The sequence below is a fragment of the Phragmites australis genome, chromosome 24, assembly GCF_958298935.1.
Source record: "Phragmites australis chromosome 24, lpPhrAust1.1, whole genome shotgun sequence".
NCBI classification, from domain to species: Eukaryota; Viridiplantae; Streptophyta; class Magnoliopsida; order Poales; family Poaceae; genus Phragmites; species Phragmites australis.
The window spans coordinates 20,000,925-20,145,103 of record NC_084944.1 but is presented as its reverse complement, the minus strand read 5'-3'; the positions used below and the strand labels follow the sequence as shown (position 1 = coordinate 20,145,103).

Below are 144,179 nucleotides of genomic sequence, written 5' to 3'. Positions count from 1 at the left end.
GGGCCAATTGCCGGTAGGAGATGACGAGGTAATTTATTTGTTGGTGATCATAAAATCTTCTAGATGTTATGAATTTGGATTTACAATAATGATATAATTGTAGATGGACAGAAGATAGATGTACAATGCGAGCGGTGTGAGCGTGGAGTACAAGAATGGCGTGGATTATTTCCTGATATAAGCCACGACGCACAACTCAATTACACAGTCTCAAGCAGTTTTTCACCACCCAGCAAATACATTCCCACTTGATGCCAAGGGGCTTTATGCCTGGCTATACTCGTTGGACCGAGCACAGTGAAGCTGAGATCGAACAGGAAGGGCAATACATTGGCAGAGAAGACGAAGACATGTGCACCAATATACCGACTGATGAGTACACTGATATGCCGCGTACCGAAGATATGTTGGTCGATGATGATCTACAGGAGATGTTGGCCGACGCCGACTCCAACATCGACGCCAATGATCTAGAGTAGATGTTGTGCGATGGGGAGGGGAACTTCACCAATAAAAGAGAGTTTCAAAAGTTCCAGCGTATAGTAGAGGACTCTAAAACACCGTCGTTCCCAGGCTGCGAGAAGGAGCACACAAAGTTGCGTACTGTGCTTTCACTGCTACAATTGAAAGTAAGCAACGGGTGGTCTGATACAAGCTTCACAAAGTTGTTACTGTTCTTGCAGAAATTGCTTCCAAAGGGAAATGTGCTGCCAGAAAACACGTACCAGGCCAAGAAGATTGTGTGCCCATTGGGGTTGGAAGTGCAGAAAATACATGCATGTCCAAACAATTGAATGTTGTATCGCAGAGAGCATGCAAACTTAGAAGCGTGTCTCGTCTGTGGTCCATCACGGTACAAGCGTGACCGTGATGATATCGATGGTGAAGGAAAGAATAAAAGACCTCCCGTCAAGGTGATGTGGTATTTTCCTATAGTCCCCCATTTGGATAGTTTATTCGCGAACAAAAGGCATACCGAACTGATGCAGTGGCACACCGAGGAGCGCAAGGATGATGGAATGTTGAGACAACCCGCTGATTCTACGTAGTGGAGAAACATCGATAGGAAATACAAGGAGCCCTTTGCAGAAGATGTGAGGAATATAAGATTTGGGTTGAGTACGGATGGGATGAATCCATTCGGCAACATGAGCAGTAGTCATAGCACTTGGCATGTGACTCTATGTATCTACAACCTTCCTCCTTAGTTGTGTATGAAGCAGAAGTACATTATGATACCGGTGCTGATACCAGGGCCGAGACAACCTGGCAACGATATCGATGTCTACCTGAAACCATTAATAGAAGATATTGTAATACTATAGAACGATGGTGTGTAGGTATGTGATGCATATAAATGAGAGAACTTCACCCTACGCACAATGCTGTTCCTAACAATTCAGGATTGGCCACCCCTTGGCAACCTATTGGGCTAGACTAAGCACAACGGTTTTGTTAAGTTCGGTGGCCTTTAACTATACTGAATTGGCCTAATAGATCCAATTCCAACTGGGTATTATGGATATGGACTTGGCATTAGTTATGGAACAACAACCCGTAGCATGTATAGAGAATAGTACTGATGAGGAGAAATCTATTCATGAAGCTTGGGAGTGGTCTAACAGATAGAGCTTGAACTTAATGCGAATGACAATTGCCGAGAATGTTAAGCCGTCAATGCCCAAGACTAAAAATGCACTCTCAATAGGACGTTGCAAAAAAGTCCACTCTAGGGGGCCTTATGAGTGAATTAACGACCAGGCCGTGTCCCGTTCACGATCATGTGAGCAGTATGGCGAACATTGTAGCAAAGCTGAAATCATTGGGAATGGATTTGAGTGATTCTTTTGTAGTGCAATTTATCTTGAACTCACTTCCTCCTGAGTTCGGCCAATTCCAGGTTAACTACAACACCATCAAAGATAAGTGGAACCTCCAAGAGATTAAGGCCATGCTGATTCAAGAGATGAGAGATTAAAGAAATTAAAGGAGTATTCTATTCATTTCGTGGTTCACAGTGAAGCTAGCAGTAGTAAGGTTAAGAGAAAGTGCAGTCAAACCCTTGGCAGAAGCCATGTCCCATTTCCTCATTTCAAGTATTAGGTACTCCCACGAGAGAACCATAACGAAAGGAGTCAAGCCTAATAAGTTACGGATGCCAATTTGGTTGTGCACCACATTTGGACACCTAGATGACTTCATTAAAAGAAGTTGTCAACAAAATGTTTGTAGATCTCATCAAGAGCTACAATTTTTATATAAAAAATAATCTTCATCTGATTCCGTATGAAAAAATAACGAGTTACCAAAGTCAAGCTACAAACTTGAAAGTACAAATATTAATTGTAAAATTATTATCTCTTATGGTTCCTGACTGGAATCTTGAGAGATAACAAGTACCTCCCGGTTGTATAGCTTTGCTCGTATAGCTTTGCTCACATAGCTTCTGACTGAAACCGTGGGAGATAAGCTATCTTACATGGTTCCATAGAAAACATGAGAGGCAAGAGGTCACATATAGAATTTTCTGTGGCAGTGTTGAAACTGACTGGACTCGCCCTTTTTTGTAGAAGTGCACTATGATATCCCTTCCACATGCACTGGGCCTTGGATCCGGATTCATTATATGCAATATAATATGAGTTAGAGTGAGCATGGTATAAAAACAGTGTGGATAAATCTTGTATAAAGAATAAAAATGAACTTCAATTAAATGACCACGACAAGAAGAAACAAATTGGTGAAGCTCATTGCAAACTTTTTAAGCATAAACCTAAGTGCACAAGCGATTGTCATTCTCTCAAAACCCTCTTGAACCATTTAGGACCCTCATATTATTTCTCTATACAAAAATATATTAGTAAAGAATCATATCGCCTCGTATTGTTTCTTCTAGCTTGTGAGAAAAACTAGGTATTTTTAAAATCCTTGTAATGCAAAAAAAAGTTACTGGGAAAGTCCCATTGGTCAAAGTTTATTGAAAAATACTATTAATTGCAGGTCTTGTGTACCGCTCCAGTCATAGGACGATATGACCCGTATAATCTGACAAATCTAGAACAATACTATCAATAGGGCAACTGTATCGACATGTATAGTCTAATCCTATTTTTCTCATGTATCTTTTTGGATTCTCATCCACATTAAATTCTATTGTGGAAATGATATCCATCCATATCTTTTCTTTGGATTCTGTTTACCCAATAAATAATCCTTAGCATGACATATCCCTTTGCATGTTTATTTTGGAGTTGCATATATAGAGAATATATGAAAAGAACATTGTTTTTAGAAAGATATCAAAGAAAAATATTTTTGTATTTATTGAATCATTTATTCTCTTCCAAATTGATTCGGTCCACACCTATGTCTTCTCATATGTCTTTGTGACTTCTAATCTACATTAAATTCTAGTGTGGAAATGATCTCCATCTATATCTTTTTTCTTGGATTAGATCCCCAAATAAATGATCCTTACCATGGCATATCTCTTTGCACGTTTCCCTTGTTCTATATATAGAGGATATTTGTAGAGAAGCATCACCATTTGTGTTTTTGCACATTCATGATGTTGAAACTTAGTTTGTTATGTCTAGTGCTTCTCTCCATTGCATCTCTCCCTCATAAACATGAAGGATTTCAACATCATCATACAATTGACGAGGTAAGTGCAAACTGTGTTGAAATTCTGACAAAATGTTATTCCCTTGTTAAATCGTGGACCGGATAAGAATTGCATGCCCTCGCCATATTGTGATAAATAAGTTCTTTAGGGGGAAGAAAAATTATTTATCAGCGAGGCAAATTGTGTTTTTTCTTTATGGAACAGACCGATTATGTTAATGCAAAGGGGAATAGAGAATTTCATATAGAAAGGTGAACTGTGGGGATAATAAACTGAGATGGTTACTTGCTCTATAAAATTATTGTACGTGCCACAGATCTACACTTATTAAACTAAAAAATACAGAAAATATGATCTGATAAGTTATATAGACATTTGTGTTCTCTAAAAAAATGGGCTTCCTGATCCAAAAAAGAAAAGAAGATAAAATGGGCTTCCTGTGTTTTTTTTTTTATTTCTGTTCAAATTTTTTTTAACATTCCTCCACCATAATAAACACCTACTGCACATTTGCCATACTGATTAACCTTTCTGATATTTATTTTTCCATTGAAGAGAAATGATGGATTGTCTCAAGCAGAAACTTTATCACTTGTTTCATCTCTACCGAAGAAAAAGTTTATGTCAACGAGTGACAAAATAACCACATCTAAATACGCACATCCCATGTTGGCTCCAGAAGATGGTGGTGATGACGTGGTGTATGTGAGTTTCACTGCTCTATCCAATTATGTTTTGTGGAATATTAAATGCTTACGCATGAGCTTTGCGTAGCTAATTTGCTGTCATACTGTGCGCATTCTTTATCAAAAGAATCGTTGGATGTCCATCTGGTGAAGTATTTCATTTATTTATGTATTGGATAAAATTAAGTAACATTATATTCTATACTCAAGCAAAGAACCATTATCTTGTGGATCGACAATGCATATATATAGGAACTGACATAATTTTTTATCTTAGCCTTCTCAGTATATGTAGAAGAAAATGCTACAGGTGTAATATTTACTTTGTATTATGTTGATGGTAAGATTTAGAATGGCTTGAAGATATTTGTATGAGACTTCCAACAATCTAAATACATGATATTCAACCCTATTTGGTACCCTCCTTTATTAATTGAATCTGTTACACTGAAAAAGTTAAATATCGAAGTAACTGTAGGATGGAATTTCTGCATCATAGCCCTCATAACGCACAAAAGCCTGATTTATTATACTTCTTCACAGTTTGCAGCACATTCATCATTTCTTGGAAAGCCTTATGATGGGTACTTTGGACTTATTGCGACCATAGATGTGTATAATTATAATATAAGTTATGGCCAATTGGGTGGATCTACAATTTGGGTTTCTAACCTTGGAGATGGCTCAAAGGAAAGCTTCAATTCTATTCATGTTGGCTGGATGGTAACTAAATCTCTCCAGTTGCATAGAAACCTTTCTCACATGCAGGTTTTTTATATGCTATTATAAAGTTATGAGATTCCTGAAATGCCACTGCAAGATGGACACTTCCTTATATGCTAATATACTATCTAAGAACCTAGCCCCCATATTCAATTGCTGTCAATTCTATTACATTCTCTCCTCAGATTTTCATACTACTCCCTCCGGTCATAAAAACTTGATGTTTAAGACAAGATACGGTCCCCAATGCATAGCTTTGACCAAGATTTTCTATTAGAATACATTTATAAAATATAAAAATATTATGAAACCATGAAAGTGTTTATCAATACTAATCTATACACATTATTTTTATGTTTCCAAACCAAATATTTTGAAAACTATTGATGGTCAAATTTTAAAGAGTTTGATTGGATCTTGTCCTAAACGTCATATATTTATGACCGGAGGGAGTACCAATATTCATCTTGGCTTAAGCAGCTTCCCGTTCCCCCTAGAATGTACTATGCGCATTGGTGGCAGCTTTGCACCATCATATAGTTAATTAGCACTATTATTGACCCATGTCACAGCTGTCCATTGGTCCCCCTAGTAACATTGCACCCTGAGTATCTGGACACCATTTCTGTATGGTCGCGGTTGCCTCAAAGTTTAACACTCAACACCAATGACACGTAGGGAAGGAAGACAACAAAGAAATTAGAGGTGAGACAGAAACATGCATTACAAACCAAAATAAATAAAATTTAATTGCAGAATGAAGGGCAAAATAGTCTTTGCGCAACACTGTTATGGTTTGGTGAACACTATTAGGTCTATAGTGGAAATGAAGGGTAGCAGTTTTGCAAGGTGCCGTCATTTTGCAGTGGCTTTTCAAGAATATCCTAACTTTTACAATGGAACACAATAAAGTTCCCATTTTACTTTAAATAACATTCTAGGCTTGGATAACAATCCATTTGTGTTTTTGCATTGTAGGTTTCTCCAGAGATATATGGCGATTCACATACTCACTTCTATACTTACTGGACTGTATGATTCCTTATTTCTTACTAGCAGAGTCTAAATTTGTTGTTTCCATTTTATAACATCCCAAAATTATATATTAATAGAGAGATGGACTTGGGAAAAGCGGGTGCTATAACATGGATTGCCCTGGTTTTCAATTGGCAAAGGGATCAAAAATTGCTCCAGGTGCTATTATAACTCATGTTTCTAGTGCTAGTGGAATCCCTGACACTATTACTGTCAAAGTCTTTAAGGTATGAAACTTTGTACTATCAATCTATGTCTGTATGCAAATAAGATTTATATTTAGCTCTGGTCCTTTAGGTTTTCGTATTTTGTATTGAATTGCTTAATTTGTAAACAAGCTCCCATCAAAATACAATAATGATTCACAAGGAAAAAGATCCTATCAGATATTGAATTCAGTAAAGAAAGTGGTAGAAGTTTCTGAGCAGATTCAACAATAAAAAACAAGCACACTAATGCCACTTAAATAATTGAGTTTACTTATTATACCTCTTAAAGTTTTATTTAAAAGGTACCACTTAGATGTTTTTGTGCACACTAATACAACTAAGAGATGAAGCAATTAGATTAATTGTTACTTTCGTTAGTACTTTTATACTGCTCTATTCTCTCGTTAACATGCCAACGTAAAATAATGATTGTGACACAAGGTAGAACTACATGATTGAAACATGTTCTGAATAGGACCACCAACAATAAAGAAGAAGAAGATAATTAATGGTTTTATCTTCAACAAAAAAACGTTTTTTAAGAGTTTGTCAGACACTGTCTTGTACCTTAAGAAACCATGATGTCAGAAGAGCTGACTATGCTTGTCAAGCTGAGAATTGTATAAAAAATAATTGATTTCAAGGTAATCGAATAGCTCAATAACATTCTAAACCTTCTCCAATCTATCCTCATGCGTGCATCAAGTTTGCCCATTCTCTACAAATTTCAAAATTTGTGCAATCAAATTTTTATTTCTATTAATGACAGGAGAGGTCAAGTGGAAATTGGTGGGTGTATTGTGGCATCAACAATGACACTCCAACAGCCGTGGGGTACTATCCTGCAAATTTATTTACAGGGTTGGCAACACAAGCAGATGAAATTGCTGTTGGTGGCGAATCAACTGCCATAAGAAGTCTTCCAACTCCTCCAATGGGCAGCGGACTCCTTCCCTCAGAACATGCTGCATCCATTGCCAACCTTCAGTTTGTTGACGAGAATGGTCAAAGCACCCCTATATCATCAGACTTACCAATTATTGCACAAAACCCAAAATGTTATTATGTATCACCGATTATAGGTGGCAAGTTTTTCTATGGTGGCCCAGCAGGTTGCTTTTAACCGGTGGATAAGCTATACGCCGACTAAGTTGGGACAAAATGTAATAACCTCTCCGTCTAGTCCTGTTCTGCATCTGAGATCACTATTTTAATAAAATATAAACTTGAGCTATGTTGCTAGTTTTAGCCTATCTGCGTATAGCGTTTCAGCATTTTCCTTTTAACTAATGCTTTAGAATGATCATTTATATTTATGTGCTTTATGCTTATGCCAATTTTTAATAAAAATGTTGGTTAATTATGGAAATAATATTTGTTAACACTCATTGCTACCACAACCTTATTATATCAATGCAACCCTCCTTGCAAGACCTAGACTTTTCCAAAGTCCAGAATCTCCTGTGCCTCAGTGCTAGGCCCCGGATTCGTGGCTAGAACGAACAAACTACAATATAAAGGATGTAATTTTCATTCGCATGCATGTGTTACAAGAATACATAATGAACTTAAGTATATTTACATGAGAATATCTTAAACGAAGAAGTTACAATAGCGGCTTACTTGCTTGAACCAAAAGAATATACTAACACGGCTAAGCCAAAAGCACTACAATAGAAACAGTCATCTGTGGCGCCCCATCAGTGCCGATTATGATAGAACCATCACTGATGAAGTATCAGTGCCATTTCATAACTTCCCGTGCTCGATCAACGATCAATCAATGTTGAACCGGCACCGATACTGTGCACTGATACACAGTATCAGTGCTAGCTCTTGGAACAAACCGGCACTAATACTTCAGTGCTGGCTGGTAACCATGAGCCGGCACTGATACTGAATATCAGTGCCGGTTCATATTATGGGCCGGCACTAATAAGTCTGCACTCTATACACGGCGCCTTCTTCTCCCCATAATGATGCAACGTTCTCTAAACGAAATAAGAATGCATAGCATAAACAAACAAATAATGGACAAGTGCACATATGATGCATGCTCAAGATATACTAGAGCGCCGAGGTTCAAAAACATTTGGAAAAGACCGCCAATGGATTAGGGTTTCGAAGTTTGAAACCCCGGATAAGCTAACCTAAGTGTACCTAGCTTCAACAGGCTGGCAGTTAGATCGACCTTAGGGTGGCGGTCAGACCGTCGGCTTGCATTAGGTTTTAGCCTTTGGCGGTCTAACTGAAGTTGAGCCGGCGGTCAGACCGCCCACCAACGGTCAGACCGCCCACCAACGGTCAGACCGGCCCTAGTGGCGATCTGACTTTGAATTTGGTGGCTGACTGATCTTTTCCACCGACCTACTGGCGGTCAGACTAACCTGAGCAGCGGTCAGACCACCAGACCTGCCAGCAGAACCTTTGCAAGGTCGCCGGCGAGGATTCCGGCAAAGCCTTCAACGATGAAGGGCACCAATGTACTCCCTAGTGCTAGGTGAACGTTTTACGTGGTCGTTCGAACACCATGCACGACCCGAACACGTAAAACCCTAAAAGTAGATCTATATCTAGGGTTGAAAATGTGTTTCCCTGCAAAACCCAAAATGACGACCGGATCGAGCTAGGAAACAATGGAAAGATGGCATGGAGATGTTCAACTTGGCGTAGGGGAACTTTGTATTGGATCACTTTGCCTCAAGAACACCTTGATACTCGGATTTGGCTTCCGAAAGTTGAACGTGCTCGTGGAGGGAGAAATGGTTGGGGAAGCAAATCCAGCGGGGAGAAGAGGGGGAAGACTTGGGGAAATCCTCTGGGAACCTCGTGGGGGTTCCCACCTCCGATCTCCGACCTTGGATCGTGACGAACGGATCACTCCCTCACTTCTACGGTTTGATGGAGAGAGGGAGAAGAGAAGGTGAAATGAGAGAGAGGCAAGAGAGGGAGACCGGTTGGCCTCTTAAGTGATCCTCTACACGGCTGGCGGTCAGACCGGCATGGGTCTCAGTTAGACCGCGAGGGGTTTCTTTTGCTAAAATTTTCTAAGTGTTCCCTCCTTCCATTTCCTTTCTTCGCCAAAGCATCTAGGGCTTTACCAAAGAGCTCTAAACCAAATCTAGTGGATTTTTGAAGCACGCCGAAACAAACTCAATAGTAGAGCACACATAACCACATGCAACGATGACTATGCGACGCTTAACCAAGCAATTAGCGTTTTCGAAACGTGACAATAAATTACCTAATATACAATAAATTATAGACCTAGATATACAACAAAATGTTTTGTAAAAAAAAAGGAAAGCAATATCAGTGCCGGTTATAGGAAAAAACCAGCACTAATAGCCCTAGCATCAGTGCCGGCTTAGTTGTAAAACCAGCTCCGATACTGGTATCAGTGTCGGTTGTAGACCACATCTGTCACTGATATTCTACACACCAGATGGCCCTCACGTGCAGATCGGACGCTTCGAGGTGAGGACACACACTAGGTGGTCCGACATCTAATATTATCTACAAAGCAGATGCTTCGCTGTTTACAGTGGCTGTGGATGACACACACCGGATGATCCGGCATTTAGATTCTGTGCATGCCGGATCATCCGGCGTTCACTATCTCCCCGACTCCGTATCAGTGCTGGCTTGATTTACAACTGGCACTAATAGTCCATGCATCAGTGCCGGCTGGGTTATACAACTGGCACTGATGCTTGTATCAGTGCCGGTTGTAGACCAGAGCCGGCACTGATACTCTATCCCTATATAAGCCGAACTTAGTTGCAGCCTCTCCATTCCTCCTTTGCACTCCTGTCGATTCCTGTTGTCTCCCCAATGTCGTCGTTCCCAGGGCCCCGCCATCCCCGTCCTCGTCCCTGTCACTGATGCTGCCTCCCAGCCATCGTTGTCACTGATGCCACCTCCCCATCATCCCCGTCCCCGTCCTCGATGCTGCCGTCCGCAGAGGCCCGTTGCCTCCCCAATGCCGTCATCCCCGGAGCCACCCACGGAGCCGACGCTGTCCCCGTCCTCATCCGTGTCACCAATGCTGCCTCCCCCCATCCCCATCCCCGACGCCACCTCCCCACTGTCCGTGTCCCCATCCCGACACCGCCCTCCGTGGAGGCCCACTTCCTCCCCAACGCCGCCTATCCTTGGAGCCGCCCACGGAGCCGACGCCGTCCCAGTCGCTGTCCCCGAAGCCAATGCTGCCCACTAGATATGTGTATTACTTGGTTTGTTACGTTGTAGCAAAAAAGGAGTACCTTTCTTGCTTAACTAAGGTGAATACCTGATAAGTGATGAGTTGTTAGAGGATGAGTTTTATCTGCCTCTATGCATTTCTTTCTAGGTGGCCATTTTATTTGTACAATTAGCTTCTGCTCAAGTCACTAAGATGTTGTTTGATATCAACTGTGCGATGTGCACTTTTGTAGTTTTTGTTAGGCTAGGATGATATGGTTCTGGATTGGTATCCATTATCCAGATCTATTATCTATTGTTTGTCTATTGTTGCATGATTTATCCTAGTCAATTAAATACACTGCTATGCTGAATAAAATAGTACTTTTGGATAACAGTGTGTTGCTAGACTATTATTCTATTTACTTTATAAAGTTGCTTATGCTATTTTCCTATAAGATTCGAACAAAACATGCTTCTTTTTGATGATTGTAGAACAATGACTGATGGATGGGCGTGGACCATCGAAAAGAACGATAATATAGTTGTCGACCTAAGAAAGATAGCTAACAAAAGCTTCGATCAATGTTCAATAATTTGAGTCTTGTTTTCGGATCCATGATATACTTTGCTTAATTAAATACCTCATCAATAATTTGAGTCTTTTTTTCGGATCTCTTTCTTGCCTAGTAGTAATACTTGTGTTTTGGTGCAAGTTTCGTTGTTGTCCTATGTTTTGCGCCAAGTTGTGATAGTGTATTGTTGCTAGTCAAGTGATCATGTGTCATGTTAGGTTAATCCCTGCACATGTGCCCCACAATTTTTTGGTTGCAATCTGTTTAGCATAGCACTGAGTAGGGTTGTTAGATAACCCTGTTCACCATCTGCATTTGGCTGCTAGTTGTCTCTGTGGGCCGCCAGCAAGTCTTTGCACCCAAGTTAGGTTTTTGTCCCTGCTGTGCGTCAAGTGAAAAAAGAAAGGAAAGTACTCTCCCTGCTGTTTATCTTTTGCGCCCAGAAATTGTGTGAGCCATACCTTTCCTTCTGTTGAACATAGTAGGACATCCATAAAATCTATCTTGGTTTGATTTTTGCTTCTGCATTCCATAGAAACAAGCCAAAAATCGAGTTGCCTTCTAAGGCCAATTCCAGCTCAGTTTGCCAAAGTCCGAAAGTGAATCTGTTTCCTGCAGTAGTTCTGCATGATTATTTACGAGTCTAATTTGACCGGCTGCTGTTATGTTTGCTGCTTGCTACCATCACATCCATATACATATTAGGACGAGACCTTGGGAATTAGAATTAGATTCCCCTTTTCCATGTGGGGGAGAAAGGTCCTAATCACTTCTTTTGGTGGTGAATATTATAATGTGCTAGCTAAGCATGCAAAGTGCACACAGAATGATCTTTAGGGTACTGCATGCAGGACACCCTGCTTTTTCTTTTTATCAACTAATCATGCACAATTATGTGTCATATATGCTAATGTCGATGTTGCAAGAAATTTGAATACATGGAATTTTTTTATGTAGGAATGGCTCATACAAAATCAAGTGGCCACCCACGGATGTGCCCCTCCTTTGACCAGGATCCAGTCTCGGCTGATGGTCAGGAGCGAAGCCCGAGTGCATACCTCGACCTGAATCAACCTGACGCTAATGCTCCGGAGGGTCAGATCACTGATGATGTGCTCTCGTTTCCGATCACTGATGCTGCGCCAGCTGGTCAGTCATCCGAAGGACCGAGGCGTGACCAAGGTCCCAACAAGATGCGTGAGGGATGTTTTGTCATCACAGAGGTCAATTCGGCCGGGGAGTCCCTAAAACCTTTAGATGTGCTTAGGCCGTTCAAGACAACATGCGGACGTCTTGTAAGGGACCATGTTGCAATAACTTATAGAACTTGGCGAGGCAAATGACGTGACAAGTGGGCATTTCCCGATACCATCAAGGATTTCATGTGGGGCAAGTTGTCGCAAAAGTTCAAGTACCATGAAGGATGCAACATGGCCATGGAGAAGCATCAGGCCTTAGTTATAATGGGTAGAATTTTTAAGAGTTTTAAGGGTAAATTGTATAGAGATTATCACTTGAAGGGGCGAACGTCGGACTCGGATGATTATCTGACGGTGTAAGATTTTTGGAATGATTTTGTGAAGTGCAGATATTCGGAGGAAGCAAAAAAGATAAGTGAAGCAAACATGGCCAACATCCAGAAGAACTTATACCCTCACAGAACCAGCTCGCGCGGGTACGTTAGGAAACTTGACGAGTGGGAGAAGATGGAAGAAAACGTAACTAAAAGTGGTGTCATACCTATGACGGCTGAGTGGATTCCACGAGTGAAGAACTACCTATATGGAGTGGGGTGACTCTTGCGACTGATGGAAGCTTATGCTTCAAAAGCAAACAAGAGCTGGAAGTCACGCAAAAGATTAGAGATGCCCACATCTAGTGTTCCCAGCGCTCTTTCCAGGCAGACAGGGAGAACGATGAGCTAACCTTGGCACTGGGAAACAAGGAGCACTCTGGTCGCACACGCGGCAAAGGTTTGAGGCCTTGGAAGGTCGGATTTGAACAAAACGCTGACACTTACAAGAAACGAAGAAAAGAAAATATGTCAGAAATGTTGGCCTTTCTAAAAGAAGAACTTGTAGAGGAGAGATGGATGATAGACGCCAAAATAAAGCAGCTATGCCGCAAGCCAGGCAACAAGCAAGGCAGGAGCTGTTAGTCGTCGAAGATAATGCTTTGGTGCCAAGCCCTGGTCGTCTCCGGAGCACCTGCACATCCACAGGCCTTCCAAGAGAAGCCTTAATCCGTCACCCCATGGACGACATCGTAGAAAACACACCATGCAAGCTTCTTGTGCTAGTCTTGGGTGTTCCCACCACGGTGGCTAAGGGTCTGGCTCAGCAATGGGTGGAAGGGACACTTTTCAACGGTCGTCTGATACCACAGGGATACGCTAGGGTACACGTGGATACTGTAAAAGCAAGCTGGATTACCTTAGAGAGCCAGGGGAAATGAGGATATCAAAAAACGTAGGCTATTACATCCTGTGGCGCAAGCGCGACTTATTGTTTGGCGAAGACACAGATGAGTCTGGGTCTAGTTCGGAGTCATTGGATGCACCCAGAGGATCTCAACCTCCTCCGCCGTCGCCTCCACAACCACCCAGAAGATCTCCACTTCCTCCGCCGTCACCTCCACAGCCACCCAGAAGATCTCCACCTCCGTCGTCGCCTCCACTGCTACCAAGAAGATCTCCAACCCCTTCGCCGCCACCGCCTATCCCGCTTCAGAAGCCGGTAGCACCTGCATAAGCTCAGAAGTCAATGTCTTCTCAGAAATCGACTTTGTCACAGCAGTAAGCACACACGTACATGGTGTACGTGTGATACGTCAAGAGGAAAGGACATCACTATCCATTCCGGAAGGAATGGAAAATTGTAACAGGCTTTCCTTGTAGGATTTAGGCCCAGGGCAATAATTTATGTGGCTACTACGTATGCGACTTCATGCATGGATGAACCGAAAACAATTATAGTACCATTACCAAAGCCTAGGTAAGTGGTATACATATGGATGATTAATTTTCAGTTCCTACTCATGTTCAAATAGATTGATTTCTTCAATTCTGGTAATTGCAGGACCTCGAGCTAGAAACATGTATGCTCATGCCGTAGAGAATCAACGCAATTCAGGAACAACTCTGCGGGTTCATTAATGACCAAGTCATTCCAGAGTTCGGGTGGTACCATGTTTTCAAATGGTGTTGTTCGCAAGCCGACCCTTCAATTAGCCTGTGGAGTTCGTTACCTGATTCTTCTCGAGGCAAAAAGCATTGTTCATGGTCTTCGGTCAACAAGAACAATTGAATGACATCGCTTCTTACCCTTTTGTTGCATACTTCTGTTAATTATGAACTTTTGTTGCAAATTTGTATTAGTTATGATCTCTAGTCAATGACATGTAAAATAACATGATTACGTATGCATGAATGAGATTAGATGTGAATGAATTGTGTATGTGTGTGATATTATATGTGCATGTGAAACTTGAATGCATGTTTATCTTGCTGTATGTGACATTATTTGTGCTGTTATCAGCAACGGCTAGATTCCGTATAGGAGGGGAGGGGCCATTAGTGCCGGCTCATGACAAAAAAGCGGCATTGATACGGAGACTATCAGTGCCGGCTTGTACCAAAAACCAGACATTATTTTTCCTACACAAAGCATTGTTTCAATCATGCACGTCATGTCACGTTGTGTAGCATTTTTCTTAACGTGAGTTAATAAATGAGTTGCATGCTTTTTCTTGTTTTCCAAACTTACTCTCCGCGAAATATGATATAGAGGACATTACTTTTGAAAAAAAAAATTCATAGAAGGTCTTAAAATTGTCTCTAGTATTTTTATAATTTTTTTGTGATTTATTTATTTATTTGGGGGGGGGGGGGTTCAACAAAGCCGAACTTCTGAGGGGTTTTGCAACAAAACAACTTCTGGGGGGAAAGTCAAAATCCAAGTGACTTTGTGGGGGGGGGGGGGTTTGCAATTTTCCCTTTAATATTTGAGAAACACAAGGTAATGAAACTATAGAATCTACTGTATATTAGAGATTATCCATCATTACTACGAGGTCTACATTTTATCACCTTGTTTTAATGACTACCTTCAATGTGTTCTTTCACATATTCTACTTAGCATAACGCAAGGTAATAGGAACATAGTCCTCTACTGACAAAAGCCAGATTATGTCTCCTACTATTACAAGATCTACATCAACATGTTAGCTACATAATTTGAGGTTTACACTATGTAATTCAAGTCTCAACTTGACTTTACAAATTTTGCATCATTGTTATAACATTACCATGATGATTTTTTAAGTTACCTACAATAAATTAATCAAATCTTTGCTTTAGATCCATGTAGGTCAAGATGACCAAAAAAGAGTTCGATGAACACACACTCGATGGTCACAACTACCCAACATGTGCTATGGACGTCAAGGCCAATCTTGCGTCCCGTGGAATTGTAGCGACACTTCAACCTCTGCAGGAGGGAGACCCACCGCTAACAGATCAACTAAAATATGGAGCTTTATACTTAATAAGGCACCATATCTATCCGGATCTCAAATCAGAGTATCTGACGGAGGAGAATCCGAGCACTCGGTGGCTAGCTCTCAAAACAAGATATAAACAGCAGAAGACAGTCATTCTACCTAATGCAAGTCAGGAATGGACACACCTCCGACTTCAGGATTTCAAATCCGTCCGAGATTACACTTTCTGAACAGTACACCTAGTCTGTCATCGAAGTGGCCTAGAGCTTAGAAAATTACTTGCGCATACCATAATTGATCTGGTGTTTGTTCTGCTGTGTTGTAAACGACATAAGTGAGATCACTAATCGATGTGTTAATTATAAGGTCATCCAAAGATGGGCCAATTTTGCAAATGATTAGTAACATCAAGGGACTAATGACATGCTTAAGAAATATATTGGTTTATCTGTTCTTTGGCATATATGTTCTTTGGCATGTCTGATCGTCCGTTAAAGAACAGAAGCATCGTTATTTGATAAATGATATATTTAAGCTTCATTCAAAGATGTTCTTAGATATGAAAAATTAAAATTTATTGTTCAAATCTATTTTATTACTTGTCTTAACAAATGAGCATGTTTTTTCCAGCACACGCTAAGCACAACAGTTTTGTTAAGTTCAGTGGCCTTTAACTATGCTGAATGGGCCTAATATATCCAATTCCAACTGGGTATCATGGATCTGGACTTGGCATTAGTTATGGAGCAACAACCCGTAGCATTTATAGAGAATATTACTGATGAAGAGAAATCTATTCATGAAGCTTGGGAGCGGTCTAATAGATAGAGCTTGAACTTAATGTGAATGACAATTGCCGAGAATGTTAAGCCGTCAATGCCCAAGACTGAAAATGCAAAGGAGTACATGATGCTGATCAAAGAGCACTCTCAATAGGACCTTGCAGAAAAGTCCATTGTAGGGAGCCTTATGAGTGAATTAACGACCAATAAGTTCAATTGGCCGTGTTCCGTTCTTGATCATGTGACCACTATGGCGAACATTGTAGCAAAGCGGACGCGAAAGCATGCAATAGGCAGCTCCTCCAACCCAGGCCAATTGCAGGTAGGAGATGATGAGGTAATTTATTTGTTGGTGATCGCAAAATCTTCTAGATCTTAAGAATTTGGATTTACAATAATGATATAATTGTAGATGGATGTACAATGCGAGCCATGTGAGCGCAGAGTACAAGAACGGCATGGATTGTTTCCTGATACAAGCCGTGGCGCACAAGTCAATTACACAGTCTCAATACATGTGTTATCCATGCGTCGATTGCAAGAACAAGAAGCAGTTTTCCACCACCCAGCAGATACATTCTCACTTGATGCCAAGGGGCTTTATGCCTGGCTATACTCGTTGGACCGAGCACGGTGAAGCTGAGATCGAACAGGAAGGGCAATACATTGGTAGAGAGGACGAAGACTTGTGCACCGATATGCTGGCTGATGAATACACTGATATGCCGCCTACCGGAGATACCTTGGTCGATGATGATCTAGAGGAGCTGTTGGCCGATGCCGACTCCAACGCCGACGCCGATGATCTGGAACAAATGTTGTGCGATGGGGAGGGAAACTTCACCAATGAAAGAGAGTTTCAAAAGTTCCAGCGTATGGTAGAGGACTCTAAAACACCGTTGTTCCCGGGCTATGAGAAGGAGTACACAAAGTTGCGTACTATACTTTCACTACTACAATTGAAGGCAAGCAACGGGTGGTCTGACACAAGTTTCACAGAGTTGTTACTGTTCCTGTAGAAATTGCTTCTAAAGGGAAAGGTGCTGCCAGAAAATACGTACCAGGCCAAGAATATTGTGTGCTCATTGGGGTTGGAACTGCAAAAAATACATGCATGTCCAAACAATTGAATGTTGTATCGCAGAGAGCATGAAGACTTGGAAGCGTGTCTCGTCTATGGTGCATCACGGTACAAGCGTGACCGTGATGATATCGATGGTGAAGGAAAGAATAAAAGGCCTCCCGTTTGGAGAGTTTATTCGAAAACAAAAGGCATGCCGAACTGATGTGGTGGCACACCGAGGGGCGCAAGGATGATGGAATGTTGAGACACCCCGCTGATTCTACGCAGTGGAGAAACATCGATAGGAAATACAAGGAGCCCTTTGCATAAGATGTGAGGAATATAAGATTTGGATTGAGTATGGATGGGATGAATCCATTCGGCAACATAAGCAGTAGTCATAGTACTTGGCATGTGACTCTATGTATCTACAACCTTACTCCTTGGTTGTGTATGAAGCAGAAGTACATTATGATGCCGGTGCTGATACCAGGGCTCAGGCAACCTGGCAATGATATCGATGTCTACCTAAAACCATTAATGGAAGATATTGTAATACTATATAACGATGGTGTGCAGGTATGGGATGGATACAAATGAGAGAAATTCACCCTACGCGCAATGCTGTTCGTAACAATTCAGGATTGGCTAGCCCTTAGCAACCTATCGGGCCAGACTAAGCACAACGGTTTTATTAAGTTCAGTGGCCTTGAACTATGCTGAATGGGCCGAATAGATCCAATTCCAACTGGGTATTATGGATCTGGACTTGGCATTAGTTATGGAACAACAACCCATAGCATTTATAGAGAATAGTACAGATCAAGAGAAATCTATTCATGAAGCTTGGGAGTGGTCTAACAGATAGAGCTTGAACTTAATGCGAATGACAATTGCCGAGAATGTTAAGCTGTCAATGCCCAAGACTGAAAATGCACTCTCAATAGGATGTTGCAGAAAAGTCCACTATAGGGAGCCTTATGAGTGAATTAACGACCAGGCCATGTCCCATTCACGATCATGTGAGCAATATGGCGAACATTGTAGCAAAGCTGAAATCAATGGGAATGGATTTGAGTGATTATTTTGTAGTGAAATTCATCTTGAACTCACTTCCTCCTGAGTTCGGCCAATTCCAGGTTAACTACAACACCATCAATGATAAGTGGAACCTCCAAGAGATTAAGGCCATGCTGATTCAAGAGATGGGAGATTAAAGAAATTAAAGGAGTATTCTATTCATTTCATGGTTCACAATGAAGCTAGCAGCAGTAAGGTTAAGAGATAGTGCAGTCAAACCCTTGGTAGAAGCCATGTCCCATTTCCTCATTTCAACTGTACCAAGCTCCACATGTGCCCACTTTCCTTTTGGGTATCTCAAAACCACAGAGCCACGAAAATTCTAGCAAGCTGTACCAGCCAGCAAATCCAACATATTATAGGTTATCAGTGTACCGGCTAGCAGGCTCAAATGGAAACAACTGATGTGCAAATCTTGTGACTAATAGACTAGTTTATGCATAAAAAAGCTGGTTATTGTGCAAAAGGATAAGAGTAACATGATTTACACTTCTTAGAGAACAGGCACTGACGCAAAAAGATGACACTAGGATAATCATTTCCTTAATCCCCATTTTACACTTGATCCTACAAACACTAGTGTATTTTAAGTACTGGAATGTGAAATATTGAATTGAAACCCAAATAGCTTATCGGTGTCATAGCTATAAGACCCAAATGGGAACTACCAATGCACAAAATTTGGGGCGCGATAGATCATTTAATGCAAATATAAAGCCGGCTGTGGAGCAGAAAAATTAAGAGTAGCCTGACTTAAACTTTCTAGCACAAAGGGTACTAACTACTAAGTGTCAATGCTATCTTAATTAGATGGAGACAGGTAGCCTAACGTATCATATAATATTCATCTCCATTACATCAGTACGTGAACAGAAGGACATCATAAACCCAAAGCTGGAAGAGAATCATGCAGTTCACTGAAGACAAACCTTGCAAGATCACTAGTCTTGATCAGGTCTGAGGCATGGCTTGTAGAATAAAATGAAGTAGTTTAAACCTATATTTTTAGTCCAAAACAAGAACATGATGAGTCAATCAAAAATCCTCAATCTACTCACACCTCTAGCTCCACAAATTTCTAAAGCTAGGGATGACCAGCTCTAAAAAAATCTTAGAGCTAAAGCTCTACCAAACAAGGCCCTATCCCAAGAAAATCAATCTAGCAGATCGCATATATATTGATAGGTATGACAACGAAATTAGAGACTAAGCGAGGATGACATATGTGTGCAATGGTCCAGGTCAACCAATGGATCAGACATAATGCAAATTGTGGTGGGTAATCCGCAGTGGTGATTACTAAAATATTAATTGTGAAAATATTATCTCTCACAGTTTGTAATTGGAACCATGAGAGATAATTGAGTGATATTATCTCTCAAGGTTTGTCATTGGAACCGTGGGAGATACCTGCTCTCTCACACAGTTCTAGTTGTATAGTTTTCTTGCACGGCTTCTAACTAGGACCATGGGAGATAAATTATATCAGATGGTTCTAATGAAACTGTGAGATGTAAGAAGTCTCACATGATCTTTTTTGTGGTAGTTCCACCATGTGTGTTCAAGTAGGCAGCAATCAATCCTATAGCTATCAATTGACAGTAGCACTTTATTGGAAAAGATCGAGTGCCAACACCTAAATGGATGCGTCGGTAACGGCGGGGCAGCTGTGGCGTAACTAGATCACACCACTGACCAGCGCTGATGTTGCCACGGCCACCACCACCATGACATAAGACCACGATGTGGCCATTGCTATCTCTGCCAGCTGTGGCGGCAGCATGGTGTAGCAGTCTTTGTAGGGTCGTCGTCGTTTGCTGCACTGGCCAAGAACACCAGGACAAGAGGCAGCATGAACTTGAATACTTCACTGGAATTGTGATTGTAGCGGTGGACATGATTGCAGCCATCTGGACCAGGGGCGGATCCAAGGGGATTGTTTTGGGGTGGGGGGAGGGGGCTCAAAACCCCTACCCACATGTAGAGAAAGGAGAGAGAGGAGGGAGAAGAAGAGGGAAAAGAAGGAAAAGAAGGAGGGAGGGAGGCTGGAGGAGCAAGAAGGATATGAGCCCCCCTATTAATCCTTCCTGCGTCCCTGCTGATCTGGACCACATGTAATACTTGCCTTGGGTGCCACCCCTCTTGCGGTCCACCGTGAGAACACGTGCAGGTAAGGATGGCAACGGGTATTCAACATATTAAGTGGAGGAATGTGCATATTTTTATTTTATTTATGTATCTCCAAAACTGAGTAAAAGAATCAGTGTTACAATACAAGTTTTGGATTTTCGCCCACCCCTGATCACTGACAAGTAGACCCTACTCGCCAGAAGCTTCATCAACCACAAGTGCACCATGATGCTATGCCCTTTGCGTGCTCGCCTGATAGTGGGTTAGGGTATGGGATTATCAATTTTATAGTTCGGGGATTTAGTGGCCCTTGAGTGGCAGACCGGCCAGGCGATGGCTCTAGGTTGTGAGTGAGGTGGCGGGACGCCACTGGCCATGGGTGACGGGGGATGGCTGGTAGGCGATGTTGGCGGTTGGGATCAGGAAATCGCCTAGAAAGGTTGGGTTAGCTTGGTGGCGGGCGGTGGCTGCGGATCTGGTGACCTCAAAGGGGAGCTGGAGGGTGGGGCGGTGGCGAGAGAGGTGAGAAGAACTCGTTGAAGATGAGAAGGAGGAGCAATGGGGCGGTGGTAGCTCATCAGACGGATCGTCGGCATTAGACAGGTTTCAGGGAAGCGGCGGTGATGATTGTGGGGGTTGGGTGACCTGTGGCTAGCTGTCCTCCAACCAACATACAATAGTCCCTGCTACAAACAAGTAGCCTACTCCTACGAACACATCTCTTCGCCATTCTCCTCCCCGAGTGCCCGTCTCCCAAATCCACATTTGGCCCCCTTCTTTCCCATCTCTAGTGACCTTGTCGAAGGTCGTTGGTGGAGGAGATGCCCCCAAAACAGTAATATAATCTGGTAGTTTTCCTTTGCGTGAAGATGGTGCCTTTGAGGTGGGAATAAAGCCAAGGTCACCATGTCTTGGCCCTCAACCTCCTCCTCTCCTCATCATGCTCACTGCTGGCCCACCCGCTGCTGAACCCCTCATCATTGTTCCCACCATCGGCCCCCTTGCCGTCACGCCTGCCGCCAATTCTACTAGCAAATACCTCTTTGCAGAAACAATCCTTTGTCTGCTGGAGCGCCAAGGATGTCCTTGGTCATCTGCTCATCTACACTCCATCCTGTTGTCCTCATCACCTAGATGAGATTGCATATATTATGATTTGACCATGTTATGACTCGTTTTATCCTTTTTCTGGTTTACGAGTATTAGGTACTCCCACGAGAGAACCATAACGAAAGGAGTCAAGCCTAATAAGTTACGGATGCCAATTTGGTTGTGAACCACATTTGGACACCTAGATGACTTCATTAAAAGAAGTTGTCAACAAAAAGGTTGTAGATCTCATCGAGAGCTACAATTTTTATTAAAAAAATAATCTTCATCTGATTCCGTATGAAAAAATTATGAGTTACCAAAGACAAGCTACAAACTTGAAAGTACAAATATTAATTGTAAAATTATTATCTCTTATGGTTCCTGACTGGAATCTTGAGAGATAGCAAGTACCTCCCGGCCGTATAGCTTTGCTCACACGACTTCTGACTGAAACCGTGGGAGATAAGCTATCTTACACGGTTCCATAGAAAAAATGAGAGACAAGAGGTCTCATATAGAATTTTTCTGTGGCAGTGTTGAAACCGACTGGACTCGCCCTTTTTGTAGTAGTGCACTATGATATCCCTTCCACATGCACCGGGCCTTGGATCCGGATCCATTATATGCAATATAATATGAGTTAGAGTGAGCATGGTATAAAAACAGTGTGGATAAATCTTGTATATAGAATAAAAATGAACTTTAATTAAATGACCACGACAAGATGAAACAAATTGGTGAAGCTCATTGCAAACTTTTTAAGCATAAACCTAAGTGCATGAGCGATTGTCATTCTCTTCAAAACCCTCTTGAACCATTTAGGACCCTCATATTATTTCTTTATACAAAAATATATTAGTAAAGAATCAGATCGCCTCATATTGTTTCTTCTAGCTTGTGAGAAAAACTAGGTATTTTTAAAAGCCTTGTAATGCAAAAAAAAAAGGTTATTGGGAAAGTTCCATTGGTCAAAGTTTATTGAAAAATACTGTTAATTGCAGGTCTTGTGTACCGCTCCAGTCATAGGACGATATGACCCGTATAATCTGACAAATCTAGAACAATACTATCAATAGGGCAACAGTATCGACATGTATAGTCTAATCCTATTTTTCTCATGTATCTTTTTGAATTCTCATCCACATTAAATTCTATTGTGGAAATGATATCCATCCATATCTATTCTTTGGATTCTCTTTACCCAATAAATAATCCTTAGCATGACATATCCCTTTGCATGTTTCTTTTGGAGTTGCATATATAGAGAATATATGAAAAGAACATTGTTTTTAGAAAGATATAAAATAAAAATATTTTTTATTTATTGAATCATTTATTCTCTTCCAAATTGATTCGGTCCACACCTATGTCTTCTCATATGTCTTTGTGACTTCTAATCTACATTAAATTCTAGTGTGGAAATGATCTCCATCTATATCTTTTTTCTTGGATTATGATCCCCAAATAAATGATCCTTACCATGGCATATCTTTGCACGTTTCCTTTGGAGTTCTATATATAGAGGATATTTGTAGAGAAGCATCACCATTTGTGTTTTTGCACATTCATGATGTTGAGACTTAGTTTGTTATGTCTAGTGCTTCTCTCCATTGCATCTCTCCCTCAGAAACATGAAGGATTTCAACATCATCATACAATTGACGAGGTAAGTGCAAACTATGTTGAAATTCCGACAAAATGTTATTCCCTTGTTAAATCGCGGACCGGATAAGAATTGCATGCCCTCACCATATTGTGATAAATAAGTTCTTTAGGGGGCAGGAAAATTATTTATCAGCGAGGCAAATTGTGTTTTTTCTTTATGGAACAGACTGATTATGTTAATGCAAAGGGGACTAGGGAATTTCACATAGAAAGGTGAACTATGGGTATAATTAACTGATATGGTTACTTGCTCTATAAAATTGCTGTACGTGCCACAGATCTACACTTATTAAACTTAAAAATGCAGAAAATATGATCTGATAAGTTATATAGACATTTGTGTTCTCTAGAAAAATAGGCTTCCTGATCCAAAAAAGAAAAGAAGATAAAATGTGCTTCCTGTGTTTTTTTATTTGAATTACAAAGATTTCCATCCTGTTGCATAGGAAACTACTCATTTATTTAATATGAGTACACGAAAAATAGATATGTTGTCTACTAGTACTGTATGGATCTGATAGGTAAGTAATGCCTTCTTGGGTGCTGCAAATTTCTGTTCAAAAAAATCTTTTAACATTCCTCCACCATAATAAACACCTACTGCACATTTGCCATACTGATTAACCTTTCTGATATTTATTTTTCCATTGAAGAGAAATGATGGATTGTCTCAAGCAGAAACTTTATCACTTGTTTCATCTCTACCGAAGAAAAAGTTTATGTCAACGAGTGACAAAATAACCACATCTAAATACGCACATCCCATGTTGGCTCCAGAAGATGGTGGTGATGACGTGGTGTATGTGAGTTTCACTGCTCTATCCAATTATGTTTTGTGGAATATTAAATGCTTACGCATGAGCTTTGCGTAGCTAATTTGCTGTCATACTGTGCGCATTCTTTATCAAAAGAATCGTTGGATGTCCATCTGGTGAAGTATTTCATTTATTTATGTATTGGATAAAATTAAGTAACATTATATTCTATACTCAAGCAAAGAACCATTATCTTGTGGATCGACAATGCATATATATAGGAACTGACATAATTTTTTATCTTAGCCTTTTCAGTATCTGTAGAAGAAAATGCTACAGGTGTAATATTTACTTTGTATTATGTTGATGGTAAGATTTAGAATGGCTTCAAGATATTTGTATGAGACTTCCAACAATCTAAATACATGATATTCAACCCTATTTGGTACCCTCCTTTATTAATTGAATCTGTTACACTGAAAAAGTTAAATATCGAAGTAACTGTAGGATGGAATTTCTGCATCATAGCCCTCATAACGCACAAAAGCCTGATTTATTATACTTCTTCACAGTTTGCAGCACATTCATCATTTCTTGGAAAGCCTTATGATGGGTACTTTGGACTTATTGCGACCATAGATGTGTATAATTATAATATAAGTTATGGCCAATTGGGTGGATCTACAATTTGGGTTTCTAACCTTGGAGATGGCTCAAAGGAAAGCTTCAATTCTATTCATGTTGGCTCGATGGTAACTAAATCTCTCCGGTTGCATAGAAACCTTTCTCACATTCAGGTTTTTTATATGCTATTATAAAGTTATGAGATTCCTGAAATGCCACTGCAAAATGGACACTTCCTTATATGCTAATATACTATCTAAGAACCTAGCCCCCATATTCAATTGCCGTCAATTCTGTTACACTCTCTCCTCAGATTTTCATACTACTCCCTCCGGTCATAAATACTTGACGTTTAGGACAAGACACGGTCCCCAACGCATAGCTTTGACCAAGATTTCCTATTAGAATACATTTATAAAATCTAAAAATATTATGATACCATGAAAGTGTTTATCAATACTAATCTATACACATGATTTTTATGTTTCCAAACCAAATATTTTGAAAGCTATTGATGGTCAAATTTTAAAGAGTTTGATTGGATCTTGTCCTAAACATCATATATTTATGACCGGAGGGAGTACCAATATTCATCTTGGCTTAAGCAGCTTCCAGTTCCCCCTAGAATGTACTATGCGCATTGGTGGCAGCTTTGCACCATCATATAGTTAATTAGCACTATTATTGACCCATGTCACAGCTGTCCATTGGTCCCCCTAGTAACATCGCACCCTGAGTATCTGGACACCATTTCTGTATGGTCGCGGTTGCCTCAAAGTTTAAGACTCGACACCAATGACACGTAGGGAAGGAAGATAACAAAGAAATTAGAGGTGAGACAGAAACTTGCAGTACAAACCTAAAGAAATAAAAATTTAATTGCAGAAAGCAGGGCAAAATAGCCTTTGCACAACACTGTTATGGTTTGGTGAACACTATTAGGTCTATAGTGGAAATGAAGGGTAGCAGTTTTGCAAGGTGCCGTCATTTTGCAGTGGCTTTTCAAGAATATCCTAACTTTTCCAATGGAACACAATAAAGTTCCCATTTTACTTTAAATAACATTCTAGGCTTGGATAATAATCCATTTGTGTTTTTGCATTGTAGGTTTCTCCAGAGATATATGGCGATTCACATACTCACTTCTATACTTACTGGACCGTATGTTTCCTTATTTCTTACTAGCAAACTCTAAATTTGTTGTTTCCATTTTATAACATCCCAAAATTATATATTAATAGAGAGATGGACTTGGGAAAAGCGGGTGCTATAACATGGATTGCCCTGGTTTTCAATTGGCAAAGGGATCAAAAATTGCTCCAGGTGCTATTATAACTCATGTTTCTAGTGCTAGTGGAATCCCTGACACTATTACTGTCAAAGTCTTTAAGGTATGAAACTTTGTACTATCAATCTATGTCTGTATGCAAATAAGATTTATATTTAGCTCTGGTCCTTTAGGTTTTCGTATTTTGTATTGAATTGCTTAATTTGTAAACAAGCTCCCATCAAAATACAATAATGATTCACAAGGAAAAAGATCCTATCAGATATTGAATTCAGTAAAGAAAGTGGTAGAAGTTTCTGAGCAGATTCAACAATAAAAAACAAGCACACTAATGCCACTTAAATAATTGAGTTTACTTATTATACCTCTTAAAGTTTTATTTAAAAGGTACCACTTAGATGTTTTTGTGCACACTAATACAACTAAGAGATGAAGCAATTAGATTAATTGTTACTTTCGTTAGTACTTTTATACTGCTCTATTCTCTCGTTAACATGCCAACGTAAAATAATGATTGTGACACAAGGTAGAACTACATGATTGAAACATGTTCTGAATAGGACCACCAACAATAAAGAAGAAGAAGATAATTAATGGTTTTATCTTCAACAAAAAAACGTTTTTTAAGAGTTTGTCAGACACTGTCTTGTACCTTAAGAAACCATGATGTCAGAAGAGCTGACTATGCTTGTCAAGCTGAGAATTGTATAAAAAATAATTGATTTCAAGGTAATCGAATAGTTCAATAACATTCTAAACCTTCTCCAATCTATCCTCATGCGTGCATCAAGTTTGCCCATTCTCTACAAATTTCAAAATTTGTGCAATCAAATTTTTATTTCTATTAATGACAGGAGAGGTCAAGTGGAAATTGGTGGGTGTATTGTGGCATCAACAATGACACTCCAACAGCCGTGGGGTACTATCCTGCAAATTTATTTACAGGGTTGGCAACACAAGCAGATGAAATTGCTGTTGGTGGCGAATCAACTGCCATAAGAAGTCTTCCAACTCCTCCAATGGGCAGCGGACTCCTTCCCTCAGAACATGCTGCATCCATTGCCAACCTTCAGTTTGTTGACGAGAATGGTCAAAGCACCCCTATATCATCAGACTTGCCAATAATTGCACAAAACCCGAAATGTTATTATGTATCACCGATTATAGGTGGCAAGTTTTTCTATGGTGGCCCAGCAGGTTGCTTTTAACCGGTGGATAAGCTATACGCCGACTAAGTTGGGATAAATGTAATAACCTCTCCGTCTAGTCCTGTTCTGCATCTGAGATCACTATTTTAATAAAATATAAACTTGAGCTATGTTGCTAGTTTTAGCCTATCTGCGTATAGCGTTTCAGCATTTTCCTTTTAACTAATGCTTTAGAATGATCATTTATATTTATGAGCTTTATGCTTATGCCAATTTTTAATGAAAATGTTGGTTAATTATGGAAATAATTTAATTGGAATATTTCTTAACACTCATTGCTACCACAACCTTATTATATCAATGCAACCCTCCTTGCAAGACCTAGACTTTTCCAAAGTCCAGAATCTCCTGTGCTCCGGTGCTAGGCCCCAGATTCGTGGCTAGAACGAATAAACTACAATATAAAGGATGTAATTTTCATTCGCATGCATGTGTTACAAGAATACAAAATGAACTTAAGTATATTTACATGAGAATATCTTAAATGAAGAAGTTACAATAGCGGCTTACTTGCTTGAACCAAAAGAATATACTAACACGGCTAAGCCACAAGCACTACAACAGAAACTGTCATTTGTGACGCCCCATCAGTGCCGGTAATGATAGAACCAGCACTGATGAAGTATCTGTGCCGTTTCATAACTTCCCGCGCTCGATCAACGATCGAGCCGGGTTGAACTGACACCGATACTGTGCATTGATACACAGTATCAGTGCCAGCTCTTGGAACAAACCGGCTCTAATACTTCAGTGTCGGCTGGTAACCATGAGCGTGGCGATCATTATATATGTTGTCCGTCCGTTGATTGCAATAATGAGAAGCAGTTCTCAGGCATAGAGCAGATCCGTGCACACTTGTTTGGCAGGGGTTTCAAGCCTAGCTATATCCACTGGACCAAGCACGGTGAACATGAGGACGTTGTGCATGAAGAGCAGCCCACAGTCGAGGAAGACGAAGGCAACGATATGACGGCTGACGAAGACATCGATATGTCGGCGTTCGAAGATACTTTTGTCGGCAACGATGATGATGACCTAGCCGAAATGTTGCGCAATGCGGAGGGAGACTTCACCAGTGATAGGCAACACAAAAAGTTCCAACGCATGATGGAGGACTATAAAACACCGGTGTTCCCGGGCTGTAAGAAAGAGCACAACAAGCTGCATGTTGTGCTGACATTGCTGCAAATGAAGTCTAGCAATGGTTAGTCTGATAAGGGCTTCAATGAGTTGTTATGATTCTTGAGGGACTTGCTTCCAAAGGCTAATGAGTTGCTAAAAACACGTACCATGGCAGGAGATTGTCTGCCCGTTGGGGTTGGAAGTAGAGAAAATACGTGCATGTCAAAATGATTACATGTTGTTTCGCAACGGAGATGAAGACTTGGAAGCGTGTCGCATTTGCAGTGCATCACGGTACAAGCACAATGTTCACGATATCAATAGCGATGACGTAGGGGAGAAGAGTAAGGATAAAAAAACCCCCGCTAAGATGGTTTGGTATTTCCTATAATCTCCCGTCTGAAGTGATTGTTTCCCAACAAAGCTAATGCCGAGTTGATGTGATGGCATGCTGAAGGGCGCAAGAAAGACGGAATGCTTAGACACCCTGCTGATGGAATGCAATGGAGGAACTTCGATATAAAATACAAGGAATTCAAAGCTGAAGTGAGGAATATAAGGTCGGGTTGAGTATGGATGGGATGAATTCTTTCGACAACATGAGCAATAGTCATAGCACTTGGCCCCTGACTCTCTGTATCTACAACCTTCCATATTGGGTGTGTATGAAGCGGACGTTCCTTATGACATTTGCTAATCAGTTGGCAGAATCAACCTGGCAACAATATCGATGCGTATCTCCAACCATTGCTTGATGATCTCCTTCTACTATGGAAAGATGGCGTACGGGTGTGGGATGAATACAAACATGACCATTTCACCCTACGTGCAATACTGTTCGTAACGATCCAAGATTGGCCTACTCTTGCTAACCTATCAGGAAAGATTTTAAAAGGATACAATGGATGTATATGGTGCTTGGATGAAATAGGGGGGTTGTGGCTGAAGAACTATCAGAAAATGGTCTACATGGGTCACCGTAGGTTTATGCGCTCGGATCACCCGTACCGCAGGAATAAAAGTGCTTTTCACGGGACAGTGGAGACTCATCGAGCTCTGAAGGTTCACACTGGGGAGCATGTATATAATATGGAAAAGAATCTTAGAGTTGTCATTGGAAAGGGGAAAGGCAGTACAACATTCCCAGCTGGAAAACTTACTCCTATGTTTAAGAAGAGATCAATTTTTTGGAACCTACTTGATGGTCCGCCACGCAATCGTCGTCATGCATGTGGAGAAGAACGTGTTTGACAGCTTGATTGGTACCTTACTAGACATACCTGGCAAAACAAAAGATACACTCAATGCATGGTTGGACCTGGAAGATATGAAGCTAAGAAAAATTCTGCATCCTAAAATCCCACGCAACGGGGCAAATGAACTTCCCACGGCTTACTACACCCTAAGCAATGAAGAGAAGATCAGCTTGTGCAGTTGCTTGCATGGAATCAAAGTTCCGACCGATTACTCCTCTAATGTAAAGAGATTAGTGAACATGAAAACTTTGAAGTTAGTTGGCATGAAGTCCCATGATTGTCACATGATGATGATACAGTTGTTTACAGTTGCAATTAGAGGTATTCTGTCGGATAAGGTCTGAGACCCAATCATAAAATTATGTTCATTTTTCAATGCAATTTCACAGAAGGTCATCGATTCGAGCAAACTAACAAAGCTGAAGGAAGACGTGGTCCATACTATATGCTAGCTTGAGAATAATTCCTCCATCATTTTTTGACATAATGCCCCATCTCACTGTTCACATTGTGCATGAGATAAAGTACCTTGGCCCCGTGTTTCTGCATCAGATGTATCCTTTCAAAAGGTTCATGGTAGTTATGAAAAAATATGTTTGTAACCGAGGATGGCTGGAAGGTTGCATGGCCCAAGGCTGGGGAACGGAGGAGGTCATTGAGTTTGCCGTCAACTACATGGATCCGAAAGCAATTGGTAAGCCTGTATCTCGCCATGAGGGAAGGCTTAAGGGGAAAGGGACACTAGGTCATAATACAGTCCGTTCCAACGATTATTGTTCATTCACCCAAGCACATTTCGCAGTTTTGCAACAATCAATTATAGTGGACCTGTATGTCAATAAGCATGTGCAAATGATACGGTCCACAAATCCAACAAAGTCAGAGGATTGGAAAACAAGAGCACTAACCAAAATAGCGGTGTCCGTATTGATGCCTATGACCGCCATGGAAACAGGGAGACCTACTATGGATTCATAGTGGAGATTTGGGAGCTTCAATATGGAGAACAGTTGAAGATCCCCTTATTCCGGTGCCAATGGGTCAGACTCCCAGGTGGAGTGAATACCGAAAAGTACGGTATGACTTCCGTCAACCTCAAACTCGTCAGATACAGAGAAAAACCATTCGTGCTTGCCAAAGATGTTACTCAAGTCTTCTTTGTAAAGGACACGGACCCACTTAACAAGGAGGAATGCCATGTGGTTCTTCAAGGAAAAAGAAAGATTGTCAGTGTTGAGGATATCGTCGTTGAGGAAGACTACAATCAATTCGACGACATGCGTCCTTTCGGAGAGAATATCGACCTGCCTCTCATTGACGCAACTGAGGAACCTACCTACATACGCCGCGATCATAATGAAGCTATAATCGTTAAATGAAAGCAGCTTTGATGTAATAATTAATTCAAGATTCACTGTAATTTGTATCAAGGACATGTATTAAGTAAGAATATGCTTTATTTTGTATTAAGTCAAAAGTTTACAACTATCATTTATGCCTTAATGAGTACAAATAAAGCTATAGTATGAAAGTTATAGATCTAATTCATATCTACTAAGAATATTCCTTAATTTCTATTAAGTAAAAAGATTTTGTTATGCTTTAATTACATGTAATGAATATGTACTACACAAATTATAAACCTAATATAAAATAAATGTAAGGAACGTGTTTTGTGCCCAAGATCATTTTCTTAATCACGACTTCAACGATTAAGCAGAATACCGCTCCGGTAGTCCTAGCACGTGTTTTGTGTCCAAGATCAGAACACATGCCTTATTCAACATAACACATCCTAACAAGGCTTAATAAAGAGCAAGTAATTAAAGTTATATTACAAGTCTTTAGTCATGCAACCATTTACATCAATAGGATGAACTACTCTTGCCCGTCGCCATCGCCGGCGGGCACGAAGTAGCCGAACACCGTCTCTTCCTCACCAGCAGTACCTAAAAGAGCAGCGTGAGTACGAAGGTACTCACAAGACTTAATCCATATACAACACGTATAAATAGCTCGACTCCAAGGATTATGCATTTGGATGTTAGCAAGAGTAGGCCACATGGTTAAGTAAAACTCATATGCGGTAAGCAACCTAGACACGTATGTGAGAGCACCTAGAAATAACCAAACCTACCATTCTACCTTGCAATCCTCCATGTGAACATACATGTAAAAAGAACCATCATAAAAATAACTGTAAAGAACCATCTCATCCTCATACCAACATACCATAGCAACCAAACCAAAATCGAAAACTCTACGACCAATGCAAATGAACAGAAGCATGCTCATGACCAAGAGCGCGGCATTTTGAAATGTTTTTACACCCTGCAGGGGGATACTCCTTTACCCACATGACATGAGGACCATTCGGCTTGTGCCACCCGCTAAAGTGCACACAAGGGGGTACTCGTGACAACCTTTCCTAATAAGCCCCAACCATTTGGATCGTGCATCGCTCGGTGTGGGGATATCTAGAACTACTCCCGAAGCAAACTAGATACCTCTACAAGCTCACCCGCTCACAACGTCGATGTTCAGGCCTCTTTCGTGGCCACTGAGACAGCAAGAATCTCGTTCAGAACCACAGGAGCAGTGGAGGTGGAACTAGCAGGATCCGGGATTAAGACACCGGAAGACCTTTGTCAATGGAAATACAATGGTAAGAAAACCAATTAGATACAAAAAGGAAATAAAATAAGGGCTTTTGTTGGATTGGCACAACATAAATGTAGCAAAAAAAATAGGACTAAGAAAGAGGCAAATTGTGTCTAACTATCTGATCTTTATCTTTTTGCTCAAAGAACGAATAAAACCCCTTGTCTCCTGGGTGATCCCAGATCGACAAGCCGACGGTGTGGATTCCCTATATATGGATGGTAGGAACGCTTCAACTGCAGAGCCCTGAATGCGTCAGTGATGTTCTCTCTATGAGAGTTACGGTCGCCATTCACCGGGGCTTCAGTTGCCGGCTTCCCTGTCATTAGTTCACCAACTTCCTTGACCTTCTGGCACTGGGCAGGCGTCAGCCCCCATACATGGTCTTACAACTTTGCGGAGACCTGTGTTTTTGGTAAACAGTCGCTCGGGCCTGGTCTTCTTGCTTGCTTTCTCAATCCTACTCAATCCTAACCCTTGCTTTCTCCATGCCTACTCCATCCGTCCCATGCTTGTTTGCCCTATCGGTCGGAAACAGTGGCCGGCGCTCTCTTATTGGCTAGGCCCCTATCTAATTAGCGGGTTATTCTAACAATATAAAAATAAGATAATGTTTGGAGTTCAATAAGCTCTTTGCAAAAGCTCCTGGGTGGATGAAAGTTAATATAGATGGATGCTTGAGAGGTCAGCCAGGACCATCGTCATGCGGAGGAATCTTTCAAAACTGCAGAGGTTTTGTAATTGCGTAGATAGGAGGAGGAAATGAACCAACCCGGGGCCCCAAAAAAACAAAAGGGAATGAGATAAATGATCGGAACGATTGAGGAAAGAAAGAGAATGGCGGCCCCTTTCCTTTCACCCAGGGGGAAGCATTTGTTCTGATACTTTGACATGGGGGTCTTCTATTCAATCTAACGATTAGGATGAAGGAAGTATACAGGGAGTTCTGCCAGCCATTTAATGAGGAAGGTGGTCTGAATTTCTCTTACGTATGGAAGCTTAAGGTCATTCCCTGCATTCTGTTTTTTTGGTGGAAAGCTTATTTATTGGAATAGACTTCCGTGCAGAGAACGTGGAAAGCGGGAAAGTAAGTACGGCTTTCGATAGCTAATACGAGTTGGGATAATGATCACAGCTACAAAGGGATTCAGCTTGCCGTACCATTAGATCAGCATGTGGTGAGTACGGTAAGTGCTAAAGAAAACGGCACCGACGGACGGTGCTTAAATGATGCAAAGCGATCTACGGTGTCTAGGTTCCCATCCCAAACTGCCCCGAGGACTCCTCCTGAGCAGAAAACACCCCTAGCACCGCCCACATCTCGTCTCATACTCACAACTCATCCAACCATCTCAACATTATCATGTAGTTGTGAACAACAATTAAGTAGCCCTAGGCTCGCGAACAACGTCATCACCGTCGCTCGACTTCTACCGAGAACCTATGCATTGCTAAGCATGTCGAACAACCCTTAAGCTAGACATCAACAATATTATTGAGCCGACAAGGATAAGGATAATCAACAATTCAAGATAGAGGATATGCAATTCAACATAGGTTGTACCCATTTTACCCTATATCGACTCGCTAAACATGCAAACATACATAAGCATAATTTATCACATTTTGACTTCATTCAATTTAACACAAGGGTTCAATATGCTTAGATGCTTGCCTTGCTGCTCTGTCGATTGCCTGAAGCTACCCGCACACAACTCACAAAAGTTAGGTGCCTCGGGGTCGCCCTCGCTCGCTTGAACCGTCGATGCAACATTCTCTAAATGAAATAAGAATGCATAGCATAAACAAACAAATGATGGAAAAGTGCACATATGATGCATGCTCAAGATATACTAGAGCGTCGAGGTTCGAAAACATTTGGAAAAGGCTGCCAATGGATTAGGGTTCCGAAGTTTGAAACCCCGGATAAGCTAACCTAAGTGTATCTAGCTTCAATAGGCTGGCGGTTAGACTGGCCTTGGGGTGGCGGTCAGACCGTCGGATTGCAGTAGGTTTTAGCCTCTGGCGGTCTAACTGAAGTTGAGCCGGCGGTCAGACCGCCCACCAACGGTCAGACCGGCCCTAGTGGCGATCTGACTTTGAATTTGGTGGCTGACTGATCTTTTCCACCGACCTACTGGCGGTCAGACTAACCTGAGCAGCGGTCAGACCACCAGACCTGCCAGCAGAACCTTTGCAAGGTCGCCGGCGAGGATTCCGGCAAAGCCTTCAACGATGAAGGGCACCAATGTACTCCCTAGTGCTAGGTGAACGTTTTACGTGGTCGTTCGAACACCATGCACGACCCGAACACGTAAAACCCTAAAAGTAGATCTATATCTAGGGTTGAAAATGTGTTTCCCTGCAAAACCCAAAACGACGACCGGATCGAGCTAGGAAACAATGGAAAGATGGCATGGAGATGTTCAACTTGGCGTAGGGAAACTTTGTATTGGATCACTTTGCCTCAAGAACGCCTTGATACTCGGATTTGGCTTCCGAAAGTTGAACGTGCTCGCGGAGGGAGAAATGGTTGGGGAAGCAAATCCAGCGGGGAGAAGAGGGGGAAGACTTGGGGAAATCCTCTGGGAACCTCGTGGGGGTTCCCACCTCCGATCTCCGACCTTGGATCGTGACGAATGGATCACTCCCTCACCTCTACGGTTTGATGGAGAGAGGGAGAAGAGAAGGTGAAATGAGAGAGAGGCAAGAGAGGGAGACCGGTTGGCCTCTTAAGTGATCCTCTACATGGCTGGCGGTCAGACCGGCATGGGTCTCAGTCAGACCGCGAGGGGTTTCTTTTGCTGAAATTTTCTAAGTGTTCCCTCCTTCCATTTCCTTTCTTTGCCAAAGCATCTAGGGCTTTACCAAAGAGCTCTAAACCAACTCTAGTGGATTTTTGAAGCAGGCCCAAACAAACTCAATAGTCAAGCACACATAACCACATGCAACGATGACTATGCGACGCTTAACCAAGCAATTAGCATTTTTGGGACGTGACAATAAATTACCTAATATACAATAAATTATAGACCTAGATATACAACAAAATGTTTTGTCAAAAAAAAGGAAAACAATATCAGTGTCGGTTATAGGAAAAAACTGGCACTAATAGCCCTAGCATCAGTGTCCGCTTAGTTGTAAAACCAGCTCTGATACTGGTATCAGTGTCGGTTGTAGACCACATCTGTCACTGATACTCTACACACCAGATGGTCCGCGTGTGCAGATCGAACGCTCTGAGGTTAGGACACACACCATATGGTCCGCGCGTGCAGATCGAACGCTCCGAGGTTAGGACACACACCAGATGGTCCGACATCTAATACTTTCTACAAAGCGGATGCTTCGTTGTTTACACTGGCTGTGGATGACACACACCGGATGGTCCGGCGTTTGGAGTCTGTGCATGCCGGATCATCCGGCGTTCACTACCTCCCCGACATCGTATCAGTGCCAGCTTGATTTTACAACCGGCACTAATAGTCCATGCATCAGTGCCAGCTGGGTTATACAACTGGCACTGATAGACAGAGCTGGCACTGATACTCTATCCCTATATAAGCCAAACTTAGCTGCAGCCTCTCCATTCCTCCTTTGCGCTCCTGTCGATTCCCGTTGTCTCCCCAATGTCGTCGTTCCCAGGGCCCGCCATCCCCGTCCTCGTCCCCGTCACTGATGCCGCCTCCCAGCCATCCCCGTCGCCGACGCCACCTCCCCACCGTCCCCATCCCCGTCCCCGATGCTGCCGTCCGCGGAGGCCCGTTGCCTCCCCAATGCCACCATCCCCGGAGCCGCCCACGGAGCCAACACTGTCCCCGTCCTCGTCCCCGTCGCCAACACAACCTCCCCACCATTCCCGTCCCTGACACCACCTCCCCGCCATCCCTGTCCCCATCCCCAACACCGCCCTCCGTGGAGGCCCACTGCCTCCCCAACATCGCCTGTCCCTGGAGCCCCCCACGGAGCCGACGCCGTCCCCGTCGCTGTCCCTGGAGCCAACGCCACCCACAGAGCCGACGCCATCCCCCTTGCCCACGGAGCGGACACCATCCTAGGGTTTGGTAATTAGCTTCCGTTAGTGTTCTAGGTCAACGAGTTGATTCCATTTTAGAATTCTCCATCTAACCTAAGAAAATGGTAACTATCTTCGAGTTCAGTTGCTAGATGCCTTCGGGTCCTCCACCTTATGTAGGAACATGCACACATATTTAGGTTGCAAATTGGACCTTTCTGTGGAACAAAATGCATGTAGACTAATCTACTTATGAGTTTTACAAAGTTGCTTATGGGTTTTGAGGTTCTGTTGTAGAATAAAACTTTATTTGCGCCACTGCATCTTGTTAATTTGGGCGGATTTGGAGAAAAAAATGTAACTAGATATGTGTATTACTTGGTTTGTTACGTTGTAGCAGAAAAGGAGTACCTTTCTTGCTTAACTAAGGTGAATACCTGATAAGTGATGAGTTGTCAAGGGATGAGTTTTATCTGCCTCTGTGCATTTCTTTCTGGTTGGCCATTTTATTTGTACAATTAGCTTCTCCTCAAGTCACTAAGATGTTGTTTGATACCAACTGTGCGATGTGCACTTTTGCAGTTTTTGTTAGGCTAGGATGATATGGTTCTGGATCGGTATCCATTATCCAGATATGTTATCTATGTTTGTCTATTGTTGCATGATTTATCCTGGTCAATGAAATACAATGCTATGCTAAATAAAATAGTACTTTTGGATAATAGTGTGTTGCCAGACTATTATTCTATTTACTTTATAAAGTTGCTTATGTTGTTTTCCTATAAGATTCGAACAAAACATGCTTCTTTTGGATGGTTGTAGAGCAATGACTGATGGATGGGCGTGGACCATCAAAAAGATTGATAATATAGTTGTCGACCTAAGAAAGATACCTAACAAAAGCTTCGATCAATGTTCAATAATTTGAGTCTTGTTTTCGGATCCATGATATATTTTGCTTAATTAAATACCTGGTCAATAATTTGAGTCTTGTTTTCGGATCTCTTTCTTGCCCAGTAGTAATTCTTGTGTTTTGGTGCAAGTTTCGTTGTTGTCCTATGTTTTGCACCAAGTTGTGATAGTGTATTGTTGCTAGTCAAGTGATCATGTGTCATGTTAGGCTAATCCCTGCACGTGTGCCCCACAATTTTTTGGTTGCAATCTGTTTAGCATAGCAATGAGTAGGGTTGTCAGATAACCCTGTTCACCATCTACATTTGGCTGCTAGTTGTCTCTGTGGACCACCAGCAAGTCTTTGCACCCAAGTTAGGTTTTTGTCCCTGCTGTGCATGAAGTGAAAAAAGAAAGGAAAGTACTCGCCCTGCTATTTATCTTTTGCACCCAGAAATTGTGTGAGCCATACCTTTCCTTCTGTTGAACGTAGTAGGACATCCATAAAATCCATCTTGGTTTGATTTTTGCTTCTGCATTCCATAGAAACAAGCCAAAAATTGAGTTGCCTTCTAAGGCCAATTCCAACTCAGTTTGCCAAAATCCGAAAGTGAATCTATTTCCTGCAGTAGTTCTGTGTGATTATTTACCAATCTAATTTGACCGGCTGCTGTTATGTTAGCTGCTTGCTACCATCACATCCGTATACATATTAGGACAAGACATTGGGAATTATAATTAGATTCCCCTTTTCCATGTGGGGGAGAAAGGTCCTAATCACTTCTTTTGGTGGTGAATATTATAAAGCTGGCTAAGCATGCAAAGTGCACAAAGAATGATCTTTAGGGTACTGCATGCAGGACACCCTGCTTTTTCTTTTTATCAACTGATGATGCACAATTATGTGTCATATATGCTAATGTCGATGTTGCAAGAAATTTGAATACATGGAATTTTTTTATGTTGGAATGGCTCGTACAAAATCAAGTCACCACCCACGGATGTGCCCCCCGATACAAGGCCCCTCCTTTGACCGGGATCCAATCTCGGATGATGGTTAGGAGCGAAGCCCGAGTGCATACCTCGACTTGAATCAACCTGACGCTAATGTGCCAGGTAGTCAGTCATCCGATGGACCGAGGCGTGACCAAGGTCCCAACAAGATGCGTGAGGGATGTTTTGTCATCACGGAGATCGATTCGGCCGGGGAGTCCCTAAAATCTTTAGATTTGCTCAGGCCGTTCAAGACAACATGCGGATGTCTTGTAAGGGACCATGTCACAATCACTTATAGAACTTGGCGAGGCAAACGAGGTGACAAGTGGGTATTTCCCGATACCATCAAGAATTTCATGTGGGCAAGTTGTCGCAAAAGTTCGAGTACCATGAAGGATGCAACATGACCATGGAGAAGCATCAGGCCTTAGTTATAATGGGCAGAATTTTTAAGAATTTTAAGGGTAAATCGTACAGAGATTATCATTTGAAGGGGCGAACACTGGACTCGGATGATTATCCGATGGTGAAAGATTTTTGGAATGATTTTGTGAAGTGCAGAGATTTGAAGAAGCAAAAAAGATAAATGAAGCAAACAAGGCCAACATCCAGAAGAACTTATACCCTCACAAAACCAGCTCGCGCGGGTACGTTAGGAAACTTGACGAGTGTGAGAAGATGGAAGAAAACGTAACTAAAAGCGGTGTCATACCTATGATGGCTGAGTGGATTCCACGAGCGAAGAACTACCTGTATGGGAGTGGGGTGACTCTTGCGACTGATGGAAGCTTATGCTTCAAAAGCAAACGAGAGCTGGAAGTCATGCAGAAGATTAGAGATGCCCACGTCTAGTGTTCCCAGGGCTCTTTCTAGGCAGACAAAGAGAACGACGAGCTAACCTTGGCACTGGAAAACAAGGAGCACACTAGTCGCACACGCGGCAAAGGTTTGAGGCCTTGGAAGGTCGGATTCGAACAAAACGCTGACACTTACAAGAAATGAAGAAAAGAAAATATGTCAGAAATGTTGGCCTTCCTAAAAGAAGAACTTGTAGAGGAGAGACAGATGATAGACACCAAAATAATGCAGCTATGCAGCAAGCCAGGCAGCAAGCAAGGCAAGAGCTGTTAGTCGTCGAAGATAATGCTTTGGTGCCGAGCCATGGTCGTCCCCGGAGCACCTACACATCTACGGACCTTCTAGGAGAAGCCTTAATCCATCACCCCATGGACGACATCATAGAAAACACACCATGCCAGGTTCTCGTGCTAGTCTTGGGTGTTCCCACCACGGTGGCTAAGGGTCTGGCTGAGCAATGGGCGGAAGGGACACATTTCAACGGTCGTCTGATACCACAAGGATACGCCAGGGTACACATGGACAGTGTAATACACAAGTACCATAAAAGTAAGCTGGATTACCTTGGAGAGGCAGGGGAAACGAGGATCTCAAAAAATGTAGGCTATTACGTCCTATGGCGCAAGCGCGACTTATTGTTTGGCGAAGACACAGACGAGTCTGGGTCTAGTTCAGAGTCATCGGACGCACCCAAATGATCTCCGCCTCCTCCACCGTCGCCTCCACAACCACCCAGAAGATCTCCACTTCCTCCGCCGTCACCTCCACAGCCACCCAGAAGATCTCCACCTCCATTGTCACCTCCACAGCTACCAAGAAGATCTCCAACCCCTTCGCCACCACTACCTATCACGCTTCAGAAGCCGGTAGCACCTGCACAAGCTCAGAAGTCAATGTCTTCTCAGAAATCAACTTCGTCACAGCAGTGAGCACACACGTACAAGGTGTACGTGTGATACGTCAAGAGGAAAGGACGTCACTATCCATTTCGGGCGTACAGGATGAACCGAAAACAATTATAGTACCATTAGCAAAGCTTAGGTAAGTGGTATACATATGGATGATTAATTTTCAGTTCCTACTCATGTTCAAATAGATTGATTTCTTCAATTCTGGTAATTACAGGACCTCGAGCTGGAAATATGTATGCTCATGTTGTAGAGATTCAACGCAATTCAGGAACAACTCTGCAGGTTCATCAATAACCAAGTCATTCCAGAGTTCAGGTGGTACCATGTTTTCAAATGGTGCTATTTGCAAACCGACCCTTCAATTAGCCCGTGGAGTTCGTTACCTGATTCTTCTCAAGGCAAAAAGCATTGTTCATGGTCTTCGGTCAACAAGAACAATTGAACGGAGATATCAAACTGGTAATGCATATCAAACCAGCATCTGCAAATAGCTTTGCCACCTCTCCTGGAGGACAGGTTATGTAAAATATTACTAATTGATGATGCTTGATCTAACTCTCTCTCTCTTTCTCTCTGTATGTGAGCGAGATTAATCAAATTATGGAGATTTCTGTATGGAATAAACCAACTCGATCTGCTTATGTTTTCGGCGTGATCCTCAGGCTTGAAGATAAGATCTCTGTTCAAACCGTGCCTGAGATTGTCACCATCAAGAACGTAGGTCAGATGTCCCCTAGAGTGGCTTAGCGTGCATGCAAGTGTGCTCTTTCCTGAAATATGCATCGATATGTTAGGTATAAGATGAAGATGAGCAAATTCTCCCTCGCAAAAAAATACGTGATAAATTTTGCTTGATTTTATATATATACCTGAACCACTTAGGACACACTACAACAGAAATGGTCATCGTGTATTTGAATTTAATATATTATATATCTAGTTTATATAGAGAGGCACCATTTTTGTAGGTTTCTCTCAATGTTCATCACCTGTCTATCTAGCGAGTGTGGCTAGGCAAAATACGTATTTGTGCATCTGCTGGCATATTTAATGTACCACTTTCTACGTATTAATTGGCACTACAACAGAAATGGTCATCAGTGCCGGCTCAAAAACGTCATCAGTGGCGGTTTTTGAATCGGCACTGATAGTCATGGACTATCAGTGCCGGTTTTTGAGCTGGCACTGATAATGATTATCAGTGCCGGCTGAAGAATAAAAACTGGCACTGATACATAGAAATAAGTGCCGGTTCTTAGTAAAAGCCGGCACTGATATTATACATATCAGTGCCGGTTTTTTATGTTGAGCTGGCACTGATAGACCATCCCCCCAAAATGTAGCCATTGCAAATGTCACATAAAGCACATGCACATAAAATAATCTCAACACAAAATGTATCACACACATACATAATTCATTCTCATCTCATCTCATTCATGCATACGTAACCATGTTATTTCACATGTCATTGACTATAGATTATAACTAATAATAGTTTGCAACAATAGTTCATAATTAACAGAAGTATACAATAAAAGGGTAAGAAACGATGTCACTCAATTGTTATTGTTGACCAAGGATCCTAAACTACGTTTTTTGCCTTTTGAAGAATCAGGTAACGAACTCTACAGATCTTTTGAGTAACTAACTTAACCAACAACAACATAACTCTACCCTACCATAACCAACTAAACATAAATAATTGGAACCATTATAAACATACATGTAACAAAGACCAACTCAACCATCTCCCACATATCCAACCATCAAACACAAGCGAAAACTCTACGACCGAGAGCATGGCATTTTGAAATATTTTTACACCCTGCAGGGGATACTCCTGGACCCACACGACTTGAGGACCATACGACTTGCATGACCACACAGATCCATACAAGGGAGTACTCATGTCAACCTTTCCCAATAAACCTCAACCATTTGGATCATGCATCGCTCGGTGCGGAGGTACTAGAACTACTTCCGGAGCAAACTATCACCTCTTACAAGCCCGCCCGCTCACACCGTCGATGTTCATGCCCAAATGATCACAGCTACAGAGGTATTTGGCTCGCCTTACCAATAGATCGTTATGTGGTGAGTAAGGTAAGTGCTAAAGCCGACTACACCGACGATCGGTGCTTAAATGATGCAAGCGGTCTACGGTGTCTGTGTTCCTCTCCCAGCCTACCCCCAGGACTTTCCTTCGGAGCAGATAACACCCATAGTACCGTCCACATCTCGTTTCATACTCATCACTCATCCAACCATCATCAACCCATATCCAACATTGTGATCATTACGAAAGTAAATAACGCCTATGCTCATGAACGATGAAACAATTCACCGCTCAACTTCTACCGAATGACCTATGTATTGCTAAGCATTTCCATTTAACTTGTAATCTAGACACCAACAACATATTCAAGGCGACAAGGAAAGGATGAACAACAATTCAAGGTAGAAGTAATGCATTCAACATAGGATCTACCCACTTGTACCCAATCTCGACTCGACACATGCAAACATACATAAGCATAGTTCATAAATTTTAGACTTCATTCAATTGAACAAATGTGCAATATGCTTAGTTGCTTGCCTTACTGCTCAGGTGACTGCCTATAATTACCCAAGCAACACTTGTAGAAATCTGAAAGATTAGAGTTATCTTCAACCACGGTGGTATCACGCTTCGGCTCCTTGTTCACTAAAGAAAAGAGCATGCAATGATGAGCATGAGTGAAATGCAATAATGCATGCTACAATAAGGAACTCTTTAGTCCTTCTTCTGGTAATTTGATCTCTTTGAGCCCTGACCTCTGGTCTAATGATGAAAAATTAAATGCTTGTGATAATTAGATACTTGATCACCCATTTACTAAATCTGAGATTAAAAAAGCCCTCTTTGAAATGGAAGCTAATAAAGCGGTTGGCCCCGATGGGTTCCCTGCTAAGTTTTATCAAACTTGCTAGGATGTAATTAAAGATGGCTTTATCAGAGTGTTCAATGACTTTTATGTGGGATCTCTTGATTTTAAAAGGTTCAATTATAGAGTTATTACACTCTCACCTAAAGTGAATAATGCTAAAAGAATCCAGCAGTTCAGGCCTATTTGCCTGCTAAACTATTGTTGTAAGTGGATTACAAAGGCTTTAACTATTAGATTGGAACCCTTCATGAATAAGATCATTAATCCTTGTCAAAATGCTTTTATCAAGAATAGGAATATTATGGATGGTGTTATGTCTCTCCATGAAATCCTTCATGAAACCAAAAGAAAGAAGCAAGTTGGTGTGGTGCTGAAATTAGATTTTGAAAAAGGTTATGATAAAGTTTGTTGGGACTTCCTTTTCAAATGCCTTGATATAAGAGGTTTTAGTACTAAATGGAAAATGTAGTTCCAAAAAGTGGTATGTGATGGCACCTTAAGTGTGAAATTGAACAATAATATGGGTCCATATTTTGGTAGTCATAAAGGAGTGAGGCAAGGTGATCCCTTGTCTTGCTTCTTTTTGATCTTGTTGCTGACTCCTTGGCTAAGATGATCACTACTGCTCAGAAAAATGGCCAAGTGACTGGTATGGTTCCCCATCTTTTTGAAGGTGGTATTGCAATTTTGCAATATGTTGATGACACAATTCTTTTCCTTCAGCATGATTTTGTTAAAGCCAATAATCTCAAGTACGTTATTGTTATACATGTATGAGCTAATGTCTAGCCTCAAGATCAATTTCCAAAAAAGTGAGGTGATAATGTTAGGGGGTGACCACTCTATTGCTGAAAGATATGCCGATATTTTTCACTGCCAAATTGGTTCCTTTCCTATCAAGTACCTGGGGGTTCCAGTAAGACTCAGTAGACTCCATCTTATTAACCGGGTGAAAATGGAGGAAAAAGTCTTCAAAAAGCTTGATGTTTGGAAGGGAGTTTATTGTCTATGAGTGGTAGACTCATTCTAATTAATGCTAGTCTTTCAAATGTCCCAATTTAAAAGATATCAATGTATCAAATACCAAAAACTATCATTAAAAAGATTGACATTGCCAAAAAAAAAGTTCTTTTGGCAAGGTGGTGGAACTAAAACGAAGTATCATCTAGTTCATTGGGACAAAATTTGTTTGCCTAAGAAAAAAGGGGGTCTTGGTGTTAAAGTTCATTCCAAACTTAACATTGTCCTTCTTTGCATCTGGTGGTGGAGGCTTGAAAAACGGGAAGGGATGTGTCAGTCTATTGTCAGGAACTGGTGGTGGAGGCTTGAAAAAGGGGAAGGGATGTGTCAGTCTATTGTCAGGAAAAAGTATCTTCATAATTCTTCTATCATGGAGGTTAAACACAAGTTTAGTGACTCTCCCTGTTGGGCAGACCTAATCAAAGTTAAGCCTATCTACCTCCAAGGAAGGAAGATCCTTGTGGGCAATGGCAAGAATAAAGATTTTGGGGAGATGTTTGGCTGACCACAAACTCTCTTGCTAAAATGTTCCCTGTGCTTTACTCTATTTGTAACCAAAAAAGTATAATTGTATTTGAATGCCATAATATGCAGTGGTGCCTTGAATTCATAAGATGGTTAACCCTAGAGCTTCAATCCCAGCGGGGTTTGATCCTTAGTTAGTTAGCAAATGTTAGTCTTGGATGTTCTGATGATGTGGTTTCTTGTTCATGGGACAAAAAGGGTTCTTCTAGTGTCAAGTCTACCTACAACTGGTTAACCAGGGATGCTCCTCACCATCCTTTTAAGCATATCTGGAGAGCTAAAATTCCTACGGAAATTAATCTATTCTTATGGCTTATGGAACATGATGCCTTGTCAACCAAAGATAACCTTCTTAAAAGAAATTGGAGTGGAAATCCCTCCTGTTATTTCTGTACTCAGCCTGAGATTATTAAGCATCTGTTTTTTCTTTGTCCTATTGCCAAGGTGGCATGGGGGATCATTGGCACCTTTATTAGTGCTCCTACTATCCCTAATTCCTTAGCTCAATATTATAAGTGGATTAGTGACTACTTTATCAATGAGAAAGATTTTGCTACCACTAGCCTTGCTACTTATATACTCATTCTAAGATACTTCAATGTGAACTATATGAAAAATTGCAAAGAACCCATCAATTTTAATAGTTTTTGATAACACCTTTATATTTGTACATAAAATATAATATAATCAAAAAATATATATACATACCACCTAAAAAAATATACATATTACTTGGATGATCTTATATACTCACATGCTTTATGTACATACCATTTGTTATAAGAGATAATCTCTATATTATAAGATACATATGTGGGACTAGATACTCCCAAGAGTACCCAAATATGCTTACTGGTGACGAAATGAGCTCACAGTGCTCGACGACTGCAGCTAGTGCTGTCCAAATAGGCCGTGCCTACTAGGTCGACCCGAGGCATGGCATTGTAGGTACGACCGAGGCATGGCACGCCCCGTCTTAGACGGGGCAGCACGGGCACGGGCACGGCCTACCACGTCCCGCCCCCCCATGCCGCCGTGTCACCCCGCCACCAGGTCGCCCCGCCCTCGCGTCGCCGCCCCGCACCCGACCTCCCCGCCCCGCCGCCTAGTCACCCCGTCCCGTCGCCGTGCCCGCCGCCCCGTCCTCTCTGCCCCGTCCCATGCCTCCCCACCCCCGCACCGCCGCCCCGCCCTCTCCGCCCCACCCCCGCGCCACCTCCTCGCCGTCACGCTATGCCCACCGGGCCACCAGGCCGGCCATGCCGCAACAGTGCCCGAGCAGGTCCGACACGGCATGGTGGCTGACAGGCCATGCCGTGGGCCGGCACGGCACGATCCGTTAATCTTATCGAGCCTGTCGGGTCGTGCCATAGCCAAACCGTACCTAGCTGAGCCCGTACCGCACCGGTTTGATAAACCCATTTAAACAGCACTAACCACAGCCACCAGTAGCGGACTCCCTTGCGCGTGATGCCCCCTTTGACGCTGTTCTGGTGTTTGCCCCCATCTTCCCCGTCTCTCTCTCTCCTGCTAGGATTTTCAACCCTACTGTACAGCTCTTTTGTGCCACATTGGCACAGGATTAAGCTTAATTGTTCCAAGAATAAAAAATAGTTCATGTGCTTTCGCACATGCTCCTTGTGAGACGCCATGTTCTAGTTATAAATTAACATTAGTTACGGATTGGGATGAAACCTCAGACTTCAGACGGTGCGGTAGCGCAGCGGTCAGCTCGTTAGAGTGGAGCTGATCGGTGCGGGCTCGATCCCCTGTCTGCACACGTCTTCTCATAAGGTAGGGACTTCGGTCCTACCAACTTTAAATTTCTGACTTCAGCTTCTATAATTTTTTTGGAAAAATTGACAAAATGTACTTGTGTTAATTAGTGGCTTTTGTTTTAATTCTTAATGTATTAATGTACTGATTCTGGTAGGATAGAGAATTCACTTTGAGATCCTTCAAGAGTGGCAAAACTCCAATTCTAGTTGCAACTGATGTGGCTTCTCGGGGCCTTGACATTCCTCATGTTGCACATGTTGTGAACTTGGACCTCCCCAATGATATTGATGACCACGTACACAGGATTGGAAGGACTGGGAGAGCAGGAAAGAGCGGCCAGCTTGCAACTGCTTTCTTCAACGAGAATAATTCTTCAATGGCAAGACCTCCTTCTGAGCTAATGCAAGAATCCAATCAGGAAGTACCTGCATGTCTCTCACGCTATGCAGGTCGCCCTTCTTGTGGTGGTGGAGGGAGTGGATACACAACCCACTCTAGTTCATTTCTCCTCTAAATCCAAATTAGAAAATGAACTGGTAATTAATTAGGATAGCACGTTTAGCTGGATGGAGTGGGTTTCGGGTCGACTCAAAAATTGAAAACTTGCATCCCTATTCCCTAGGAGGGTATGTTTGGATAAAAGAGAATCCCCCTCCAATCCATACGTACTGGGAGGGATTAAAGGGAAAATTAGTTCATTTTTCACTCCAATCCATATGGATTGGGAGGGATTGATTTTATCCAAACACTAGTTACATGTTCATATGTTATAAGAAAAGTAAAAAAAAAAAAAATCCACAAGATAAAATAGTTATCGGGTGAAACACTTGTGTCGCAATAAAACAACAATCAATTTGAAAATACAAATTAAGTTGACTGATACATAAGTTCTAACAATGTAGAAAAGTAATTCAGATCACACATCCGGACTAAACTTCACACTTTTTTCGGTGCAAAAATCTTCATGTTTCACAATCTCTCTTGAGTCTTGATCAGGTTGAGGATGTCAATCAAGAAGTCCACTTTTTTTCTTCAACCTCTTGATTTATGTTGCTACACATAGATGCCCAGTTATGATAATAGTTGCATGTCCATACATCGTAACGGGAACCAAATATTCCTACGCTATAACATGTGTCAACCTATCAACAGTTAGAAGTTTATAGGTAAAACCTCCGTACACAATTATGAATGAACCTCATATAGAAATCAATGAAGAGCACACTTACATGTATGTGATGCGGCCGGAGCAGGTCATGAGCACCTTCTCCTTATCGCGGAACAGCGCTACTGCCAACAGTGCCACAGCCCCACCATCCGCAGAGGCTAGCTCGGCGTTAGGAGCCAAGGCAGGCAGGTACTTGAAGCCTAAGGGCCTGTTTGGTTTTAGACCTCAGAGAGCCTGTCCAAATATTTGTCATGGTCAAAGTTGGGGTCATGCCAAATTGAGGCTAAAAAGATGATGTTTGGTTTGTGATCAAACTAAATTTGAGGTAGGTGCCGAAATTAGAGGGAAAAATGGTGTTTGGATTGCAGCCATATCAAAATCTGACAAAACTCTTGGTATGACATATGGGTCCCACTTGTTAATAAAATTTTCTTTCACCAAAATATAGCCATCTGAATCTTATTTTGTAGATCTAATTATAAGGAATATTATGATACAAAAATATTATAAATTGGATATACGGTTTACAAGATAAAATGGTTTGAAATTTGTTAATCCTAAAATTTTAGAACCGTGTGACCTATGGGAAGCTGACACCTAACTCAGCTACCGTTCGTTTTGGCAAGCCAATTCGTGGGCGAGCAAAAAGCTGGCCCTTGCTCGGCCAACAAATTGGCTTGCAGGACAACTGGGCAAGGCCAAATTTATTTTGGCCGGCCAATTCTTGGCTCTCAAGCAAATGGCTGCCAAATCAGCTCGGCAGAGCCAAAATTTGGCTCGGCGGACTATGGCACTGAACCAAACAGCCCCTAAGATCAAATCATGCGGCATACAAATCAATTTACCTGAATCAGGATGGGAGGGGCGCCGCTGCCCTTGCAGGAGTACAATATTACAATTTTAGGACTACAGAAAAGGGTTCAAGCACGTGTATAGCTGAGGCATAACCACCATATATGTATACATATATCTAAATCCACCTTACCAACAACATAGGGTGCTCACCAGTCACCACCAGGAACAACTCTCTGCAAAATCAAAAAAGAAGAAAAATATACGGTTCCGGTATTGAATTGCAGTCAGCAGGGATACAACACAGAACAAAATCACACCTGTTATCATATGCAGTTTCGGTACTGAGAAAGTAAGAAAGAAGACATGAGCTGATGAACGGTACAAGCACTGGAACCTTTTCTGATGCTAATTGCTAAAGCACAATGCAATTCGCTACGTAGCCTCAAATTTACTTTTCATGGGTAATTCTTTTAATGAACATGGGTAACTATCTGCACTCATATAATAAAGAAATCGGTACGTTCCCCATTTCCCTGCTAGCTACTTCATGATCTTATCAAAGGAGAGAAACAAATACATATATGACGCTTGGTATTCAAGTTGGTCATTCTTTTAAGAGACGAAATCTAGCAGAAACAAACCTGCCCAGCAGTCTTGTTCAAAGCCCAGTTGAAAGCTGGCTGATCATTTGACTTCCTCTGCTTTGACCAGGGCTTCTCCTTGACCTCCTCGATCCACTTCCTTAGCAGCAGCGTGGCACCTTCCGTTGGCTGGAGGAAGATCATGCAGCTGGAAATATATATCCGCATTTCTTCCCCGTTGGTGGTAGCTCACGATCGAGTGGTTTCACCTGCAACCCACAATTCAACCAATAAGCTATCTTCCATTGAGATCCCAATCACAAACGCAGCAAAGGAGGCAGGGGAGCATGAAGAGGGGAAGCAGGCGGGATCGGGCGGCCTCGACAGAGGAGGAGGAGGAGGTGGGTGAGGAGATGGGGAGGGAGTCGGCGGCTGGTGACTTCTAGTGCGGCCGCTGGTGGAGCAATATTGTCTGAGATCGGGGTGTCAGGAGGGGGAGGATATGGGAGCAATTGCCCATGGGAATGGCTTCGACCTTGGGTTTTGGTGGCGCTGGGAGGTGTCTCAAGACGACCATCTAGCGTGGCAGTGGATAGTGTGGCAGTGGAAGCTTGAGCTTTGATGACAGTGACGCAAGGGTGGGCCTCTGTGCGCTGCGCTGTGCTGTGATGGGGTGATTGATGAGGGGGTTAGGGTTGGGGATTTGGCTTAGGAGGGTGAGTGGCGAGAAAGAAGGGAAGGAGGCGGCGATGGATAGGCAAGTGATGCAGACGTGCGGGTGTTAGAGATGTGAACGTGCGGCGAGAGAGATGCTGGATGTGGAATGATGTGGGCAGCAGGTAGACAAAGATGCGGGCGGGCGAACAAAGACGTAGATGAAGGCTTGCGGAATGAGAGGAGTAGAACGCAGACTCTTCCTCAATGACTCTTCCTCATTCAGCAAGGGAGGTGCTTGGGGTGGTGGCGACTACTGTGGTGGATTCAGCAGTGGTGTTTATGGTGGTTCCTCTTCATACGATATTGGTGGCTATGGTGGGGCTAGGGCTCTGGTATTAATGTCATAGTTGCTCCCTAGTACGATTTGATAAGATTTGAATTTCAACTTGATAACTTTATTAATAATATGAGAAAAGATGATAGATTCAAATGCCTAAACAGTCTTGGTGAGCTATCTATAAGGCTTGTTGAAACAAACAAGCATGTTCTTTATGATTTGGTGTATTGGCTTCTTAAATTGGTCTTGATCCTACCGGTGGTAACGGCAAATGTTGAAAGACTATTTTCAATATTGAGTCTAGTGAAGAACAGATTGAGAAATAATATGAGCGATAAGTTATTGAATGATTATTTAGTCATATTTTTTGAGTGTGATATTTTCTCCCAGATAAGTGAGGATGACATAATCGAGATTTTTATGTCCATGAGAAAACGTAAAGTAGAATCGTAGACCAAGTATTGTAATCTTCTATTTATGTAAGACTTTATTTCATATTTTCATATATTGGATTTATTTTAATATATTTATATTATACTTTTGGCAAAAAAAATATTTATATATTAGAATCAAAATTTTATAGTGTCCGAGAACATCCATCAATGAAATCCTTGGTCTGCCACTGTACGTGGACCCAATCCATAGGCCACGCGTGCAACAGTAGACCCCATCCTAGCTAGTTATTCTACCTATAATAACAACGATATTGTTACAGTAGTAAAGTGTCGAGAGACAGACATTAGAGAGAATAATTCTTGTATTCCATTGATGATGATGTTTACATTAAATTCACAGTGAAGAGGTGGTAAAAGCACATGTTGGGAGGCCGGTTGCCCCCAACGGGTGTCCCCTCATTTGAAACTGTTAATTACATTGAATAACTGTTAATGATAGTTATATGACTAATTGATCACATGCTCATGAAGCGCTAAGGATGTCTGTTCGTAATACTCCTCCTTGATCAATTATCTGTAATGTAAACTTGTTGGAAATTCCTCTAAAACCAAAAGGGAAAAATACAAGGAGAAAATAATATGTTGATATGTTGATATGCCATTAAAACTCCTTTAAAACTAAATGGAAAAATATAAGAAGAAAATGATATGACATATATTGGTTATTGCTTCATTGAAACTCATATGAGAAATCTAAATAGGAAAAACTCATTGATGAACTTAGAGATAATAATTATGATCTATGGATCATACTAAAACCTCTGAAAACTACTTGAAAAAATAGGAGGAATAATGTAGATATTGCCTCATTAAAAACATTATATAAGAAACTTTATATAAGAAACCGTATAGGAAAAAATCATAAAGGAAAAGAGTACAATATAATATGATCAGGTTATTATTCAGGGATCAACTCCCCTGAACCTTGCAAATCTCGAAGTCGTCGCATACCAATTCGATGAATACATTTTTAGAATGTAGAAGCTGGTAAGGAATTAGTGAATAAATCAGCAAGATTATCACATGATTTAGTTTGCAAGATTTCTATTTCCCCATTATTTTGTAATTCATGAGGATAGAACATTTTAGGGGTAATATATTTGGTTATATTGCTCTTTATATAACATGTTTACATTTGAGCAATGCATGTAGAATTATCTTCATAGATAATAGTTGGTGATTCAATAAAACTAATACCACATGATTGTTGTATGTGGTTTATCATTTTGTGAAGCCATACGTATTCACGTGATGCTTCATATAATGCAATTATTTCAAAATGATTTGTGGATGTAGCCACTAGAACTGTTTCGAAGACTTCCATAAAATGATTATTCCATCGTGTAAGAACACGAAGTCTATCTATGATCTAGCATTGTGGGGATCTGATAAGTAGCCAGTGTCAATGCATCCAGTCATATTCATTTCTTGTTTTCTTTGAAAGAAAAGACCAAGATCTATGGTGCCTTAGAGATATCGAAAGATATTCCTAACTCCCGCCCAATAACGTTTAGTTGGAGCAGCGCTATGCCTAGCTAGTAAGTTCACTGCAAATACGATATCAGGCCTGGTGCAACTTGCAAGATACATAAGCGCTCCAATGGCATTGAGATAAAGAACCTCGGGTCCTAATATCTCTTCTCCTTTCACCCGTGGTCTAAATGGATCTTTCTCTATATCAAGAGATTGAACAACCATAGGAATCTTGGATGGATATGATTTGTCTATATTGAATTTCTCTAATATTTTCTGGGTATATACGGCTTGGTGTAATAGAATACCTGAAGGAAGATGCTCGAGTTGTATACCCAAGAAAATTTAGTTTTACCCAAATCCTTCATTTCAAATTCCATCTTTAGATTATTGCATGCTTCATCTATATCTTCTGTATTTCCAATGATATTCAGATAATCGACATAGACAGAGATGATACAAAATCCTATTGAGGACTTCTTTATGATGCCACATGAACAATCATCATTGTTGGAGTACCCTTTATGTAGAAGGAACTCTTTTAGTAGGTTGTACCATATTCTTCATTCTTCATTCTTCCCAATTGCTTTAAGCCATATAGTGACTTTTTAAGCTTTGCACAATACATGTTACAGTTTGCATTTGGATTCTGAATGTCCAGTCCTTCAGGGACTTTCATTTATATGTCCGAATCAAGTGATCCATATTGGTATGCGGTCACTACATCCATCAACTCTATAGATAGATGATTTTGAATTGCTATTGAAATTAGATATCAGAACGTGATTCCATTCATTACTGGAGAATATGTCTCATTAAAATCAACGCCGGGTCTCTGCATGAACCCTTGTGCTACAAGCCTCACTTTGTATCTCACCACCTTATTGTTTTCGTTCCGTTTGCAGACAGAAACCCACTTATCCCACAGGGAAGATGTTACGAGGAGTAGGTATTATAGATGTGAATACCTCTCTTTTGGAGAGCGAGTGCAATTATGCCTGGATTGCATCTTTCCATTGTGTCCAATCCGAGCTTGCGGCACTCTACCATGGTCTTAGGATCTAGATCATTGTGAAGATCGTTTGCAATCTTTGAGGAGAAGTAAGTGTCGACGATTATAGTCTTTCTGTCAAATGATTCTCCAGAATTAATATAATTGATAGAAATTTTATCTACACTTTCTGACCCATTATGATTTCCCATTATGATAGAGTTAGGGTGTTCCAATGATCCAGCATCAATATTTGTGTGCGCGGTTGAGCTGGGATGTGGATGTTGATCATCCACTAGATGTATAGTATCCAAAAGCCTTGAGTGTCTTTCAACTTAACGTTGATTTGCATTTACTATTTTGGAGGATGGATTCCTCTGTTTCCATGGTAGCTTGCAAGAAGCTTTATCCTTTGTGACCGTACTTCTCCCCTTCTTATTTTGATTTAGGAGTTGAGTGGTTTTGTTTAGTACCTCAACTCTTTCCGGCACATTCCTAGCAGGAATGTAGGATTTGGTGACACATTTATTGTTAGTAAATGCATCAGGCAAGTTATTTGCAATATGTTGCAAATTTATGATTATCTAGACTTGGAGTTTAGATTCTTGAGTACGTAGATCTGAGGAGGAAATGTCTGTGGCATTCTTTCTGGTACTTGAAATCTCCCCCTAACGCCGGAAAATGATCCTCATCAAATATGCAGTCAGTGTACCGGGCTGTAAATAGGTCCCATGTGAGGGGTTCGATGTATTTTATGATCGACAGAGAGTTATACCCCACGTAGATCCCTAATTTCTTGTGTGGGCCCGTTGATGTATACTGCGATGGTGAGATCGGTACGTATACAGTGCAACCGAACTTTCACAGATGAGAAATGCTAAGAGGATTTTCATGTACTAACTGTAGTGGGGAAGCTATGTGATATGCAGTTGGTCGCAATTGAATTAAGTCAGCAGTGTGTAAGACTATATGACCCCAACATGAATTTGTAAGTTGCAACTATGTAATAATAGTCATGTGTTGAGATTGACTCTCTTGATGAGAGATTCAACCAAACTATTTTGAGTATGGACGTATGGTACTAAATGCTGAACTTGAATTCCTAGGGTCATACAATAATCATTGAAGGCACGCGAGGTGAATTCATCCATATTATCCATTCGAATAGACTGTAGCCTATGTTCAGGATAATGTGCTCATAATTTTATAATTTGAGCAATTATTTTGGCAAAAGCATGGATTCGTGTGGATAAAAGATACACATATGACCATCGTGTAGATGCATCAATGAGAACCATGAAGTACCTGAACGGTCCAGTTAATGGTTGGATCATACCACATATATCGCCTTGAATGCGTTCAAGGAATTTGAGTGGTTCAACTCAGATTTTAAGCTAAGAGGGTCTTAAAATCAATTTCCCTAAGGCGCATGCAGTGCACACAAAATCCGAAGATTGTGGGAATTTGGCAGTATTTATGCCATGACCAATTAAATTGTTGATAATTTTTTGCATTATCCTAACGCCGTGATGACCAAGGTGATCATGCCATATTTGGAATGTGTTAACATTCTGAAAAATTACCTTATACGCAACATGTGGTACGAGTTTGATGTATGTATAGTACAATCTTGGAGATAAAGAGGGAATTTTCTCTAGTATTTGTTTGGCATATCCGTTATTTTTGGTATGAGGATATATTCCTCTTTTTTATCATCATAGGTTTTGATATGAAAACCATTTTGATAGATATTTCTATAACTTAGTAGGATACGAGTTGAATCGGGATACAATAACGCATCGTTGATTATGATTTGAGTACTTATAGGGAGAGTGATTATGGTGCGACCAGAGCCAACAATCATAGCATTGCGTCCAGCGATTGTCATAATATTTCCTTTACTCTTTTTAAGAGATTGGAAATATTTAGTTTCACTAAGTATAGAGTTAGTGGTACAGTTATCCACTAAGCACATTTCCTCTTCCATCGGATTGTCCTCCATAGACATCTATATATAGAAATGGAGAATTTAAAGTGAAATTCTTTATAGATATATAGGATACATACAACTTTATTGAGTATCAATGTGTGATACATTATTGGAATATACAACATATATAATATGAAAACAACCTATTATAACACTATGTAGGACATAGATATAATAATATCTAATTAATTGGGAGACTAATTGAGGTCTCAAAACAAGTCTTTGTAAGCAAATCCCACGATTATATTGTTGGTGTTCTCAAGGTCCTTTTGCTGCTGCGGAGTGATGTCGTTGTCTAGTTCTGGAGGAACACTTTGGGAACAACTGGCCTGCCTAGTGGTATTAGGTTGAAGATTGAAATGCGCTTCAAATCTTTCACCTTGAGCTGGTCGGCTTCGTCCAACAGACTTGAGATAGAGATCAATCAAGTGTCTTGGGCTGCGACATTTCTTAGTTGTATGGTTGTAGCAACCACACTTACGACAAATGTCAGGTTTATCTTTATTTTTCTTGGAAATGCCCTTCACCTTGTTGTGTCCATGGAATATCTGCTTCTTATTGTGGTTCTTCTTGCCTTTGGAGTTCTTTGGGCGGCATTTGTTGTTGTCGAACTTCTTGGTATTCTGAATATTATAATTAACTTCAGGTAAAGGAGCAATGCTTGTAGGGCGCTGGTGATAATTCTTCAAAACAAGTTCATCATGCTTTTCAGCTTGAAGTAAAGTGTGAATTAATTTAGAATAGTGCTAGTAATTCCTAGCACGATATTGTTGTTGCAATACCCTATGAGTAGGAAGCATTATAGATAAAGTTTTTTCAATTTTCTCCGCACTTGTAGGACCTTTGTCACAAAATAGGAACCTAGAGCAGATCTTGTGAACAACATGGTTGTATTCTCCAATGAAATTAAAGTCCTGAATGCGAATGTTGGACCAGGCGCATTGAGCTTCAGGCAGTATGACTGCTTTTTGCTGTTCATATCGCTCTTTGAGCAAGTTCCATAGATCATATGGATTCTCATCCATCAAGTATTCAGATTTTATATCTAGATATGGATGGTGCCTTATAAAGTATAAAGCTCCACACTTGATTTGATCTAGAAGTGGCGGATCTCCTTCTTGAGGAGGATTAATTGCCGTTATAAGTCTGCAGGATGATAGACTTATCTTTATGCCCATTGCCCAAGTTAGATAGTTACGACCATCTAACTCGAGTCTGTCAAACTCGACGTTGGACATTTTCTCCTACAAAATGACTAATGATTGAATGAATTTACACTTCGGGTAAATTGAAGAATCATTATAATGTTGTAATAATGAAAAATTTGTAAAGTCAAGCTAAGACTTGAATTACATAGTGTAAACCTCACATTATGTAGCTAACATGTTGAAGGTAGTCACCTAAATGGTGTAGACCTCTCAGTAGTGGGGGCATAATATGTAACTATGCAGTAGATGCCATGAATCACACTGCCTTGTGTTATGCAAATCTGTGTTAACACTTTGAAGGTAATCACCAAACTGGTGTAGACCTTGTTTAATTCATACTCAAATTGGGTACGCACGTTGAGGATAGTCACTATGTGGTAAACGTAGTGTAGATCATGCAGTAGTACTTAGGTACTATCTTGTGTATGGCCAATATGAGATATGAATTAAGGTAATCATCTGAAAAGGTGTAGACCTTTGTTCCAAATTTGATATTGGGTGCGCACGTTGAGGATAGTCACTATGTGGTACATAGTGTAGATCTCGCAATAGTACTAGGGTACTACCTTATGTATGGTCAATATACAAAGGTTTGGAACATTGTGTTATATCAAGTGGATGAGGTGATCACTTAATTTGCATTATTTAATTCTGCTTGAATTAATAAGTATTTTTGCAAGAAATAGAATTTCAATTGCAAAAATGACAAATTTGTAAACTTAAGGGTATGTCATAGGTAATGCACAAGGGCAAACACATGGGATATGCACAAGGGCAAACACATGGGACATAACAAATTTTCAGATAAAATAGGGTCTGAAATATCAATTTACAACATGAAACAGCACTGAATACAATTATAGTTAAAGACAAGGGCTAAAACATAAATTGACAGTTGTGAGGAACCATTCAAACAGTATTCAAATTAATCATCAGGAGGATCATTATTCATAATCCAACCTCGACGATTAACCCGAATACCATTCCGATAGTCCCGGCACGTGTTTTGTGCCCAAGATCGTAACACATGCCTTTCCAATATGTACATCACAACAAAGCTTAAGAAAGAGCGAGTAATTAACATTATATTACAAGTTCTTAAGCATGCAACAAGTTATCACAATTTACAGCAAAAGAGAGTTAGGAGGAGACTAAAACCTGCTCAACTCCTAACCAGCAAAAGAACTAAGTAGTGGAAGACTAAAAGCTATAAAAAAAATGGGATGGAGCCATATGCCCTTAGGCTCCATCACAAAAGCACAACCACCCAGAGTAGGATGCACTACTTTTTTCCACCACCTGCATCGGTGGGTACGAAGTAGCCAAACACCGCCCCCTCCTCAGCAGCCGGAGTACCTGCATCAACTTAAGGGTAGCACCTTGAGTACGAAGGTACTCGCAAGACTTACACAATATGGGTATATAACATCCTGACTCCAAGGATTATGCATTGAGCTGTTAGAAAGAATATAAACATGAGGTTAAGTTAAGTAAAACGGTAAGCAACCTAGACATATGTGTGAGCAACTAACTTAACCAACATATATGAAATTACTCTGCAAGTACCAACTGATCATATGAAACTGTAACCATAATAGTATTAATGTATAACAAGTGCCATCTCGACCACCTCTCACATATCCGAACCACAAACCACGTATCCAAAACTCTACGATCGATGCAGATAAGCAATAGCATGCTCATGACCGAGAGCGCGGCAGTTCGTACTGTTTATACACCCTGCAGGGGGATACTCCTAGACCCACACGACTCGAGGACCATATAGCTTGTGCCACCCGCTAAAGTGCACACAAGGGGGTACCCGTGTCAACCTTTCCCAACCAGCCCCAACCGTGTGCGGCATGCATCGCTCGGTGCGACGGTACTAGAACTACTCCCGGAGTAAACTCGTACCACTTACAAGCCCGCCCGCTCACACCATTGATGTTCAGGCCCCACAAAGCCACAGCTGCGAAGGTATTCGGCTAGCCTTACCATTAGATCGGCATGTGGTGAGTAAGGAAAGTGCTAAAGCCAACTACACCGATGATCAGTGCTTAACCGGTGCAAAGCGGTCTAAGGTGTCCGGTTTTCTCTACCGACCTACCTAGGGGAAATCCACATCCGGGCAAGACAAACACCTTCTAGCACCGCTCACACCTCGTCTCATACTCACCACTCGACCAACCAACACTAACAACCCAACACGGTAACCATTGTGAAAGTAACTTAACCTATAGCTCGCGAATGATGGGACCTATGCATTGCTAAGCATCTCGCATCACTTTTAAGTTACACGTTATCATGAATAAACTCAGGCTACAAGGATATAGATCAACAATAATCCAAGGTAGAGACAATGCAATCAACATAGGTTCTACCCATAAAAGCCAGACATCGACTTTCTATACATGCAAACCTATAAATAAGCATAATTTATCAATAATTAGACTTTATTCAATTCAACTGACAGGGTTCAATATGATAGATGCTTGCCTTGATGCACTGGCTTACAAAGGTGGGGTGCCTCCGGATCACCCTCACTCGCCGGGATCGTCGGTTCGGTGTTCTCTAAAAAGAATAACGTGTGCAATGCCATGAGTATGGATGAAATGCAACAATGCATGCCATAAGATGCGCAAAACATGTTAAAAGTGCAAACATGCGAGCTAGAACAAAATTGGGACTCAAACCAATTTGAAAAGTTGGCGAAAGCGCGGAACCTCCGGACATATGCGGACTATCCGCAAAATTATGCGGAACATCCGGACATTGCGCAACTCAAGCAAACTCCGGACTATCCGGACTTTTATCCGGACACTCCAGACCTGGGCTGAAAATGTGTTTTAGACGATTCGCCGATCGATTTAACCCCAAACTTGAATCTATGCTACATACTCCTGCGCATATACCATAACAAGGGTTCTAGACTAACTTTGTAGCTTAACCCTAAGAAAATCTTGAATACAATTCAATTTGCCATTTTCCCAGAAAGTGCAGACCCTCCGCACTTTGATGCGGAACCTCCGCACTTTTGCGGACTATCCGCACTTTTATGCAGATACTCCACACTACCCAGAACTTCTTTGATTTTGGGGAAAATTTTGCCAAATCGAATTGCAATCTTTTCCAACTAAAGAGGAACATGTTTGAGAGAGTTTAGAGAGTTTAGAACTCGACTAACAACCTAGCAACTCAATTCCTAAATCAAATCTCAACCAAATCCTCATTTTGGTCCAAAATCTCAAAAACTCATGAACTTTGCTAAAACTCAAAATCGATCAAGCAAATCATGAATTCTTTCCATGGGGAGCCTAAGAGACATACCCAAGATGCTTGTGGAGACTGGTGACCATCGGGAAGTGGAGGAAATGCTCGGGAAATGAAGAATTCCGGTGTTCTTCTCGTTTTAACCCTAAACACCAAAATGAGCCATGAACAATTCAAATCCTCCAGGAATTCAAAAATAAATTGGATGGATGGATAGCTTACGAGCTCGTGATCGCAATGGTACCACATGCATACCTTCAATCCCTCTCTTGAGCTCGGATTTAGGAAGAAATGGAGAGAGGGAGTGAGAGCTTGAGTGGGAGGGGGGAGCTCCTCCTGTGGCCAGTTGAGCACGGGATTGAGGGTGGGAGCAGGTGGGAGAGAGAGGGGGGGCTGGTGGGAGCTTCCCACTTGAGTGGTTGAAGGGTGGGGCCACATGTGAGGCCTACAGGTAAGTGAAAAGGGTTCATTTTCACTATGAATTCAATCATTTTCTCTCCCGAATTTCTTCCTCTCATCCAATTAATTTCAAACAAAGTGCTCTAGTGCACCAAAATAATTTACCTTAAAAATAATTATGACACTAATGATGCATGATTAAGCTTAATCATGTGATTATAGAATTTGAGACGTGACAACAGTATTGTAAAACAGTAAATATTGGACGTGGATATAATTATGAAGAAACCTGAGGATTTTTTTTGAAAAATAGCCAGACCATCGTAGTTCTTGGCCTGTGGACCGAGACAACCTGGGCTCCGGCCTTTTAGGCCTTTCGGCCCAAGGCCCGGCCGGGCTCCCCCTTACCCTGCCCCATATAAAAGAGCAAGGAGGGGTGGTTAGGGTTGAAACCTAACCGCACACCCCCCCCCCCTCACTGTTTGCAGCCACCGCATAGGCAGCAGCAGTCGCCGGGATGGAGGCTGCGCTGCCGGAGAGCCGCTGGTTGTGTGTGTGGTGGTCTCCGTGGACCACCGTGGCGCTACCACCTAATGGCAGATGGAGGCTGCGCCTTCTTGGAGCACTCATGTGTTTTTGCGTCATTGGATCCAAGATGGGCCCACGTCACCGACGTTGTGAAGTCGGGCCTTCGATGTGAAGAAGCTGGGAGGCAAGACGTGGACACCGGAATTCGCCACCTTCATCATGTCGCCGGTGGGGTCACCGGCGTTGGGGGTGCGCCGCCCCCTTTCCTCTCACACGCGTGCATGAAGGGGCCCGAAAGCCCCCTTCCCCAAGCATGCGCACGCATCTGGGCGCGCTTAGGCGCCGTCGGAGGGAAGGCCGAGGGTTGCGGGGGCCCACGACCCTCGGTGGAGGCCTGGACGGTGGTTGGCCGCTGCTGTCGTAGTGCGATAGAGGTGGTGGTACGGCATTGCAGAGGAGAAAGATATCATGGCTGCCGAGTTCAAGTCTGGGACAACCGGTGGAGGAGGAGTGGTGGGGCAAGGCGTCCTTGGGACGTACTCCTTGGGATCTTCCTCCTCCGACGAGGACACCACCGTCGTCTGGCCGTTGAAGAGGGGAACATCACCACTGCGCGCTGCCATTGTGGGCAGTTGGCTGGAGCCGACCGCCGTTGTGGTGGTACCTGCTGCCGTGAAGGACCCCATGCCAATGGCTGGTGCAGTGGGCGGCCTAACTCCAAAAGAGAAAGGCGGTAGGGGCACTGTGGCTCGAGGCGGTGAGGCTGGTGGCGGGATGGGAGCAAGGCCGCTGTTGTAGCCAAAACAGCGACGAGCACCACCGCATGAACGACAGCGGGAACGGCGAGGGCATGCATGTAGTGGCAAAACAACGACAACGAAGTTCGAAGAAGCAGGTATGCCATGTATGGGACAGAATGGATGCGCCATCTTACCTTCTGGGAGAGGCCTTTGTGCCTCTCTATATTTGTTGTGGATGATCAGTGGTAGAACTCGTGACTGATAACGTGTTATACAGTAGAAAAGTGTCGAGAGACAGAGAGAGTAGAGAGAATAATTCTTGTATTCCATTGATGATGATGTTTACATTAAATACACAGTGAAGAGTGGCAAAAGCACCTGTTGGGTGGCCAGTTGCCCCAACGGGTGTCCCCTCTTTTTTAATTGCTAATTACATCGAATAACTGTTAATGATAGTTATATGATTAATTGATCATATGCTCATGAAGCTAAGGACGTCTGTCGTAATAGTTATGCCATTTAATTTACAGATCCAGATCGTAATGAGCTGCCAGATGGAAGCACCGTAAAAGCCTCGTCAGACATCTCAGAATAGGAGTGTTGTGCTGCGATCAAAACGTATATATGTTCTCACACAGACAAGCAATGTTTGTTTTCCAGAATCTAGATGGAAATCCCCTTTGCTTTGTTTTTGCATTGTCCCTTTCTGTTTTTTGAGACAAAAAAAATTAAAAACAAGCAATAAGACCCCAGTAAAGAATTAATAAAATAAATAGAGAGGACAGATGAACAATGATAAATTGGATGCTCACATATTTATTCGAGCGTAAGAAGATATCAAACCCAGTCCTGAGATATATTAATTTATACCTGAAATTATTTGGATGTTCAAATATTTATTTGAGTGTGTAAGAAGATATCAAACTCTAGTCATGAGATATTAAAACACGAGCTTAGGATAGGATAGGACATAAGTTCTGAGATGATGCGTAACCTTACGTTTGTTGTGCATCTATATAAACACTTGCACACTTGAAAGCGATACAGATACAAGCAGTCCTCTCCTCCTCTCCAAAAGAAAAGAGCTCCCCATGGCACTTGTCAGGATCAGTAGGACAAAGATCGTGTACTTGACAGCTACTATGTTCTTGGTTCTTACAATCATGTCTTCCATCTCCCCATCCTGCCAAGCTGGGAACTGTACATACCACTACTACTCCATACTAGTTTTTAGACATGTTCTATGTAATTAGTTAACCAATCGACCTTGTTTGATTTGTATTATGTTGCATGTGTAGGTCACGGCACCGATTGCCAGTCATGGTCGCCGCTGCCACCAGTGGTGCCGTGCTTCGTGGACGATGGCTGTTCGGACGATGGATGCCGCTATCTTTGTCACAAGAAGAAGAAGGAGTATAGTGCCGCCTTCTGCAAGAAAATTGTTACTCCATGGAAGTGCTGCTGCCCACCACATTAATATGTAGTGTAATACATGCATCCATCTGTTTGATGCAAACTCAATAAACATGCTTTTCTATTACACAATGCTCTCTCCTATATATGACGACATTTATCCATAACTCTCGTGCGGACGGAAGTAGTCACTGAGTTTAGGAAAAGCTAAGTGTAAATGATGAAACGACACATTAAATGACATGATACAACATTAAATGGTATGCTACAGTCACTTCAGCTCTAATACGTGCACTATTGACACTAAATAAGCCCATGGACATCTAAAACCTTTCATCTATAATATGGCGTCCAAGACCACCCTGCCCTCCGCGGTACTGATCCTTCGGCTACTCACCTTCGCCGTGTCTCTTGCCATCATTGCGGCCAACATCGTCGAAGGCGATTTGCCGATGGCTTCAAAGACGTTTATGCGTACCACTACTACAAAAATACCTATCACAATTGGCTCAACAAAAATGTTATTTTGGAACCGCTTGTGAAAGATTATCACAAGCGGCTCCAGCAGAAAACCGCTTTCAATAGGCTCCTCATCCGAGAACCGCTTCTGATAATACTACTATCAGAAACGGTTCTATACTGAAACTGGTTTTGACACATCAGAAACGATTCCAAGGAAGAATTGATCCTGATAGTTCAAGTGTCAGACTCGATTATGTCCAAAAACCGCTTCTAAAATATTAAAAGCGATTGTCGATAGGAACCGCTTGTGATATATGCATCTTCAGAAACGGTTCTTTTTTAGAACCGCTTTGGAAACATGGACCAACAAAATAGAGCTTCTAGTTTTTAATCTTCATTCTTCCCTCCTCTCTCTTTCGTGTTGTATTAAATCACTCTGTTAAACCCTTATAGAAGGTTACAAAAATTATTCCAATTTTTTGGAGATAAGATAATTCCTAGTTAACACAAAATACGGATCTGCGGACGGGCAATCGTGCAGCCAGCAGTCCAAATGAGTGAATCGCCGGAGCAGAAGCGAAGGCCTGTGAGCCAAAGGCGTTGGCCTCTGTTCACCATCTGGCCTTGGTGCTGCCTCCAATATATTATCCTTAGAGGCTTCTTTTCAAAACGAACAGTTATAACTAACCGTCTTGGCAGATCAGATTACACATTTGAAAGAAAAGATGACTTTGCCAGACCTGAATATTTCAATGACCTCCAAATCAAGAAGCTTCACTAAGCTTGCTTGGTGTAAACAACAGACCGACCAGGCACCTCCGCCTTTTGGTTTTCTCGTTGTGCGCCTAGGCGCGTGGCGCGACCGGCCTGCTTTGAGATGATGTGCCAAAGGGTGAACGAAGCTATGGACTGAACATGATTTGCTCATTTCACTTCCGATTCCACATATGCCATATTGTTATGTGTTGCATTCATCTGAGGCCCCCCCTATTGCAAATTTGGTTTTTACGTTCTTTATGGCTTTTATTTCCTCGGTATGTCAGTTTGTAAAATATATAATGTTCAGCAGTTAAATGTAAGAAAACTCATCATTTGCCCTGACTTGATTATTAGAACTGTGATCTTCCACTGCTGCCTTCTACTCCATCTGGATGGCGCGTCTCTGTTGCCTCCCGCTGCAACGTCCTTCTGCTGCACAACGTCGCCGTCGATTGCCGCGTCAACGTCTTCAGTAGTTGCACTAATGGACTTGTCAATTGTAAACTTGTATATGTATCAGTTTCTTATTGTAATCATGCCAAATGCGTGTACTTGATGATCTTTGATATTTTTGTTAATGTGTTGCTGCAATATGTGTATGTAAGTGTACTGAATGAAATGTGACTGTTATATCCTGTTTCTCGTTGCAGAGGGCATGGCTAGCAAGTCTTGAGGCTAGCCCAACATTTGCATTTCAGGGGTAGGGATTATCTGAAGCGGTTCCAAACATGAACCACTTATGATATTAATGTTAGGAAACGGGTAGACTACACTAGGATAAATCAAAATTTCTCTACCACGTTTAATCAGGAAACTATACAAGTAGGGAATCATGAATCTTTACCACTAGACGCGTAGTGCAGCAGAAGAAGAGTCATGCGCGTCCATGAAGAGGAAGTAGTCGATCACGTCGACCACGAAGATGAAGTAGTCGATCTCGTCGTAGTGTCCTTGTTGCCGATCAGTAACGCATCAACGGCAACAGTGCCTTCACAGTATCCACACGTATAAGGATGAAATGCCGTACACGGTGTGCTAGCACCGCGCCCGGCTAGGGTATCGTACACCATTTGAGACTACAACTGATGGCACAATAAATAACATCCTAGGAGTGTCTCAAGGTGGGTCAATCTAACACCATGTTCTCTAGCATGTGTCCACATTATTGAATTGATATCTTCATATCTATGATCCGTGAAACATGATCATTTATTAGTCAATATGCTAATCTATGAATCATTATTGTCTCATATAATGATATGAGATTAAGGATCATTTAGAATAACATCATAATAAAACAAGTTTCACAAGCAAGTCATATACTTGCTGATCAATGTAAGTGATAATTATTCAAGGAACCAAATAAACAAACATATAAATATAGGCATGATACAATCTTTCACATGCACTATACTCAATCATGAAAGTATCTAATACACATAGAGCTCATGTACGCCTCATGCTTGGGCTGCGAGAGAGGCTTCGTCAACGGATCAGCAATATTCGAATATGTGTGCACCTTGCGTATCTTTACATCACCTCTATCTATGATCTCTCGGATAAGGTGATAGCGCCATAGTATGTGCTTGGACTTCTGGTACGACTTAGGCTCCTTAGCTTGTGCAATGGCTCCACTATTATCACAATAGAGATCTGTTGAACTAAATGCACTAGGCACCAGACCTAACTCAGAAACAAACTTTCTGATCCAAACAGCCTCCTTTGCATCTTCAAAAGCTGCTATGTACTTAGCCTCCATCATTGAATCGGCAATCATTTTTTCTTTGGAACTCTTCCAACTCACCACGCCTCCATTAAGGCAAAACACAAATCTAGACTACGATCTTAAATCGTCCTTGTCGGTTTGAAAGCTAGCATCAGTGTAACCATTTACAATGAGCTCCTCTTCACCTATACAAAGCGTGGAATACATGATGGACCCAATAGCGGAAGCATATGGGATCGCACTCATCCTCTCAAGCTCATCAGGTGTCGTAGAACACTGGACTCTTGTTGAGAGTGATGCCATGTGACATTGGCAAGAAACCCTTCTTGGAATTTTGCATATTGAACATTTTCAATACCTTATCAATGTACGTACTCTGGCTTAATCTGATCAGCCTTCCCAACGTATCTTTATAGATCTTTATGCCTAATATGTATGTCGCCTCTCCTATATCTTTCATTGAGAAACTCTTTCACGACGAAGATTTGACAGCATCAAGCATTGGAATATCATTCTCGATCAACAATATGTCATCTACATATAAGACCAAAAACACAAGTGCGCTCCCACTAACCTTTTTGTAAACACAAGGCTCTTCTTCATTCTTGATGAAGCCAAATCCTTTGACTACTTCATCAAAACGAAGGTTCCAACTCCGAGATGCTTGCTTCAGTCCATAGATGGACTTTTGAAGCTTGCATATCTTTCTAGTACTTTTTGAATCGACAAAACCTCCAGGCTGTATCATGTACACATCGTCACTAAGGTTTCCATTAAGGAAATTCGTTTTGAGATTCATTTGCCATATCTCATAGTCAAAATATGCAACAATCGCTAGGAGGATCCGAATAGACTTTAGCATTGCGACAGGCGACAATGTTTCATCATAATCAACACCTTGAATTTTCTTGAATCCTTTAGCCACCAACCGTGCTTTATAGATATGAATGTTTCCATCCATATCTATCTTTTTCTTAAAAACCCCATTTACACTTAATGGTTTTTACACCATCGGGCGGATCAACCAAGTTCCAAACTTGATTCTCCCGCATGGATTCTAATTCGGATCTGATGGCTCACAGCCATTTCTCAGAGTCCAGTCTTACCATTGCTTCCGTATAGTTTTTGGGCTCATCATTGTCCAATAATAATATACCGCGCTGCCCTGTGGTTACGAGCGTGAACCGTTCAGTTGCGTGACGTGCCCTTTCAGACCCACGTGGGCTGGTGGCTCAACAATATGTTTTACAATATCTTACACATCCTATTGAGATTCAGTGTGAGCTGAAATTATTTCTGGTGTTTCCTGAATTTCTTCGAGTTGCACCATGCTCCCACTAATTCTCTTTGAGAGAAACTCTTTCTCTAACACAATTCCGGGCGACAAACACTTTGCCTTCTTCCCGGTTTTAAAAATAATATCCTTTGGTTTCCCTAGGATATCCCACAAAGAAGCACTTGTTTGATTTGAGAGTGAGCTTATCGGACGTCAAACATTTTACATAAGCCTCACAACCCCATATCTTAAGAAAAGACAATGTGAGATGCTTCCCAGTCCACATCTCATATGACGTCTTTTCTACAGCTTTAGATGTAACCCTGTTTAATGTAAACGCAGTAGTTTTTAGAGCATATCCTCAGAAGGACAATGGAAGATCATATTGGCTCAGCATGGACCGGACCATGTCTAACAAGGGTCGGTTCCTCCGTTCGGATACCCCATTCCATTGAGGCATTCCTAGCGGAGTCCACTGTGGAACGATGTCCACATTGCTTTAGATGATCACCAAAATCATGGCTCAAATATTCACCCCCATGATCTAATCGTAGAAATTTAATTGTCTTACCCATTTGATTTTGTACCTCATTCTGGAACTCCTTGAACTTTTCAAAAGATCCAGACTTGTGCCTCATTAAGTAGATGTAACCATATCTACTAAAATCATCGGTGAAAGTAATGAAGCACTAAAAACCACCTCTGGCTGTAGAACTCATTGGTCTACATACATCTGTATGTATAAAGGCCAACAATTCATTCACCCTCTCACTTTGACCAGTGAAATGCGTCTTAGTCATATTGTCAAGTAAACAAGATTCACATGTATCAAATGATTCGAAATCAAATGAAGCTAGGAGACCATCTTTATAGAGCTTCTCCATGCGCCTCTCATTTATATGACCTAAGCGACAATGTCAAACATAAGTGGAATTCAAATCATTATGCCAAAGCATCTTTGCATTAATGTTATAGACACGGACATCCTCAAAATCTAGAATATAGAGTCCATTCATCAATGGATAATGACCATAGAACATGTCATTTAAATAAATTGAACAATACTTGTTCTTTATTATGACTTCAAAACCACTATCTTATTCCAAACATGAAGAAGAAATAATGTTTCTACCCAAGGTCAGAACATAATAACAATTATTTAATTCCAAAACTAACCCCGAGGGTAATGACAAGGGGTAAGTGCCAACAGCCAGTGCAGCAACCTTTCTCCATTGCTGACACAAATATCCACCTCACCTCTTGCAATACTTCTAGTCCTTCTTAGTACCTGCAATGATTTGTAAGTATGAATCATCGCACCGGTATCAAATACCTATGAATCATTAGGATGAGTAGCAAGATTAATTTCATTAACATTTATACCTGAAGTGGAAGCCTCACTTCCCTTCTTCTTCTTGAGTTCTTCCAAGTACAGCTTGCAGTTCCTCCGTCAATGGCCAAGCTTGTGGCAGTGGTGGCAAGCATCAGCAGCAGTAGAGCCAGCCTTGGACTTTCCAACAGGTTTACGCTTAGAGCTTGATATCTCATTTGAAATCTTAGCCTTGGCCTTACGCTTTCTCTTATAACTATCCTTCTGAACCATCATCACGTGACCAGAGCTTTTCTTAATGCTTTCCTCAATAGTCTTTAGCATCCCATGCAATTCAGCCATACTTGTCTCCATACTATTCATATGAAAGTTCAGAATGAACGGCTCAAAACTTGCAGAGAGCGACTGGAGAATCACATCAGTAGTCAACTCTAGGCTAAGGGGAAAACCAAGCTTTTCTAGGCTTTCAATGTAATCAATCATCTTGATCACATGAGGACTGACTAGGCTACCTTCTGCCAACCTGCACGTAAACAAGGACTTTGAGGTGTTGTACCTCTCAGCCCTAGCTTGGTTCTCAAACATGTCACGGAGTCCCACAATCATATTGTAAGCATATGTATTCTCATATTGCTTCTGAAGCTCAGAGTTCATTGTGGCAAGCATGAGACAGCTGACATCAAATGCATCATTGGTGTGCTTCTCATAAGCCTGCTTTTCAGCGGCTGTGGCACCATCTTCTAATTCAAGAGGATAGGGAACCTCTAGAATGTATTCCTTTTTCTCTTGCTTGAAAACAATTCTCAGATTATGATACTAATCAAAAAAAGTTTGTTCCATAAGCTTTTCTTTTTCAAGAATTGATCACAAGTTAATACTGGAAGCGTTACTAGCGGTAGATGCCATGATCTACAACAAAAAATAAGCATGCAAATTCAGCACTAAGTTTATGTGAATCTTCTATTAAACAATTTAACAAAAGACGCTCCACTATATGCTTTACAACTGTTTTCCCTCTAACGACATATAGTGTTCCAAGATCCATATTCATCTAAGTTCTAGTGAGCTTTGACATCACCGCTAGAAATCTAGTGACGCAAGTAAGCAACGACATGCTAATCACATCTCTATGTGACTCTTATTTATTGGGTGGCATCGAATGTCCCAGCGCCCAACATCATACCCTAAAGCCCAAAACCGTTTTGATAACTTTGTTAAGTAAACCAACACTATACTACAGATATCCAACATCCATCCCATTTAATAAGATAGTTGAAGGTACTTTACTTTGATAGACCTACCATACAATGATCAAATTTTAATAGGTGTAGCTATTAGAAGGGCATCAAGTACTCTTAATTTTTCTAAGGGAAATTATTCTATCATAATAATCATATCCACCACATATAAAATATGAAAGAATAGTATGACAAGAACATAAAAAGCATCACAGATAATCAGATTAACTGTGACATAGTATGGCCCTTCCCATAGTGATCTCCATCGCCAAGCTTCATGTCCTTATAGCCATCATGCTTGAAGGTTCCGTGATCATATACTAAGCTACTACACCTAATAGCTAGCAATGATAATATAAAGCATCACATGTCAACACGCAGGCCGTTATACAATAACATGATAGCCCTAGATTGCAATTAACGATGACACGTAAGCCACAAAATTATATGCATACATCACATACATAATAAGGCCATACCAGTCACATCATTCTCTGCAAAAACAAGTTAAGCGTAGAATCGAATTCTAATGTCATGATGTGAACATATTATTATAACAATCTAGGCATGTACGCTACGCAATGACTCGGAAATACATAGATCAAATCTATGAAATCACTATAAAAATCTCATCAGATTGATCATATCAAACCGATTTTGAGTCATTCACAATGCCTCAATTTCCACTAGATCAATCATATTGATCATCGCATGAGGTTTTCTGGAAACGATGACAACACACACAACCTTGATCAGTTGTTCTTCTAGCCATATAGCAGCGCGCGCTGTTAACCCTAATGGTGATTCTAGCCAGTAGGGGCAAGTCGCACGCACGGTCAGATGGGAGAGCAAGCTAGTCTTTTGGTCATATGGTTTCATCGATTCACACCTCATCCGATCCACATTACATTAAACCGCGCATCACCCGATTCATGTGATGAATCGATCATAAGAACACTAATAGATCCAATCTATTACTACAACATATCGACTATATGTGATAGATCCAAATAAAAAACTACGCATGTAGGCTCTGATACCACTATTAGGAAACGGGTAAGTTATGCTAGGACAAATCAAAATTTCTACAAGAAGAGGTTCTAACAACAAACTGGTTCTGATTGTCCTAGAATTAGAAGCGGTTCATTAGAGAAAGTGCTTCTGATGGTGGACTATCAAATTCTGATAGTTAAGTATCAGAAGTGGTTTTTGAATCGCTTCTGATACTCTGGACTTTCACAATCGCTTTCGAGAAAGCGGTTCCAAAACTGTTTTTGATGCTAGTTTGGAACCACTTTTGATGAGGTGTTCTGTAGTAGTATACCGTAGTGTACAGGTGAGTTCATGGGCATCTGCTCGTTCGGTTTCACCTATGACGTGAAGTGCTTCATCCATTGGGCATTCCCCGACTCTGTCTTGACACAGTCACTTGACAAGCTCCACCAAGACACATGGATGTAGAGGTTCTTTAAGCTGGCCTACGCCTGCTCCACAGGGCTCATGCTGGTGGCCATCGCATGCATGGCACTCACGATCATGGTCTCCGGCTACTTGCTCATCACGACATGGAAGATTATGATGATAGTCGCAGGGAGCCTGCCAGGTGTTGTTAGGATCAAGCATGAGGCTAGCCATCTCCTCGTGTCCTCTCTGCTATGACTTCTAGACCTAGATAGGAGTCGATCGCTGTGAGGAACCGTTCAAACAATATTCTAATTAATTACCAGGAGGATCATTATCCATAATCACAACCTCGATTATTAACCAGAATATCATCCCGGTAGTCCCAGCACGTGTTTTGTGCCCAAGGATCGGAACACATGCATTCCAACATGTGCATCACAACATAGCTTAATAAAGAGCGAGTAATAAACATTTATATTACAAGTATTAAGCATGCAACTGATTTCAACAATTTACAACAAAAGTGAGTTAGGAGGAGACAAAACCCCTCGACTCATAACCACAAAAGCACTACGCAGTGGAAAGTTAAACTTATGAACAACAAAAGAGAACGGTGCCACATGCCCTTAGGCACCATCTCAACACGCCACCTTCAAAGTAGGATGCACTACTCTTGCCCGCCACCCTGATCGGCAGGCAGGAAGTAGCCAAAAACAGCCTCTTCCTCAGCAGCAGCAATACTTGCAACAACTTAAGGGCAGCACCCTGAGTAGAAAGGTACTCGCAAGACTTAAACAATATGGATATATAATATTCCGACTCCAAGGATTATGCATTGAGCTGTTAGCAAGGACAGGCCATAAGGTTAAGTAAAACATATGCGGTACGCAACCTAGACATATATGTGTGAGCATCTATACTTAACCAAACATGACATTCTACCCTGCAATAACCAACTGAACATAAATGAAACTGCAACATAAGTACTTGAACAATTAAGTAAACTGAACCAACTCATCCATCACCATAATAATCGAACCATCAACCACATATCCGAACCACCAACCACATACGAGAACTCTATGACCGGGTGCAAATGAAACAATAGCATGCTCATGACTAAGAGCGCAGCAGTTCAAACTGTTTATACACCCTCAGGGGGATACTCCTGGACACACACGACATGAGGACCATATGGCTTGTGCCACCCGCTAAAGTGCACACAAGGGGGTACTCGTGACAACCTTTCCCAACCAGCTCCAACCGTGTGGATCATGCATTGCTCGGCGCAGCGGTACTAGAACTACTCCCGGAGCAAACTAGTACCACTTGCAAGCCCACCCTCTCACATTGTCGATGTTCAGGCCCACAAAGCCATAGCTGCGAAGGTATTCGGCTCGCCTTACCATTAGATCGGCATGTGGTGAGTAAGGTAAGTGCTAAAGCCAACTACCTCGACAATCAGCCTTAAACGATGCAAGAGGTCTACGGTGCTCGGGTTCCTTTCCCGAACTGCCCCCATGACTTTCCTTCGAGGAAGACGTCACCCCTAACACCGCCCACATCCCGTCTCATACTCACCACTCATCCAACCAACATCCACATAACTATATATGTGAATAATTAGTAAGCCCTACGCTTGCGAACAACGGTCGAACCATTGCTCATCTTCTACCAAGGACCTATGCATTGCTAAGTATTCGATCGACTCTTAGACATTTACCACGTTACCAAGGTTACAAGGATATAGATGAATAATTCAAGGTAGGGATTATGCAATCAACATAGGTTCTACCATAAAAACCTAACATCGACTCCCTATACATACAAACCTATACATAAGCATAGTTTATCAATATTTAGATTTCATTCAATTCGATAAAGGTGCAATATGATAGATGCTTGCCTTGCTGCTCAGGTAGCTGCCTATAGTTACCCATGAAACACTCGCTGAAATCCGGAAGATCGAAGTTGTCTTCGACCACGGTCACCTCCCGCTCCAGCTCCTTGTTAGCTAAACAAGAACGCGTGCAATGGTGAGCATGATTGAATGCAACAAGGCATGCCACAATGCTTAACAACATGCTAGAAGTAGAAGATATGCGAATCAATGCAATACTAAACGAAAACCAGAAAATAGCAGCCATCCAGAGTATCCGGATTGGTTCGGAGTATCCGGGCTCAGACCCTCCGAGTGACCCTCCGGAAGAGGTGCTCGATTGCTGCTTTTTATTTGACTGGCCCGGAGTATCCGGGTGAATCCGGAATGTCTGAGTTCCGGAGTATCCGGGCCATCCTCTGGTGAAGATTCTCAATTAGCACTATTCTAACTTGACTCGGAACCTCCGGGTTGGTTCGGACTATTCGGGACGTGCTGGACACTCCGAGTGAGGTTCCGAATGAAGCTCTCGGCTACACGATCACATAACTACCCAGAGTCTCTGGGTTTGTCCGGATAATCCGAGTGCTACAGACTTGGGTTCTTCACGATTTTTTCCCTCGGGTGATTTAACTCATTTTACAAATCTGTGCTACACAAATGTGTACATGCCCTATCCAAGAGATCCTAAATCAAACTCGCACCCTAAACCCTAACCAATTTTGAACACAATTCAACGGACAAATTCTATTGAACCCGGAGTATCCGGGTGAGTCCAGAGTATTCGAGTCAACCTAGAAAACCTGTTCTCGAGTGGATTTTTGGTTGATTCAAGTTGCGATCTTTTCCAAGCCCAAAGGGGACATGTTAGGGATAGTCCAAGGGTATTAGAACTTACTCAAAAACTATCAACACGACTCTAGAGCTCATTTTCGACCAAAACTCCATTTTTGCTCCAAAAAGCTCAAGAATGCCAAGAACTTCAAGAACTACTCGATTCTTCCACGAAAATGAAAATGGATTGGATAGATGAGTAGCTCATGAGCTAGAGAATGCAATGGTACCACATGCATACCTTGAATCCTCTACTTGAGCTTGGATTTTGGGAAGAAAAGGGAGAGAGAGCTTGAGCTTGAGTGAGAGAGGGAGGGGGCAGCAGCTGTGTGCTGCACTTGGTGGGAACGTGGGGAGTGAGGAGAGGAGAGAGAGGGGGTAGGTGGAGTGCTGCCCACTTGAGAGAGGGAGTGGGTGGGATGGTGGGCCCACATGTTAGAGAAAATGGTTATTTCCAATACAATTTCTATTCTTTTCTCCCCCAATTTTCTTCTCTCATCCAAATGATTTTTAACGAAGTGCATTAGTGCTTCGAATTACCATTACAAAATATTAAGCATAATGCTTAAGAAGCATGATTTTGCTTAAATGCGTGATTAAGAATTTGGGACATGACAATCATGATGTACCTCAAGCTCACTCTCTTTTTTCTCCCAAAATCCGAGCTCAAGTGGAGGATTCAAGGTATGCATGTGGTACCATTTCATTATCTTGCTCATGAGCTACTCATCTATCCAATCCATTTTCGTTTTTGTGGAAGAATCGAGTAGTTCTTGAAGTTCTTGGTGTTCTTGAGCTTTTTGGAGCAAAAATGGGGTTTTGGTCAAAAATGAGCTCTAGAGTCGTGTTGGTAGTTGATGAGTAAGTTCTAGTACCCTTGGACTATCCCTAACATGTTCCCTTTAGGCTTGGAAAAGATCGCAACTCGAATCAACCAAAAATCCACTCGAGAACAACTTTTCTGGGCTGGCTCGGATACTCTGGACTGACCCGGATACTCCGGGTTCAGCAGAATTTGTCTGTTGAATTGTGTTCAAAATTGGTTAGGGTTTAGGGTGCGAGATTGGTCAAGGAGGTGGAAGATCATGTTCTAAATATCTGCAAGAGTCTTCTCACAGCTCAATCTCGGCAGAAGAGCTATGTGGATCGCCGCCGTCGAGAGCTCACATTTGAGGTTGGAGATCATGTGTACCTTAAAGTATCGCTTCTCAAAGGCGTGCGAAGGTTTCAAGTCCGAGGCAAGCTAGCGCCTCATTATGTGGGGCATTTCCAGATTATTGCTCAACGTGGAGAGGTGGCATATCAACTGGACTTGCCTCCGTCCCTCTCCGCCGTGCATGATGTCTTCCATGTGTTGCAACTGAAGAAATACCTCTGAGTTCCAGCCGAGGTCATTGATGTTGCACCTCAAGAGTTGTAGCCGGATCTTACATATTGTGAGCGACCTATCCAGATATTGGATGTAGCGGAACGCAAAACTCAGCGACATTCCATAAGATTCATCAAAGTCCAATGGAGCAACCACTCGGAAGACGAAGCAACTTGGGAGCGTGAGGACAAGATCCGCTCCGAGTATCCCGAGCTCTTTGAAGGCTTGGAAAAGTTGTTGTAAATTTTGCACAATTGAAACATTTCTCATGAATGTGTTCATTGCCTTGTTAAATGGAAATGTGCATTGGATTCTATCTCTCACAGCGTGGTTCCTAGACTCATCGTGCTCTTCCCCGACTCGTACCGAATCTCGGGGCAAGATTCTTTTTAAGGGGAGGGAGGTTTGTCACGTCCCAAATTCCATAATCACATAATTAAGTATAATTATACTTCTTAAGCATTATGTTTGATTTTGTGTAATTCGTTTTACGACTCTAGAGCGGTTCGTTTAAAGTCATTCGGATGAGAGAAAGAAATTCGGGAGAGAAAAGAATTAAAGTCGCAATTAAAACAGACCTCTTTCTCTCTAACATGTGGGATTGGAGTTCTTCGATTTCCCTCCATTTCCTCCACTTCCCAACGGTCACCAGCCTCCACAAGCATCTTGAGTAAGTCTCTTAGGCTCCCCATGGCAAGAATTCATGATTTGGTTGATCGATTTCGAGTTTTAGCAAAGTTCATGAGTTTTTGAGGTTTTGGACCAAAATGAGGATTTAGATGAGATTTGAGCTAGGAATCGAGTTGCTAGGTTGATGAGTGAATTCTAGACTCCATAAACCATCTCAAACATGTTCCTCTTTAGTTGGAAAAGATTGCATTTCGATTTGGCAAAATTTTCCCCAAATCAGAGAAGTTCTAGGAAGTGCGGAGTATCCACATAAAACTGCGTATAGTCCACAGAAGTGCAGAGGCTCCGCACCAAAGTGCGGAGGGTCCACACTTTCTGGAAAAATGGCAATTTGAATTATATTCAAGATTTTCTTAGGGTTAAGCTATAAAGTTAGTCTAGAACCCTTAGTATGGTATATGCGCAGGAGTATGTAGCATATATTCAAGTTTGGAGTTAAATCGATCGACGAATCGTCGAAAACACATTTTCAGCCCAGGTCCATAGTGTCCGGACAGAAGTTCGGAGGGTCCGCACATGTCCAGAGTATCCGGAGAATTCTCCGGATAGTCCGGAGTTTTCCTGAGTTGCGCAATGTCTGGATGTTCCGCATAATTTTACGGATAGTCCGCATATGTCCAGAGGTTCCAGAGAATTCTCCAGAGGTTCCGCACTTTCGGCAACTTTTCAAATTGGTTTGAGTCCCAATTTTGTTCTAGCTCGTATGTTTGCACTTTTAACATGTTTTGTGCATCTTATGGCATGCATTGTTGCATTTCATCCATACTGACGGCATTGCATGCGTTATTCTTTTTAGAGATCGCCGAACCGACGATCCCGACAAGTGAGGGTGATTCGGAGGCACCCCACCTTTGTGAGCCAGTGCATCAAGGTAAGCAACTAAGCATATTGATCCCTCTTATGTAATTGGATAAGTCTAAAATTGATGAAATATGCTTATGTATGTATGCATGTTTAGTGAGTCAGTGTCGGGTACCAATGGGTAGAACCTATGCCGATTGCATTCATCTACTACAATACTTATGTATTTACATTCCTTGTAGCCTTGAGGTGTTGTCAATGTCTAGGTATGAGTTCGACTTATATGCTTAGCCATGCTTAGGTCATTCGATAGAAGTCAAATGACGGTGCATTCCGTTGTTCACGAGCATAGGACCTTCTTATGATTATATACACTTGTTGAGGTTGACATGGTTGTATGAGTGGTGAGTATGAGACGAGATTTGGGCGGTGTTAGGGGTGTCGTCTGCCTCGGTGGAAAGTCCAAGGGGCAGGTCGGGGGAGGAAACCCGAGCACCATAGACCGCTTGCATCGTTTAAGGCTGATCGCCGGGGTAGTTGGCTTTAGCACTTACCTTACTTACCACATGCCGATCTAATGGTAAGGCGAGTCAAATACCTTCGCAGTTGTAGCTTTATGCGCGTGGACATCGACGGTGTGAGCAGGCAGGCTTGTAAGCAGTACTAGTTTGCTCCGAGAGTAGTTCTAGTATCGTCACGCCGAGCGATGCATGCCTCACATGGTTGGGGCTATGTGGGAAAGGTTGTCACGAGTACCCCCTTGTGTGCACTTTAGCGGGTGGCACAAGCTGTATGGTCCTCGTGTCGTGTGGGTTCAGAAGTATCCCCCTACAGGGTGTATAAACAGTTCGAACTGCCGCGCTCTCGGTCATGAGTATGCTATTGTTTTATTTGCACCCGGTCGTAGAGTTTCGAGTATGGTTTGTGGTTCGGTATGTGGGAGATGGTGATGTGGGCACTTGTTACTTATTGATATACATGTTGTTACAGTTGCACTTGTTCAGTTGTTAGATGCAGGGTGGCTTTCATATGTTTTGGTAAAGTTTCAGTCACTCACACATATATCCAGGATGCTTAGTGCATATGTTTTACTTAACCTGTGGTTCATCCTTGCTAATGATCAATACATAATCCTTGGAGTCTAGCTATGTTTATGTGCTCTATATGGTTTAAGTCTTGCGAGTACCTTCATACTCATGCCTACGCTTTCAGGTACTCCTGTTGCTGAGGAAGAGGCGATGTTTGGCTACTTTGTGCCCGCCGATGTAGGTGGTGGGCAAGAGTAGTGCATCCTATCCTGGGTGGTCGTGCTTTTGTGATGGAGCCTAAGGGCATATGGCTCCATCCCCCTTTTGTTGTGTAGCTTTTAGTCTTCCGCTACTTAGGTCTTTTGTTGGTTAGAAGTTGAGCAGGTTTTAGTCTCCTCCTAGCTCTCTTTTGCTGAAAATTGTGATAACTTGTTGCATGCTTAAGAACTTGTAATATAATGTTAATTACTCGCTCTTTCTTAAGCTGATGTACATGTTGGAAAGGCATGTGTTCTGATCTTGGGCACAAATCACGTGCCGGGACTACCGGGATGATATTCTTGTTAATCATCGAGGTTGTGATTATGAATAATGATCCTCTTGGTGATTAATTAGAATATTATTTGGACAGTTCCTCACACTTTGGGAGGCATGGCTCCGAGAGATGGAGGCCTCGGGAGGCATGGCTTCCAGAGATGGAGGTTTCGGGAGGTATTGCTTCGGGAGATGGAAGCGTCGGGAGTCATGGCTCCGGAAGGTGGTTACTCCGGAGCCTAGAAGTTTGAAAGCAGCCTTCGGGAGGTGTGGGTCCATGGGCATGGGCTAGCTGGGCCAAGGTGCCGTCTGGGGTCCTTAACAATAACCCCAACAACTATCTCAAAACAACACATTAGTGATGGGTGATAAATACCATTAGTGACGTGTTTTATACCCGTTACTCTAAACACGTCACTAATAATGACTCATTAGTGACGGGTCTGGATCCAGACCCGTCACTGATGCGGATCCATACCCGTTACTAATGAGCACTTGTAAACCCCAAAAAAAAGGAAATAGCTACAATATACAAAAGCCCGAAAGCCACTAATGAACACATATAGTACATCATTTGGTTGTTCGAATTGCTACAATATACAACAGAAAGCCAATTAAAGACACCTACAACTATAAAATAGCATTTCCAAGAAACAGAAAAACAAGCACTGAAGACATGCAAAAGAACTAATTACATAGGAAGAATCACAACATATGACGCTAACATATTTAAACAACAACTTAACTTCCTTTGATCAATCACTGCACTTTTCAAGCACTCATTTCTTCCCCATTTGAATCCATGAGACTTATGAGAAAAATATACCTTAAAGCCTTTGTTCTGAGAAACTTCGATGATACTTTCCCTTGTTATACCAGGCAATGTTCCATTAATTGCAAGAGTAGAAATAACATTGCCCTGGTGCAAAAAGATAAGAAAAAAAATTCCATCATGTCACTATAAACTTGAATAATAAACCCATAGTCCTCACTTAAGTGAAATAAAATTCCTCAAGAAAAATCATATAGCTGAAAGTTACTCCTAAATAGAAAGACATGTCTAAATTCATATGTATGAATGAGCAATTCATCCTCCAGGGAATAATGAGCACTTGAAAAATCCAAGTAAGATTCACCTTCTCTGTAGTGCATGAATAAGGACAATCATATAGCTGCTCTATCATGAATAAGGAAACTAGAGAAACATTTTATAGTTTCTGCAAATTCTTTACCTGTCCATTTAGTGCACACTCACTCTTCTTTGGTACCATATTCGAAGTACCAGAACATCGGGGAAAAATTCAGTAAGAGTCTATGGCAGCAATAGTAATAATAGAGAAGAATGGGAAATCACAAGAGCTGCAAGCAGTCGAAAGGAGCCGTAGTCAAAAGCTGCTGCAAGCTTTTTTAGATGGACTAGTCTCCCGGTTGCACCAAGAGATCATGCCAAATTCCAAAACAAAGCCCCATCATCAGGAATCTACCACTCCTATCCCAAACAAACCAGGCATCAGATTGGGGATCTGAATGCATATGGAGTCAATCGATGCCTACCAACACGAATCAAAGAAACCTACAATAAATAAGCCCTAAATAGTGCCCAAAATTATGGGGAGATTGCACGGTGTGGAGACAGAGAGAGGGAGATGGGGGATGGGGGTGGGCGCGCGTACAAACTTGCCGGCCTCCTTGGCCTTGGTCATCTGGGTGTCAAACTCCTCCTTGGTGTGGCACGTGATCACGACACCCTCCTTGGCCGCCATTCTTCTGCTCTGCTCCTTCCTTCCTCGAGAACATAGTGCAGATTAAGATTTCTCTCGGGGGGTGCCGGCATGGTCGGCGTTGATCTGGGCCTTACCGGCATGGTCGGCGTAGACCTAGGCATCCAACGGAGCCGATGGCCGTGCGCCGCCGGCGTCCATGGCTGGTGCGGCTGGGCCTGCCTGACTGGTGGGGTCGTGGCTAGAGGTGGAGGAGGTGAGGGCAACGACAGCCATGGGGGCGAGGGCAGGGAAGGGCGAAATGGGATTTGAGGTGAGGTGGGGTGGGGAGGGATGCGTGTGCGAGTGAGCTGGCGGCGGCGGCGATAGGCACGGGGCGGGCTCTATGGTTGCCCACCCGTGGTTGCCTGGGCCGGAATGGCCGCCTGGGCCATGGCCTAGGTTGCATGGATCCTCCCATATTCGCATTAGTGATGGGTGCTTTCAACATACATCATTAATGAATTTCACATTAGTGACGGGTGTTGTTATCACTCGTCACTAATGAGTGGTCTCTCTATAACCCATCACTAATGACTGTATCATTAGTGATGTGTTGTGAAGTGATTCGTCAGTGTTATCATTAGTGGCAGGTGATGTCTAGACCTATCACTAATGAGCTATCATTAGTGATGGGTCTGAGACGGGTCCTAACCCAAGATGTACTGAGCAGCTATCATTAATGACGTGTCTCCTTTGTTGATTTCTTACATAGTGAATACTACTATCAGAAGTGGTTTTGTACTGCAACTAGTTCTAATACATCAGATTTCGATCCAAGGAAGAATTGATTATGTTAGTTCAAATGTCAGAAGCTGTTCTGTCAAAAAAAAACTGCTTTTGAAATATCAAAAGCGGTTGTCCGTGGGAACTGCTTCTGATATATGCATCTTCAGGATCGGTTCTTTTTGAGAACCGCTTTGGAAACATGGGCCAATAAAATAGAGCTTCTAGTTTTTAATCTTCACTAGTTTTTTGCCCGTGCGTTGCAACGGGCGCCAAAAGTTTGTTAAATAAAAATAAATTATCTATTCGTGCATTGCAACGGACGCCAAAAATTTGTTAAAAAAATATGACGTAACACACGTGGATCGTCCCCGACCTGGGGGAAGCCGGATCTGGCGAGGGAAGGCAGAGGAGAGCAGCTGACCGGGGGAGGCGGAGGAGGGCTAAGAAGGGTGAAGGAGGGCTGGGAGAGAGAGAGAGAGAGAGAGAGAGAGAGAGAGAGAGAGAGAGAGAGAGAGAGAGAGAGAGAGCACCGGATGGATAAGGCCGGTCCTCGGCGAAGGCGGCGATCTCGGAGAAGGCGATGATGCGGGCGGAGTTGAGGCCAAGCTCCCGCGCGAGCAACAAGCCACATCACCCGCCAGCAGCAGATCGAACGGGGGAGGCAGGCCTCCAGACTCCAGTGGCCTGGTCCTGGAACAAAAACACTTGAAATAAGAAATAACAATATAACATATATGAACAAACTTTCAAAGAGGAAGTCACTATGCAAAAGCAGAAACCAGCCAATGAAAAACCCTCCAGAGATGATAGAATGGCATACCTAAAGAGATATATTCGATGCTTCTTGAAAGCGCAACATAGCAGTGTTGGGTCTGATAAAGGTTCCTTGCTATCATTGACATTGGTAGCTACTGAAGGAATTTTTCTAAACTTCTCGTTGCCATTGTCGCCTTGGTATAGAGCAATTTTCAGATACCTTTCATTGTTCTCTACCTTTCCCAAGATACGGGAAACCTTATTTGTGTGCAAGTTTACAATCTGCACATATGTATGATAAGGATAGTAAGTTTTACAGCAAGTTGTTCAGTTCAATAGCAAAAAATGGCGAAAAAAGTGCATAATGATACCACCATATGAGCATGGCACGATGATTATCTATTTAAGCAGTCAGTTGCTCAAGAGTGCAGACATATATGATAAGCCCCAGCTAGACACATAGGGAACCAAGATACTGCAAGACTTCTTTGCTTTTCACTTTTTACTTTAGGAGCGACTACTAAGGCCCCAATGTCTGTACTCAATAGGTTATTTAAAATGTAATAAAAATAACTATATATAATATAAATGGTCTAATACTATTCAAGAACACAAATCACCAAATTAGCATACCTTTATGCCCAAAAGGGTAGCATAAATAAGAAAGTTACAGTATTAGGTTGTGGAACATTTTTTGTGTTCTCTATTTCCTTCTCAACAGCCATTCGACGCCCAAAATCAATAGCGTCAAGATGATACAATGGAACATCACTTCTTTGAAGATCTTGTGCCACCTACAAATCATAATATTCAATTGAAATAAGAATGCAACATAGTTACCTTTCATATGCAAATATTTGCCAGAGAAGCTTCTTACCTCAAGGGACTCATCATATACACATCTTAGTTTCCTATTTTTAAACCAAAATACCTGTATCCTGCGATCAGGGGATGTGACGGCAAATTGAGCGCCATCGTTGCTCATCTGAAAACAACCAGCTCATTTAGCAGAGTTATTCAATGTACAATCTGAAGGACAAGACTGGCCATCAGGCCATCATTTCTATGAAGTGTCAGATTTGACAACACAATAGGCTGAGTTTATTGTGTCCAATGATTTACTTCGACATCATTTTTCTTTCAGCTAATCATACACAGTTCAGAATATAGTGCTCTATCCCTATCCCTAAATAATAAGATAAGATGGATATGCCAAGTCTAAAGTCTTACAAATTCAGATACCCCTGTCATCTAACTATTGTTAGAATAAAATGAAAAAGGAAAATCTAGTTGCATAGTAGTATAATCTCAGTGGGATTGTGGGAATACCCTTATTCTGCTGCAAAGCATTCAAGCCCATTGTTGTCCAATTGTATGCCTAATTATTCTATGAATAAAGAAAAAAGATATGTAAATCATTTTAGGAATATAAAAAGTACCTCGATAGCAGACACACTCGTCTTATATTTTGCAATTTCAAATAGATTTGTGCCTGTTTTCAAACGAAATCTCACCCTGCGCAAAGCAAATAGCAACATTGAGTGTTGGTAAGTCTAAGTTTATGCGTTCACCAAGGGGGAGAATGGACATCTATTACAAAGGAAATCGTAGGAACATACTGATAGAGTGATAGGATTCACAAAAGATGGAGAGAAAAAAGGAAAATCCGAACCAGAAACAGCTAGGTAGGCTGTTATCAAGCAAGGAAGTGATTCAGAACAAGATTAAAGCTGAGAAATCGATTATGTTATTCCTTGAACAATTTTATTTTTACCAAACATAATATGATCTAATTGGATCTCACTGCGATGAACATATATTATCTGGTATGTTTTTCCAGTTACAATGTTTTCAGCAAAAGTAGTGGAAGATGCAAACATGTGCTCAAGCTTGCAGTTGTTCATCAGAACAATAGGAGAATGTTTTGGCAAAGATAAATGAAGCTACATAATGTTGAAAATAACTGCAAAGGGGCAGCAACATACTCATGTTCTGGAAACTTTAGGGTAGATGGAGACCAGTATTCCAACAGTCCTTTGGCGTTAGCAGATATCATAACATCATGGACATGGTTATATTTCAAAACTTTGACAGGGCCAGCATGAATCTGTAGTTAAAGAAGAAGCTCATACAGTAGGTATCCTCTTGTAAATTCATAGAAATTATACATACAAACATGGAAGGCAACAAGAGAATACCTCTTTGGATATGATTGGATCGTTTGAACCGGATTGAGTATTATATATGTGAATAGATGGGGTATTTCTGTCACTAACAGCAAGTTTTTGTTTAACATCCCCTTCTCGATAAACCCACTCAATAGTCCCAGGAACAAATGGAAGACACATCATGAACATCATGTCATAGTTTACAACATCATAACCTTCACAGACTGATTGCTGGATATCGTGCAGCAAAGTAAACCATCAACACTCACCTGCAATACTGAATCATGCTATAATTTATAGTTGTTCGTATTACCACACGTAGGAGCGATAACTAAGAGTAGCAACAAGCAAGCCAAAGAACACCTTATGTTTAATCAAAAAAGAAAAAAATGTATGTGGCATAAGATAGGTCACATGAATGTAACAACTTCCTCTTAGTCGAGGAAATGAACTTAAGAATGTGCACACTCACAGCTAAGCCTTCGATGGGACTGAGATGAGACCGAAAATGTTTAGCAAATTCAATCCAAGTAGGTTTCTTCTTCCAAAACTTCAGATATCCTAGAAAAGAAGAAAAGAAGGGCAATTAAGCCCCCATCTCAGACACTGCAACAGACAGTGTTCCCTATAAGCTCAATAAAAATTTATTCGAGCATAGATCCAAACTCTTCAAACAGAATTATCCATTAAGCACTAAAGTTGAATCCACAGCAATCACACCACAGAATAGTTTGACATTTCAGCATATATTGCTGACAAATCATAAAATTCAGCCCAAGTAGCAGGTAGCTAAAGCTAATCCATCTACTACCACAAACCACTATCACACACGAAATAAAATATGACGCTGAGACGAGAGTGTTAGAGGGTTCACAAGCAGATCAAGAAACAGGCAGATCGGGAGGCAATATTGATGCCCAATGCACACCCAAAGCAATAGATCAAGAAATGAGGATCCGGGGGACGACCTGGGTCATGGTCGCTGGACTGGTACTGCTGCTGCTACTGTGCCTGCTACATCAGGAGCGCCTGTTGCAGCTGCTGATGCCGGAGACTCTACTGCTACTGCTAGTGACTGCCCCCGGTGCTGTTCATCTTCTTCTCCTTCGGCTACAGGCTACTCAGCTGAGGCGAAGACCAGATCGGAACCCCGGCAAAACGAATCCACGTGGAGCGTCCTGGAGGAGATCGACGGGCTGGGAGGGGGATCGGCTGCTCACATCGGCGCAGGCGTGGAGCTCCATGGCTGGCACGTCGGCCGCATCGGCGGCGAAGGAGAGGCCGCCGTCGTCGCCGGCTGGGAAGCCTACGCAGTTCTCAACCACGGACATGTCCAGCTTCATGGCGTTGCGTGGCGGCGGGGCCGAGGGAGGCGCGGCCGGGGTCGACGGAGGGAGGTGGCACGGCGGAGGCCGGCGACGAGGCAAAGGCGACGGTCCGATGCAGCGCTGGGAGATTCGATTTCGGGAGCAGGGTGAGGAGGATGGGGTGCGGGCGGACTAGCCGGGGGCGGCGGAGGGGGGACGTGGGCTTGCGGATGGAGAGCTGGCGGCAATTTTGGGAGCAGGGCGAGGCTGAGGAGGAGGGCGCGGGTGTGCGGACGAAGGCATGGTCGTCCGATCGGGTGAGCGAACAAGCGGATGGACGGACGGAGGACATGGACGGAGGAATCGACAGAGGATTCATTGGACGGACGGATCACGTCTTACAGCTTTTTTAAGTAGGAGAGATTTCTCCCTCCCCTCTCTTTCGTGCAACCGTTGTGGCCGAACTCTCAACCGTTGAAGCGCCGAAGCCCAACCAACAACCAGCCCGATTAGGCGCCCGTAGCCCCAAATGGTATACGCACGCTGCACACACGAGTGAGAATCGAGATGGAGGGCGGGCGGCTGGTAGGGGTAGGGGTGGCGTTGGCGTCGGCGCCAGCACGGCTCGGCGGGGCAGCGCTAGCGCGGCAGGGCGCGGCCGCCGCGAGAGCGAGAGCAGCGTGAGAGCGAGAGCAGCCGTGGCGGCGCGAGCGCGGCTGGTCCGGGTGGCGGCGGCGCCGGCGCAAGCACGGCTCTGCGGGGCGGCGCTAGCGCGGCAGGGTGCGGCCGGCGCTAGCTGCGCTCGCTCTCGCGCGGCCGCCGCCGCGGCGCCCGCGCCCATACGGAGATGCAAGATACGGAGCCTACGCCCATACAGCGACCTTACAGAGCCCCCTCCCGTGACTCTGAAGGTGTGGATAGCTTCTTTCCTTGTCAGTGTTGATTGCTTGATGCAAGATGAGAATAGCATTTGTACCTAGATCAGGTGCTTCTGTGTGCTCTTTCTAAGTTTCTATCATTAACATGCCAGTGTTGAATTGTTGAATGCTTGATGCAAAATGAGGATAGCATTTGTACCTCGATCATGTGCTTGTGTTTGCTCTTTCTATCACTGACAAGGGGATTGACATAACTGGGTTGTTGAGATGTTAGATGCAGGACTAGTTAGGTGCTTGCATCCCGAGTCTAAACCTCAAATGTTTCCTGAATATTTAGGGGTAATATGTCAGGTAATGGTTAAGGTTGCCATGGACTTTTTTGGTTCAATTTAATTCCTACTCATACTGAATTATGATTCATGTTCTGTTCAACATCTACAGAATGTAACGAGCAACATCCTTACAAAATCTATGGTTTGCGACTCCAGCACCGTATCATCTGATGTGGCATGTGAAATTGAACTTGTTTTCTTGGCAGTCCTTAATCAGTTGTTCGCTATCAATATTTGCAATACCATTTATTACTGAGTAACGCAAGAGCCAAACAAACTCATTGATCTTATCATTGTTTAATATTTATAGTTATCGAACAATTTTTTTAGTTATGTACACCCAATTTGAAAATGCTAGGCCCGCCACTGGTCGGGAGGCGGCTGCCAGGTGGGGCGTCTAGCGATGCAGGCGCCAGTCAGCTGTATGATGTGGTTGCCCGTTGCCATCCAGCTGCCCTTGACTGGCTCTGCCACCCTATCGCCGCCGCCGCTTTGTGCGTCATCCGCATCTGTGGTGCATCCTCATGCAATCAGCTGTTCAAGTGAGTATGAATCGGTGAAGGATCCCGCATTTCCTCGCTCTCTCTCTGGGTCTCAGGGCTGATTAGTCGATGCTTGGCCTGCCCCAGCTTCGACATGGGTCGTAGAAGGAGTGGTCATGGCCAGTTAGCTCCAGGATGTGGTCGGGCAGCTGGCAACGCCTTGAAGTCTCAGAAGTGACCAGCATTTTCTCTTGAACAAGGTATGTTCAGGACTAAGCACCTCAGGAGCTATAAGGCAGAAGTAGAAAACAAAGATGGAACCAAACAACTGAAACTGAAAGTAAAGCAAGAAAGGATAATCTTGATAATGATGGCTTACCTTACATTGTTATCGGGAAATTCCCAAAAATAGGAGATGACCACAACTATATGTTCACCACGAACTCTTCAGCATGGCGGATCTACTTCAAATTTGAGATGGACGTTCGTTATGACATTATGTAGTTAAAAAGTGGGTGCGGGAAACAAAAAGAAGCGGTTGTATGGTAAAACTGCTTCTGATACCCAACTATCAAAAGCGATTGATCCTTACAACCACTTCTGATAGTTGACTATTAGAAACTATTTTTAAACGCTTCTAATACTACTATCAAAAGCGGTTCTTACCTAGACCTTATCTAATAGCCTTATCCCTCTATATATTCTGGCACCTTCCCCTTGCCCTAGCCTTCCTTACTCGTTGCCCAGATCCGCCTTCCTTGCTCTCCTCCACCACCGTTGCCTAGATCCGCCGCCATTACTTCCATTCTCCATCGCCATTGTCATTCTCCATGCTACCGCATTTCTGACCTCTTGATGCCCCCATCCCGTGCCCTCTTCGTCGCGCGGCCGCAGAGGGAGCCGTGCTGTCATGGTCTCCTCCATCTGCGCTGCCACAGCCGACGCTGACACCATCATCTCCTACACCCGCACTGCCACGGTCTCCTCCACCCACACCATCATGATCTCCTCCGCCGACGCCGACAACAACACAACCGACATTATGTAATTTTTTGGGGGCTTTTTTGCATTGTTATTTGTTTGTTGAATAAAACATGGTAGATTAGTTACATTAGGTCTAGCATAATTTAGAAATTAGGTGAGGGTGAGTGACAGCGCTAGGGTTAGGGTTATGGTCAGCATAACTTAGAAACTGGTATTTGCGTTATTAGCAATGACCATATTTAGGAATGGTCAAATTTAGCAAACAGTTTAGCAAATAGTTTTGTTTCAAACTAAAATCAGTGTAGTTGAATTAAGTTTAGCAATTACTTTATTTGAGATTTGAAATTAGTTGAATTGTGATATGTGATAATGTGATTACCGAATGGTTATTTGCATTAGTTTCATACGTTTGAAGCTCTTGTAGCAATTACTTTATTTGAGATTTGAAATTAGTTGAATTGTGACATGTGATTACCGAAATGGTTAGTTGCATTAGTTTCTAATGTTGAAGCTCTTGAAATCTTGTTACTTTAGTAGTTCATCTAGTCCATTAGGTGTTAATTTAGTTCAATTTAGTTAATTATTTTCATATGTCGTGTGAATTTTATTTGCCAAATGGTATCACATTATTTCTTTATTTTCCAAATTCAAGTTATCTATTCGTTATTTTAGTCATGATAGTTGGCGTATGATGATGAGGTGGACGGTGAAGTACTTGGAAGTAGCACTGAGGAGTATTGTCACAATCCCGTGTCATCTTATACTTTACCTCATCATGTGATGAGATTGAGTGAAAGATGGTGCCGGATTGTGACAATATGCACGTGGTAGCTTTGATAGCTACGATCATTTCTGCCTTGATCCGTGGATTGCTACAATCATTTTATTTTCCATGTTCAAGTTATTTTTCCATTAGTTAGTCTATGGTGATGAGGCACATGGTGAAGTACTATTAAGTGATTGCACTAGTGAGGTGTACTATCACAATTCCACATCTTCTTACACTCTACCTCATCGTAACTTGGAAAATTATGAGTGAAAGTAGGTGTTGGATTGTGACAGTATGCAGGTCCCACTACTGAATCCACCTATAATGGTAGCTATGATAGCTACAATATTTTGTGCCTTACTGAGGATGTTTTGTTGAAAAGCTGCTTTTTACTTGATATTGTGTTAGTGTTTTGGCCTGTGATGATGAGGCAGACGGGTTGGTAGTTGCAGACGGGTTGGTACTTGATATTGTTCTAAACGAATGGCAAATTTCACACTTAGCATCAAACAAATCGATTTTTTGGGTTGGTACTTGCTTCAGTTCAGTATAAGCTCCGATATCTTCTGGCCAAGGAGATGAGTTGTTGACAACAGGATTTGACATCCCGCAAAAGTCTTGGGCCAGGGAATTTTAAAATATCGGAACTTTCCATAGCTTGGATCAGAACTTCTGATATAGAAATAATTCGGGACTGAGAACTCCATATTTGGAAAAATCGGACAATCCGATAACATCAGAGATTCCGATCTGAAAATCAGAACTTCCAACCCGATAATTTTAATTCAAACCAAGGATCCCATGTGTCGGGGTCACCATCAAGGACCCCCGACGCTTCCCAGCTCCGTCAGCCAGTCTGAAGACCATTAGGCTCAGAACCCCTCTGGAACCCCGAGCCCCGGAGCAACCACAGAGACCCAAGCCTCCGGAGACCCATGACCCTCGGAGGCTTGGGAAAGGACAAGGGGCTCCCCAGTATGACCAGTGGGACGGGCCCACCAGCTACGTGGTCGGCCACGATGTGACTGGTCTTTAAATGCCAGTATAGTGATGGTCGTTCTGACACGCTGATGCAAGTGATGGTCGCCCTGACCTGCTGGTGCAAGTGGTGGCCACCCTGGCACGTCGGACAAGATCGGCACCACAGTCGGCGACTGACCAAACGTTGTGACCGCTTGCCACCACAGTGACTACCGCAATTAGGGGATGTCATCATAGCTGCTAATATTTTGATCTGGGTCTGGGCTATATTTTATTGGATTGTCCCTAAGACCCGATGGTATAGTTGCAACATGTATCATAACCCCTGTAGGGGCATATTTGTACACTTGCTCTTTGAAAAAGAGTATGTTGGTGGAAGAAAATGTCTTCCACAAACAAGTGCGGCGAGAGCACACTCACACGAATGACTCAAGCTTGGAGAAGTGGAGAGGAAGGAACACCAAATGTATTAATCGTTAAAAGATTGACCCTCTGGTCTGGTGGCCAGGGGTCTACATTTATAGTGCCATTTGAGGTGTAAACGTACAAGTATGCCATGCAGAGATAACAGTACAAGCTACCGTCATACTGTAGGGACTCAGGATCGGTCGAACTTACACAGCCCGAGCCCTGGTAAAAATACTTTTACCCCTACCTAGAAGATATTATCTATTATGACAAATACAGTGGTGCAAGCAACCGTAAGGGCGTGATGCTGAGCCAGTCGTCAATTGCGGCACGGCGCCGCACTTTCCTGGGTGTCAAGCTGACCTCCACTTGCACTGGAATATCAGGGTGACCCCCACTTGCATCGGTATTAACTGCCGGTCACTTCATGTCAGATGACTGCAGGAGGTGTCCTTCCTTTGCTGATATTTTCTTAGGAGGCTAGCTGTCTCTCCTGCTTGGTGGAGCGGTCTGATGAGCTCTTACGGCATTCGGAGGTTGTAGTCTTGGTGTGGAGCCCGGAGTGACCTCCACTTGCACTGGAATATCAGGGTGACCCCCACTTGCATTGGTATTAACTGCCAGTCACTTCATGTCAGATGACTGCAGGAGGTGTCCTTCCTTTGCTGATATTTCCTTAGGAGGCTAGCTATCTCTCCTGCTTGGAGAAGGAGCGGTCTGATGAGCTCTTACGGCATTCGGAGGTTGTAGTCTTGGTGTGGAGCCCGGAGCCTCAGGGCTCCGGAGTAGCACCAGATGGCGGCTCCCTGGCAATGCCTGTAGGCTGCGGCATTTCCCCCAACAATGTCCTTCCTTTACTGATATTTCCTCCGAAGCCTAGTTGCCTCCCCTGCCTGGAGAAGGAGCGGCCTGATGAGCTCTTACGGCCACTACAAAAGTAACAAAACATAACCAGTGAACAAAAATCAGTAGGTAGAGGACCCACCTTGTGGTTAACGAATAGGATCTCCTATCAGTGCTCACTCCACGATGACTTAACACCCATTACGGACTGACATGAGCAAAAAGAATCCTATGCTAAAAACATTCTATCTCAGGTCTTGTTTATTGTAAATTATAGCCACGAAAGCAATCACATAAATCATGTTATTTAAAATGCAATTAGTGCATATAGAAAAAATAAATTGCGGGCAACATTTATTGAGAATCATATTATATGCCAAACCCTTAAAGGAAACGGAAGTGAATTTTCTTGATATATTCAGTTGAGGCAAGCACATCTATAACTTGGACTCTAGCAAGTTAACAACCGTGTCTCATTAAAATCATGCCAACACCAGTTGCAATTTGGATCAACAACTGTCACATGGATATGCAAAAGATCATTGATTTTCAAGTTCATTTTTGCTAAGTTCATTTTTTTAAAAAAATATAAAAATAAAAAATTCTCAATCCGAAGAGGCAGGACCAATAGGTTTACTGGGCAAGGCTTAGGTAGTGGATCATTGGCCTGGAGTGAACCAGGCTTGACTTGGATTATAAAACGCCAGCTGGACCTGCTGCCTTCTTCTGTACGGAATCGTCGCTCACTGGTTCACGGGTCTTGCCCTTTTCCATTCTCTCTCTCTCTCTCCGCTCCGCCACGAACCATCTGGAAAGTTCCAGAGCTCTTGCCATGGATTTGGCCCCCTCCGCCTCCCTGTTCGGGCGGACTTCCTCGCCTCCACAGTGAGTCCAGGCACTCCCGCTTGCGCTCGGATTTAGAAACCCTAGCGCTTCCGTGGACGGCGTGGCGACCGGCTCCTCCGCGCCGCGTACGATGGTGACATCTCCCAAGTCAAGAGTGTGCTCTCTCGCGCGATCAAAGTCTCTTCAATTTTGATTTCCGCGCTCTGCTCTTGCTGTATCGAGAGGATTTGTTTTTGGTCCGGTGGTGGGTTTTGTGTTGAGGGGAATTGGTCGGTTGATTTGTTCACGCAGAGCTGGCGAAGTGGCTGGAGGAGGCGGGGAAGGGCGTGGAGGGGAAGGGCGTGGAAGAGGCAGGGCGGGGTGCGCTCAAGGCCTCGTGGAACAGGGGCCACGGGCCGCTCCACATGGCGGTGTCAGCCGGGAACGTGGCGTCGTGCAACTTCCTCATCAAGGAACTCGAGCTCAACATTGACGCGACTGGCACCGATGGTTCATAACTTATTCTTACTTTTACCTTTGAGTGGCATTCGTCGGCTGAGTACTGGGAGGGATGAGTTGGTTGGATCATGTTTTGTAGTATGGGAAGAAGGAAGGTTTTGCTCTGATTTGTAGGAGAAATCGAGGGTTAAGTTTGTTACGAAATGCCACATCAATGTGGCATGCGAGGTATGCTGGCTTATTTGTTTGGGAGAAAATTGTTGGAAGCTGGTTGCGGTAATTGGTGTGAAACAAGCTGTGTATGATAGCATATGAAATGTGGTAATCTGTGACCAATCTTCCTGTCTTTCCCGGTATTTTGTGGTGCAACTGGTATTTTATTCAGAGGCTGCCCAGGCTGGAGTTCACCAATCCCTCCCAATTTCCAATTTCCTATCATGAAATAGAAGCCAGTGAGGTTGAAGGATAGTTCATGTGGAGATGATATGAGATCGTCGTCAGTTTCTTATGCATTGATGCGAATGGGATTCCCCGTCTTTTTGTTGTTTCTGGAGTAAAAGAGGAAGCCTTTGTCTGCTCGAGAAAATGTTTGCAAATATTTGATTTCGGTGAAATACATGTTGAGTGATGGATATGCAAAATATGATCTATCAAGGTAGCATTAAGCAGTGATGGCATTGTGTGTCATGGATCTTGCCGTTTAGTTAAAACTTACACCATGGTACACATACACCTGTAATATTTCTATCTTTCTTGATTATATACCACTTCATTTGGTCAGAAGCAACAAGTGTCGATCATTCTGATTGCCATTTCTTGTGTCCTTGCCACTTGACAGGTGCGACACCCCTAGTTTTTGCAATACATGATAGTGGATCTACAGCTGTTGTGAGACTTCTTCTTGACTGTGGTGCTGATCCAAACAAAGCATACAGTAATGGATGTGCTCCTCTCCATACTGCAACAATTCGAGGTTCTCTGCACCATTGAATATTTGTGTTTTGGATTCTATCTAGCTGTTCTTTGAGCTTTACTTAAGGCTTATCATACCAAATGTTTTCCTTCTCATATGTAAGGTAAATTTGGCACTTCTTTTTATTATTGCCTGAAGCCTACTAGTTGCTCATTGTGGTTTTCTACTGAGTAAAGTTGGCTATTCCTACTAGAACGTAATATTTAGTTAGTAGTCCAATTTTCTGAATTATATCTAGTGTAGTCAATCTAGCGTCAATATAAACAATGTCCACACAGCGGGTTCATTATTCAGCTGCACGAGTGAACTTGAGAATTAAAGAGTGTAAGAAGGCGTTGTGCCTAAAAGAAAATATGAGACCTTTTTTGGTTGGTTGGACCTACCACTAGCAATCCTTGAGTGTAAGATGGCACTGTAACTAAAAGAAAAGGGAGCGAGGGAAAATGGTGCTGTGTTGCTTGACTTAAACATTGGTTTTGAGTTTTGACCATGTTTTCGCCCTTAGTTTCCGAAAAGCTTAAACACCCAGTTTGCTTACTGCTTTTTCGAAGCCATCTTTACAATTCTTAACATGGTTACTTCAGTTTTGGTAGGTCTATAAAAATGCTTTATAAACATAAACTTGAATTATTTTAGTTATATAACACATTTATTTTAATATATCCATAAACGTAATGTGACAGGATTATTATCCTTGCGTTTGATCCAGGTACCAATGAAATTGTGGAGTTGTTATTGTCCAAAAAAACTAATGTTGACGCTATGTGGGAGTATATATTGCTGCCCAACATGGAAATGCAAGAATGATGGAATTATTGTTGCGGTATCAGGCAAATGTAATAATTTCTTTCTTCCCAGCTTTATTTTGCTCTTCCGACCAATATATGATATATTAGGTATGGTATTCTATCCATGATAAATAACCAAAGAATTAGCAGCTGGAAAAATTCGTTTGGGAGTAGAAATGTTCTTGTGTTTTCCCTCCAGCTCTATATATGTGGCCTGGGAATTGTCGGTTGAATGCTATTTTTTGCATGCTCGGCTAGGCTGATGGCTTTGTTGGCCGGCTCAAATCTGATGGCTTTTTTTATTTATTTCTTTTGTACTTCTACTATGTATTAGAATGCCTGTGTGCCAGATGATAACACATTTTAAAACCATAACCATAACCATATTGCATATTATCCTAATGGTGGTTTGAATCTCAAATTTTGGTTACGGCTCATTTTTTAATATTTTTGTGACATGAAATTTCGGATGTTAAAAGGTTGCGATAGGATAAAGCGAAAACATTGTTTGGCTACGACTATCTTTCAACTATCCGGTTGGTTCCTTTTTTTCTTCTTGAAAATTGGTCAGACTGATTTTTTAAAATATAATTTTCATAAGCAAAACTGTTTTTTGTTATCTTGGTTTTACTATAACTAAACCAAAGAAGTGTTTTTCTTTGTTATGCTTTAAATCCAGATACCAGATTAAGAAAAAAATGGTTTTGTTAAAACCTGAGATCTAAACAACTTCTAAGGTCACTCTTGGTCAGAACAGATTATAATTCAGTCCAAGCTCCTGTATAATGGGGCTGGGGCTTGCCTACTGTTCCTGCTCGTTGCCACCTAGTCCACACAAATGCTTATTTGTTGGGCCCCGTTCCTATTGTGGATACTGGGTAGTCTGTACATGAGCTTACTCATATGTTAGTGAGCATGGAGCATGGGTGAGAATGGGCAACACAGTATAACCTTATTACCCTAATTTTGTTGCCGTGCTGTTTAGGGTGTTCATTTGATCCATGCAGTGAGATAGTGGCATAAGGGGCTCCGTTGATGAACGCTAGATTTTACCTAAAAGTGCTGGGGTATAATTTTACATCCAATGATACGTAGGAAAAAATTATTGTGGGGCACTGTGGTTTCCATCTGCATGTTTATTATTCTGCAGAGAAAATTGAATAAAGTGGTCAAGTCACAGATGGTCTTTTTGGTTAATTATTTTACTTCTTATATAAAAAATTCGTATTGCACTGTTAGACTTCTTTTATAGAGTACCCTTGGTCATTTGTTTTTGTACAAGTAATGTGTTGTTTGTCTTTTCTCCAGCCAAACCTTGATTTAGAGCACACACCACGGAAAGCGGCAAAATCTTCGGTCATTCAATCATTACTATAGAAATATTTTAGCGAGATGTTCCTTATATAGACGTATATTTGGATTCGTCTATAAAAAAGTAATACAAACAGTTTCAAATCATAACCGTTTGAAAAATAACTAAAATAGTTTCATAAGGTAAAACGAGGTTTTAGTACAGACGATTCTACTGTACTTTAGTAATACAGATAATTACAGATGATATAGTTCGCGTCCCGCTTTGCAACTGCATACACGCAACGCCCTGCGCGTAGTTCACACGATTCCAACTCAACTACAGCGTCCCACTTTGCACTGCATATCCTCCCACGACGTCTGCCTCGGATCCGGCCGGCCGGCCGGCCCCTAGCTCCCCTAGCTCTCCTTCTAGTCCCCCGGCCCCCTACCTCAACCCTTTCTCCTACGTTGCTCGATTTGGGGTTTGCCGCACGTAGATCTTGCGGGTTCCGCCTGACTCGCGTGTGTCACCATGGAAGTCGAGGAGGAGGACGAGTCCACCCACCCAACCTCCAAAACCCCGACCAAGCTACACATCAGCTGCATCCTCCCGCGATTTCTTTGCAGCGGCTCGACCTCCGGCTCATCATCAAGTCCTGGCTCCTCGAGCCCCTGAGAGACAGCAACCTGAGCTCTTCGCGCTCGTCGCCATGTGGATCTCCAGCAAGGTGATGTCGTGAGCATTTCCTTCTGCAAACGCCCAAGCGGAGGCAGCGGCGGCGGCGTCCGAGGCCTCGGTCGGCGCCGGCGAGCAGGGATCCTCCCCGCCGCCCCCCGCGGTGCGTGGGCGGTGGGGCCTGCTCAAATTCGGCGCCCTCGCGGCGGTCGCTGGGGCCATCGGCGGCGTCGGATACGCCAGCTACGGTGCGATCCTGCGGTCCCCCGTCGCGATCTCGGTCCTAGGGCTCCTCGTTTTTGTCTGGATTCGGTTTGGGCTTGCGCGTCTGACTTGTGCCGTTTGTTCCTTTTTGTTTGTGTGCAGCATATTCGCTGGATGAGGTGGAGCAGAAGACGCGGGAGTTCAGGAAGAATCCAGCTCCACCCGTCGCGGAAGATGCCTCCGAATTCGAGGTAAGTAGTACCGTGCAATCTTCCAATCCTTATTGTTGCTTCTTAGTATGTGTGAATTGCAAAGTCAAGTAGGCATCTGGCCTTCGGACGTCTGAGAGGGGAGTGGGAGGTGTACCCTGATGATCCTTTCGACAGATCAGTTTGTTGTAATGCAACTAGGATTAGCAGCTCGAGTTCCCATAGATTAAGGTGACTAGGCCAAACTGTTGCCTCAACGGGGCAAAATTTGTGGATGTTCTCAATTAGAGTTTGGTATCTACTGAAATTCCAGCCCTGGCTACTTGGTACTTGCTGTGGAGTACCATTCTGTTGGATGGAGGAAGGGTAAAGGAAAAGAGAGAGGGATGGATGTTCTAATGACTAACAATTTCCTTTTTTTGATGCCACCATAACATTATCAATGATTTTTTCAAGGATTTGTGCTGATATAGAAACTTGCAATAAATATGTGCTCCGGTGATGTTGCACAAATGGGGAGAGTGGACATGAACAATGAATTAAATTAAAGAGTGAATACTTTTCTCCATTTGACTGTGAAACATGGTCTAACTGTGAATTATAATTGTGTTTCTTGTTTGCAGAAGTTTAAGGTCATGGCTTACTCAACAGCTATGAAAGGCACAAACTACTTTGTGCTCCTTTTTTTTTTTTTTTGCTGTTTCTATCCTCTCTTTCTTTTGAGATCTCTAAAGCCGCTACTGCACACTTCTTTCTTCTACCGATGAGTGATTATACACTTCCTGAACACTTGTTGTTTCAGTTCCAGCTTTTCTTTGTTGGTTCTGTACCTTCTTAATCTTACTTAGAGTTTTATATTTCGGTACTGCAGTTCCGGTTGCAGCAATAGAGCTCTACTTGGATATTAGGAGCACTATTGAAGACCAGGGTTGAGTCAGGGTTGGTAACAAAATATGAACTTTTCATTTTTTTATACATTCATATTTCCAGCAAGTGTTTGTAATTGCTCTATTTATTTTTACTCCAGGGCTTTACTGAACCTGCATCGGACAAACTTCTACCAGATCTACTTCCTCGAGCCCCTGAGAGACAGCAACCCGGAGCTCTTCACGCTTGTCGCAATGTGGATCTCCAGCAAGGTGATGTTGTGAGCATTTCCTTGTGCAAACGCTATGTGGATCTCCTGCATGGATCCCAGGAATTACTGAAAGCAAGGCCATGTGAAGATGCACATTATAAAAGGTGGTGATCCAGAGCAGCAAAGATTATAAAATCAATGATTACTTGATTAGCTTACTTGGCATTTGTAATAACATATCCTTTAATATCATTCTGGTGTATAGTATGCGAGTATGCAACTTACAGGTAACTAGAAATAATTTGCAACTCGGAGTGCCAAGGTTTGAACTTTTAAAAGTTAAAGATTTGGATGGCCATTCTGTTTGCGTAGCAGCATTAGCATTAGCAGTCAATTATCAAAGTATGGGTCACAATTTTATTTTTTTTGGTATTTTTTCTTAGTACAAACGATTCTAAATTGGAACCGTCTGTACTAATTATTTGTACAGACGGCTCTAAACACAAAACCGCCTGTACAAATAATTAGTACAGACGGTAGAAATATGATTTGTACAGATTTTTTTGCACAGACTGTTCGAAAAAGCGTCCCACGCGGGGTTTTCGAACCGTCTGTATAAATCATTTCTCTAGTAGTGATGATAGCTGTGGAACTACTTATTAAGGTGCAGTGACTTGTCCTGTAGAGTTGCTATTGATCCTCTACAAACATATTGCCAAGGAAACTGGACAAATTTAACTTGTTATTCCTTAAAGCTTTAACAAAAAAGCTGTGTTCCAGATTCTGTATTACATATTGTATGTTGCAGGCTGGTGCTCATGTTAATGCTGGTGTGCCTGAAAGTCCACTGATAGCAGCTGCAACTGCTGGCTTAACTGACTTCATCAAGTGTTTATTGAAAGCTGGTGCCGATGCAAATATACCTGATGATGTGACTTCTATCCTACCACTTTGCTTGTTCGTGTTCACTTTTGTACTACTGGGCTGCCTATCTATTGTACTTTCAAAATAATGTTCTAAAAATACTACATAATGAATGGTTGCTGTAACATTCCAAGATCTTGATAACAAAACAGCATAGTTTAGAAGATGGAATATGGCACTGCTCCAAGTTCTTTATTCCAATAAATTAGTTGAATCTTATGCTCACAAGCTCCACTAGTGTGAAACTCGGTTGAAATATTTGGTGTTTGCTTATAACTAGGTGCAGTTTAGGGTAAAATGCTGCACTTCGAAGTCCTATGTTATTACTTCTAAAAAAAAGGAAATAAATTCGTTATCTTGCTGATACTGAAGTTGATATGGTCCCTCCTTGGCACTGGAAAAGAGCAACGGAACTGAAAGAGCCTGATCTATACTTCTCGCACCTGTTCTTTCTTTAGATCTGTCCAAGGGATAATGGAAATATCAGTGCATATACCCTGTTCAATAAGTAGAAATGTGGAGCACATTAGTGTTCTCTCTTGGTTGGGCAGTAAGTGTCGGAGAAGGATAATCACTTATTCTTAAAAAACCAGGGTTCTTAAGTTAAAAATCCAAGAGAGGGAGAAAAAAGGGGATAGCTCCACTTTCCTGGTTCTTCTGTAGCTAAATTCCCCGGGAACCACAAGAATCCTTACAATGAGTTTCCAAATCAGCACCTTTTGTTTGACGTTTTGAGAAGAGTTTTTCTTTAGAGAGTACAGTACAACAAAACTTGTAAGCCGTATCATCTAGACTTTGCCATATTCTAGTACACACTGATACCCCAAAACATGACATTGACATGCCCTCATCGGACGCCTCTAGTTCCTTACGCTCATTTCGGATCTTAGTTCTCTTGTAATATAATGCCTTCCCACATTCTTTTCTTACTCATTGCGCGACATAAATCCTAACTTTGTTATTTCCTAAGCTCTCCTATGATTATTTGTCAAATTTCTTGTTGGTGCCCCTCTTTAACAGAATGGTAGAACACCAGTAGAAATTGCTGCAATCCAAGGATGGCAGGAATGTGTTGAGGTTCTTTTCCGTGTCACCAACCCTTTGGCTAGAGTTGCAGACTGGAGCATTGATGGAGTAATTCAACATGCAAAATTTACAAGTTCACAAGTATGGATAAGACATGCAGATTGCTAAAATTGATGTCATACCACTTGCTTTGAAAAATTCTTATCACTTCAATATTATATTTGACTTTCAGTTGTCAATGCTATTTAGGATCATTTGCACCATGAGGATGATGAATCTGATTTTGAGGCAGAAGGTGATGCTGCATTCTCTGAAAGGGATTGTGCTCATGCGTTGACTCTCTACACTGGTAATTGTTGCACTATACATCTCGTTAGATTTAAGCTGCACTTCTGTTTGCTGGTATCAACTCATGTTCTGACTTAAGCCTACTATGTACTGCAACATATAGGTGCATCCTGATCAATCCAATACACTAGTATCAGAGTCCCATAGAACGTATTGCCTTTTATTTTAACGCACACTCATATTAAAGTTCCAAGAAAAAAAATCTGGTCATATATCCTTCACAATTGGGTGATCTAGTTATTGAAATTTTGTTTACCACCTTTTTGTTCCGTTCTTTGATAGGGACTAACTTCATCTTTGGTTTAATAAATTAAATCATTTTATGGCTGCAGGTAATGGAGATCGACCCTGATGATTCAACCTTATATGCAAATAGGAGCCTTTGCTTTCTGCATACAGGTGATGAAAGCAAGGCTGTCGAAGATGCTAATACCTACAAAGATATGCAGCCAGATTTATCAAAATCCCGCTACGCGCAAGGAGCAGCTCTAGATCTGGTGAAGGTGGGCTTTTCTACCAAGTAGCAATGCCATTTGATTTTCCATAATTTGTGTCATATTTCATGGTCATGTATTGTTGGGGTTTTTATCTTTAGGAGTTTGGCGAAGCAAAACGGGATGCCGCAAGTATGCATGAGGTATCTTTAGCCTGATTACTCAATAGTTAAGAATTTTACAACCAAGAATTTTCATGATCATGATTTCATTTCTTGTGTACTTCAGATTGCTTTCTCCTCATATAAGAGGACTCTGTGTACTATGAGCGCTAACGAGATGTTATGGGTAAATAGCATTCCCTTAGTAGGATCGCTTATTATTTTCTTTAGTTCCATATTCACAAATTTATTTTAAATGCACAGAATACAACTACTATATCATTGGATGGGAGTAACAGTGAAGTTCACGAAACCTATATGTTTGCTATAGCCCTGATAAGATTCTGGAATTGTTCATATGGTAACATAGTTGACTATAGCTCGTTGCTGGGGTACGAAAAGGTATTGTATACCACCCTGCCGAGTGAATACTTCCATCTGATCCTAAAGTATGGTGGTCAATCAGTTGATCTGGTTATCGACGCTCGTGATGTTTGGTTTCATAGAGCTATTGGACCAAAAGGGATATGCATTCTGAAATAAAATAGCAAGCTCCCTAAATATATTACTCTAGAGGGTATAACTGTGCTGCCATATGGGGGCCAGTATCGCAACATTGCGCCAGAGGGGGGTCAGAATGCTAACAATTGGTTTAGAGACTCTCAAAGAAGCATTCATTATACTGACAGAATTTGATTGGGAGACAGATACAGAGACTTCGGAATTCAGAGCCGTGTTAGGAAGAATAGTTTTCAGCATCTGTGAGGCTTATAAATATCACAGAGTTCATGAACTTATTTGCAGTACAATAAGTGAAGGGACTACAACGACAGTTGAGGATAGCTCTGATCCGGGTCTTGCTGAGGTCGTTAACAAGTGGGGTAGGTTCTGTGGTGTTGCCAACATAACTTTGTTTAGATATGTCCATGAGGAAATATAGACAAATACATCTGAATTATTGTAGAAGAATCTTGGCGGGATTGATTTGATAGAGGCAGTATTGGAGAATATTATAATTGCACCATATGGCTTTGTCCACCCGTGTTACCTTGAGCTTCTGCCAAGGGCTTCCGATGTATGGAGCGCAGTGGATTCGGGGAAAGGCGATCCAGATGTGACCCTTCTAAGGAATTTTGATTACACTGCCCTGAATTCTTGGCAACGCAGTAAGTTTCTGAGGGAGACAGAAAAGTACCTAGGAGACCGGTCAGGTGGAAAAGCTCACCCCAGCGCAATTGATTTTGTAAACAGAATAAGTTCACGAACTTTGTTATATTTATTTATAAGCCTCACAGATGCTGAAAACTATTCTTTCTAGCGCGGCTCTGAATTCCGGAGTCTCTGTATCTGTCTCCCAATCAAATTCTGCTAGTATATTGAATGCTTTTCGGAGAGCCTCTAATTCAATTGTTAGCATTCCGTCCCCCCTGGCACAATGTTGCCATACTAGCCCTCATATGACAGTACAATTATACCCTCTAGAGTAATATATTTAGGGAGCTTGCTGTCTTGTTTTAGAATTCATATTCCTTTTGGTCTTATAGCTTAATGAAACTAACCATCACGAGCGTCGATAACTAGGTCAACTGATTGATCTCCATACTTTAGAATCAGATGGAAGCATCCACTCGGCGGGGTGGTATATAATACCTTTTCGTACCCCAACAACGAGTTATAGTCAACTATGTTACTATATGAGCAATTTCAGAATCTCATCAGGGCTATAGCAAGCATATAGCTTTCGTGGACTTCATTGTTACTCCCATCCAATAATAGAGTATTTATATTCTGTGTATTCAAAATAAATTTGTGAATATGGAACTAAAGCAAATCATAAGTGATCTTACTAAGAGAATGCTATTTACCCGTAATATCTCGTTAGCAGTCATAGTACACAGAACCCTCTTATATGGGGAGAATGTAATCTGCAGTAACATAAGAAATGAAATCATGATTATGAAGATTCTCGGCTGTAAGAATTCTTAACTACTAGGAGATCAGGCTGAGGATACCTCATGCAGACTTGCGACATCCCGTTTTGCTTTGCCAAACTCCTATAAAGACAAGACCCAACAATATACGACCATGAAATATGACAGTCAACTTAGGCATTTTGGTCAAGAACTACCAAAGGTTCAACCTGCAAATGGTTTTGTCAAGTCTGTTTGTGTAGCTGCTAAACTCTTTGGAAAAGTCAAGAAGTGACATGTGAGCACTAATGTATATTGGCTACTATTATTTGCATTGTTTTATATTGGTCTGCATTCCAATCAGTGATGCATTTTTGTTCATCTTGTAAGGCCACTTAGATATTTGATACTAACTTTGAATAGTGTGGTCTGAACTTGGATTTTGGAAACGAACCAACTGACAAAGCATCTGGGTAACCTTGGCTCTATTTTCTCTTGTTCTTTGGCTGGGAATATATGCTACAGATTGAGGTTTAATATATTGTTCAAATATGCTAAGATCGATGTCTTCACAATACTTTATCCTGTTCCCCTATAGAAAGAAATAGTGTTTATACTGTTTCATATCAGTACAATATAATCCCTAGTATTCAATACTACAGTAAATTCATGTACTTTTACCTCATGTTGAGAATCTTGTGCTCTAAGGAGCATACTAGCCTTGATGTTGGTTCTGTTTTCTGCATTTGTTTCCTGGTTTGGTTTGGAGATTTAGCTACACTGGAAGTTCATGCTTTATCTGCTCACTTCTTGTACTTGGATTTACATTTTAATGATACGAATGTAACTTGTAACATATTTGCAGCAAGGACCATCCTTGAAGAAAGGTTGTTACTGCACAGGCAAGAAGGATTAATGTTTTTGTTACTGCACAGGCAAGAAGAGGTTAGTTGTTACTACTGCACATGCAAGATTGTACGTACTGACAGGTGAAGCATCCGTAGAAACCTGCGGGGCTGTGTTTTTTTACTTTCTTTTGGATCCTGCATTTTGCAAAGAACATGTCCATGTTTTGTGAAGAAAATCAAATCTGGATATTAGGTGTGCACAGTGAAACTGGCGGGGCCTGCGCTTGGGTATGATGAACCACAAATAGTGCTGGAAGTCTGAAAACCTTAGCCCAAGTTTTGGTGATATTACGGACGTTGTGAAGTTGTGATGTATTACTGGTGAGATGAGAGATATATGCAAGGTTGGATCTGGTGAGTATCTTGTATGGTGGATATCTTTTTCTGTTGCTAACTTGCTATAAAATTGCCACATCAACATTCGGCACCAAGCATTGCAACACAAGTTCTGTGAATCGCCAACTAGCAAACATGTGAAAACCAGTGGTAAGGGAACCAAGGGCCTATTCCACGGGTGCAAGCTACTTAGCTTCTAACGGACGCCTATCCCCCATAACTGTCGGGGCGCATAAATGTTGCAGATGTGACCAACTGGAGGGTCATCACAATTGGCCTAACTCACCCACCTCCGGGGGGGGGGGGGTGGTGTGGTGTTGGCCCGTCAATGCTACTGCAAGTCTTAAGCCCTTGACTAAATTCATTGTTCAGTTAAGAAATATCAGGTTTCAATAGATCGAACGTTTTTCAACCAGAAAATTAGGCTTTCGTATTGGGAATTTGAGGTTTCAGATTCCAATACGAGCTTTCAATTATGAAAACTCAACTTTAAACTGTAAGATTCTGACAACTCAACTAAAATTCTTTTAAACGGAAAATTTGAACTTTCAATACGGAATCCCAACTTTTAAGGAGATCTGAACACTTCCAACTATAGAAAATCAAACCTCTCAACATTCAACATCGAAAATTAACATTTTATGAAATTTTGAAAAGCTTTTCTCAAGGCCTTTCTCAGACTTCATTGATCGATGACTGTTGCTCACCCAATGATGGTGCTGCTCAACTCATGGTGCTTGGCATGCCATGACTGAGCTAACACAATGATCATGCTTGCAAGGGTGGACGCAAGAAAGATTCGTGGATTCAACATGGGTGCGGTAGGACAGGACTACATTGGCAGGACAATGAGGGAGAAGAAGGGGATGTAAAGGAGAGTGGTACAAAAGGAAGAAAAAGAGGCATTGGAGACACTTGCCCATTTTCTATAATAAGTAGCTATGCATGTGACACACACATGTAATTCTACAACCACCACTAGAGATCCAATGTAGAGTCATATTCGTGTCTAGCCTTGATGATGATTAGTGTGTGTTCCTCCTGAATATGATGGCATGGACATATGCTTTCGCTGCAGCTACTGGTTCATGCCCTGGAGATGGTAGCGATGGTTTGAACAACAAGCAATTTAAAGTACCAAAAGGATGAGAACAGTGTGTACGTTGGTTCAAAACCAACATTAGCAAGCTAAATCTATCTTCTTTGAGAGGAATTGATTTGAACCAAAAGTTGAATAAAATAATCTTTGAAAAATATCAAATAAATTGAAAGAAATTGATTTGAACAATTTGTGGAGCATAATTAAACAATTATGGACATGATTGTAGCTCCGCTTCTTGCTCTAAGCAGAAAGACTTATCAGAAATCGCAGGTTGGGTTTTCCAACCAAGCATCTGGGAGCAAAAAAATGTTGTGAAACAATATTACTTCATTAAGAGACATACGCTATAACACATTGAGAATATATATATATATATATATATATATATATATATATATATATATATATATTGCAATCCACGTGCCAGAATCATGATAGGGTCAACGACCATCTTCTTCTTCTTGGTATTACCGAAGAAGTGCAATGGGAGAGAGTTTGGGGGAAGCCACACACGGCAAGCATGCCGAGGGTTCCATTTATATTGGCTCATGAGAGAAAATCAAGGGATTACAATGATCTCAAGGATTGGTACAGTTGTTAGGATATATACGAGATATACATCGGTTAGAAACAAATCATAACGCTAACATCCCCCCGTAGTCGCAGCGGGAGGAGACCAGATGCAAAGACTGGACCATAAATCAAGGAAGAGCTGAGTTGTAACCCCTTTGTCATAATGTCGGCGAACTAGAGACTCGAAGGCACATGGAGAACACAAACATAGCCAAGAGAAACCTTTTCCTGCTCAAAGTGAATGTCGATCTCGATGTGCTTGATTTGACAATGTTGAACGGGGTTGGACAACATGTATCACATTGTCATAGTAGACAATAGTGGCAAACTGAAGAGGTAAATGAAGCTCCTGAAGTAGCTGGTGAATCCAGTAGCATTCAACTACAGCATGTGCCACCACCCTGTATTCCGCCTCGGCACTAGAGTGGGAGATGGTCGTTTTTCGTTTGGACGATCACGAGACGAGCTTTTCACCGAGGTAGACGTAGAAAACAGACATCAACCAACACGAATCAGGACAGCCGGCCCAATTCGCATCGGAGTAGGCAATGAGAGATGTGGTCGGTGTAGCATGTAGATGTTGTTCGAAGTCGAGCGCTCCCTTAACGTGCCACAAAATGCACTTGATCAGTGCAAGATGAGGTTCACGAGGGGCATGCATGTGAAGGCAAACCTGTTGCATGACGTAGGCGATGTCGGGGCGAGTAAGAGTTAGATACTAGAGGGAACCAGCCTAACTCCTGTACTCAGTAGCGTCGGTGACGGGCTCCCTAGTGGTGGCTGACAATTTAGCATGAGTGTCCACTGGTGTCGTAGTAGAGTAGCACTCGGACATGTCGGCACGCTGAAGAAGATCAACAACATACTGATACTGTGACAGGAACAACCCAAAGGTGGAACGCATCACCGAAATCCCGAGGAAGAAATGATGGTCACCAAGATCCATCATGGTGAACTCTTTGTACAGACAACAGGTTATGCGCTAGAGGATCTCGGTGGTGGATGCTGTAATGATGATGTCATCGACATACAACAGGAGGTAGGAGACATCGGAGTCGGCACAAAGGACGAAGAGTGATGTGTTGGAGACCGAAGCCACAAAGCCCAAGGTACAAACATGCGAAGCAAAGCGCTGGTACCAAGTGTGAGGCGCTTGCTTGAGGTCGTAGGGGGACTTCAAGAGGCGACATATGAGCTGAGGCTATGAAGAGTCAACGAAGTTGGAAGGTTGCTTGTAGAAAATGGTCTTGTCATGGGTGCCATGGAGGAAGACATTCTTAACGTCTAGTTGTTGGATCGGCCAGGAACGTGAAGCAGCGATGCTGAGGTCGACGTGTATTGTTGTCGGCTTCATAACTAGGCTGAAAGTGTCATCGTAGTCAATACCTGACTGTTGAGAATAGCCATGGATGACCCAACATGCTTTGTAGCAAGCGAGCGAGCCATCTGAACGGATTTTGTGCTTGAACACCCACTTGCCGGAGACGGCATTGGCGCCCGATGGATGAGGAACATGTGTCCAAGTACTGTTGTTAATAAATGCTTTGTGTTCATCTGCCATTGCCTGACACCAGTGAGGATCCTGAAGGGCGGTGGTACATCTTAGGAACCGCAGAGACATCGGAGTGAACCATTGAGAGGTTGAGGGGATCGATGGGAATGATGATGCCATCCTTGGTGCATGTCCGCATGGGGTGCGGACCAGGAGCGGGCCGGGCGATCGGTCGCAATGGCGCGACTGCCTGGTGTGTGCGCGGAGAATAGAGCTGGGCCATGCCAGTCAAAGGCACACCTTTGGCATCCGGGGGCACGTCCGGGCCAGCTGAAGGCACGCTAGTGTCAGTCGTTAGCATGGCTAGGCCAACCGAGGGCACCATGGGTGCGGGTGGCGTTGAGGGGCCCGACACCACGCCAGACGTGGAAGGCATGCATAGGCCAGTGTCCGATGAAGATGGCACCCGAAGTGTGAGTGATGCATCGGGAGTAGACTTCGTCTCCAGGGAAGGCTGGTCAACACGCGTGGGCCAAGCCGAGGTGGCATGAACATGCAATGCTGGGAGGTTTGGGACTATAGGAGCCTGCAAAAAATCAAGTGCATGTGCCAGAGATGGTGGTGGTGAAGTATGCGAGGCAAAGGGAAAAACAAACTCATCAAAAACCACGTGACGGGAGATTACGATCCATTAGGTGGTTGGGTCGTAGCATCAATATCCTCGGTGGGATGAAGGGTAGCCAAGAATGATGCATGCAACAGAGCGAGTCTGAAGTTTATTGGAGGCAGTGGTGGACATAACAAAGGCAACCAAACACACGAAGATGTGAATAAGAGGGATGGACACCGTGAAGTTTGAAGTAAGGAGTGGACGAAGCAAGGGCTGTGCAAGGATGACGATTATGAAGATACATAGTAGCAGCAAGGGCTTCAGCCCAAAAATGAGGAGGCATGTGTCCTTGTATGAGTAGCGTCCGCATGGTGTCATTTATAGTACGAATAGCATGCTCAACCTTGCCATTTTGTGGATAGGAAAGGCGGAGAACAACACCATGACAATAAAAAAATATAGTGGTCGTGTTGTTAATGAATTATTTGTCATTGTCAGTTTGGATAGAACGGACAGGGACCCCGAACTGAGTTCAGACGTACGCAAAAATGATTTGGGGGCAGGAAAGGCACCAGACTAAGTGCGAAGAGGAAAACACCAATAAAAATGTGAAAAATCATCCACGATCACTAAATAATACTGAAAGCTTGGTGTCCTCACAACTGGAGATGTCCATAAATCACAATGTATTAAAGCAAAAGGCACACTAGACATGGAAGTGGAGGTAGCGAACAGCAAGAAAACATGTTTGCCGAATTGACACGCATGACATAAGTAATGACTGATATTATGTGTGGGAATGCAGGATGAGCGCTGAAGTGCGACGGTGGCATCATGACCGAGGTGACCAAGGCGACTGTGCCAGACTTCAGCTGACGCATGTTAAACACCATAATTCACCCTTGGATTTTGGTAAATAAATGGGGTAATGACCTCATTCTATGCATTTTATTATCACTAACCCTCACATTTCCACTAGTTTTGGTGCATCAACCTATTTTGCAGAAAAAGCCAAAATTATGAATAAAAATTGAGTAATGGAAGAAAAGGGTGAAAACGGGCCTTTAAGGGAAGGTTCCGCCAGCCAGAGAAGCTTTGTCAAGTTCAGTCGTTGTTTGGCCGGAGAAATCCACTGCCAAACAGCCACCCGAACAAGTCAGCAGATTTCAGCCGTTCGACTGGAGAAATCCACAGCCGAATAGCTGACGACTTTGGCAAGGAAATTTTGGCCATTTGGCCGGGTTTTTTTTGTGGCCGAGTTGACGGACGACTTCGGTAATGAGTTTTGGCCATTCGGCATGGACTTCCCGTGGCCGAACAACCTTCAGTCCGCAGCCGGCTCGTTGGCCACCCGACGGCTAACCAGCACATGGATGGATGGGCCAAGGTGTCCATCCATGGGCCACCCTCATGCCGATCGACCGAGAGTGGGCTAAAAGGATGCAGGCCACCTCAGAAGTCTTCTGGCCCATTGTCGGCCTGTCGACCACCCGATGGCCGGCCGGCATGAAGCCAATAGGCTGACTGAGGCCACCCACGGGTCACCCTTGGGCCATTGGGCCGAGGGCAGGCCAATAGGGTGCATGGCAGTCGGGGACCCATCCATGTTGGTCGGACCCACCTGACAGCCACCCGGAGGGGGTATCCAAGGCGTCCGGATTAAGGTGGCGTGTGTTGGCTGGACCCCCTTCGCGCCAAACCAACTTAAATCAATAGTCTGGCTGGATGGACACTTGCCCCCGGTTGGATGGACACTCATCCCCAGCTAGAGGGCTTCACGCTAGGAGGCACCGACATGGAGATTGGCCAACACCCCTATATAAGCTGCCCCTCATTTCCATTGGCACATAGCATCCAAGATCATCCAAGTCCATTCCACCACTCCATAGGTGCAATGTAGGCTCTTGTGCACCTCCATGATGTAGTGTAGGCGACCCCGGGAGAGTAGTAGCTAGGTAGTAGACTAGGAGAAGAGAATAGAGAGAGATGAAGAGAGTAGTAGCTTGGAGGTTAGGATGCCAGCTCTCCAACCATCTTGTACCTCTTCGGTGAAGATATTTTCTACAATAAAGCCGTCAGGTCTTCTTCTTGTCTGGTAACACTTTACCTGATCCCTTCTATTTTATATTCCGCCTCAACTTGGGTATTGTAATTCTTGTGGGTTCGTCGGCTAGCTTTGCAATGTTAGACTGCATTTCTTAGTCTAGTTGCTCTGCTAGATCATATATTTAGCAGACTATTAATTCTATGTGTAGATATGGTGTCTAGGTTAGCTTGGAATGCGGGTAACCCCACGGGAGACTGCAGATAGGTGACAACTATCGCGAAATCAGCTAGTCTGGGTTACTTAGTAGGCGAACGATAGCGGCAAGATCATAAGGTCCAAACGGTGGATGAAGCAATGAATTAACGAACCAAAGCCATTAGGATATAATCTATCGATAGGTGGTCATTAAGCGGTGCCACAATGATAATTAATATGATATATCTGACATGCTACTAGACTCCGGTAAGCTCCCTATGCACCCTTGGTTTTGTCAAGTGTCCTGCAACACCTTTGGTCGTGTGTGGCAAACAACTCCACTCCTTACTATTCTTTCTCCGAAACCCATCATTGGAAAGTCTTGTAATAATTATATACTTGTTAATTTGATATTCCTATCTCATTTGCTTCCCTATGGAAAATACGATACCCTGGAATACTCCAAGGTGAAATGCTACGACGAAACCTGTGCGCTTATAGATATCCATTTGCATGGCGTAAGGATCTCCAAAAAGCATCCTTATGCCTACTAAATCAGCAAGTGCACAGATACCATTGTAGCCTTTCACCACAGAGTATTCCGAGGTATCGAATCCACGAGGAACGAGGAGTGTTTCTATGGACCTAGCCGATGCGAAATCTAAACGCAAAGGTTGGGCAAGCTATGTATTGGAAGAGAGAAGTATGAGATGAAGGATCCATTAGCCAGGGCTTCACGAGATGATCACCTATCTTTAGATACCTACCAACAAACTTGGTTAAGCAGTTGTCCACTTTGGGCAAGGATATCGAACTTTTACGAGCCTACCTTCTACGGTCACCTACTAACATAACCCGGATGTAGCTGATTTAATGATAGTTGTCATCTATCTGCAGTCTCTCATGCCATGCAGGTGGACTTTTACTTAATATTTGGTATGTTCTTTATGTATGATATATAAATATGTATAGATGAAACTGTACTATACTGACTTCACCTTTTGCCTTACATTTTTGGTCGGACCAACGCTTTGGTTGTCTCGCCTTTCTTAGCCCCTTCGCATCCTGCGGCCCCTTCTCTAGTGGTGTTTTGTCGAGTTGGGTGTGAGCAAATCTGAATTCTTGTTGCCTTCTAGGTGACCCAGGCTACCGAGGATGTCCCTCTCCACACTATCGAGGCTATGCAATGCCTTCCAGTTGACATAGACATAATATGCTTTCCAGGTGACCTAGGCATGTTGCGCCTGCAGGTGTGTATGCTCCACTGCCTACCAAGGCTATACAATGCCTTTCAGGTGACCTAGGCTTGATGCCTTCCATGTGACCTAGGCATGCTATTCCTACAGGTGCGTAGGCGTGTCCGCCACCGAGGATGTCCCTCGGGCGCGTCGCATCTCTGCCACCGAGGATGTCCCTCTGGTGTGTGATATCCACACTACCGAGGCTATGCAATGCCTTCCAGGTGACATAGGCATAATATGCCTTCCAGGTGACCTAGACATGCTGCGCTTGTAGGTGTGTAGGCTCCACTGCCTACCAAGGCTATGCAATGCCTTCCAGGTGACCTAGGCTTGATGCTTTTCAGGTGACCTAGGCATACCACTACCCCTTACCATTACCCCTTGGGGGCTTGTTTTATAGAAAGAAGAGGCAGCGAAAATTACCTTCCCGCCCCTAATATTTTATTACAATTATGTACCTATCAGGCCATTTTTGTCCCTTGGCTCCATTTACATGAGCTATACTACTCGAGTGGCGTTGCCGTGCACCGTTCACATATCTCAGGGCTGAGGCGATTTCCCTAACATTGGTCTTGCATGGACACAATGAACCGAACAAAGAAAGAGAAGAATAAGTCTAAGTTAAAAGTGCATACCATAATGGTGGCCGATGCATGTGTTAATGTGCTGAGCAGGCGAAGGGGCACTCCGCACTCGTTTGGTGGAGCTGCGCTTGGAAGAAACGGATTGGAGCTACCTATCTCGTAATTGGTAGAGCTTAGGCCACAGCTGCCTTCCTGCCACAACACAGTCTGATCTAGCGCCTCTGTTGTGCCATTGTTGTCACAACATCGGCTTCTCACTATCCGTTGCCAAGAAGAGCTTTGGTGACGCTGCGCATGGCCATCTGCATCTGATCGCATCAACATGTACGTATGAGCAATAGGGGTTCCTCTCTGAACCTAGTTCGATCCCATCGTCGACCACGTTCGCTCTCAAGCCATACCTGCACATGAACAAAAACGAAACCATGTACAAGAACAAGTTCTCCCAACTAGTGCACATAACATCACTCGCATGAGTGTATTGTATCAATATCAAATCAAGTATTCTTAAGAATTTATTTGCATGGCACGAAACCTTTCTTAACTACCTCAAAACCTGAGAACATTAAATTTTTGCACTACTATGGTGCTTAGAAAAACTGATTGTTTTGATTGATTATAGTAGAATAAAAATTGCAAGGAATCATATGGACCATCAGCCTTATTCTACTTAACCAAGATAGGCCTATGTTAGCATATATTTAGACAATCAGAAACTTGAGGACAAGGTCAAAGTCATACACAACCTCTTCCAAGTTTATGTGGTGAGCAAGCGGAGGGGCACTCCGCACTTGTTTGGTGGAGCTGCACTTGGAAGAAATGGATTTGAGCTACCTATCTCGTAATTGGTAGAGCTTAGGCCACAACTGCCTTCCTGCCACCACACAGTCTGATCTAGCGCCTCCGTTGCGCCATTGTTGTCATAGCATCGGCTTCTCACTATCTGAGATAGGCCTATGTCAGCATTTAGACAATCAGAAACTTGAGGACAAGGTCACAGTCATACACAAGCTCTTCCAAGTTTATATCAAAGTGCAATGAAAAATGGTATCGAAAGAAGAGGTGCAACAATGCATACTTCCTTGATCTTGCACCTATTAACTATCACTTTGAGCATTTAGCACAAAAATTTGATAATTTTCACATTAATTTGGCACTTGTTGGATAGGATCAAGTAGTCAAGAAATTTCAACCATGACAAAATTTAATTGAAGCTAGTTTAGACATTCATGACAAAAACTACAACATGTTGGAACCGGCGGTGACCACCGAGCTCTGGATCGTTTCCGGCGAACTCAGGAGTGCAATGAACACACACACGCGCGAAGTGGAAAGTGTTTTTCTTGCTGCCAATAACTGCATCTCTTTTTCTTGTTTTCTGTTTTTTTTATACGAAAAGGAAACATGCATACATGAGCTTGAAGCCCGACATTCCCGCCACGCCGCACAAGCTGCACGGAGTGCCATTTTACTCGGTCACCCGTGCGATATGCCCGGCGAGCGTGTCGTGGCGAGACTATGCGATGGATGCGGTCACGGCGTGGACTAGGCACATCACTACCACCCGCGATTCTACGCTAACAGACTAAGCATCTAAAGGCAAACAAACGTGACAGGAAATACAGGATTACATCAACAAATCACCCCCTTAATCCTGTTGAACATCGATGACGCCCAGCTTCTGTCTCATCTCGACGAACTTGACTCTACCGAGAGGCTTGGTCAGTATATCAGCCAGTTGTCCGTCTGTGCCAACGTGATCGACTTCAATCATTCCTTCACTGATACACTCACGAATGTAATGGAGCCGTGTATCTATATGTTTGCTTCTCTCATGGTACACAGGATTCTTGCTGAGTTCAATTGCAGACTTGTTGTCAATCAGTAGTCTGAACTTTTCAGTCTTTCCTCCTGTCAGTTCAGCCACCAACCTGCTCAACCACACACCCTGACAAGCACCAGCTGCTGCAGCAATGTATTCAGCTTCACATGAGGACAATGCTACAACTTTCTGCTTCTGTGAGGTCCAAGTCACCAGATTTGGTCCAAGGAAATAAACAACCCATGTGGTGCTTTTGCGATGAACAAGATCTGCAGCTAAATCACTATCTGAATATCCCAGTAACTTCAGCTCTGAATTTCTTCCCTTCACAAATCTGCAGCCATAGTTGATTGTCCCAGATATGTATCTGACAATTCTTTTGACCAGTGCCCAATGTTCTTTCGTTGGTGTTTGCATAAATCGACTTGCAACTCCCACTGAATAAGCCAGATCAGGTCTAGTGTTAACCAAGTACCTTAAGCTCCCAATGATGCTTCTGTACCTGGTAGCATCCTCTTCACTGCCTACATTTCCAGCCAATACTTTCACATGCTGTTCCATTGGAGTGTCTACTGGGTTACACCCTTTCATGCCACTGATCTCAACTATTTTGGCAGCATAGGCTCTCTGACAGAGTGTGAATTCTCCAGTTTTCTGTTTCACCTCCATGCCCAAATAGTAGCTCAACAGCCCTAGATCACTCATACCGAATAGCCTTTTCATTTGATGCTTGAATTTTCCAATTCTGCTGCTGTCAGGTCCACAAATAATGAGATCATCAACATATACTCCAATTAACAAGAATGAGTCACCCTCACTTCTTCTGTAAACTGCATGCTCAACATTGCTCCTTCTGAACCCTAGACTTCTCAGTTCTTGATCCAATTTTGCATTCCAGGCTCTTGGTGCCTGTTTCAGGCCATATAGTGCTTTCTGAAGTTTCAGCACTTTGCCTTCCAATTTGGGATCACAGAAGCCAGGTGGCTGATGAACATACACCTCTTCAAGAAGATCTCCATTCAAAAATGCCGATTTGACATCCATATGGTGTACCTCCCAATTTCCATGTGCAGCAAGAGCAAGAAGCAGCCTGACAGACTCCAACCTTGCTACAGGTGCGAAGACTTCATCAAAATTCACCCCCTGTGTTTGAGCATATCCTTTTGCCACCAATCTGGCTTTGTGTTTGATTATATTCCCAGATGGATCTCTTTTCACTTTGAAAATCCATTTCAATCCAATAGTCTTTTGTCCTTTTGGCAGATCAGACACAGTCCATGTTTTGTTCTCATGAATGGACTGGAGTTCATCTTGCATTGCATCCCTCCAGCACTTAACTTCTAGAGCATTTTCAACACTAAATGGCTCATCTGCTGCTAACAAACACAGACCACTGTATTCAAAATTCTGGACCTCATCTGTGCTATCAAACAAGTCTGACAGTGTTCTGAACCTGAGACCAATACCTTCAGAATCTGCTTCTGTATTTGAGGGTGGAGTGGCCCACTGAATCTCAGGTTGTTGTGGTGGTGGTGGCGTCATAGGTGATCCATGTCCTGTAGGAATCTGAGGGCTATGTGGTGGAGACCAATTTTCATTTTGATCAGTTTGTGGCTGAAAACCTGTCTCCGCATTTGCTTCAGAATTGCCTGTTGCAGGATTGTGTACAGTGCTCTGAAACTCGACAGTGAAAGTTTCAGTGTCTCCATTCTCTCTGCTTGAGCTATTCCAGTCCCACACCTGATCTTCCTCAAAAATCACATCCCTACTAACATGTAGACGACCTGTCAGAGGGTCCAGTAACCGATATCCCTTTGTTCCAGCTTCATATCCCAACAGGTACATTTTCCTTGACCTGTCAGATAATTTTGTCACTCCAGGGCCTAAGTCCTTTACATGAGCAATGCAACCAAAGGTTCTCAAATGAGTAACTTGAGGTTTTCTGCCGTGCCAGGCTTCAAATGGGGTCTTATCCTGCAAGCTTTTGGTTGGTGCTCTATTCAACACATATACTGCAGTTGCTACTGCTTCTCCCCAAAATCGGGCAGGTACTGACTTACTCTTTAACATGCACCTTGCCATCTCCACCACTGTCTGATTTCGACGCTCAACTACTCCATTCTGCTGAGGTGAATATGGGGTAGTTGTATAGTGCTTGATTCCTGCCTCATTGCAGAACACTGTGAACAGATTGGAATTGAATTCCCCCCCTCTATCTGTTCTCAGTGCTTTGACTTTGCTGCCTTGCTCAATTTCTGCTCTGGTCTTGATTTTCTTCAGATAAGCTAAAGCTTCATCTTTTGTTTTCAGCATCTCGACCCACATGTATCTCCTGAAGTCATCAACAACCAACAAAAAATATGACTTGCCTCCTGGAGTTGGTGGTCTGATCTGACCACACAGGTCTGCATGGACCAACTCTAAGCCTTTTTCAGCTCTGTACGTGGACGCTTGTGGAAAATGAGTTCTGTGCTGTTTACCCAAAACACAACCATCACAGACTTGTTCTACCCTGTCCACAATTGGCATTCCTTCTACCATATGCTTTCTGCCTAGATCACGAAGAGCTCTGAAGTTCAGGTGCCCATACCTTGCATGCCACTTCCAAGCTTCATCATTCAGTTTTGTCAGTAAACATACAGGTGGCACCACACCAAGCTTGATTGTGTACAACCGGTTCCCAGTGCGTGGCGCACTGATTATCAGTGTGTGTTCCTGATCAAACACCTTCAGACGACCATTTTCCAACACCACCTTACACCCCCTTCCTCGAGCTGCCCAAGGCTAATAATGTTGCTCTGAAGCTTTGGAATGTAATAGACATCAGATAGTACCTTGTGTTCATTGTGTCAACCATTCATGACGACTGAGCCAAGTCCATGGATCTCCACTCATGACCCATCCCCAAAACGAACAGTGCCCCCCACTGACTTGTCTAGGTGTGTCATAGCCGATATAGTGCCTGTCATGTGATTACTTGCACCAGTGTCCAGAACCCAGATGTTGTCCTCGCACTCCAACGGGACAACATCGTTCTCCGTCAGATGAACGATCTTTGTGGATGCCAATAGCAGCGCCGGCTGATCAGCACCTGTGACGGCGACGTTCACCTCTTCGTGTTTCGGCTCCTTCTTCTTCTTCTTCGGACGCTTGCAATCCTCGGCCCAATGCCCGTAGATGCCGCAGTTGTGGCACCGACCTTTCCAGCGGGGTGTGCCCTCCGACGTGAGTTTTACATTGCCGGTGCTCCTGGAGCTGCTGCCATCAGAACGATGCGGCGCCTTCCCTCTTCCTTGGCCGCCACTCCCACCGCTCCCCTCCCTGGCAGAATTGGAGGTGAAGCGATGTTTGTTCTTTTCAAGCCAATCATCCTCTGCGAGCATCAACCTGCCGGCCTTGTCCACGATCTGCTCCACCTTGTCCTCAAAGCGATCTTCTGCCGCGCGAAGTCTGCCCACCAGCTCCTCGATTGTGAGTCCGTCCATATCACAGAACATCTCAATCGAAACAGCGACTTGATTGAATCGAGCCGGCACGACGCGGAGGAATTTCTTGACGACATGAATGTCTTCGATCGTCTCTCTGAGGGCTTTCAGATTAGCGACGAGATTTGTGATCCGCATGCCGAAATCTTCCACGCTCTCACCCTCCTTGAACGCGATGTTCTCGAACTCCTTGAGGAGCTTCTGTGCATTGACCGCCTTGACACGATCAGTACCTTGCCTCATGGTCTTGAGCAGATCCCACGCCTCCTTGACGTTCGCTTTCGCACCCAGCACCGCCCACATGTCACTGGGCACAGAACACATCAGAGCGCCCATTGCCTGCCGGTCTATCGGTCGTGGCACGTCCTTTCCGGGCTCGATTGCATCCCACACCTCCAGGGCTTCATAGTTGATCTTCATCATCATCGCCCAATCTGCATAATTCGTGCGGGAAAGCATCGGCCACATCAACGTGCTCTCCTTGACGACGCGGTGACCGCCTGATCCTCCTGATCCCGACGTATCATCATCGCCAGCCATCTCCTTGTCCTCTTCAATGCGCGGTCTTTTGGGTGAGGGCGGCCTCTCGAATGGAATATCTTGCATTCAACACCGAGAGCCCCTCACGCCGGTGCTCCTACACGCCTGGACGCCAGCGGCCGGCTCTGATACCAGTTGTTGGAACCGGCGGTGACCACCGAGCTCTGTATCGTTTCCGGCGAACTCAGGAGTGCAATGAACACACACACACGCGAAGTGGAAAGTGTTTTTCTTGCTGCCAATAACCGCAGCTCTTTTTCTTGTTTTCTGTTTTTTTTATACGAAAAGGAAACATGCATACATGAGCTTGAAGCCCGACATTCCCGCCACGCCGCACAAGCTGCACGGAGTGCCATTTTACTCGGTCACCCGTGCGATATGCCCGGCGAGCGCGTCGTGGCGAGACTATGCGATGGATGCGGTCACGGCGTGGACTAGGCACATCACTACCACCCGCGATTCTACGCTAACAGACTAAGCATCTAAAGGCAAACAAACGTGACAGGAAATACAGGATTACATCAACACAACATACATGCATAAACATGGCTTGATATATATTCCATGCCGGCCATGTGAACCAGGCTTTCTTGGTACCAAAGCAGGTAGAGTGGGTTATCCTGGCTGCGCGAGTAGTTACCATCATGTACCACAGATGCAATCGTCTCAAGTGTGCAGGTTTGTGGGTCGTAGATGTGCACGTCATGTGCCGTGGTTGCAAGTACAATTTTTCTATTCTCTTGGGAGGAATCGCTGTGCAGAGGTAGATAGCAAATTGGAAGGACGAGCCATGTTCGCATCAGTTTGTTTGCCATGCTTCCAGCGAGGTTGATGCGATAATCCAACGACCACACACCAGATTCGTAGTCCTTGAGCTTCCAAACCTCAAACATGCTCGCCGCGTTGTGGCGACACCGGAGGTCCCGAATCATGCACAGGCACCCATCAAGCTCCGCGAGAGCTGTGCCGATCGGTTGACTGACCAAGCGGTAGTCTGGTGTACAGGCGTCTGACCGGACAGAATCTATATATGGGTGATTGGTGTCGTAGGGAACGAGGTCGTCTGTGACAAAAGGTGGCAAGGGCACAGTTGCAAACGACTCATCGGCGAGGGAGAAGGACAGGATGCCTTCCGGCTTGTCTCGAAGCAGTAGGACCGTCACGAGCGTCCAGTGAAGGCAACCATTGGCGAAAACCGGGTCCATCATGTTTTCTATAAGGATGTTGGGGAGGGCCGAGTCGAGTTGGCCCGAAGGAGGCCTCCAGCCACGGGAGTCACCCACCGTGAGCACCTGGCAGTCCAAGCTCTCCCATATCGGCCTGTTGGTCATCGAAGCGAGCTGCACTACCTTGTATTCGTGTGCGGCAGAATGGTACCCGATCCCGGTGACGTACGGGAACCCACTCGTGCGGCACGGTGGGAGGTGAAGGAAGCCTCCCGTGGACAGGTTGCACACGGTGAACACGCCCACGCACTGCCGGCCGAGGAGGGCGACACCGCGGTGGCATGGCTTGGCGCCGATGAACCTGGGGCAGTCTTCGCAGGGCACGACGCTGAAGCCGTCGAACTCCCAGCGATGTGGCGGTGCTAGCCGGGCAGCAGCAAACTTCAGTTGCAGCTGCCTGCCGTTGGAGCCTACCACCGCTTGCTGCTGGTACTGGTAGTAGAGCCGCTGGAAGGCGTCCGAGGAGACGAGGTTGTTCCAGGACCGGCAGACGCAGCGGAATCGCGCGAGGGACTTGGACGGCAGGCGCAGCAGGACCTCGGCGACGAGCTCGTCCGGCAGGAAGCGAGGGGCGCCCGTTGCTGCCGCCATCTTGCTACGTTTAGGTTTAGCGGCCATGGATATCTATCCTCTCGTCTATATATCACCTACGTACTACTGATCGACTGCAACAACCGGCCGGTGATCGACCGCCCTCGGTTAGATTAGATTTATTGGGAGCTAGCGCGCACGTACGTGATCGATCGTGATGCGCTTCGGACTCGACTTCCTGACACCGAGACGGACTCGGCCAGGGCAGGCAGTTCAATTCAGTATTATTATATTCAACTAAGCACGCGGGACCATCAAGATTTCTTGCTTTCCCATGTTGTTTTGTAGATGCAATTCGGGGCTAACCACGGATTGTGCAAAACTGAAACTGCAGTCTCCAACAATTAATCACTACGTTCCAGAATAAACTGGCACCTCAAATCACTGTTTCGTCATCTATCTTGTTAGAGTTAATCTTGTTGTTTTATGTTTTTTGTCTATCATGTTTGTCGTGTCCAGGATAGTTAGCGTGTGGTTGCATGGCGTAGAGTCGATCAACTGAAGTGTAGCACAGAGCACGTGCGTAGTCCGCGGATCGGCGCGTCGGCAGATGTGTGCATGCACTGCTTGAAGTCAGGTGTGTGGAAGAGGTCAGCACGGGCATGCAGGAAAGAGTGGAGTGATCCTACATGCACGTCAGATCGTGGAGTTTCATGCACATATGGCCTGGAGTCCAAGAGAGATGGGCAAGTCAAGAGGTGGGTGTTGTGGCTCACCGTGTGTGTACGTGTCTAGCATGCAGCTGATCAATTCAGCTCTGTCCAGTTCATGCGGCAAGTGCGCAATCAGCCGAACGGCCAGGGTGATCAGCAGGTGTGTGTGCTAGTCTTTAAATACGGGTCCATGTATTCGTGTTAAGGAGAGTGTGGTGAAAGTGAAGTGAAAAAGAGGGCGCTGGTGTGCAGAGCCACAAAAAAACTCCTTGTCTGTACCCCTGGTTCTTGTGCGCAAGTGACTTGTGTTCTTCCGTTAGCCTCATCCTCATAGTGCAAAACCACCGTGTGAGTGCTAGAGAGTGTGATCTTTAGAGCTGGGCCAACATATCTTCTTTCTTTTTTATTTCATTCTTTCATTGACCTAATATGAGCCCTACATGCAACTTTGCCCTGTACTTTGTTTCCAGATCCGTGTTCTCAATACACAAACATTAGCAAATGTAGACGTAGTGTTGTTGACAATTATTCTTTTCTCCCATGTCCTCATAATTCGAGGCTATTCAATTGTTAACCACATCTTTGCTCATCACTACCGGTTGTGCAAGAACTGGCAGTGAAAATGGATCACTGCCAGTTCTTAATCTTCCGTGCTCGAACTATGATGGAGCTGCTAAGAACCGGTATTGTTACCAAGTGTCAGTGCTGGTTCGTGTTACAATCCAGCATTGATACATTAGCGTCGTTTTGTAACACGAACTGGCACTGATAGTCGGTATCAGTGCTGGTTCTAGCCACAAATCACCACTGATGATTGCTATAGTAGACCGGACCCTAAATTTTCATTGGATCCGATTTTTTGGTCGCGGCTCACGTATGTTTGTGTGAAATTCCTAAGTCCAGCCGTTCCGCACCTATCCTCTCTCTCTCTCTCTCTCTCTCTCTCTCTCTCTCTCTCTCTCAATCTGTCGCTCCCCACCCATCGTGCCCTTATCCTCTCCCTGTTCTTTGTCCTCCACTCGCACCCGATCTCACTGCGGATAGAGGAGAGCCAGATAGATGAGGGCAAGAGAGAAGGAAGTCCGAGGGCAGAGGAAGACAAGGATGACACGGAGGACGATCAGTTCGCCTCCATGTGATTCGATTTGCTTCTGATCTAGTTTGGCTATTCTCTACATCGATTGCTTCCGATTGGATTGGCTCTTCTCTCCCCACTGGATTCCTTTTGTTGGATCTTCTCCACTCTTCCTACTACTCATGTCCTTTATCCTGGGCTCCTCTCTCCTACAGGTCACTGACTATTAGTGGATATTGATAATATCCGTCACTAATGGCGATTTTGAACCACCACTGATGGCATGCTCTGTAGTAGTGTCGTCATTTCCCAAACGAAAGACACCTGGTTTAATTATCATAAGAGTGAAATTTTTGTGTGAGGAGGTCATGAACAGCAGAAACATGAGGTTGCCTTGAAGTTTAATTGTAAATTGGGAAGTTTTGCAATGACATATCTTTGCATTCCCTTACATCCCTATAACTTGAGAAAGCATGACCTTCGGGTGGTAAATGGGAGGTTAGAAAGGAGGGTGGATCCATGGAGGGGAAGAAAGCTATCATTAGGAGGGAGATTGGTATTGTCTAATTCCTGCTTGAGCAACATTCCTACCTATGTCATGGGGTTCTATTTGTTGACAGATGGCCAGCATGAGGAATTTGATTCTATAAGGTCAAGGTTTTGCTGGCAAGGAGGCAGAGAAGAATTTAAGTTCATATGTATTATTAACACAAAAATTATGAATCAGTGTTTGCTGGTGACTCGACTTCCTGACACCGAGACGGACTCGATCGGCCAGGGCAGGCAGTTCAATTCAGGATTATTATAGTCAACTAAGCACGCGGGACCATCAAGATTTCTTGCTTTCCCATGTTGTTTTGTAGATGCAATTCGGGGCTAACCAGGGATTGTGCAAAACTGAAACTGCAGTCTCCAACAATTAATCACTACGTTACAGATTAGACTGGCACCTCAAATCACTGTTTCGTCATCTAGCTTCTTACTTTTTTATTTCATTCTTTCATTGACCTAATATGAGCTCTACATGCAATTTTGCCATGTACTTTGTACTTTGTTTCCAGATCCATCTTGTCAATAGACAAACACATTAGCAAATGTAGATGTAGTGTTGTTGGTAACTATTCTTTTCTCTCATGCCCTCATAATTTGAGGCTACTCAACTGTTAACCACATCTTCGCTCATCACTACCGGTTGTGCAAGAACCAGCAGTGAAAATGGATCACTACCAGTTCTTAATCTCCCGTGCTCGAACTATGATAGAATTGCTAAGAACCGGTATTGATACCGACTGTCAGTGTTGGTTCATGTTACAAACCAGCATTGATACATCAGTGCCGGTTTGTAACACAAACTGGCACTGACAGTCGGTATCAGTGCCGGTTTAAGCCATGAATTACCACTGATGATTGCTATAGTAGATCGGACCCTAAATTTTCATTGGATCCGATTTTTTGTTCGCGGCTCACGTATGTTCATGTGAAATTCCTAAGTCCCAGCCGTTCCACACCTATCCTCTCTCTCTCTTTCTCTCTCGCTCCCCACCTACCATGCCCTTATCCTCTCAATGTTCTTTGTCCTCCACTCGCACCCAATCTCACTGCGGAGAGAGGAGAGCCAGATAGATGAGGGCAAGAGAGAAGGGAGTCCGATGGCAGAGGAAGAAGAGGAGGATGACTAGCTCACCTCCATGTGATTCGATTTGCTTCTGATCTGGTTTGGCTCTTCTCTACATCGATTGCTTCCGATTAGATTGGCTCTTCTCTCACCACTAGATTCCTTTTGTTGGATTTTCCCCACTCTTCCTACTACTCTTGTCTTTTATCCTGGCCTCCTCTCTCCTACAGGTCACTAACTATCAGTGGTGGATATTGACAATATTTGCCACTAATGGCGATATTGAACCGCAACTGATGGCATGTTCTGTAGTAGTGTCGTCATTTCCCAAATGAAAGACACCTGGTTTAATTATCATAAGAGTGAAATTTTTGTGTGAGGAGGTCATGAACAGCAGAAACAGGAGGTTGCCTTGAAGTTTAATTGTAAATTGGGAAGTTTTCCAATGACATATCTTGGCATTCCCTTACATCCCTATAACTTGAGAAAGCATGACCTTCGGGTGGTAAATGGGAGGTTAGAAAGGAGGGTGGATCCATGGAGGGGAAGAAAGCTATCATTTGGAGGGAGATTGGTATTGTCTAATTCCTGCCTGAGCAACATTCCTACTTATGTCATGGGGTTCTATTTGTTGACAGATGGCCAGCATGAGGAATTTGATTCTATCACACTACTACAGAACTGGCCTTATATGCCGGCCTATCACTGTCGGTTCATAAGCAGCGCGGGAAGAATCAGCCATTGTGGCTTATGAATCAGCAGTGATAATGGTCATCACTGCCGATCGATGGATTGAGTTAGCAGTGATGCCCTGCTCCCTCATCACTGCCGGCTTAATCCACTGATCGGCAGTGATAGTATAACATCACTGCCGGCTGGTTAAATGAGCTGGCAGTGATTTCTCGGCTATATAAAAGTCGCCCTCTCCTTCTGCAAACTCGAGCACAACAGAGAGGAGCTCTGTTCTTGCTCGGTGGTGGCCATTTTTGCTCACCAGGATCTTGGTGGCTTCAAAATTTTGAGGAATCCTCATGCCCTAGGTGTTCCAAGGTGTGTAACTTCCTCTCCAATCTATTTCTATTTGAATTTTATTTTCTAAATTTCTCTAGATTTTGAAATGATGGAGATGAACCTATGCCCATGATGTTTTGAGATAATATAGATGCAATTATACATCATTTATGATATGAAAGCTTCAATTCTGGTGGAAAGTGTCTTTATTATTGATTTACATTAGCTATATGTATGAGCATATTTATTTTTAGTTTTTAATGAATTAGAAAATTTAGCCATGATATTAAGGTGTTGAATAATAAAGAAAAATTTTAGAGATGGCACCAACAAATACTTATCGGAAGCGGACGCGAAAGTATGCAAAAGGTGGCTCCTCCAATCCGGTCCAATTGCCGGTAGGAGATGACGAGGTAATTTATTTGTTGGTGATTGCAAAATATTCTAGATGTTATGAATTTGGATTTACAATAATGATATAATTGTAGATGGACAGAAGATGGATGTACGATGCGAGCCGTGTGAGCGTAGAGTACAAGAACGGCGTGAAGTGTTTCCTAGTACAATCCGCGACGCACAAATCAAATACACAGTCTCAATACATGTGCTGTCCATACATTGATTGCGAGAACAAGAAGCAGTTCTCCACTACCCAGCAGATACATTCCCACTTGATGCCAAGGGGGTTTATGCTGGCTATACTCGTTGGATCGAGCACGGTGAAGCTGAGATAGTACAGGAAGGGCAATACATTGAAAGAGAAGACGAAGACATATGCACCGATATGCCAGTCGATGAATACATCGATATGCCACTTGTCAGAGATACGTTGGCCGATGATGATCTAGAGGAGATGTTGGCCGACACCGATGTCGATTATCTAGAGCAGATGTTGTGCGATGGGGAGGGGAACTTCACCAATGAAAGAGAGTTTCAAAAGTTCCAGTGTATGTTAGAGGACTTTAAAACATCGTTGTTCCCGGGCTGCGAGAAGGAGCACACAAAGTTGCGTACCATGCTTTCACTGTCGCAATTGAAGGCAAGCAATGGGTGGTCTGATACAAGCTTCATAGAGTTGTTACTATTTTTGAAGAAATTATTTCCAAAGGAAAATGTGCTGCCAGAAAACATGTACCAGGCCAAGCAGGTTGTGTGCCCATTGGGGATGGAAGTACATAAAATACATGCATGTCCAAACGATTTCATGTTGTATTGCGGAGAGTATGCAGACATGCAAGCGTGTCTCGTTTGTGGTGCAGCATTGTACAAGCATGACAGTGATGATATCAATGGTGAAGGAAAGAAGAAAAGTTGTCCCGTGAAGGTGATGTGGTATTTTCCTATAGTCTCCCGTTTGGAGCATTTATTCGTGAAAAAAGGCATGCCGAACTGATGCGATGGCACACCGATAAGTGCAAGGATAATGGAATGCTGAGACACCCCACTGATTTTATACAGTGGACAAATATCAATAGGAAATACAAGAAGCCCTTTGCAGAAGATGTGAGGAATATAAGATTTGGGTTGAGGACGGATGGGATGAATCCATTCGACAACATGAGCAGTAGTCATAGCACCTGGCCTGTGACTCTATGTATCTACAACCTATGTCACGTCTCATTTCCATCCTCCACCACCTCCACTGAAGCCTTTTGTGCCTGAAGATGCTTTGAATTTTTTCATGAAAATGGCCAAAGCTAAACAGACGGGGGCCGACTTCAAGTAAGCTGTCAATTGACTATGAACGCATCAGCAAGATACAGGCCAAGAGCAAACCAGGCCCAATCATTATGGATGCTACAAGCATTGCGGACTTCTTGGCTTCTTCTAGATTAACAGTAGAAGAACTAGCACGACTTTCTGTGGGAGCGGATATATCAAAGTCGGATGTTATATGGCTGTTTGAGTTGGGCAAACCTTTGGTCAAACAATATATAGAAAGGAACCTTACAACTCAAATACGTCGATTACATTAATGGTACTTGAAGCAGTCCAGGTAGGGTTTTCAGGCGTTCCCTGTGAGATACAAAGAAGAATATTTCCTCAACAGGGACGACTTCTTCTGGTTGGAATTCTTGCACTTGTATGAACTGTACAAGGAAGATGCATTGATGTGCCTATAGTCAAAGCATGTAATCTTGCACCTTGTAATTGCATAGCTAACTTCTCTCTTTTGTAGAATGAAGATCCAAGCATACGAACAAGACTTAGATAAGAAAGTAGGATTCATCGATACTGGCCTTGTGAACCAGAAACATATAATGAAGAATCCAGACTTCACCGAGGCCTACTTATTGAAGTGTTTGCTTCACCACCAACACAAGAAATTCATACTCTTACCCTACAGCTATGAGTACGTGTTTGCGCGCAAGGGCATCCTCATTTTATGGGCAACTCGATTCTTGTACTAATTTGCTATGGTGACATATTCTGCAGTTTTCATTGGATCCTCTTTGTCATCCACTCAGACTTGAGCAAGATCATTGTGTTGGACTCAGCAAAGAGAGATCAAACGACTTATCGACACCTCATCGACATGCTAAATAAGTTAACTCGATCATTTAATCTTCTCGACGATTGCATCTAAGTTTAATTGGTATTTATATTTACGTACAATGTGTATACAAGATACCGCAAGAAGAGTGTTATCCACTTTCCATTCAGGAAGGAGTACGTTGTAAAAACTGACTTTCCAGTACACAATACATATTCATGTCTTACATTTCCTACTGAATAAAAAGGGTCAATTCATTCCACTGACGAATCCTTTCCCCTTGAAGTGTATGAGGTAGCCACCTGGCAACAATCTCTGCGTGTTTTATGTTCTTACTTTCAAGCACGCATTCAGCCTGGACGGAGACGCTGTTTGGTTCAATGACCTTGAGATATGAAATAACATATTGATGCATTCTTTTCAATTTCTACACGTGTTCAAGGACTAATTCTTTCGATTCTTCAAACGCAGTGCTCCAAACTACGCACAAGTGTGTTACAACCTGCTAAAATACATACCCTTCAAGAACAGATGGCCGGGTTCTTATTGGAACATGTTATCAACCCAAATGACGAGTTTCATGAACCGATCATTCCGTCCACGCGTGCGAGACCTTCAGATGACACCTTACCTTCAAGCAGAGTATGCGACAAGAAGGAAGGCTACCACGGGGCTTGACAACTTATTCTATTTCCGTAATTCACAAAATATTAATGAATGATATTACCTGTTCTACGATATACCACCGGTGTGTCAATGACATGTGGGACCAGGTCCCACTTGTCATCCTCACAATGGATGGCATATCGTAAACCAGCACTTATTCAGTTGTAAATTGTAGATTTTTCCATTTATTAGTGAATTATATGAATTACTATGTATGATGCGAAGTCAGTATCATCGGACGACCCTTGGACACAATGACCTTCCAATGCTGATGCGAAGGAGGAGCAAGAAGCGGCGTCTCGTAAACATGCCCAAGAGGAGGATTAGAAGCTAGCCTGTGAGCTGTGCACTTCGGAGGAGTAAGAAGCAGTATTCCATAAATGTGTCCAACAGGAGGAGGACAAGAGGGTGGCCCGTCAGTGTGCTACAGAGGAGGCTGAAATCTCAAAACCTAGAGGCGTTCAGGCGTCAGACTTTGATGTTTTTGATACGCTGCGGTCGATCAAGCGTTCCCGGGTCCTCCGCTCCACCACCATTGCCCCCCCCCCCGGCGTCCCTGGATGTACTCACTCTATCAATCGTCAGTGCGGGGACCCGGTCCTTCTGATTTAAGTATCATATGGCTAGGTGGGAAATTTTATGTAGACCTTCTGATTTTGGTGGGTTGGGTATAATTAACACAAAAAATATGAATCAGTGTTTGCTGGTGAAATGGATTCACACTTTTGCTATGGAGGTTATTATTTTGATGTGCTGGAGTGTTTGGACGGTGAGGAATGATGCTCACCCTTCTGTTCATAAAGTGTGGAGCTGTTTCAAAAAGGAATTTACTCTGGTTATTCACAGAGCCAAAGTTTTAGAAGTTAACCATATAACCGAATGGCTTGCTTCTTTAGATTAACATGTATATAACTTTTTATAGTTTTTGCCTTTGGTTTGTAACTCTTTCCTTCTACTCTTTTCTGTTGTTTTTAATATATAACCAGTAGGGGACGATCCTACTGTTCAATAAAAAAGGAAATGAATCTGGAAAATTCTGAGAAAAGAAGTCTTTGTGGTGTGAGATGATTTACAAAAAGTATATAAGGAGGGGGAGTTTCTTTCTATCTTCAAGTGCTGGTGGGTATCAGTTTTGGAGAGGCTTGCGCAAGGTCAAACACTGGTCTAGCTGGGGGGGGGGGGTATTCACAAAGTTGGGGATGGGAAGTCAACTAGGTTTTGGTTGGATACATGGGTTGGGGTCTCTCCTTTGAGGATACAGTTCCCTAATCTTTTTTTCTATTTATTCGAAGCCAGACATTCTAGTAGCTGATGTTCTTCAGAGGATGGTATCTTGGTGCAGTTTTGGAGTCAATTAAGTGGTGTTTGTTTGGAGGAGTGGATTCTTTTGCAAGATCTTCTGCAGGATTATGTGCTGATGGAGGAGGGTGTGATCAGGTGCACTGGGCTTTGAAGAAGCATGGGAGTTTTACTACTAGATCTTTGTACAGGGAGATTAGTTTTGGTGGAATGGTTAATAAACACATGATCAAGATCTGGAGAAGTAAACTTCCTTTGAAAATCAAAGTTTTTCTGTGGCAATTACTGCATGATAAGTTACAATCAGCAGTGCAATTAAAAAGGAGAAACTGGCCTGGTGAAGTAAATTGTGTGTTGTGTGGGTAGGAGGAGGATAGTATTCATATTATGTTCAGATGTCCTTTGGCAGTGTTTGTTTGGAGTTGTTTGAAGGAGATTTTTGGGTGGCATAGGTATCCAACTTCAATTAATAAGGAATTTTTAGTTTTCTGGATAGATGGAAGTTCTCAGAAAGGCTGTCAGCTGATTCTGTTTGGGTTTGGGGTTGTCTGTTGGTCTCTTTGGGGGGTGAGAAACAAAATGGCAATTGAGGGGAAATTGCTTCATAAACCGAGTGACATTCTATTTAAACTTTTGGCTTTTATGCAGCAGTGGGGACTCCTACTGGCTCGTGATGATCAAGTGAAGGTGGAAGCAGTCATGGCGTTGATCCGGGAGAAGGTGCAAGCGCTAACTTTGGAGATTGTGGCTGGATGTAGAAGTCGAACTCCCAGCGATGTGGCAGTGCTAGCCGGGCAGCAGCAAATTTCAGTTGCTGGCTGCCGTTGGAGCCTACCACCGCTTGCTGCTGGTACTGGTAGTAGAGCCGCTGGAAGGCGTCCGAGGAGATGAGATTGTTCCAGGACCGGCAGACGCAGCGGAATTGCACGAGGGACTTGGACGGCAGGCTCAGGTAGACCTCGGTGACGAGCTCGTCCGGAAGGAAGCGAGGGACGCCTGTTGCTGCTGCAGCTGGCACGATCTTGCTACGTTTAGCGGTCATGGATATCACCTACGTACTGATCGACTGCAACGAAATACATGGTGCGCGGAGTTTACAGATCGAGAAGCGAGCCATGCCGAGAACACACAACCGGTGATGTTCTGCCTCCACCCTCGGTTAGATTAGATTTTGTTTAGGGGTTGCCATTAAGGACCCTCAACGTCTCCTTGGCTCCGCCAGTCTAGATCTGAGGATCATCAGGCTTAGGACTCCTCCAGGACTTATGGCTCCAGAGGGGTCCTCCTCCGGGACCCTTCTGACCCCCGAAGCCATCGGCTCTTCAAAAAAATCAATCAGGAGGGGCCCGCAGGTTGCCCCCACTTGCAGCGAACTGACCCGCATTTAATACCAGTCAAGTGGTGGCCACCTGACACGCTGGCGCAAGTGGTGGCCATTGACCGCCTCACCAGCCGTAGCCATGAATTTTGGAGCTATCCCTATACTCTGTGATACAGTAAAGAACTTGTATCTCTATCAGCCTCATATGGGTATATTTGTATATTCACACTATAAATATCAGTATAAATACAGACCCTTAGCTACCAAACTGATGTGGCAGATTTCCCTGAAAATGCGTGGTGTTCTATCCATCTCCACTTCTCCTCCAAGGTTTAGTCATTCTAGTGAATTTTTCTTTCCCCAACACTTGGCGCCGTCCATGGGGAGAGAATACATGTAGAAGCACTAGGAGAGGTAGCATGTCACCAAAGAAAAAGATGGCCAGGGCGGCGGCTCAGGCGGCCGACTCCCCAGCTATGCTGGTGTGAAAGTCCACATGGTCGCCGCGACCAAGCTAACGCTACGCCAACGCCAACCCCTCAACTGGCTGAAATGAGAGCCCCGTGGCCACCGGCGACCCGACCACAACCTTGGTTGTGATTGACGCTAGGGACCTCACCATTCCAGAGGCCTTTCAGCGGTAGCAAGGAGTGGGTCTCACTGTGCCCCGTGGAGTTACGGTTGACGTCCCGGCCACACAAGCTGCTGTGACCGGCCGACAGGTGCACGTGGTAGCCCTTTGGGCTTAGCTCAAGGAGCTACAGGCGGCCCTGCGGGTAGCACAGCCACCTACCGACATGACTGTTGTAGATCCTGTAACAATCAACGCTGCGCTGGCCCAGGCTCCGGGGGCCACCGAGGACTTCGTTGTCACGACGCATCACCATTGTGTGCCATTCACGGTCGACCAACAGGAAGCAGAGCCTCGGGCCCGTTGGCGTAAGGCTCCACCCGTCAACTCCGACTCCCCCTCTAGGCGGGCCTGCAGGCAGTGCCCTTCCCAGACGGGTTCCAGACCCCCAAGCTAGCTAAATGCAAAGGTGATTCAGGACCAGAGGAGATCACTCATGCATATGCCATTGCCGTCGAAGCCAATGGAGGCAGGCATGCTGCCATGGCCAAGTGCTTTCCTCTCGCTCTGGAAGGAGTAACCCTCATTGGTTCTAGGTGCTAGAACTCTGGTCTATTTATGCCTGGGCCCAGCTTAGGGACACCTTATGTAACTAGTTCTAGGGTACCTTCATCGAGCCAGGGACCTCTAGGATCCTGTATGCCATTAAGAAAAAGCTCGGTGAACCCTCCGATAGTACTTCCGAAGGTTCGCCCAAACCATGGCCTAGATAAAGGGCATTTCAGAGTCATCGATCATTGACGCTGCTACCCAAGGTCTGGCCACCAAGCCTCTCCTTGATGGACTGCAGTGACGCACGGTGCACTCAGTAAGCGCCCTCATGTGCAAATTCGAGGAATACGCATGTGCAGAGGAGGAACGGCTCCGTCGAGAGACGGTGCATATCAGTAAAACCCCTGTGTCAAGCCCAAGAAGCCCACCTCTCAAGCGATGTCCTCACATGCCCTGCCACCTCCATTGGTAAAAAGGGGCTCAGAGGAAGCCGAGGGCTTCGGTGAGCGCAGGCCCTGGCAAAAACAACAATGCGGCAGGCACAACATCGCTCAAGGCTGAGGGGCTCCGATCTCCCCCGTTCCAAGGGCACGCGCCGAGGGCACTTCGGAGCCTTCCTTGAGCGGCAGCGCACCCAGGGCTAGTAGCCAGAAGGATACTAGTGCACTCTGCACCGGGCAGGATGGTCCCGCAACACTGAAGATTGTCAGACCCTTATCACCTTTCGAGAGGAGTACCTTGAGAGGTAGGCAGCATGTGTAGCGGGGGGCTAGGCCAGCGACGAGTAGTTTGGAGGCTGTAGGCTAGCAGCAGGCTGCCAGATTAGTCACCTAGCCTTCCAAAACCCTCCCCCCGCCAGCTCTACCTCTGCCACCGCCGCTACCCACCATGCAGCACGTTGACGAAGGGGACCATGCTAGGTAGGTGGTCCTGGCCATAAAAGGAGGAGGACCCTCCGATGGCTCCTCAAAGCGGTAGCGGCGGGATTATGCACGTGGGGGCAACCATGTCGGGGCTACCAGCATCCACCACCGAGTCCCTGAATGGGCCGAAGCCCCTTTAACCTTCTCCCACGATGATGCTATGGGAGTAACCTTCCCCAATACATAAGCGCTGGTCATGACAGCCAACATCGCCGAAATTGAAGTCTGGAGGGTCCTGATCGACGGAGGAAGCTCCGCAGATATCCTCTTCATACATGCCTTTGACCAGCTCCACATTCTGTGGAGCTGGCTCTCTCCAGCCCAGAGGCCCCTTCAAGGGTTTAACGGGGCTCCCCTTAATGCCATGGGCCAGATAGAGCTACCTATCACCGACAACGAAGGCCCCGCTGTGCGGACCGAGATGATCACCTTCGACATCATGGACGTTCCCTACACATACAATGTAATCCTAGGGCGAGGAACATTGAACAAGTTTGGAGCAGTCCCAATCACAATTACCTCAGCATGAAGGTACCTGGGCCCCAGGGGCTAACCTCCATACACGGCGATCAATACTTGGCTAGGCGCATCGAGTATGGGCACCCCGCCACTCTTGACAGCCGCCATGTGCATAACGTGGCTAAAGGCCTCCATAAAGATCCCTCTCTGGAATGCCTCGTACGCCAGGTCCCTTTGAAGCCTCGGCCAGAGGGGGGCATCAAACACATCCCATTGGGAGTAGGGAACCCCGATCGAGTGTTCCAAATCGAGGCAGACCTCACTTCGGAGCAGGAAGCCTAGCTCATAGCCATCCTAAGAGACAACTCCGATTTATTTGCAAGGTCTCCGCAGGACCTCCCGGAGTTGATTGCCATATCATTGAGCATACCCTTCGGGTCAACCCGTAGGCTCGCCCTGTATGACGTGTTGTCCACCAAGCGAGTGGAGGCCACAAAGGCGGAGGTCCGGAAGCTGCTAGAGGCCAGCGTCATCTGGGATGTCATCCATTCAGAGTGGCTATCAAATCCAGTCTTGGTCAAGAAGCCTAATGGGAAATGGTGCATGTGCATCAATTTCACGACGCTCAACAAAGCCTACCCACGAGACCCACACCCGCTCCCTCGCATAAACCACCTTGGTGGACTTCACCGCTGGCTGCAAGTTACTCAACTTCCTGGACACGTACTCCGGATACCACCATGTCAGTGAAGACGAGGAAAAGGCCAACTTCATTACTGCCTTCAAAGTACACTGCTATGTCCGGATGCCTTTTGGCCTCCGAAATGCCGGAGCTAACTTCTCCCGCCTAGATCAGAAGATCCTGGAACAACAGTTAAGCCACAATATGGAGGCCCACATCGATGACATAGTCATTAAAAGCAAGATTGAAGCCGACCATGTTGCAGACCTACAGGAAATCTTCAACAACCTCTGGGTCGTTGGCGTGCGGCTTAACCCAAAGAAGTACGTCTTCGGTGGTAAAGCTGGAAAATTATTGGGGTACCTCGTCTCCAGGCGTGGCATTGAGGCTAACCCTAGCAAAATCCATGCCATCATAGAAATGGCACCCCCCCACCACAACAAAGGGTTTCTAGTGCCTGGCTGGTCACTTGGCAGCCCTCAACCATTTCCTGACCAACCTCATACCCACTGGGTGACATGTTCTGCAATTGAGAGGCGACTGGACACATAGAAAAATGAGCAATGGAGCCTGCACCCTTTGTAGTGCAGTTCGTAGCCCGTATGATCATCAAGTCGTAGGTCCTGGCTGACTTCATTGCCAAATGGACTCCCCCCATCTGTAGGGCCCCTGGAGACCCCTCCCTAGGGTATATGGATGGTATACGCCGATGGAGCATACCGGTCCAGCGACGCGGGGGTTGGAGCCATCCTCATCTCCCCGGCTGGCCAGCATGCAGCATTCGCAGCCCACTTGGAGCTCAAGGCAACCAACAACATTGCCGAGTACGAGGCTGTCCTCTTGGGGCTCTACAAGGCTCGGGCCTTAGGGGCGCTAGGATAATTATCAAAATAGACTCGCAGGTTGTTGCAGGGCATATTGATAAGAGCTTTCAGGTCTTGCATCTAGAGCTATTGAAATACCTTGAAGCCATTCGCAAGGCCGAAAGATTCTTCCAAGGCATTTTAGTGTGGAGCATACCCCGCACGGAAAACCACTAGGCAAATACACTGGTGAAGGCTGCAGTTGGAAGAGGAGTCCTCCCTTCGGGGGTCTTCTTTGAAATCCTCCACAAGCTAGCAACGGGTACCTCCGACGAGGCCGCCGCCACTGTCCTACAAATCGGGCCTTCTGACTAGAGGGCCCCCCTATCCTCCTTCATAAAGGGAACAGAGGAGCCTGACGACCCGATCGAGCTCGGTCGTATTAAACAGTGTGCCAGGGGCTACCTCCAGCTTGATGGAGCCCTTTAGAAGATCGGAGTCTGCAGCCCCCTCCTCCGCTGTGTCACCAAAGAGCAGGGAGCTGACCTCTTAAGAGACGTTCACGAGGGGCTCTGTGACAGCCACCTCATGCCCCACGCCCTCGCAGGCAAAGCGCTCCACCAGGGGCTAACTTTAAACTTCTTGTGTGGGACTAGCCAAAATCCATGATACATCACATGGGCAACTTTGCCCCCTACTCATTGGCTGATGTTTTACATGTCATATTTTACAAGTACTTTCGTGTCATTGGACTGGAGAAAATGTTTTGAAAATTTGGCTATTTTACTGAAGTTGACTAGTTTCTGGTATATGTTACACTGAGATGTAATATCCCAAATGTTAATTCTCTCTTTTTTCTGGATGCAGCTTAATATACACTTTTTTATAATCATAGAATAAGCCCCATTTTTATTTCAGCTTAAGAATACACCTACGCTAACTTTCATATCCATAGAAAGTTATAGACCATAGAGTACCTGCAGTGCAAGAGCTACTCATTTTAATCTGTGCAATGGTAAACAAAGCAGACGATTGGTACTAGTTTCACACATGACTCTACATGCAAATTCAATTCAAACGTATAATTTCTTTTAGAACAAGTGATTTCAGTTCTATGCAATATATATACTCATACGTGTGGCATTGTGCAATCAAATATTAGAATGTATACTAGCAGAAGAATCACTGGGAATATCCTGTGGATCTTAGCTTGCAAAATGCATAATGTAGCTGGTTTCTTATGGCATCATTAGATAATTATGGTGTACTGGTAGTACCATTATCGCAACACAATTCCATGGTATTCGACTATTTGTCGATCAAGTGGTGTGCTACTGGTGAGGCCGTTCATAAGTGGTAATAGATCAGTCTGAGGATAATAATTGACGATCGCTATCAAAGATCTCTCTGGAACCTTCGGTCTCTGGATCCTCAGCGGGAAGCCTGGCCTCCGGAGACTGCGGACCCCTTTGGGCCACCTCACCGACATGTACGTGACCTTTCGAAGACTCGAAGCTACAACCAGTCCCTCCAGAGCCTTCGGTCTACGGACTTAGCAATAAACCTTATCCCCGGAGGCTGTGGACCCTTTCGGGCCACCCCTCATGTGCCCATGCGGCCTTTCGAAAGCTAAAGACGCAGCCGGCCTCCGAAGATAATATCAGGGAAGAAAGGACACCCCTTGCAGCCGACCTGACGCGAGGTGACGGACGATTAATGCCGGTGCAAGTGGTGTTTATTCTGACATCCCAGCGCGATTGGCATAATCAAGACGCAATCTTTATTACTAAAAAGCATAATCAAGACGCAATCTTTATTATACTAGTACTAGAGTAGCACAGAGACAGGGAACTAGCTAAACAAGCTCATTAATATTAATTTCCTATACATTCAACAATTGATTGCACAGATCTAGAGGCTGGGGAGTAGCAGCACAGGATCGGTCAAAGCCAGGTGTACAAAGAAATTGGTGGTCGGTGGTTGGCACAAGAAATCCCTGGCCCTTGATCAGCAATTGTCTGGGGCCAATTCATCGCACACAGCACAAGAAATAGTATCCCTGAGCAGACAAATAAATAAGTACATCTGATCGAGAACAAACATCATCTCTTGTCGTTGTCTGTCTGATCATGGAGTACTACTGATGAGAGGATCAGATCGGAATGTACTACCCCCTGTAAGAGTGGGTTGGCATCAGGGGCCTCCATCGCGGTGGTGCTCCCCACGCAGCAATAGTGATTTGGGGCGGCGGCGAGAAAACGATAGAGGCAGAGCCACCCCTCTTTGGCCCTTGTGTTCACTACACTGCACTGCACCACAACAAGGGAAGAAGGGAAGCGACCAAGCGAAGTGGGTGTGGGTGCCAGTTGTCCTGGCTTACCAGCCGTCTGATGCAATGGCATGTTTCATCTCTACGGTCCGTACTACTCTCTCTCTCTCTCTATGTCTCCCCTGGCCCGCAAGGCGCTCAATCGATCGTGTTCGTCAAGACATGCATGCATGCACGCGGTTTGTCTTCTTGTGTTGCATGGCGCTATTAGTTGGCGCTCACTGACACCGCCCAGCAGCGCAGTTCTTCGTCGGCCTGTCCTCGCTCGCTGGCTTTGTCAACCTCAAGCTGGCCTGTAGTTACCTCACCGACTGCAGCACATGAATCTCCAATCCAGCACCACCTTCCTCGGAACAACCGATTTAGGAGGTCTAGTAACATCATCCCCGATTGTCGATAGCAAGGTCGATGACCTGGAACCAAAACCCCCCATGAGGATGGCACGTAGCTCCCCTCCATTCGATCCCCAAATAGAAGGAGCATTCCCACAGAGGGGAGATGATTTATTAGAACTCATCGAAGATTGCCCAAAGGCCATGTCACGAGGAACTCCAAGGGCAAACGGATCCCCGTTGGTAGGGAGATTGTCACCGGCTGGAGGATCACCGACGATGGCAACGGCGAAAAGGAAGATGAGCATCAACGGCCAATGTAGTGGCACTAATCCAATCTTCAACATACCGCCACTTAGCGTAAAACTTAGTGATTTATTTAGGGCTAAAACTACTACTACTAGAAAAACTACAAAGGGGAGGGCTCCCACTCCTTGCCGCCGGGGAGGATGCCGGAGGAGAAGGAGGGGGACCCAAGTGGCGGCAGCGGCCGAAGCCCTAGGCTGAGTCGCTAGGGGAGGCGGCGGCGGTCCAACAAGCTAAGCCGTAATTGAACACTTAACTGAATTACTTCACACATGATCTTTTTTATTTGCTTATTATAATTTTTTCCAGGAATTCCTTTGCATAGTTTGAGTCCTTGTTTGTTTTCAGGTTGGTTTTTTCAGGTGGTTGCACTGTTGCACATAATCAGATAACCTGTTTTTGTCCCCATGTTCTAGCACTGAATAGGCAGCACTTCCCACTCGAGGCATATATGGGTGACGGCTAAACAGTATCAAGAAACAAGCTACTATTAATGTGATGCATGGACAGACAACAGGAATTCAATTAATATATTTTCAGATAAATGCATACTATAATAAAACAGCTGGCACGAGGAGGACAAGCAATTGACGGCATCATGCGATCATCAGATATTATTCAGAATCATCGGGCATTCAGATATATTGTTGGCGATAACGACGCCATGAGCCCACGACTCTGTCCAGGATCACAAGGACCGCTTCTCCTGGCCTGACCCGGCCGGTAGCTTAGGAATGAGCTAGTTTTGTGCTAGATAGGCCATGATCACACGAACTGTACATGTATAAAAACATGAGTTGGCTCACAAGTCTCGTTCACAGATAACCCAAGAGAGATAGACAAGACAATGGAGACCATGGATGGCAGAGCTGAATCAACCATTGCTGGTGGAGCATCGCGTAACAAGTACTAGTTCCGAAGAAACACACACGAAATTCAAGGTGTGTCCTGATTAATTAAAAAGTAGCTAGTACTAAGCAGAATAGAAGACATGCAGAGCTGATACATTGACACTCATGCACGGCATTCAAAGCCCTTCATCTCTCCTACTACTCCGGCAGGCAGGCAGAGCTGCTCAAGGCTCTGAACAGAGATGGAGGGAAGAAGCTGGGCAAACGTGGCAAACCCTAAGCCGGGCTGGAAGTTTGCCGCTCCATTGAGCACCCGTTTTCTTATCTTGCTCCACTTGCGGAAAAGGACAGAGAATGGACCCATAAAAAAATGCGGAATATGTGGAGGACATGGTCGAGTCATTCTGGGAATCGCCTCGCCTCTGGTATGACCACCATAATTCTGAAGAGTGCGTTGTCGATTTCTTGCTGTTGATGAAGCTCCACGCGCTGCAGGTATTGCCAAAGCGAACCGTGAGTCAGGAAGACTCCCCTTGAGATCGGCATCCGTGAACACGTACCAGATGTTGTGATGCAGAAACCCCAATAAATACAAATCCTTAAAACTGAATAGTAGAGTGAGATCTTACTACTGCTGGTCAGGTACACCGCATTCCTGAGGGGCCCTCATGACAATCTTGAAGAATCCACCATCGGCGGTGCGGTGGAATGCGAGGTGATTTCCCCCATCCTCCACATGAAACACCTCAGCACGCATGGCTAACTCCTGAGTGATCCATGGCATCAAACCTTGGTGCTCACGGACCATATCCTCAGTATCCTCGTAGACCTGCCATACTCCAGTGGGTACCTAGCATAATCAAAGTGCAATAATCTTTATTACTAGCAAGCATAACTAATGCGCAATCTTTATTACTAGCAAGCATAACCAAGACGCAATCTTTATTATACTAGTACTATAGTAGCACAGAGACAGGAAACTAGCTAAACAAGCTCATTAATTCCTATACATTCAGCAATTGATTGCACAGATCTAGAGGCTGGGGAGTAGTAGCACAGGATCGGTCAAAGTCAAGTGTACAAAGAAATTGGTGGTAAGTGGTTGGCATAAGAAATCTCTGGCCCTTGATCAGCAATTCTCTGGGGCCAATTGATCGCACACAGCAAAAGAAATAGCATCCCAGAGCAGACAAATAAATAAGTACATCTGATAAGAACAAACAGCATCTCTTGTCGCTTTCTACCTGATCATGGAGTACTACTGATGAGAGGATCGGATCGGAATGTAGTACCCTAGAAAAGCGGGTTGACGTCAGAGGCCTCCATCGCAGTGGTGCTCCCCATGCAGCGATAGCGACTTGGGGGCGGCGGTGAGAAAACGATAGAGACGGAGCCGCCCCTCCTTGACCCTTGTGTTCACTGCACTGCACTGCACCGCAGCAAGGGAAGAAGGGAAGCGGTCAAGCGAAGTGGGTGTGGGTGCCAGCTGTCCTAGCTTACCAGCCGTCCGATGCAATGCCCTGTTTCATCGCCGCGGTCTGTCCCCCCTTGGCCCGCAAGGCGCTGTGTTCGTCGGGACATGCATGCATGCACGCGGTTCGTCTTCTTGTGCCGCGTGGTGCTATTAGTTGGCGCTCGCCGACGCCGCCCAGCACCAACAGCGCGGTTCTCCGGCGGCCTGTCCCCGCTGGACTGGCTGGCTTCGTCAGCCTCAACGCTGGCCTGTCGGTTGTGCTCCCTCGCTTTTCTCTCGGAGTCGTACGTGGGTTTAATTACAGTAATTTGCTGAGGCATCGATCTGTCGCCGCGCACCAACGTAACACGGCGGCCGGTCGGCTAGCTCCGCCTGCATGCACCTCTCCTCCACTCCGATCCAACGGCCAAGACGAAGCTGGCGGCTGTCTGTTTGCTGACGACAGTCGAAAGGCGATCGAGCAGGTACGGTGCCTTAATTTTTGTTCGTTTGAGCCGCACGCGGCATGCATGGCAGAGCTAGCTCGCACTGGTGTCATCCTCATGGCTAATATTAATAAAATCATTCCCTCTAAATTAATTACCAACAGTACAACCGAGCATGCGCCCGACTGCCCTCATCAGGGACCTGGAGTGATCCCACCGTGGGGTGCTGTAATTAATCTGATGAGATCTGCCTCGGAGCCACAGGAGCTAGCTGAGCTTCATTCTACAGTGCTGTCTCGTCCTCGCAAGCAACACATGCCAATGCTCCATGTCCTACTTGGCGCAGTAGAGTGCCACGTCGGCGGCAAGCTACTTAATTAGTTTTGCATCAATTATTATATATAATGCTCCCTGTGTGCTTACTGTTGAGAGAAACAAATTAAACAAAGTGGTGTGTGCGTCCACCAGAAAGCTAAAGACAAGGAGATGAGCGGTTGGTTCATTGCCGGCGTTCTCCGAGGCCTACCCGGGTGCGCCACAAGTACGTCGACTGATCCGGCGACGTCGCGTTGCCAGCAATGGCAATGCCGAGCTCCTTCCGTTCGGCACGGCGCTTCTTCAGGCGTGCACAGTCCACGAGGCCACGACACGACCGCTCAAGATGTCATGGTTGTATGGACCGCCAGGAGCACGCACCCCGTGTACAACAGTACAAGCACTTTTGTCTGGGACCAATGACGCGTACGTGGACGTTGTCGATGCAGAGGAAGCACACGATCAACAAGCTACGGTGGCTAAGTAGAGAAGCGACGAATATCCAGGTATACGGTGTATACACAGATAAGATAATATATCACATAAAAGACATATATATATATATATATATATATTATACTACTTATGCCGGAAGGATTTCCAGTCCTCTGAGAGCCCCTGCGCACCTTTCATGAATCGGGTTGCGACACGTGTCCCACATTACTGGCTCCGACTAGTCTCCACGGAAGGAATCGGCAACCTCTCAGCCACACTGTTCACTGCTGGAGCTAGCCCGCTTATACCCGTCATCAGGCATGGAAACACTTGGCCCGTAGCCGTCCACGCGTCACACGCTCCCATGTCCCCCTTCGTAACCTCCGCCCATCGATAGATTCTTAGCTCCCTATGGCCCCATCATCGCCGGCTCCCACAGCCGCCTCCCACTTCCCCGCCCCTTCCTCCTCTCGCTGCTGCCGCTTTCCTGCCTCGGCCTCACCCCCGCACGCTCCCTCATGGCCTTCTCCTCCGAGCCGGTGGGCGAAGAGAAGGCGGGGACGGTGGGGAGGTGAGCCCCTCCATCCTATCCTCGGTGACACACGGTGACTGCCCTGCATCAACTTAAAGGTAGCACTCTGAATACGAAGTTACTCGCAAGACTTACACAATATGAGTATATATATTTTTGACTCCAAGGATAATGCATTTGGATAAATAGCAAGGAATGGCCATAAGGTTAAGTTAATTCAGCAAAAAAACACTTTGATCAATGTAATGACATGAACAACTAATATTGATGGACAATAATAAAAACCTCTAAAAATGTAAACTTGCTCAACTCAAATAAGCATCAGCGGATGCTTCTCAACATCCCACATATATCCCATCTCAAAAATTGAATGAAACTCTACGATCGATGTCCAATGGACATTAAGTAGCCTCGCGACTGCTATTCGAATAGTTCTTACACCCTGTAGGAGGTACATCTTTACCCACACGACTCGAATCCATCCTCTTGGCCCCTGAGACAACCTTTCTCATACCCGAAACTACCCACTTGCATATGCCCCTATAGCACCGGAGTTACCGCGAGAGTGTCTCGGACACTTCCGGCTCCCCTCCACCTTACTTCTTCTCATCATTTTTCTCTTACGCATTATAGGGGCGCAAGTCAAGCATTAGCACGGCGTATGATAATCGGCTCATTCGTAAAGTTATTGAATATGTGGAAGTATGGAAAGTACTTAAGCTAACAGCGCCAACGATCGGTGCTTAAACGATGCGAACGGTCTATGATACACAGGTCTTCTCTCCCGAATTGCCCCTAACACCGCTCACATCTCATCTCTATGGCACCCGGGTCTCCTCTCTCGAATTGCCCCTAACACTGCCCACATCTTGTCTCAACCAACTAATCATTATTCTTTTGAAATAGTAATTGAATGTCCGATAGCTCGTGAACAATGGTGACATTCATCACTCGACTTCTACAGAGGATCTATGCAAAGCTAAGCAATTATCACAACACTTTTAAGTTAGACCATGACACATTAACAACTTCGTCAAGATAGGTACTATGCAACAAGTAAGATCTATCCACATTTCCAACATCAACTCACTAAAACATGCATATACGATATGTAGCAATGTCTAGGAAATTGACCTACAATTCTCCATCATAAATATGGATAGTCATAGCGTCGCCGCTAAACAAACGTAAATAGACAAATAACTACTTAGATGTATGTACAATAAACAAGTAATTATGCCCCATACATTAACCTAAGTGATAAAGCTAATTAATCAAATTAGTTATGTTAATTTGCTTCAAAGCTCCATTTTTTCTCTCCTCTTTCATGATGAATTCATGACTGTGGCAGGATTGTAACTCCTATTATCATAACTCCGGTTATCATGCCTATCGCGAGATCAAAATTGCGATTACATTGTGGTAGATTCTGTTACGAGATCATAATTACTATTATGAGATCATAAATTATGCAGATACTATACGTACTCTAATTTATCAACTTAATACCATTTAACCAATGTATTCGAACGGAATAAACACTCTACTTACTCTAATTATATTTTCTAATCTAAATATTAATTACATACATAATCTATGTACTTACTATTACGGAAGGCAGTCCTCTCCTCGCGCTGCTGCTCAGCCTGGCTACTGTTGCACTACTCATGCTCGCGCATGACTGCTGCTGCACTACATCTGCTTGTGCTCGACTGCTGCTTCAAGTGCTGCTCACCCTCGACTGCTGCGTGCAGCATGCCCCATTTTATAGGCAGCCCGAAGTGCTTGCATGCGAGCTGGCTGGCCGGCCGAATAAAGGGAAAATGAAAAGTAAAGCGAAAGGAATAAAGTGAAAAGGTAAAGCATGATGTGACTTGACGTGACGATTGACGATGTACCAAAAAAGGTATTTTTCATCACACCGTGTGCCGAATATGTACTGTTGCCCATATTCGACACACAGTGTGCGGAATACAGGTGATTTTCGACACACCATGAGTCGAATACGGCCAACAGTGCCGTATTCGGCACACGGTGTGCCGAAAATACCTTTTTCGGTACACCGTGTACCGAAAATGGATTTTCGATACACCGTGTGCCGAATACAGATGCTAAATTCATGAATACAACTACATGTTGTCTATTTCTATAAATACATTCACATCTATTGTCTAATTTTGTATTTTTATCGTCGACAACTCGTTGTCCCCTCCAAAGCTCAATTTCCCAAAAATCATCCAATTATGGATCATCGGCCTCCCAATGGCTTCACGAAGGGTGTGATTGGTTGCTTGTATAGGTTTTGCTTGCATGGATCGTCTATACAGGCTGAGAGAAAGCAGGCTAAGTGAAATCATATTTGTTGAAAAGAAGAGTATTTGGTTGGTTGTATCTGTCTGAACAGGTTGAGCTGAGTTTTTGTTTGGTTGGTTGAATGTAAGGCCGCTTGAGCGAATGTAAGAGTTGACACTGTAATTGATTGCTCGTATGGAAATAATTTTGTGACACTGACAAAAGAGTCCATCTGCATGAGTGGATGTAGACCCTACGAGCATACATTTGTATCTATTGAGTCAGGCTAGAACAATATATACAAACAATCAAACACTTATCTTTCTAAGATTATACTTTTCCGTGCAAACAACCAATCACACTTGACGTGGCTCCACTAGGCAGGCGCCCATAGAAGTGACAACGTCGACGGTCCAAATAACCCATCGGTGCCTAATTTTTCATAATATTCCTTCTCACCGTCATATCCTCAGTTCTCGTCTCAGCCCCCATTAACACCTCCCCCAAATTACCATCTTTATTACCAAGTCCAGAATTACAGGCAACCTTTCTCTTTTTTCAGAAACACTCCGAATGTCCTCAACCAGTTCTTGCCTCCTGATACATCTGTTTGCGACACTGGTAGTCAGCGCGAAACATCCAGTTCACCGATAAGAGATCTAGGAAGAGAATGTTGAGGTCTGTCCTAAAGGTGGGAACAAGAAACGTATTGACCACACTAGAGAGGATGACATCAGGCTGGTAAGAAATGCATGCTTTATTCATTGGAGTTACTTTTATTCGCAACTGGAAGTTGGTTAAGTCTTTTATATGAATCACTCCCAGGTCAGTGCATGGCTAAATAGTTCGCAGAGCCCAATCGAGTCAGACCACTAGAAGTTGGAAGCTTATGGGAACAACGTGATCGCAGTTTACCACTCTGCAGCAACGGAGAAGAACCTGGAAGCAATTAAGGACCACTGGTGCACCGTCAATAAGAAGGTAACCTTAGCTTCTTCAACGGGTGTTGGCTGCATGTGAATGCAGTGTATGTGAGTGGTCGCTCTGACAGCCAGCTAGATCACAACGGAGGCTTGTGAGATGTACGTCGTCTCGGAGAAGAGGCATGCATGCTTTCAACCTACATCATTGGGGACACCAGCCCTCTTCCACGTCGCCGGTCTACTACCCCATCCTCGTGCGGCTGGAGCACGCGCGTCGTGTACTCCATTCTCTTTCTTTTGCTAGTCTAGCACTGTTACTTTTGGAGCATCTATCTTGGACATCAAACTATCTGCTCAGAATTATGGAGTGGGCATTCTCCATTAAAATGCTCCTTTCGATCAGTTGGTCTTGCCTCTCATCTAACTGATGATTGATCCACCCGATATTGCTGATAAGGATGCACAAGCTTGGAGGGTTTCTGATGATCGTGTGATGGCTGCTATATGCATGAGCGTTGATACAACCATTAGGTCCAGCCTTGAGGATCATGCTACAGCTAAGGAAATATGGGACTATTTAAGGGAAAGATATCAATAGAGCAGTTCAGCTCTTCCTTACTCTGCCCTTAAACAGCTCCATCATTTGCAGCAACAAGATATGTCAGTTGAGGAGTACTATGCTACCTTTACTAAGGCCATCTATAACAGATATTCCAAAAATTCGTCATCTATAATACTATTACAGCATCACCTAATACTATTACAGTACTTTCTATTTTTTTCATCTCCAGCAGCTATCCTATTTTCTACGTTTTATTACTCTTCTCCTCCCTTCAAACCCACAGTCATCCTCTATGAATAGTGATACGGCTAACTCTTGCCGTCCGCAATTTGCAGCTAACTCTTGCCATCCGCATCACTGTAGCACACGATCCGCCCTCTGCTGGATGGCGATACAGAGCAGCGGAGGCGGCATCCAGATCGACACAGTGATGCGGGTGGTCACTGTCGCCTTTGCTAGAGCTAACCTAAGCTTTCCAGTCAGTTAGACTCAATAGTGCCGAAGCCTAACTTCTCATGCAAGGATTGTACTGCTAGGGACAAGTATGAGCAGTAGAACATGATGTTTCATTTTGTGATGGGTCTTCGGTCAGAGTTTGAGCCAATTCGTGCTCAGCTACTTGGGCAACCCACTCTTCCTACCGTGACCAAGGCTCTTTCTGCTGTAATTGCTGAGGAGACACGTCTCCACACTGTGGCTGGTTCTTCTGATGTCTCTCAGCACAATGTATTGGCTGCACCTTCTCCACGTACTCCTCGGGATCCAAATGTCTGCAAATCTTGCAATAAGAAGGGCCATCGTGAAGAAAATGCTTCAAGAAACATCCACAGCTGTTGACCCAATTTAGGGCTTGACGTGCAGCTTCTCATAGGTGTGCAGCTTCCGCTGCCCCAATGCCTCAGACTCCAGCGCCACCACCTCCAGCTTCTGTATCGTCCACAACACATGTTGGTGCCTATATGTCTGGTGGATCTGTTGCTTCCACTACTGCTGAAGGTACCTCTACTCCGGTCTTCGACTCAATAGCCTCTTTTTCATATGACTTTTGATGAGTCTCAGCTGGCCTTATTCCAACCTGTCACAGATAATAAATACTTTCAAATTCATGATGGCACCCTTGCTAATTCTCACTTCACTGTTTTCGATGTTTCCATTGTTCCCAAGCTTTCAATGAATCTTATATCTGTTGGGTAACTTGCTGATATGAACTGTTTTATTGGGTTTGATTACACTTCTTACTTTGTTCAGGATCCTCGAACCCAAGCCCTTCTTGGTACTAGCCGTCGGCATAAAGGTTCACC

The 144,179-nt window shown here is 43.6% G+C and overlaps 3 protein-coding genes and 1 pseudogene across 3 annotated transcripts; 2 read left to right on the top strand and 2 right to left on the bottom strand.

The window, feature by feature from the left end:
• Positions 1–45,434: 45,434 nt before the first annotated feature.
• On the top strand, positions 45,435–46,700 carry LOC133907245 (DEAD-box ATP-dependent RNA helicase 52C-like). Its single transcript, XM_062349250.1, has 2 exons — positions 45,435–45,689; positions 46,341–46,700. Exons 1-2 carry the CDS (start codon positions 45,435–45,437, stop codon positions 46,698–46,700), a joined length of 615 nt encoding a protein of 204 aa, XP_062205234.1.
• A 17,558-nt stretch (positions 46,701–64,258) lies between these two features.
• On the bottom strand, positions 64,259–84,277 carry LOC133907244 (peptidyl-prolyl cis-trans isomerase CYP71-like; annotated as a pseudogene).
• Positions 84,278–90,633: 6,356 nt separating this feature from the next.
• LOC133907243 (uncharacterized) lies at positions 90,634–102,511 on the top strand. The gene is made up of 11 exons (XM_062349249.1): positions 90,634–91,937; positions 92,041–92,175; positions 92,885–95,180; positions 95,299–95,387; positions 96,217–96,284; positions 96,373–97,354; positions 98,368–98,514; positions 98,623–98,745; positions 99,054–99,224; positions 99,317–99,358; positions 102,092–102,511. The coding sequence occupies exons 6-11, from the start codon at positions 97,223–97,225 to the stop codon at positions 102,140–102,142; spliced, it is 666 nt and encodes a 221-aa protein (XP_062205233.1). The 5' UTR covers positions 90,634–91,937; positions 92,041–92,175; positions 92,885–95,180; positions 95,299–95,387; positions 96,217–96,284; positions 96,373–97,222; the 3' UTR covers positions 102,143–102,511.
• A 14,171-nt stretch (positions 102,512–116,682) lies between these two features.
• Positions 116,683–117,978, bottom strand: LOC133907242 (putative F-box protein At1g32420). The gene has a single exon (XM_062349248.1). The coding sequence runs from the start codon at positions 117,976–117,978 to the stop codon at positions 116,683–116,685; it is 1,296 nt and encodes a 431-aa protein (XP_062205232.1).
• Between the last annotated feature and the right edge of the window lie 26,201 nt (positions 117,979–144,179).

Coding starts and splice junctions, on each gene's coding strand:
- LOC133907242 (XM_062349248.1), bottom strand. CDS start 117,978: ATGGCGGCAGCAACGGGCGCCCCTCGCTTCCTGCCGGACGAGCTCGTC.
- LOC133907245 (XM_062349250.1), top strand. CDS start 45,435: ATGCCGCCGTGTCACCCCGCCACCAGGTCGCCCCGCCCTCGCGTCGCC. Junction 45,690..46,340: donor CCGCAACAGTGCCCGAGCAG/GTCCGACACGGC, acceptor TGATTCTGGTAG/GATAGAGAATTCACTTTGAG.
- LOC133907243 (XM_062349249.1), top strand. CDS start 97,223: ATGTTGCAGGCTGGTGCTCATGTTAATGCTGGTGTGCCTGAAAGTCCA. Junction 98,515..98,622: donor CAAAATTTACAAGTTCACAA/GTATGGATAAGA, acceptor AATGCTATTTAG/GATCATTTGCACCATGAGGA. Junction 98,746..99,053: donor ATTGTTGCACTATACATCTC/GTTAGATTTAAG, acceptor TTATGGCTGCAG/GTAATGGAGATCGACCCTGA.